Source organism: Cajanus cajan, chromosome 7 (assembly GCF_000230855.2).
Source record: "Cajanus cajan strain Asha chromosome 7, NIPB_CcT2T_4, whole genome shotgun sequence".
Classification (NCBI taxonomy): domain Eukaryota; kingdom Viridiplantae; phylum Streptophyta; class Magnoliopsida; order Fabales; family Fabaceae; genus Cajanus; species Cajanus cajan.
This window is the reverse complement of record NC_138523.1, coordinates 38,196,594-38,330,390: the sequence shown is the minus strand read 5'-3', so window position 1 is coordinate 38,330,390 and position 133,797 is coordinate 38,196,594. Positions and strand designations below refer to the sequence as shown.

The following is a 133,797-nucleotide window of genomic DNA, read 5'->3' as shown; positions in this document are numbered from 1 at the left end:
TTTTTGAATATATATAAATTATAGCATAGTTAAAATCTTAATAAATAAATATTTTTAAACATAAAATTTATAATGATACTGTGATATAAGATTATATTTAATTATTAATAATTTTTTAAAATATTAAAATCTAATTTGGAAATAAAGACTAAAAGAATGAATTTTAAGAGATAAAAGATATTTTTTTAAAAAAATACCTTCCTTAAAAGAAACCTCTTAAAAGTGGTTTTATTAAAGAAAAATTCTTAAAAATATGGTCATCATTTAAAACAATTATTTTTATTTATCTATTCTAATTATTCAATATATTTTAAGAGAATTATTACATACAGTGGTTTCATACATTTTAGAAATGAAAAAAATATACATATACATCTCACAAGGATCAAAACCTATATTTCACTACACAAAAACAAATAATATTAAACTTTTAAGAGAATAAAAAAAGTAAAATAATTACAAAATGATTGAAATTAAAACGTGTACATATTTAAAAATCAGAAACATTTAAATATATGAAATATTATCTATTAATTAAACTAATAAGTTGTATATAATTAATACATAATTTTTTTAAAATATAAATATATAACATCATTCTGAATTAATTGGGACAACCCGAAATATACAATGTGTTTTGGAGATATAGCTGGTCTAATTTATTAGTCAAAATCCATAAAATCAAACCGAATTAAAAGATGAGGGTTCAAACAACACCGGTGTAACTTTTACTAAATGTTACACCGCTCAATAACTTTATATTAAATGTGAATTTTGTAAATCCAACCGTTATATTGAAAGTTTATATCTCTTAGATCATATATATATCAAATTTTATATTAATCTAAGATGATTTGATACTTCATTCTCGTAAAACAAAATTGACGTAATATATACATTTCAAAATATACTAAAATATGAACACTTTGATTACCTTCAAGTTGTTGTTCAATTTTAAAAAAATTTGATATATATGATCTAAGAGATATGAACTTTCAATCAACGGTTGGATTTACAAAATTCACATTTAATATAAAGTTATTGAGCGGTGTAACACTTAGTAAAAGTTACACCGGTGTCGTTTGAACCCTCCTATATATATATATATATATATATATATATATATATATATATATATATATATATATATATATATATATATAAGAGTTAATCACCTATACACTGTCAGTGTAAAGTTTTTTATACTGACAACCAATCATATATCTTAATAGTGCCATGTCAGGTGCTCATTTAATGAAATAAAAATAAAATAAAATAATTTAAAAGATATGATTGGTTACTAGTGTAAAAAACTTTACACTGGTAGTGTATGGATGATTAACTCTATATATAATTTAATTTGATTACTCCTTGGCAACGACTTGACGCAGATGATGCTTCCCATGTGCTTCCGAAAGATGGCACTTGCGCCATGAAATCACTCCAACTAAAATTATTTTTTTTAATTTATATTAGAGTTCTTTTACTCAAATAATACTATTTTTTTAAAAAAATTTACCCAAATAACAACCGTGCAAATTTATTTCTCCAACTAGCACAGTTTACTGTTCACGTTCAGAACGGGTCGTTCTGATTTTAGAACGGGTCCTTCTAGATTAAAAAATAACATATGACGAATGGATCAGAATGGGCCGTTCTGGATTCAAAATTAGCACATAAAAAGTGGAACCAAAAAGGGCCTTTCTAGCCTATAAATAATTTTTTTTTATTCGATTTTCACTTATCAAATACCATAACTCCGAAACTAACATCAAATAATTAAATTTATTGAATATTAACATTATAAATATAACTAAATAAATTTATTAAAATTTAATACAACAAAAAAGATCAATGGTGATAGAAACTGATTATGTTGTTCTCTGATGTCTATCTCTATAATACTCTCAACGGGCCATGCGAGTAAGGAATATGAACTTTCTGGAACTTGCCGTAATCATGCCACATTTCATTTAGCCTTATTGTAAATCTCCTAGCGGGTCATGCAAGCAAGAAATATGAACTTTCTGGAACTTGTCGCAATCATACCACATTTCATTTAGCCTTACTGTAAATCTCCCAGCGGGTCAAACTTCTCTCGGATATTGCGTTTCTTCCAACTTTATGACCAAATCCAAAACTCAAGAGAACTTTCAAGGGTCGGTCAAAGTCCAGCAAAATTAGAACAGAGATGGACATCAGAGAACAACATAATCGTGTAAAAAATTGTTCATATTGTCACACCCCTGGTCACACTAGGAAGACATATCCAAATATTGGTCATGAATTCAGTTTCCGCTATCATTGATCTTTATTTTTGTAATGAATTTTAATAAATTTATTTAGTTATATTTATAATGTTAATATTCAATAAATTTAATCACTTAATGGTAGTCTCTGACTTTTGGTATTTGATAAGTGAAAATCAAAAGAAAAAAAATGGTATGAATCTATAGGTCAGAATGACCCGTTCCAGGTTCAAAACAGTCTGTTCTTGTTCCACTTTTCATGTGTTAATTTTGAATTTGGAACGGCTCGTTCTGATCCATTCGACATGTGTTATTTTTTAATCTGGAACGGCCCGGTTTGAAATCAGAACGACCTGTTCTGAACGTGAACAGTAAATGGTGCTAGTTGGGAAAATAAATTTGCACAGTTACTATTTGGGTAAAAAAAATTTAAAATAGTATTATTTAAGTAAAAAATTCCTCTATATTATCATCATCATATAATAAAAATATTATTTTATTTAATATATTATTTTTAAATAATAAAAATTAATTATTCTTATAAAGATGAGACTTAAATTCAGGATCTTTAAATTTGAAGACTAAATATAATATTAAATAATTTATCAAATATTGATAATTTTTAAATATTTTTATTAAATAAAATACAATATGAAGCATCTTAACTTTACTAATATATTCATAAATTAAATACTTTATAATAGAGATTTTATAAAATAATTTAGTTTAAATAAAGTGATGATGTATCATTTAATTATAAATTATTATATAAAATAAATTTATTAATAATATCTAATAATTAGTTCGCATTATAAAAATGTTCATACTACTAATATATCAAAATTAAATTCACTATTAATATAATTTTGTTTACACTAGATCAACTATTAAAAATTTAATTATATTAGTATATTTTTTAAAATAATTATTATAAAATATAACAAATTTTATCATCTATAATAATTTTGTGATTGAATAATAATGTAAAACTACTTTACACAATAAGTACATAGCTTTTTTTTCATTAGATAAGGATTTATTGGTTATATGTAATAAAAGTGAATCTTAATCATATAATGTAAATAAATCATTAAAATTAAAACATATACTCCCTCTAATTTTTTTATTACAAGACATAGTTTATTAGAAGGAAATATTTGTGGCTTTTTTATAAGATATTTTATATTTTTTATAAATTTTCTTTTTTTTAATTTATTAAAATTTTTGAAAATATGTATTTTTTGATATTGGATAATGAAGAGAGAATTTAATAAATAACTATAATTTATTTCAAGTTATTTATTCATTTTATTGTTATTAATATATAAATTTTGATATGGCGTAATATTTTTCACCTCTCCTATAAAATTTTACTAATAAGTAAAAAAGGTAATTAGTATATCAAATTTATTTTTAAATTTTATTCATAATCAACATTTAAAGACAATCAAAGAAAATGAGAGAATAATTACTACACTTTTTTTATTATTATAAATAGGTAGCAACGAATTGAAACTAAACTTTTAGTCCCATGAAGCATTTTTTTTAAATATTTATTCTCAGTTATGTAGAGACAGTTTTCATGAATGAAATATTCAGTCATTAATTTGATATCCCTAATAAAGACAAAAGGGTATTAACAATGGCATTAGACACTGATGGTTGTGACTTGCTAATTACAAGTATTATTTCGTCACTAATATATATGTTTAATTTTATCAACAAGGAATCAGTCTCTAAATTTTTGTAGTAAAACTTTTAATAAAAGTATAAACTGGTTTTTATTTTATAAGAAGTAATTGTAAGTTTGATATTATTATACTATTTTAAATTATATTTATCCATTATCATAGTTATTTATATAATTTTTTATACATAGTTAAATAATAATGCTAACATAATAAAAAAAAATCTGATTTTATATATTTTAAAAATGATTTAATGGTCATGACTGCAATTGCAAAATAGATTTACATTTTCAACGATTAGAAATCATTGTTAACATAACTTAAAAATAACTATTATAAAAGTTAATAAGTATATAAAATATGATGATTTGTGATTGTGAAGCAGATATTGTAACATGATAATATGATTTCTAAACTAAATTTTAAATCTAATAATAAGTTTTATAAAATAAATTTATTAAAGTTAATGCTAGTTAATACAAGTGGTTAAGGTCTCAAATCGAATTTTCTGTAAGGGTTCAAATCTTCTTGACGCTACTTTCTCTACTTGAACAACCTTTTTTTTAGAGAGATCTCATAATGTTTAGGGACTAGTTGAGTAATTGAAATTAGAGATAATCCCAACATGCCATTGATACCTTGCCCTATATTATATTGAGATGTCTTCCTATTCTACCAATTTTTTTTTTAAATTTCATGTTTAATTTTTGCCATATACAAATGAGTTAGTATAATGATTAAGCATTCTACACTTGTAACTTGTAAGAGTGATTTATTTAATAAAAATTTTCATATCCAATTTTCGCTATGTGCAAATAGCTTTCAACTCAATGATAATTATAATATCTCAAACAAAATTAAGTTATAGTTTAATAAAATTTATATTAATAATAAAAGGAATTTTTTCGATGTATACTTTTATTTTTCTCATTTTATTTTTAACAATTATACATAACTTTTAATAATCATATAAATTAGTAAGATAAATTTATTATTTTCTCTCTTTTAAATATTAGCCTAGCCTTGGTATGCTACCCACCACACTTTCTCTGTCTCGGTTTTGACACTTGAAATTTGAAAATTTCTTGGAATATAAACAGTATAATCAAAATTCTTACCACGTAACCAAGGAATGAAAGTAGTATATGAACCACAAAAGCAGTGAAAATAATGTGCACATAGCTAACTTCTATATATCATTCTTTCAAATGCACATGTTTGGAATAGAATTCACCTAATTTGTACCAAGAAGCCGTCACTCTCGTTCATTTCGGATAACCACCTCTAACTATAAACTAGTATTAAACTTAATCACTGCTCCCAATATATGGAAAGCTTCATAATTACTTTTATGTTTTCCATTTTTGTCTCATGATCTTTTGAACTTTGTTTATGGATATAACCCACATGCTTTTACTTGGTCACAAACTCTACACGTGTTAGCAACAGTCTCTTCAAAAATTTATATTAATTACTTATTAACTCATAAATGATTATGTGTATTCAATAGCTTAATTATAAATAATATTTATATTCACCTTTTGTATATAATTAAACAATAAAAATAGAGTACTTTAACCATGTGTGTGGATATAGAATTTTATCAAAAAATATATTTTTTTAATTATCTTAATGTTTCAATAGAAATTAATTTTAGACTATTAATTAAAAGATATGATTGGTAAAATAGTAATAATACTTTCACTTAATTTGCTACTTGTATATGAATGTATTGAAAAAAAAAACTTGAATTTTTGTAAAACAAATTTTATAAATAAATAAATATGTTGGAGTTCCACTAAATTACTAATATTGTGATTAAATTAATGTATATAAGTGAATAACAATTTAATCTTTTTAAATTGATATATAAAATGAAAATTTTTGCTCACATATATATATTATTATCAACTTTCATGAATGATGTAGAATCTTCGACAAAATATATGAAATACAAAACATGAAATTAATTACTCTGAGGACCACTACATGCACCGTTTTCAACTCAAAATTTTATAATGAAATCTCGTATTAAATGTATGCGAAGAACGTGATAATTTTGCTATAGCTAGAGGATCTCTGAGGGGTGATGCAGGATGAAGGGGAAGAGGAAGAAATTTGTATAAAAAAATGATTGAAGAGAGGAATTTTGCTTGCATGCATAAAATAAGGGCATGGCCTGCCACATGCAAAGCCATGGGTGCAATGCCCCTAACATGGTATTTAGGTAACTAACAATTAATTAGGAACATGACTTCAAACTGTTTTACCCACATCATCAGTCCAACATTACTGTTGGGATCTGTGTTCATTCAATTTAAAATTTTCATTGCTTCTAATGAAGATGAAGCCAAACCGTGTTGCCTCACCCATCACATTAATTATTTAGCAACAGTTATCATCTTTAATATGTTTGATTATTCACAAGTATATTAATGGTGGATATCCACTTGTATTGAAGATCGACTCACAAATTTAACATAATCAGTTTAATTATATCGAGATTGACTCACGAATATAATCTAATCAACTCAATTATATTTCAATAGATTGGCTCTGGTTATTTTTTGTTTAATAAATTGTAATTAAGCTAGATATTGAGTTAATAAGAGAATTGTAACCTGATTAACCTAACCTAAATTTAATGAAAATAAAAAAATATTAATTATCTCTAACATGTATGGGACACAATACAAAAAATCAGATATATACATAATACATCAATTGAGATTTAAGTTAACAATTTAATTACCAAATGTGAAGAATTTCATTTTATAATTACCTTTTAAATTTTTTATTATGTAATTTAAATTATTTGCACTACAAGAAATGTTACATATAATGACATACAAAAAGTGTTACTATAAGTATAATAAAATTTAACATATAATAAAAAGTGTTAAATAGATATATAGGTACATATCTATTTAACATATAGTTATATACAATTTTAGTGTTGATTTTGAATGCAATTTAACAACATATTTTGTGTGTCATTATAGTCTATATTCACATTTTTTAATAATATACCAACATATATTATATTTATAATATGAATAAAAGTAATTTTTGTAATATATATAATATTATTATAGGATGTATGTGACTGTATAACAATTTTCTTATAGTGTAGTTTAAGATAATGTTACATTTTTCTTGTTAATATCATGTGAGATATGCATCATATCATATATCATTTGTAATTATTATTTGTTATTGTTATTTAAGACATGTGTTAAAATTTGAACCAATCACATATTTATTTTTTCTAATTTATTTTTTAAAAATTTAGAATATATTAATATTTTAATCGATAATTTTGACTATCTAATTTCATCTAACTTAATTATAATCTACTTGAGTAGAATTATTCGAAAAAAATATTGCAAGCCAATCCAACCCTAATATGATTATATTTAATTGAGTTAGGTAAAAAAAATATATTCAGACCCTACCCATTTTGACTCATTTATACCTTAAGCATGGTCTCAGTCAAAATTTTGATGTTTAATGAAATTATATATATATATATATATATATATATAAAATTAGGTAATCCATATTATGTGATCACAAATAAATTTACTAGTAGAGATTGGATACAAATGTATAATTAGTTTACTACATCTATAAAAAAAATCTATTTTTAATAAATAAATTAATAAATTAAACTCCTCCAAAAGAAAATATTATGAAATTTCATTTAAATAACTAAAATCATTCTAATGGTAAAGAAATTGAAGTAGATGAATAGAATTTAAGTTTAATTCTTATTATATTGTAATTTTTCATTAATAAAAAATTATATTATATTTGAGATTGAAAGAGTGTTATTTAGAATAATAAATAAAGAAAAAACTTGGTGTAAGTACTATTTTCAATTAAAATTGAAGGGAATGTTGTGTAGTAAGAAAATTTTAAAAAGGAATACCGCTTATGAAGTAAAAGAAACTGGGATGATGTGAGTGATAACACTCTTTGAGAAAATGGAAATATATATATATAAAATATGAAAGGTAAAAAATTCAAATTAAAATAATATATACATTAATTTTGACTAAGATTATTAATTCTGCCTCATAATGCTTGGCAAGACAAAAATCTAACCCAAGAATTGATGACCTATATTTTAATACCAATCATATTTACCAAGATTATGTTCTCTTATTATACCGGAGAAAATCCAAACACATGCCACAAAATATTCCAAAGAAAAGTCGGTGTAGTTTTGTCTCTGCTGTATCATATTAAATTAGCCTCTTTCTTTTGAAAGTAAATTAATTCATTAGCATATACTTTTCAAATATAAATGTTACTAATATTTTTCTATTAAATAGTTTTTTAAATACATTGAAAGTATGCAAAAAGCATTGTGTTTTTTATAATTTGTATGCTACAAGCCACGTTTGCAGCCCGATTGATTAAATGCAAAATTATAAATAAATTATCAAAATGAGGGGATTTCACAACTAAAAGTATCATTTTATTTTTATAGGATCAAGAAAAAAGTATATATACTTCCTTATCTAATCAATAAAAAAATATTACTAAAATAAAACTATTTTGTCACAATATTATTAACGAAATTATTTAATTAATAACATAGCAATTTCTGGTGTCACAAAATTTTACTGATAAAAGAAAGTGTCACATGGTTTATTTTTAATTTGGACAGCAACCCACTCGGGACATTGAAAAACACGTGGCAAATTTTCCAAAAATTTAAATTAAAATGAATAAAATTAAATAAATAAGTATTAAATTAAGTGGAACTCAAATAAAATATTTAAATAAGTTAAAAAAATTATTCAAGTTTATTTGTTGAAATTATTTTTGAAATTTATTTATTTTTATTTTTTATTTTTAAAATATTTGAAAAAAAAGTCACCACATATGCTAATAACATTCATGTGAAAACTTTTTAAAAAAAATAAAAGAAAAATTCTATGTGACATGCTACATGAGAACATCTAGCCCATTTAGCACTTTCGAAACATACAAAGTGGACCAACGATTCCATGTGACATTTCATAGGATACAATCCAAATTTAAAAATAAAAAAAATCAACCTCTATATATTAAATATAAATTTTTATTTACATAAAAATAGTTTTTAAGATTTTTCTTTGAGGAGAGAGTTTGTAAAAAAAAATTACTTCTTATTTAATTTTATTTTATTTATTATAATTGTTTTAAAAATATACTAATATTTTAAAGTAAATTATTATTAATAAATAAGTTTTTTATTACAATACAATTTTTTTATCATAAATTTAAAATATAATTTATACACTTAAAAATATTTATGCATATTAATTTTAAATATAATTTATATATTTAAATATAATATTTATATTTATATTTTATATCGTGAGACCCTTTCGCTTTTTCTTTTTCCCCGGAATTCCTTTACACTCTCATTCACTTCTCCTTTACTCTTTAATTCTGGCTGATTCTTGTTCTCTGGGTGGTGCTCTTTTGGATTGAAGGTGCTGAGTGAAGGTTAGATTTCGTGTTGAACCCTGCGGAGCTTCTTTCCTTCTTCCTTCTCCGTTCTCCATCTCTTTCAAGCTCTTTCTTCTCCATTGTCTCTTCCCAGAAGCTCGGATTCTTCACCAAGGTAAGGGAAGCTAGGCTCTTTTGCCGTTTTCGGATGAAAATGAGTTCTAGGAACTCTTTGGCTGTTGCTGTTTGATGATTTTTGGTTGAAAATGATGAGATTGAGGGTTTCAGTTTTTTTGGGGCTTTTGAGAAAATTTTGGGAAATTCTTGTTCTGTGGTTGCATGTGGAAAATGATTGATTTTTATTGATCTATGATGAAAATGTGAACTGTTTGCTGGATTGCATGTTAGATTTTTTGGTTATTTTGCAGGATTTGTGAAGTTTTTGAACTTGGATGGGTTGCTGGCGAGTCTCGCGCTGAGCGCGATTCTTAGCGCCGGGCGCGAGACCACCTGGGGGCTCTTTTTGACAAGTCCGCTGAGCGCAAAGATGTGTGCGTCGGGCGAGCTTGAGAAGGTGAGCCTCTGGTTGGTCCACGCCAGGCGGGGAAAGGATCACGCCAAGCGCGCAGGCAATATTTGAGTGGTGGTTCAGCGTTGAGTGCGACCCTAGTCGCGTTGGACGCGAGACTCCTTGGGAGTCTCTGCCTAGAGGGCGCTGGGCGCAATTCAAATTGCGCTGAGCGTGAGACCTAGGGGAGGTCTCTGCCTTCCCCGCGCTGGGTGCGGGTTCAGGCACGTTGGGCGTGTGGGACTCCATGGAGTCTCTGCCTGGCAAGCGCGCTGGGCGCAATTCTCAATTGTGCCAGGCGCGAGAGGGGCCACACCGGGCGCGAGCAGTCTTGCGCTGGGCGTGTTGGCCCTTGATGTTCTCTGTTTGAACTGCGCTAGGCGCGACCTTGGGTGCGCCGGGCGCATAGAAGAATGTTGAATTGATATGCTAAATTTGCTGATAATATGTTGTATGCTGATTAATGATGTTAATGCCGTATGATGAAAAACTGAGCTGTGCTGAACGTTGTTTATGTTGTTTTATGCTGAGTTGAGCTGTAAATGATGATGAGCTGTGCTGTGAGCTGTGTTAGTTGTACTGTAAGTTGTTTAGCTGTATTATGCTGTGTTGTGAAATGCTGAGTTGTATGCTGTTATAGTCGCTATGTCGGTGCTGTTAGCCACTATTGTGGTGCTGTTATAGCCGCTATGTCGGTGCTGTTAGCCACTATTGTGGTGCTGTTATAGCCGCTATGTCGGTGCTGTTAGCCACTATTGTGGTGTTGTTATAGCCGCTGAGCGGTGCTGATATTACTGAATTGTTGTGGTGTAGTATAAGCTGTGTGGGTGTACTGATAGCTGTAGATGTTCTATTCATATATTTATATATATATATATATATATATATGTTGAATTCTTTACACTAGCTTACCCTTTTGTTGTCTCCATGATGTTTGGACTGCAATGATCATACTATGTATGAGAGCAGAGCAGAGATAGGTCGGTGGCTGGTAGTTGGGCTGTAGCTGTCAGTTGGAGCTGATCCTCTTGGGATGTTTTGTTTTTGTGGTTTAGCTACTTGATGTCGCAGTTGATGATGTTTTTTTTGTACACTCTAACTCTAGACAGACTGAGACTTGTATATATATATATTCTAGATCTTATATTTATATACTTGTTCTATCTGCTTGGTGTTTTCAGTGTGTTGTGCCGCGTGTAGTGACCAGCTAGGTCGTTACATATATAATTTATTATAAATTTTAATTATACATAATAAATATATCTATGAATTGTGTAAATTAAATTATTAATTAAAAAAGTTATATAACATTAAAAAAAAATTACCACGCAATTTAGTGATTTTGTTACAGACGTGGCAAATCAGTTCCACATTGATAATATATTTTAAAATAGTCTCATTTAAGTAATTTATTTCTAATTTTACACCATTATATCGATCAACCCTCGTTTACTTTGGCTTATTCAACGTCAAATACTTGTTCAGACTAACAAAATGCAAATTTGTATTGAAATTGATTTTCACAGATTGAATATCACATCTTACCTATTAATAAGAATATTGATTAAAGTTTTGAATTGAGATTTTAACTTGACCTCGTGACATCAAATTGAAAGTGCAACGTTGTTGGTTTTTTTCCTTCTTATCAGTCACAAAATAAAACAAAGCAAAACAAACTGAGAAACTGTTAATAAAATGAAACCACAACTCATATTTGATCCCCACAAATGGAATATATTTAGGGTTTAGTGATATACCGTTGGCATAAATTTTTTGTAATACTATCCACTAATTAAAAATTATTACCAATAACTTTAAAGTAATTATTATAAAAATTAATAAATATATTATACATGATAATTTGTGATTAAATGATAATATAAGATATTTTTACACTAACAATACATAACTCTTTTTTTCATATATTTATTAGTAAAATTATCATAAAACTTATCTTTTCGACCTTGAAATATTCAAATCTAATTATGAAATAGTCGAAACAAATTCTCCCCCTTAATACAAGTAAGGTACCATTGTACATATATAGTGCTGTTTATTTTCAATATATGATCATTTGGTCGCTGCATTTTTTGAAAATTTTTAATTAGACTTTTAAAATTTAAAAAATATGTAATTAAGTTCTTTATTTTTTTATATTTTTATAATTTAGTCATCAAAATTATAAATTTGTTTACGATCCATAAAATTTTACTATATTCTTTGTATCTTCATAGCTGAACAACCACATGACATGAGATTACTATGTCATGTTATCATTTATATATTAAGTTTTAATCTTTATTTGTAAAAATTTTCTCACAATCTCCCAATTTATAAATTTTAATGTGTAAGGATTAAAACTTAATACATATGGATGATGACATGATATAATAATATAACGTGGTTGTCCAAATATGAAGATATAAAAAATATTTTGTGAAATTTTACAAGTTGTAAACAAATTCCTAATTTCAATGACTAAATTAATTATAAAAATATAAAAAGATAAACAACATAATTATTATTTTGTTAATTTAAAAACGTAATTGAAAGTTTTAAAAAATTTAAAAGTAAATGATATTAAACCTTTATTTTCCATCGATTGCTTCTAAATAAATGTAGAAAGTAGACTTTCTAAATCAATTTTCCCTACGAACTATATGAAAAGATTGGTACTTCAAATGATGATAATATGAAGAGAAAAGCATTCAACGTGTGATGTTGTTTTAATGATTGGGTGTAGCTGAGTGCAATTTTATAAACCCTAATAATCATGAATGAGGGTATAAAAACATTTGATGTTGTGGGTGTCATCAGTATGCGTCAATTGTTTATACTATACAATGGTTTGAAGAAATTGGAGATAGAGAACTCTTTGTTAGTTCCATAAAAACGTTATCGCAATCTGTTGGGACCCTTTGTTAATGATGAGCTGAGCCTAACCCTAAAATTTTAATATGTTATGCGAACTCTTATAGTTAAAGTATTGCCATTATATATATTTAATTTCCTAACATACCCTAAGAAATGGCTAAAAAAAGAGATTTATATTCCTTAGTTGACCAAAGAAGAAACGTTGTGGCCTTAGATGTAAGATGACCCTACCTACCAATATTATGTGATGAAAGCAATTAGAAAGTAAAAGACAGACACTGAATTGAAAACGGATTCGAATGACATCCATGCATCCAACTAAGTTGGGATTTTTATTTTCTACTGTTCATAAGGACAGGTTATGGCTGTACATGTTTGATTTGATTTGATGTCAATTCCAGCTGGTTTTCATTTTCAAGTCTCTTTCAAAATGTTACCAAAATTTTAATAAAGGGTAAATCTTCTTTCTAGTCTACGAAAATTTTCTATTTTTTTAATATATTTTAAATTTAATAATTATTTTTTAAAATATCTGCATTTTAGTTTTTGAAATTAATGTTTTTATATAATGGCCAAAATTTGAGTGTTTCGTAAATTTTAGTAAGAGTGTTTATTAGTCAAGTTAATTCAAATTTCAACAAAAATGAAATATGAATTAATTAATTTTAATGAGTTTAATTTGATTTAAAATTTTGAATTTTTTTCGCTTAATTTGAATAAACCAATCCAATGTTAGTTTACTTTGGGTTAAGGAATAACAATTTTTTTTTTTTAAAATTATAAATAAACATATTTTCAAGTTACAATTAGTATTTAGTCAACAAAAGTCATTTTTGTAAGTATAAATTAGTCTTTAATTATTAATTTTAAAATATTATATGGATCATGTTTATAAATGAAAAAGAAGTTAAAGATAATATTGTCATAGAAGAATGTAAATTACATAGTTGGGTGTAATTAAGTGACACTAATTAAATAATAAAAAATTATAAAAAAAATATAACTCATAAATAATTGATTAAATCATACGATCTCTTCTATAATAACAATAGATATAAAATTAACCAAAAGGAATAGGATATAAATTTTCAATTAAGAAGATTTATTTGTGAAATTTCGAATTTGAAACTAAAATGTGAAGAAATACTTTAATAAAAAGTAATAAAATACTAATATAAATAATTAGTTTAGTTTGGATTTTAAAAATATGAATATGATACTTGAACAAATCAATATCAAATTTTATTATCTATATAATTGAACTGTAACATTATGATCTTTAAAAATCAGCAGGAGACGATGTCTAAGATCTCGGAGGATGTTAAGATTCATTCCTAAATTTGGCTTAAGGCCAAGGAAAAAGATATTTAATATGAATATGTTGTAAACCTTTAGAATGTTGCACATATATATGTATGATATTTCAAAAGAAAAAATCTTACATTGCTAGAACAATTTAAATGTTGAGCATTTATATATATTTACGACAACATAGAATGCATAAAAAAATTCCTAAAATGGTTTCATAATTTGTGTTAGATATTTTGATGGATTTATGGTATTTATTGTGTAGTTGTATGTGTTTTTGATCATCTTCGTTTTGGTAGACTGTGGGTTGAAGACAAGATGCTATTTTTCAGCTTTTTTGTGTTGTGCTCCTTGGTTCTTATGGAGAGCAATTTTACTTTATTTTTATAACTTTTTTATGTTGTTATTGCAGTTTGAAGAGTACTGTATCTTTTTTTTTTTTTTCCAATTACTGCCTGTGGTTTTAATTGGGTTTCTAATAATTTTTTCATATTTAAAAAAATCAAATTTCAATTGGCTCATTTTGAATCTAACCTGTATTGAGAAAAATTCAAACCAATTCAATTAATTTGGTTTAAATTATTGAATTTGTCGAGTTAACTCAAACTGATGAACATACAAAAAATTTAGGTACTAAAATTAATTTATTTAGAATCAGGGATAAGAATCTAAAATTGAAAAAGAAAATAAAAAATTATAAGAAATACATTGGATAAAATATTTTTATAAATACAAAAATATATATATATATATATATATATATATATATATATATATATATAAATCTATTTGACATATAATTATATACAATTTTATTGTTGATTCTGAGTGAAATTTAATAACATATATATTATGTATAAGTATAATCTATACCTAAATTGTTTAACAATATATCAATTTTAAATATATTTATAATATAAATAAAAATAATTTTTAGTAATAAATATTGTACCATTATAGATATATGTTACTATATAATATTTTGTTATAATAAACTATGATCAATTCATCATAGAGTCTTCATTCTCGACCACAAAACTCGAATAAAATACTTCATTCATTTAAGATGATGAAGTTCAATTTCATTAAGAATTGGTGTTGTAGATGAATATGCTTATTATGTTTTTAACTCATTAGTTTTTTAAAATTTATTTGCAACGTTTGTCTTTTTTGTCAAAATTCTTAGCTCTCGTACCTTTTTAATTAGATGGCAGCTATGATAAGCACATAGTTATATTCCTTTTTATTCCAAACTAGCTGCTAATCCTCTTAATCAGACTAGTGCAAATTATAATATTATGACGCGCATCTCTTCAATCACACAAAGAAAGACCTTTCTTATATTAAAATAAGTTTTGTTTTTTGAAAGATATTCTGCTATAATCAAGATTAAACGTATCTAATGTGCATTTCGTAAGAGACAAAGTAGATCGATAACCCAAAATCTTCTTAGCATCACGCTTGGTTCTCACTTCTCTCGATCACCAACTTAGAAATTTCTCAGCTGCCAAACAACAAATAGAGTATTGGAAAATGGGAGTGGGGGTTATTAATAAATTATAAACTTTAATCGTAGTGGCACGGCCATAATAGCAAATGATATGTTGTTAAGGTGAAGTTGAGAGTGACAGAAACTCATTATATATAATACAACGTTAATTCTCCATTTAGGCAGTGTTATATTATACATTTTGAATAAAGTTAATATGTAAAGGGAGGAATTATCACCCTAAGATTTTAATTATAAACTTTATCAACCGAAACGTTCATTAAGAAACATGTTTTAACCTAATACATGCTTGTGCTCAATGAGCAACATTCATTGAGTTTGTGGGGAAAAAAATTGAGTTCAGCATAACACATTTTGTGAAAGAGTGACTCAAGTTCATACTTAAATCAAGGATTGGTCTCATAACTAATCCAAAAGGCTAGAGCTTATATATGAAGGCTTCTCAGAATCCCTTTTAGGAGTAAAAAAAAAAACTAATTACAAATAGTTGTTTATAAATAAATAAAAAAAGCTATTGTTTTAGCATTATTTTTGTTTATGTCAAACAAAGAATAAAAATGATTAGCTGACATCTCAATTATAAATGGAGAGAAATGAAAGAAGAAAGAGAAATGTAATAATGATATTTGATACATGATACATGATGTAATAGAAATAGAGGTATAGTTGAAAAATAATACGTAATCAATTAGATGTTGATGCGAAGAAGTATCCAATCATCATTACTAAATAGAAACTAAAGTATAATTTTACGAGAGTATTAATTCTGATAAAAGAATTCTTTGTTTTTGTTTTTTTTTACATCAATATTAAAAGAACACTATAAAATAATTAAAAAAATAAAATATCATACAAAATCTATTATATAATTTAATTTGTTATATTTATGTCAGTAGGTTATTTATTACCTCAACATATTAAACAAGTTTTGGTATTTTAGAAATTCTTACAAATTTTTTAACAAATCTTGAGAAATTTTCCATTTAAGTTTTATGACAAAACTTAAAAACCTTCCTTATAGGTTTCTTGCTTATACTAGATAAACCCTTCTTATAGATTTTTTATCAAAATTTTCTTTCATATAATTTGTTTTCATTTGGAGTGATGACTCGTCTATAAATTGAGTGATTCTTTTTTATCTTAAAATGTTTATTCATTGATGACCTTACATTCTAACATCATAAGAGAGGATCAATCTTTCTCATATAAATACGAAGAGTTTGTTTGTTTAATTTATTTTCCTAAAAGTTTTTTTAATAAAAAACAAATTTTTTAATTTTTTTATGTATTTGTCTATTTTTTTTAAATAAACAATTTTTTTAAGAAATAACTCCTATTGATTTCTTAAATAATTATTTTTTTTTTATAAAAACACTTATTTAGAAATACTTATTTTTAAGTTTAAACAAACATAATCAATATTTTTAATTCTAAATTATATCCTAATAAAATATAATAAAATTTTTAGACTTTGACTTCAAGTTTTGTTATCTTAAATTCTCTTCACTATCATGTTTTGAATTATGATATTATTGTTGAAATCATGAGCAACACAAGAAAGCAAATAAGGTATAAACAAACCACACAACGATCTTAACCTAAAACTTTAAAACAATATATTTATATATATCTTTTTTATTTATATACTATTCAACATATTTACCTCTATAAAATCTCTCATTCACACTTTAACATCAATCCTGCTTAATATAGTTTGTAAAATGGTTTTTCTTGTTTCTCCTCTTTGTTCCACTACTTTTACAATCGAGTTTTATCTGTCTGAGTTAATTCTAACGCTCATATACGCTCCATATTAAAACATGTTTGTTTTGTTAACTATATTATGGTTTGTTAAAAAATATGAAGCATATGATCACCGCCGACATGAAATTGGCATACCCATGAGAAAAAAGTAGCATTTGAAATTTTAATTGAATTATGACATCCTAAAAGCAGAAAGAGTCTCAAGTGAAATATTGGGGTGATTCCCATTCCCAAGCTGGCTGTGGAGCAATGCAAGGCTGGTGGGGGAAGCTTAAAGATAAGAAATCAATCACATATATCCCATCATATCGATCATATCATGAATATGGGACATGACTAGCAAAAAGGAACATATATCTTAGTCTTTAATTTCCTCTCTCATATATCTTTGGTGTGTAGGCATTTGGAGGATTGTTTTTTGGAGCTAGCATTTGAATTCATATATTCGAATGAATGAATCATAGTGCCTACCTATACATACTATCTTTCATTATTCATTCGTTCAACCATTCCAAATCAAATTTAATAATGTGCACACACAACCTTTAGAGAAACGCCAAGCTCGTAGATTACAATATTTCATGAAAAGGAGAGACTCCTATGAAGTTCGAGGCCTCATGCACATGCTTCCATCAATTTTAACCACTTCTATTAGTGGGGGAAGTGGGGTACATAGTGAATTTTCAAACCAAAGAATTCATATTCACAAAGTAGTAGTGCATGTACATATATATATATATATATATATATATATATATATATATATATATATATATATATATATATATATATATTCACAAAGTCACCATCATCAACTCTCCAAAGAAGACTATTAGCACGTACTTAATTAACTTGCTATCCTTTATCATTAATTATCATACATGCTAAAGTATACATATATAATTAAGATTATGCACTATACATCGAAAGTGGTGACTCGCTTCAATAATTTCTCGGCCCTCCACGTACCAATGAAGTAAACCAAATTACGTAACTTGCATATTCACATACCTTCTCAATCAAAGTACAAGAAGTTGAAACCATGCTACTACTTTGCTATAAGATAATTTGACCATCTCAAACCTAATGGTCCAAACCGAAGGACTATATCTAACCTAGCTTAATTTCAGCACCATGAGAAGCTAGAATTTCTCTTTTTTTGCAATGTTGATTTAACACGTTTCTTGTAGACACTCAACTATCGATAATATTTGAATTTAATGACTATGTACAATTTTTATATATAAAAAATTATACTATTGATCGATTATAAAATATTATTAGTATGGTTTTTAAAATAATTATTGTAACAAGTAATAAATTTATCATATACGATGGTTTTTAACTGAATAATGGTGTAATATAACTTATTTTTTTCATAAGATTTTTGCATTGAATTTGTATAATGAAGATTATTTAGGTAAAGGTTTCAAAAAGAGGGTAGGGAGAGTTTTGTTTCTGTATTTGGTTGGAAGGTAGAAAGCAAGTATGGAAGTTAATGAACAAATATAGTTGGCCAACGTGGGGCTGACACATGGCATCCCGCAGGGTATGAAAATTGGGTTGGCGGAATGGGCTTTGTGGGCCGAAACAACCCTACAACTCGGGTATCCAATTATTTTGGGGCCTACCACACTTGCGTCACATGAGCCTCTAAGAGAGCAAGTTGGTTCTTGCCAGAATTGTATTTTCTTTTTGTTAGTGAGTAATAAGATATGATTAAGGTAGATAAAGAATAAAAGAAATATATATTCTTGTCAAATATAATTTGTGGACCTACAATGAAACCATGGTGAATCATGTTAAGAAAATAAAGACTCAATTTTAAGTAAATCTAATTAGTGGATCTTATATTCAATCCCTAGCGAATCTTATTCGATTAAAGTTATATATATAATTTAGAGAAGGATGAAATTACAGTAACTTTTAGTAAAATTATTTTATTTAATAATTCATTGTGTATATTGAATTTTAACCATTTAATTATTAAATTAAAATTTCTTGATTTATAAATTAAGTTTATAAATTTTTTAAAATATTTGAAAATTATATGATGTTTAGTTATATAAATTCAAATTAATGTATAAAATATTTTTTATAATTATCCGTCAAATTGAATTAATGAAACGAAGTATTAAATAATTTTTAAAATTTTTAAAAATTTGTAAACTTAATTTATGCATTAAAATTTTTTTATTTAACAATTGAATTATTAAAATTAAACATACAGCATGTCATTGAGTATAATAATAACTTTATTAAGAATTATTTCTAGAATAATTTAATCACTCCTTTGTATATAGATATACCAATTGCCAGGAAATTAAGGAAATTGTTTCATGGTGAGATGAAATGCCTATTTCTTTTTCAACAATTTTAATGATACACTCATCTTCCAACAATTTTTTTAAAAATTTCTAGAATACAAATTGAAAATTTCTAACTTACATAATTTCCATTTTTTCAATTGTGCTTCAATTTATGAAATTCTAAGTTCATGGTGAATAATATGGTTTTGTACTTCTTTTTATTCTAGTTCTAATTATTCTAAAGGTTAATTTTTTTTATTGGATAACATTTTAATTAACCTAAACATTGTTACATAATTATCTTAATCTGTCACTTTCATATATGTTATTGTTGATATAAGAGATTAAAACAAGATTTTTAAAAATTATAGGACTAAAAATAAAAATTTTAAATTTGAGGGACCAAAAATAAATTTATCCAAAATTTGATGGAATAAAAACATATTTAAATCTCATTTATTATTTCATCACATTGTTTTATTTTAATGTATAATATGTCATTTAAAATATGTAAATATCTATGTTAAATAACATATCTAAAAAAGTTTAAATTATATGAAATTTAATATATAGGATCTTGAGTATAATATCATTTGATTCAACGATTGATTTGATTAACTTTACATTATACAAAAAGTTATACCAAATTATTAAAAGTATAAGATTTGATATAAATTTTTACTTGATGTCAATGAATCATAACTCTCTACCTATTTATTTATTTATCTATATATATATATATATATATATATATATATATATATATATTATATTATGTTATCAAAATGAGGGAATCTAATTTTTTTGTCTTCAATATGTCAACTCACTTTGGATTATCCAAATCATCAGCTTTCTCCCTACCAACTAATCAACAAATTATATATACGCAAAATTTTTATTTTTATTTATTCATTTTCTAAACTTATTTCACTTTCACTAATTTGTGAACCTCATACAATTACATGTTAGTTACTCATCATTGTCATTAATTCCCTCTTCATTTTATTTATTTGTCAAACTAACATTATATTTAGTTTGGCAACACATTTAGTAAAATAGATTTAGTTTTTCATGTTACCAACGCAAGCAACTCTTTAACTTTAAAATTTTCATGTTTTTTTACATGTGGTGTGTGGTTTAAATGCAAAACCAAACACACACTAGGACACTTTCAATCGAGTTTTTTTTTTTCTTGTGTTGATCATAATTTTCTTTTCCTTTTGCCACACATATCATTTTTTTAATCTTTCTATTTAGTTTTATGTCATTTCAGAAATATAATTTAGAATTTATTATTTGTCTTGTTCAATATATGTGCAATCGTTACCAAAAAGAGTCTCATAAAAAAATCCTACCTTAAGGACAATAATAAGAATTTTAGAAAAACCACATCACAAAGTTAAGCCTCTAGAATTAGAGAATTCAAGACTTTATAAAACGCATTGCCTAAAAGACATAGTGAAAAGATTTGACATCGATTAATAAGAGCCTTGAAATATCATTTCAGAAACTAGTCATTTCCATACTTTCAAAATGAAACTTAAGTTGCATACCTGTAATTGAATCCTAAACTTTATCCTTCATGGCAAAAATTGACCCTTCTGTTTTTGGTGCTTTAAACTGACCCCTGTTCACCCCAATTCTCAGTAATTGACTATTACAATGGCACATACATATGTCACGCTGGGACATAGAGTGCATGAAAATCCCGTGCCTCTCTATCTGTGTCACAATTGCTACCTAACTAATTATTTTGCACACCGCAAAAATTCATACATATTCCCACATTAAAATAATTATAAAAAAAAGCCCTTTGTTGATTGCAACCGCGATGATGAAAGAAAACTTTCCAAGGAAAGAATAAATCCTCACCAAATTATATGCTAATCCTAACACAATATTTTATGCATAACTTAGTATGATCTAGTATAATAATGACACATCCTATAATGTCATAAAATATTCACTTACCAAAAAAAATAACAATAGAAACTGCAGTAGTGACAGGAGAAGAAGAAGAAAGAGAAAAAACGCATTAACTCTCCACTTTCCATGTCAAGCACTTCTCTATTTAAGCCACTCTCTCCCTTCAATCCAAACTCACATTCTCAAACATCAAAAAAACCAACTTCCTCTTTCTCTCTCTCTCAACTTCCAAAACTGCTTCATTGAAACCAGTCTCATAAAAATCAAATCTTTAACATACCCAAGAGGCCAAACCTCACAAAAATGGAGAATTTGTTTCGCCTAGTTGACTACGAGGACATGTTCTCAAAACGGTGCATTTGGGTCAACGGACCCGTTATCGTAGGTGCAGGTCCTTCGGGGCTAGCCACAGCAGCATGCCTTAAACAACAAGGGGTACCCTTCATGGTTCTGGAAAGAGCAGAATGCATAGCTTCCCTATGGCAAAAACGCACCTACAACAGGTTAAAGCTTCACCTTCCGAAGCAGTTTTGTCAGCTTCCGAACCTTCCATTCCCTCAAGACTTCCCTGAATACCCCACCAAGAAACAGTTCATAGACTACCTCGAATCCTACGCCAGACACTTCGAGATCAACCCGAGGTTCAACGAGTGTGTGCAGTGCGCCAGGTACGATGAAACCAGTGGCTTGTGGAGGGTCAAAACCGTTGCCACGTGTGGCGCCGTGAGGAACGAGTTTGAGTACATTTGCCGGTGGCTTGTGGTGGCCACTGGCGAGAATGCTGAGTGTGTGGTGCCTGAGATTGAAGGGTTGGGGGAATTCAAAGGTGATGTCATTCATGCCTGTGAGTACAAGTCTGGGGAGAGTTTCAAGGGGAAGAAAGTGCTTGTTGTTGGTTGTGGCAATTCTGGAATGGAACTCTCGCTTGACTTGTGCAACCACAATGCTTCTCCGTCAATGGTTGTTCGTAGCTCGGTAAGTTCTTCACATGCTTCTTCTACTTTCTTATAAGGATCCACCATTCTTTGTGTTATACACAGATATCAGTCATTGTTGGTGGAAACTAGTATCACTAATCGACCAACAATGACTGACAGCTGATATCAACTATTATCATTCAAAGATGACTAATAATTGTGTTAGTCATCGTTGGATGAAGCTAGCTTCTTACCGTTGTTTTCGCCCAACAATGACAAGTGATAATCATTGTTGGACGAAGCTAGCCTTGGATGTAAAATCATGGATGTGTTGAAATATCAAACCTTTTAAGGGATTATTTTTATTGATGCTTTCAACAAAGGAAAAAATTGATTTTTGAGGATGGTGATTAAATGGGGTTGTTCTGTTTTTGGATTGGCAGGTTCATGTGTTGCCAAGAGAGGTATTTGGGAAGTCAACGTTCGAATTGGCGGTTTTGATGATGCAATGGTTGCCAGTTTGGCTTGTTGACAAGATCCTATTGATTTTGGCATGGTTGGTGCTGGGTAACATGGAGAGATTCGGGCTCAAGAGACCTTCAGAGGGTCCATTGGTGTTGAAGAACACAAAGGGGAAGACCCCTGTTTTGGACATTGGTACCTTGGACAAAATCAGATCCGGTGACATAAAAGTTGTGCCAGGAATTAAGAGGTTCACGAATGGTTGCGTTGAGCTTGTTAATGGGGAAAAACAAGATGTTGATGCAGTGGTGCTTGCAACCGGATACCGCAGCAATGTTCCTTCTTGGCTGCAGGTGAGAAATTGTTTCTGTTTGGAAAGAAAAGTGTCAATAGAAAAGAGATTTTTTTGTTTTATGATAATAATTATTATTATATAGTTATATTCATGGTTATAGAAGATTGTCACTTGTCAGCCTTAAAAACTTTTTTGGGTTTGTCCTTTTTTACGACACTTTTATATTTAGAAGCTGATTTGTTTTGGCCTTTTTTGAATAGTGACTAGTATTTTATTTATTATTATATATATGTTAATGGGGCAGTGAAATAATGTGATTTTGGCTATGTTGTGTGCAGGAAGGTGAATTTTTCTCCAAGAATGGTTTCCCAAAGTCACCATTCCCAAATGGTTGGAAGGGAAATGCAGGGCTTTATGCTGTTGGGTTCACAAGGAGAGGGCTCTCTGGTGCCTCATCTGATGCTATGAAAATTGCTCAAGATATTGGCCAAGTTTGGAAACAAGAGACTAAGCAAAAGAAACAACGCACCACTGCTTGTCACAGACGTTGCATTTCTCAGTTCTGAATCAGTGAATTGCACTAACTATACAAGCAGTGTTGTTTCTTTTAGCTAGGAATTTGTTGGTGTAAAAACAGAATCACAATATCTTTGTAAAAATACAGATAAAAAAAGATACATGAATAACTGATAGCACAGAGATAGAGCCCTCTCCAGAGGCCCAAATTTTGAGTTTCTTTTTGGGCCTTGCTTTTGGAAACCAAGGATGATGAGGCTTTTTGATTTTTATGATTTCTTTTCCTATATTCATACGGCTTATACATGTACCATACTTCATTCATCAAGTTAAATCATACAATTTCATTTTCAATCTCTACCTTGTCTTCACTCTTTTCTTTATTAAGATTTGTAGACAATTTTTGTCTGTTTACCCTTTCTTTTAGCAAAGGAACTTATGTAGGTGATTGGAAGTGTTTTTTTTCCATGACACACAAACTTTGTCAACAAAGACTAATGAATATAAAGTTGGTTGGTTGAGCCCAAATTTAGTGGCAGCCAACATTTATTGGTCAAATATGGAAACCCAAAACTTGATGAAAAGAAAAAGGAAGAAAAAGTCACCAAAAGCTTTCCATTTTTAGGCTTCATTTAGATTTTTGAGTCCTTTCCTCTTTGCTTCCATCGATTAGACTTTCTCCAATAAGATTGAGACTAGGACTATAATCTAAGTGAACAATTTTCATATAGACTTTCTCAACTTGTTGTAGATTTAAAGCAGCTAACCAACAAATTTGATGCAAAATTCCTCTTAGCTGGTTGAGTATCTCATGATGGATCTTCATGTGATGTAAGGTTCATTATCATGTTGATATTAACACATAGGAGAATAAGATGTTCTAACTTATAATGGCCCACAACTTAAACTGTCTTTTCACTAAATAGTAGAGGTTATATCCTATAATGGCCCACAATTTAATGTTTGTGACAACTTGTAGGGCTCAACACCATCGCCCCCATCACATCTTTCTCTCTCTCTGACTTAGGAATTAAATCCAATTCAAAGATGGTTACATAACAATATTCCTGTTAAACAATATATACATTGCTATATTGGATTTGACCCACATGTAGAACTGTAAGTCATTCAAACAATTGTTGCACTGCACATGCTTAAAGCTCAATTAGAAGAATCAAACCCTTAATATAAATTGCATTCAAATCATTTCTGTAAAGCATAATTCCTAACTAGAATCCAGTTCACACAACTTGTGACCTAATTATTAAGTCATGTGTAATGAGTGAGTTGTTTAAATTTTATTTCATTAGTATAATTAATCTTAAGGTTCAATTCATTATCGAATTTAAAATTCAAGGGTGCAACTTTCAATAAGAGCAGATCGATAAGATTATGTAAGAATTTGGGTTCAGATGGAAGAACACGTGACAAAGTTATAACCATTGATCAATTGTGGAAAAACCAATTGAAAAACTGGGTCTTGATTCCAAGGCCTAAGACTCTGACCAATGGCACTAGCTAGGTCACAAAGAGCATGCATTTGCAGTAAACTAACTGCATTTTACCAGTTCTTCGTATATAAAATGAATGTCTATCATCTATCAAAGACTAAAGAAAGTTTGACATAAACAGTAAATATTTCAGAGTAATGTACAAAATACACTGCACAATTACGCCCCTAAATAATTTATAGAAGACCTAAAAATTATAGGTACATGACTCATGCATGGAGTTAACAAGTTAAGAGTTAAGACTATATACATAATCCGTGAAAGCTTCAAATTTTGAAACTGCTCTGCTTTTACCTAACCAATTAATGTCATATACACCTCAGAAAGACATGTACTTATTTGAATATGATTTAATTTAAATAGTGTAAAATCTAATCATAAATTGTTAGGTATAACAAAATTATTGAGTTATGTAATAACTAATTTAAAACTCAGATCTATAATTGATTAGTTGACGAGTAAGTGACCATACATAAAAATTAAATTCATTTAGAAAATCCGACTATTCTTTAAAGTAGGGGAGACATTTCAAAAGAAAATTAGATTAAACACTAATTAGTACTCCTTAGTTGATGATCCATGGTAAACTCTTCTCCCACAAGTTTTCCGATCAATAACCAATAATAGTAAAATTAAAGATTTAAAAAACTAAATTAGTGGGAACTAAAAGATATAAGGAAAGGGCAATAGATCCTCTACGGTGATATTTTAACTGAACGAGAACTTAACCATTCAAAAAAGAATTAAACATGATATATTTTTATTATAAAATAGAGATTTAAAATATTTAAGGAAGATATTTTAATACTTAAGAATCTAAATTTTATTTCCATTTAAGAGAATATCATCACAAAGGAAATATAAGTGCAACCTACAATTAATATTGGATGGTTGATTGATTACTTCTTAGTCCTTCCTTATGACCTAAATCTAAATCTAGTTACCAAATAATGTATAATTTTTCATTAAGTGCTTATATTAATAAATTTTTCTAAAAACACTCTTAGAAAAAATAATTAAAATAATTTTTTTATGAGTTAAAACTAACTTATATATAAGTTGAACAAAAGTTTTTGAAAAAGTTAATATGGGAAAAGTTTTACAAATTAGTTTATACAAAAATTCATTTTACTTTTCTTTCTTATTTTATTTTTCTAAAAGTGTTTGTGTAAAAATTTATCCAAACATGTATATCTCTAAAACTTCAATACCTCTTCACACGTAGAATGCGTCACTCTAGTACTTGAATCTCTTTTATAAGGGATATGTCTCATTCTTAACTCTATTGAAATACAAAAAGAAATGAGAAGTGTTTAATCTTTCACAGCAGCATATTACACAAGTTGAAGCATGAACAAGTTATGGGATGTCTCAACAAGGCTTAATAAGATTAATGCACGGATCAATGATTGCCAATAAGTTGTTGAGTGCATTAAGTGTCTTAAGTCACATTTATAGTCTAGTGTAGAAGTTAGAATGTGGGGAATAGTTAGTGCCATATTTAATACTGCAAAACCAAGTTATTATACACTTAATTAATCAAAGTCTTAATCAATTATCCTGACCACCACCAGATACTCAATTAATAGTCTTAAGGACACTTTTCTGAGTTGTTGCATGAAGAAAGTTACCCTTTACATCTTATACTGAATTATTTTATCTTTAAAGCTAATGCATACTTCTAAAAAACTTATTAAATACACCAATTGTTGTGATAAAGCTTTTTCTTGCCAAAATAACAATACTAAAAGGGATAGAATACAATTGTGAGTTATTTAAATATTTAAGTATAATACCAAATTGATAAACATGAGAGATGGGACTCACAGAGAGGGTAGTGATTACAAAACAATTAATGTAGTTGATTACTGTTGCATGCTAGAACTGATAATCGATTACACAATCATGCTAGCCAATTATTGATCGAGCTTATTTTGAAGAGAAAATGAAATTTGAATAATGCATATAGCTTTCACATAACCTTTGTAATAGGAAAATAATAAACATTAATCTCATTTTTTGGTGAATTAAGGTATAAGAAACAGAGAAAACGTAATAAATATAATAAGTGATGTGATAGAAAAAGGAAAAAAGAAAATGTAAATGAGTGAAATAAAAAATAAATAAACATGCGTTTATAATGAAACTTACTAGTATTGTCCATGTAGCCAGTAACTGATTATTGGATTGATAAAAAAAATTAGTAATCAAATACAAGAAACATGCAATTAATTACTACACAGTGAAAACAAATTTTTGAATAGTCGATCAAGCATTATTGCTAAAAGATTACCAACCGTGGTAATATAACCAACAACCAAACAAGTCATTCACATTTCAGGTTCTGGAGCAAGATTTTGTAAAATCAAACAAGGTTTTTCCAAGATCAAAAGCCATAAAGTTGAAGGATTTTGAACTGGATATGAAAACCAGCCAAATTTGAGCCTAATGAGATATCAAGAATTGCTTTAATTACACATGCAAGATCCTGTGTCCTGTAAATTTATTGTCTTGAAACATCCTTGAACTTGGTCTTAGTCATTGCTCTATTTTCATCAAAAACCTTCGTGTCAAATATGGGCCTTTAGAAACCTTTTTTTTTTTTGAAATAATAAATATGAGCCTTTAGAAACTACTTCGTTTGGTGTTACATCAATCAAAGAAAAGGAATTTACATCCGGTTTTCAAGATATTAAAATGCCAAAAGTGGAACAGATAAGAACCACTGTTCTAATGAAATTGTCTTCATGCTCAAATATAAGTGATTAATACTCACACATCCACCTTGTTAACAGGGGCAGAGTTACACAGTTTTGTATATGTGCCAAAGAGAAATAATATCATTAAGGGTCCCTCAAGCACAAGGACTCCTTGTGCTGCCCATGCTTGTTAAGAATTCCCTTGACACCTCTATTACAGGAACTGACAAAACAACACTCCAAGAATTTCTTTCTTATTCCATAAATTTCACTGAGTTAAGAATCTGAGAATCATCTAGAAAATGTTCAAGACAACCAACCTAGGGAATCCTACTAACAAATTGGCAATTTTGTCAAATACTATACTACTGTTCATAAATTAATTGAAACTTGGACAATTTTGTCATGAATTCATATTGTAGAATGTATTAGTAACCAACATTGGTGTGTAGTGATGGACATTGGACACATACACAATGTGCAAGGTTATATGCCTTTGCTGAGACACATTCATATGTGAGGGCTTACTATGTTTACAAGAATATATCGTAAACACACAAAATACTGCAAATATGTGTCCCCACACATAGAATCTAATTGTTTAGAAGCTTGACAGTGCTGATATATGACCTAGTTCACCTTCTCAAACAGGACTCAACAAGTAGAAACAGCCCATATGAGTGCCCATGCTAACTTATTCAAAATAATTTAAGTAAGATTTTGAACTGAATGGCCCATCTAAATTCTTCACCTCACCAACCCCAAATTAGTTAGACATTCAGTTTTCTCCAAACATGGCTGCATTTAACAGCACCAATTTGTCTTGTTTCTCTTGGCTTTATTGCATGTTTCTGACCTCTTCTCATTGGAGACATTCACTGATAATAGCATTAAAAATACACACATGGGATGATTACTATTCTTCTTCACCACAAGGGCCCATCATTCTCCTGCTTTCTCAGATTATACTAGCTGCTAATGTGAGAAACAGAACTTGTTCTCTTCACATGCTAGTGTCCACAATGGACTTGAGCAGGTGGACCTAAGAAAATCCACAAAAACATACCCCTCTTATGGGTCGGGGTTGGGGCTGAGGAGTGAGGACTATAGGCATTAGAAAAATCAATTTCTCTTAGAAATTTGATAAAGTATGCAGTATGCTTCATGAAAGAACACTACAGCGCCATGCCATCTACATTTTTTTAAGTAATTGTACGTCTACATTCATGTCATGTACTCTTTAGTACTGCTGAAGACTTGAAGTACTACTTATACTTCTTTGGTTTTGCTTCGAAGCACACTTTCAATTACTAATATAAAGGAACACTTGATTCACAATCATCACTTCAAAATTCATTCTTCTCATGATTACTACTCTAATAATATATTGCCAAATACTTGAATGATTATACTCACCTACCTATTTCTCCACTACACTAGTATTACTTTTAGTGTATGCCCGTGTTATTGTATTGTGCATTGCATTCTATAACTAAATGGCAACAACCTTGTAACATACTAACATCCACAATATGCATATTGTTAATTAGAGAGGTTTTCAAATATATGATTCACTGAGAATATGCATTAGACTATTGAGAATGCTCTTTCACTTGTACTACACCAAGGATGTTTGCATGAGTTGATATTCACCACTCAAACTACACTTTTGAGATTGTCTTTGTATATCTTTCCTTAGATAAATTGATAGCGCAACATGTTTTTGTTAGAGTATGACTTGTTATACTTACCTCATGTGGCAGATGAAAGCAAACATCCTTAAATATCAGAGACAATGTAAGGCAACAAAGACATGGTCTCATGGCATGTTGGGTAGACAATAGCAGTACTCCTCATCCCAAGGCTGCCACCTCCAATCAGGCAGATCTAGTTGTCAGTCCACCCTCATGTTCACTAGAGGACAATGGTACCACATTACCACCACTATGAAAGTATTATCTCCAATGAAGTTGTGCAAGAGTAGTGGTTAGTGGACCATGCACAAGCTGAGAGTTCATGATTAAATGCAAATTTGAAATCTCATTCCAAAACCAACCAGCTATGAAATGTGCCTTGGTTGACAAGGACACAAGACTAGAAACAGTCAAGCCTAGAGAAATGCTACAATGCAATCAACCCAGAATGTGATCTTATGAATGTATTGCATTTTTTGTTGTTCATTATGAGGACCAGCACCTTGATCACTTTTAGTTTGTTCCTTGGACAATTCAACCTCATCGCTCATTAATGCCATCACAAGGAAATTCCCAATAGAAGAAACAAAGAGTTGATGTGCCAAAACAGTGGCATGTGGAGCACACCAGCTAGTTTGAAATGACTATACAAGTATGGTTGAGATTGAGACCATGGTTGTGGCCCGTTAGGATTGTTCACATTTGATTTGGGTGGGTGAATGCGTGACAATTTGGATGAAAGATGTGTGGATTGGACATGAAATATAATAGGAGGCGTTACTTATGATGTGTGCATATGAATGACCTCTTATCCACAAGTTTAATCTTTTGGTGTCATGTTGGTTCTTCATCATGTCTAAGTTCATTTGGACAATGTACCACAAAAAGTTCATTTGGAGTTTTCTTTTCTTCTTTTCTTTTTTTGGACAAAAGCTAGTTGTGAGTGGATCTCATAACAAGACAAGGAGATATACAACAAAGAGGAGAGCGAATTGGACTCTCTTTGATGGATCAAAATAGCGTATGGTAATTGATAAAAAAAAAATAGGATATGGAAGATGCATACTATAATGGGCCTCTTAAATTTATGTGTGAGCTTTTATGCTATCATATGGACCAAGTCCAAATACTTGGATCGAGCCTTCATTTGTGAGTTTAGGCTTCGTAGTTTCGTTCAAGCCCAATTTTGTGGCCCTACACCACACAAGGCCTCCTACTAACTACCAAAGCCTTTTCTTTTTGTCAAAAATTATTTCAAATTTCAATTAATTTAAGTCAATTTGAAAATTATAATTTTGTAAAATTTATTTTGAATAAATAATATATGCAATGATAATGTTATTCAATCACAAACAGGCATCTTCTATAACAATAAAGGCAATATATTTTTCTCATGTACACATTTCTTTGTTTTTATTTCACAATTATCCTAAATCAATGACCTCCAGTTACAAACCACCCACTCATATGTAACTTTTATTATTGTTACTTTATATATATATATATATATATATATATATATATATATATATATTGAGGCACGATGTTTCTTTCCTTTTAGTATATTATCAATTTACTGATCGTCATTATAAATATTTTAAAAGTAGTAAATTTTAATTAATTGACGATAGAAAAACTTTCTCTTTTTTATATAGTTTTTTTATACCATATTATTAAAGTTGCTTGTAATGTAATACAAATAAAGATTGAGAATGAATATTGTCAGAAAGACTGTATAATTTTATTTTTTTTCTAACTGCAAAATAAATTTGAATATTATGATTATGTTACTTATTTTTTTTAATTTTCAATTTCTATAATAGAGAATTCTATTATACAAATATTTTTTATTGTAAAATATAAGATAATTGGAGTCGATATCGAACATATTATATATATATATATATATATATATATATATATATATTACTAATCAGTATAACATTTTCTATACAAACATATTTAAAGGTGATAGATAAATAGATACACAAACAGTGTGAATTAGAGCTGTCAAAGTGGGCCGGGACCCGTGGGCCAACCCGGCCCACCTTGAAAACGGGCCGGGCCGGGCCAAAAAAAATTGAAGTTTTATAGTAGGTGGGTATATTTCAACCCGGCCCACTTTGACCCGGCCCACCCGGGCTAAACCCGTGGTGGGCCGGGTGGCCCACCAACCCACCATTTTTTTTTTAATAAAAATTTGAATATGATTTGTAGTTTATTTTGTATGATGATATATTGAAAATTTTTATTTTAAACTTTTATCATGATTTGTATTTAATTTTGTATGATGAATTATGACTTATAACTATTAATGATGTTAATTTTATGACTATTATGTTAATTTATAATTAATTTAAAATTTTGAATTTTGTTAATAATTTTTTTTAATTTTTGGTGGGCTGGTGGGCTGGCCCGTATAACCCACCAACCCGTGGTGGGCCGGGCCGGGCCAAATTTTTTTTGAAAAAATTACAAGTGGGCCGGGTTGGGTTGGCTCGTTTTTAAAGTGGGTCAAGGTGGGCCGGCCCACATGGGCCGGGTTAGCCCGTTTTGACAGCTCTAGTGTGAATGTCATACTCGATTTTTTAATGTATTTTATTTTCATTCACCGACATACTTAGTATCAAGTTCTCTTTTATATATATATATATATATATTGCTAGTAAGTATTACATATCTCGTATAAATATATTTAAAGGTTTTATATATATAAGAAAATATTTATTACTAGTTACTAGTAGTAGTTTGGTATCAATTTTCTTTTTTCAATTCACGTGACAAGCTTGATGAAAAGGGAAGATGAAACTTTAATGTTGGTAGTTGGCTCACGAAAAGTGAAATACTAATGAGCGAGGGGAGACTTTCAAATTAATATTATATTTAGTTAAATAAGTGAGAATACATAATTGATTGTACTATTACAAAATTAGTTGCACGATTTAGGGAACATAATTTGAAGAAGCAATTGTATCAAATATTCACACAATTCAAGTCAAATTATCAAATTGATGTTAACAAATAAAACTTGTATCCTTCTCTTGTAGGTATTGATTTTCAGTTAAATTTAGTCATGTTAAACCACAATTTTTAAATCTTGAGTTGATTATGTAACTAATTATTCCTTTAAATTAGTTAATGGTATAATTAATTACTTATATTCATGTAAATAGTGGGTTAAGAATTTTGTTAAAAGCATTTTAATAATTTGACTCAATACACACTTATCATTTTAAATGATATATCAAATTGTGATAGGTATTATAGAGAATAGGACACAAATAAAAGACAACGTTATCATCCAATAAATAAATTGAATTGTTTAGATATTGTAAATACAAAAAATAAAGTAATTTATTCATTAGGTTGGTTTTGGGTGGGTTAAGTTCAAAATCTCAATTCGATCAAAATCGAACATCCTCATTTTTAAACTGTTTTCGACCATAGAACTTCTTAATTGGTTGATTATTGAGCTTAATCGATTTCAAGTGTTTGTGGCTCAATACAATTGGGTTGTACAAATGAAGAGAATAAACTTCAAGTTGATGTCAAACAAAAAATTTGTTGTGTATTATCAAAAGTTACAAATCTAACAACTTCGAGTACCCTAATAATAGTAACATCTTTTACCACCTTGGTTGAGAATACCCTTCTTTGATGTGAGTTAGTGCATGGCTACAACATGGTGGTCTACAAGGTGGTTTGTATGAAATAATTAAAAAAAGCAACAAAAAAAATGGCAAAAAAGAAAAAAGAAATGCTACAAGAAGATGACAAGAGAATGTAAAGTTAACTGAAGAGATATTTAAGTAAGAAATAATTATTTAAAATTTAAAATAATAAATGAAATGCAACTTCCAATGTTGCATATTGCCTATTGAGCAACTTATCTTTTCAATGAAAAAAGTACATTTTCTCATGAATACACAACACATTAATTCATGTGTTACTACTCTTATTCAACCAATTTGGATATTAACTAGAGAAAAAACTCTATTTGAACTTATCCAAATATAATTGTCACTACCACTTTTTTTCTTTTCTTTTTATTCTACTTGAAGCTTGAACTAGCCATCATCTATTTAACTTTTTTTTTTGTTTAGTTTTCTCTAGTAGTGGTTAGGTATAGGTTATTTCCTCACCTTATTATTAATGAAACCACAAGTTCCTTTCAATATACAAAAAAAAATGCAAAAACAAGATATCCTACAATCCAATTGAATTAGTTTTCTTATTTTATGTACATTTTTCTCGTGTCTTTAGTTGCTATATGTGGGACATTTACACTAGGTTGTTTGAGCTTGTAACAATAGACAAACATAACAATTTGGGGCAAAAAAGCATAACTAGTGAGCAATGGCACGCAAAACAAATTCATACAACTAAATTTAATGAGTTAGGGGAGGGAGAAACCAATGAAGTCCAAAGCATAATTTTAAAATTGACTAAGACTGACCGGTTCAACTAGTCATATTGCGAACCAGTGGTCAAGCTGGTCCAAATCTCTCATTTGATCGAATATGTTGTTGATCCAATATAAATTGTTATGACTTAACTGATTTTTTGAGTGAACTAGTAAAATGGTAGTACAATCAAATTGATTTAATTTTTGAAACTCTCAATACTGTTGTAGCTTTCCAATGACGTGCTTTCAATACTACTGCAATTTTTCAATGACACGTTTTACCACATGTCTGACATTGTTGATTGGTTCTTTACCATGCATGTTTTCCATGAGTGTGCCTTTGAATTCATATATGTCCTTAAAAATGAAAGACATTTGATTTAAGAATTAAATCTGCATGACGCGCATAATTAGGACACTAGATACCGTTGAACCATGTCATTTAAATGATAATAAAGTGACTTAAAATAGTTACATATATATATATATGTGTGTATATATATATATATATATATATATATTAATTTCTTATATATTTCTTCATATAAAAAAAGATAACTTTATACAAAATGAAACTTGAACCCATTTATAATTTAGTTGTTCTATGAGTATTATATTGATGATAAACATTTAGGGAACTTCTTTAACTCATGGTATGAATTTTATTAAAATTTATAGGAATGAAATATATATGATATGAGTATTTTTTTTAAAATATTTAATAGAAATTGGATCATGTAGTTCAATTAGTGACTCATTAATTCAATCTCTAACTCACTAATTCAGTACCTTGACTAGTTCGATAATCGATCCAATTTTTAAAATATTAGTCCAAGTGGAGTCAGCCATAGAGCTATGTATCAATAATGGTTATTTGTGTTTCTTTTTAAATGGGTTATCGTGAGTTTATGTCACTTGTTTATTTGTTGACAATTGTTTCCTACACCTTTTTTTTTATTGCATACGCCTAGCTTTTACTCAAAAATGCCCAAATTACCCTTAAATAGTTGTCCCAAAACACCTATTTTGTATATTTTGGAAAAGGTAATTCAAACACTATACCAATTTGGATTGGGTGTTTCGAAACACAACATGTGTGTCTAGATTGGGTAATGTGGAACATAATATATGCATCTTGATTAGGTGTTCCATAACACAATATATGTGTTCAAATTAAGTGTTCTAAAATGCATTATATGTGTTTGGAGCAGATACTATTAGTTGGATTACTCTATTTTTACATAATATAAAAAATAATAAATTATTTAAGACACAAAGTAAACAATGTCATCATTGTATAAATAAAATAAGTGCATGTATACAGTACAAAACAACTTACAGAAAAAATTATACAATCATTGTCTCCTCCCTAGGTTGTCTCGTCTATCTTTACTCCTAACACTATTATCGATCATATATACATTTCCTTCATTTGTGATGTTACGTGCCAATTATTAGTCTTTTTTGTCACTATTGGCAAGTGTGCCAAGTCTTAACAAGTAGACAATATGAGTAAATATCATTTTCCAAGAGACTTGCTTCAATTTCTAGTATAACTCATTGATCATTAATTAAGTGAAATTAAAATTGAATTGGGTGTAAAATGTATAAATGGAATTTAATCAAACACGTGGTATAAGAAGATAATCAACAGTAGGTTAAAATATGTAAGTTTAAATTGTAATTACAACAATCTTAGTATAGTCATAATTTATAAATCATGTTTCTGTCATTATTTTACTAAATTACCCTAATCATAATTATTTACCAAAAAGGCCTAAAATATCTATACAAGTTCCAATCCCTTAGTAACTTAAATATAGAAGTTTCCATGAACAAAAGAAATATCAAATGATAAAACTACTTAACTCCTTTCTTAGAATTTAAGCAATTTCAAGTGTTTAATTCAATTCCAATCAAAATGAATTTCCCAATTAAGCTCTCAACCTATAATTCGTTCATGGGTAATTGACATAAAGAGATAAAAAAAATGCATAACTAAACACATAGAAATACATAAAATATTTATTTATCAAGAGAAATACATGAGAGTAAGTATTTACAACTAGCCCAACAAGAATGGAGTTTAGCTACTCCTAATCATGGTAAAAAAAAACAAAATGAATGAAAAGAATAGAAGAATCAACATAAAGCCCCTAAATCCCTAAGTTCCTATTCTAAAGCTTATTTTCATAAGGTTTTATAGCTCCCTAAAACAACCTAAAATTTTCTAAAATAATTACATCCATGACAGTAACGCATTCTAGCACTCAACACTAATTAAAGTTAGAATAAGTGTCATTTTTCGCACAAGTGTTAACAATCCTTTGACATGTAGCCTACATAGACAAAATATTATACATAGAAATAGTCTCAAACTGGATAGGTAATAGTTACATTGTAAAGTTAATAACTTACCACTTCATGAGCCAACTCTTAATTGTGACTAGCACTGGGTGAAGGTATACAAAACTACATTAGAGTAGCACCAAAACATAAGTATTCCTCAACATGGCCACCATAACATCCAAGCAAAGCCCTCCACCTAATCTTGACCCGTTCTCATGCCAAAAATGATCATTGCAGTCTAACACATAAAAACATAAGAATAAGATTGTATACAAGGCATCAACATAAACATGAAACCTTAAAAGCCAACAATTTCAACTTTAATAGAATAAAACAACAACCAACTTAGAATAACTTTTCATCATCAACTTTTAAATTAAACATTACAACTTTGAATACAAACAACTCAATATACAACTTTAAATGCAATAACTACACTTAACAACTTATGAGTTGTCACGCATTTTCAACTTTGCAAATCTTCTTCAACTTGTGAGCAATTTAAGTAGCTTAATCCTACCAAACCTACGATGTCTAGCCCTTCTTTGGGCCCAGTATAGAAACAACATTTGGATCCTATTAAGACCAAGTATAGAATGTTTTGCATTTCAAACTAAGTAAGCAACTTTTACTTTCTCAGATCTTAACACTTAAACTAAAAATGTTTAGTATTATTGTTAGGAATGGAACAACTTAGGTGTGAGTCTACCATCGGTATGCATTAACCAAGTCCTAAATGGAATTAGCCTGTCACTTATCCTCTAAGTACCACACATCCTTCAAGCACTCAATTAGGGATTTTGGCTCTCAACTCAGTGCCTTACTCTTTGGCCACTTATGACAAGTATGGTTTGGCCTAACCCATGTACTATTTTCAACTAAAAAGCCTAGAAGAGACAAATTTTGAAAAATAACTTCCTTTTTAGGAGACAACTTTCTCACTAAAGGGTTTTTCTCATTAGGCTCTCATAGCCCCACAACACAATGAGATCTTTACAACTAAAAATAACTTAATTCTCTTTTAATTTTCCAACTTTTAACTTTAGAAAAACATGCACAACATGAACACACCTCAATTTTAATAGCTTATCACAACTCACTACTTTTCAACATACAACTTTAGATAATAAACTTTTCACAACTTGCTACTTTACAACTTCACATCATACAACTTTATAAAACATTGACACAACAACTTCAACTTAGAAACGTCTCATATACAACATGATAAAAGTCAACTAAGTTAGAGTATTCATAGAATAGGAGATTCGTTGAATGAGCCATGTTCGTTAAGTGACCCAAGTTCCAAAGGAGGAATCTTATTGAGCGACCTCCCAAAATGGGCTCTTGTTAGACTATAGCTCACTTAGCCACAATGTTTGGCCTAGCGAGTTCTTAGGAGCTCATCATAGTAGATGTCGTGCCTTACTTATGGTTCACTTTATTTAGCGAGTCTACTCAAGGCCTAACATAGAGGCTAGGGTTTGTTTCTAGTGACCTATAACCACTACTTACTTAGTGACACTATGTTGCTAAGTGGGCCTTCAAAGTGTTCATCAACTTTTGTTAAGTGAGCAACTGTCGCTTAGAGAAAACTTGAAAATCTGGTTTTGTGCCTTCAACCTTTCAAGGCCCACTCAGCTAGAATCATCTTGCTAAGTGAGAATACTCTACAACTCCAACACATAGACACTCTCAAGCTCCCTCCAAACCCAAAACATCACATGCAAATTGATGGATTGATTCCAAATGTAACATTGTTAAAAAAAAAAAGAGGTTGTTTAGTAGCCCAGAATGGGCCGTTCCCAAACTGGAACGGGCCGTTCCAAACTACTGAATTGAACTACATATTGTAGTTGAGAACGGGCCGTTCTGGGAAGGAGAACGGGCCGTTCCAGATGGAGAACGGGCCGTTCCAGAGGGAGAACGGGCCGTTCCGGAGGGAGAACGGGCCGTTCTGGATGAGTGCCGGAACGGGCCGTTCTGATTTCAGAACGGGCCGTTCTGGGGCAATGATTTTGTGCGTGATCTGGGAGTTCAGAACGGGCCGTTCCGGTATTGGTACAGGCCGTTCTGGCCACTCTGGATTGCCTATAAATAGGGGTGAGGGGGCCGTGAGGAGAATTAGAGATTCTAGAGAGAAGTTTTAGAGAGAAGGTCTCTGGGTCAGTGAGCTCCTTTTTCTCCCAAATTTCTCTGTTTAACTCTTTTTCTCCTCTAGATCAATAACTCCTTCTGTCTTTTCATGAAATTCATATTAGAAAGCTTGTTTTGGGAGGATTGAAGTTCTGAGTTGAGCCTCAAAGGGAAATTCTACTTTTGTTCAGTTTTTGGCTATCTGAGCCAATCTTCAGGTAAGGGAAGCTAGATTGTTTGCATGTGGTTGAATTTATTAGTTTCGATGAGAGTTTTGAACTCTTTAAATAGGTTTAGGTCGGGCGCAGGTTCAGCGCGTCAGGCGTGGAAGAGCTTAGAGCTCTTGGGTTGGTGTTAGGCTAGGCGCGAGCTGACTGCGCCGATCGTGATTATATTTATAAATAATTAATTTAAATTGATGCTTATGCATGTTTAAAGTCGAAGTTTAGATCATGTATGTATGATATATGATGTATGGTGAGGTATGATTCATATGTATGCTTGTAATGATACGTACGAATGGTTGAATATGATATGAGTATGTTTATTGATCATAATGATTTATGATGTATGATGCATTATTGCATGTGATGTCTTATGACATGTGTATGATTGTTGATCATGATGGTGGGCAGACCATTATGATGTATGATGCATGATTGCATGTGATGCCTATGGCATGAGTCTAGCCTAGGACTTGAGGAGAGGAAAAATATTTTCGAACTGGAAGAGCTCACATAGAGTCTCTTGAGAGTGGTGCTTGGATAGGCCACTGATATATGAGAGTGGTGCTCTGGGAGGCCACTGGATTTGGGAGAGTGGTGCTCAGATAGGCCACTGGGTTGGGTGAGTCTCCTCTAAGTCCTTAGCTAGTGTTGGAGCGGAGTATGAGGTCGAGGGTTATTCCCTTAACCAAGTACTCGGGAAGGTGCGTGGATCCTTGCGGATAGTCGGTGGGCGAACTCCACAATTGACTTGGTTAATGCATGCCAAGGTCGTGGTAAGCCCGTACCCAGCTGTGCTATACCTGACGGTGGATCTGGACTTCCAAGTGTGTAAGTGACATCATCCGAGTAAACCCGAGTGAGGATTATATATCCTGTTTAGCTGTGACCGAGCGGGCGCATTGGGCGTGAAAACGGTTGGGGTGGTTTCGGTAGGATGTAATGTCACTTATACAGCTCTATTATTATGGAGATCTCCTAGGTGTATGCGTGACGACGCATTAGATGATTGATATGCATTGATATCTGTCATGAGATGCATTTATTGCATGATTATTAATATGATGAAGTGTGGTGTTTGACTTCATGTTTAATGAATGAATGATTGATTGAGATGAAAGGGTTCTTAGGGACAGGCTTTGGGATGCATGTGTAATATAGATTTTATTCTATACTTGTACTATTGATTTTTGAATTCTAGCTTACCCTTTTGTTTCCATGTGATGGAACTACGATGATCATACTTGGTATGGGAGCAGGTCAGGGATAGCTTGGAGTAGAGGTGATCGTCGTGAGACGGGGAGCTGAGTCTCGTGTTTTGAGTTACCATATTGGGTAACATTTTTTTTGTATGTGCTTGACCAACACTAAGGAATATTTTGGGATGATTGTACATATATGGTGCTATATTTTATATACAGAAACTTAATTATTTTGATCTTTATATTTATGCCTGTAGGTATGTGTTATCCAGTTTAATATTCTCTTAGTTAACTAGTTGTAGTGCGATTCCACTAAGTGTAAAGACCGTGGCGGGTCGTTACACCAAACAACATAAACAACTCCAAAAGAGCCTCAGATCATACATACAACAACATGGGCTCTAAAATCTAACATCATTAAGTTTTTTTATCTAACAACTCTTAAACCCCAATTTTCAACACAACTTCAATCTCCTAAAATTTCAACATACAAGCTATCAATGAGAAAATTAACAATAAAACCCTCAAAGGGTCGACTTCTCTCCTTAAATCCAAGTTCTACAAGGTTTGAATATACTTCTTAAACTCAATACAACTTTAGGGAAAGGTATAAATGCTTTTGGAGGATCCAGTTTAGAAATGTTCTTCCTGGTTTTAGAGCACCTCTTTCTAACTTCTCTTTAAGATTTCTGAAAAATGAAACATGAAATTGTGGTTTCCAAAAACCCTTATATACCTCTCCCCCTTATTGATCAAACTTGACCTCAACTCAAATTACTCTCTACAACTTAACTTCCTTGACTATTAGAGTTCTACTAGATGACCAAACATAACTATAGAAATCAAACAACAAAAAATGTCATATAAACATACATATATGAAAAAGCATAGTGCTATAAGTACAACTTGAAGCTTTTATGACAATTAGTGAATAGTTTGAATGTACCCATACTAAGGAAACAAGATAATAAAAAGATTGGGAGAAACAATCATATTGTAGAATGGTTGTCAAGGAAACAAGATAATAAAAAGATTGGGAGAAACAATCATATTGTAGAATGGTTGTCATAAGGCATCCAACAAACATCATCTATGATAAGTTGATCCAACTACCTTAGCATTAAACAACCAGTAATAATATTCTAGTTGTTTAATGACTCAATCGTAGATCCACCTTAGAGTAATTGATAACCCTTCTTCTCAAATCAACCAAAAAAAAAATACTCGTAAATCTAAATTTGTTATAATATAATACACTAATTTTCAATATAATAATAACTAACAAAGTTTTGAAGAAGTTATTTACATTAAAAAAGGTTGCTTAACAATTTTTTACATGTAAATAACTTATAATTTTTACGAAAGAAAGGAAGTATGAGTGACATTTTTTTAATGATTATATAAGTGGGATTTAAGAAAGTGTTTACAAATTTTCCTTTTATTTAACAACTAAACAAACAATTTTACTAACTTATCAAGTATGAAAGAAATTAGGGGTAAGTAGAAAAAAAAAAAAAAAAAAGAAGAAGAATTGATTGCAGCAAAAGAAAGGGTTGGTTAGAAGTTAGAAGGCTATGATTTGGGTAATTAATAACTCAAGAGGTGAGTCTTGTAGAGTTGAATTGAAGAGCAAATGAATATGGCATCGTTATCGGCATTGGGCAGCGCTGTCGCTATTCCTCTCTCACACTCGAACCCTTCTCCAAACACCAAACTCTTGTTCACTCATTCTCTTCCCATTTCCCGCACCATCATCGCCTCTCCAACGCCCATGCGTGCACCCACCTTCGTTCGAGCCGCTTCCTCCTCTCCCTCCTTCGGCTCTCGCCTCGAAGACACCATCAAGAAGACCGTTTCCGACAACCCTGTTGTCGTTTATTCCAAAACCTGGTGCTCGTAAGTTATCATCATCATTCTTTTTCAATTACCGTTTCTGTTTCCTAATTTCCCTTTTTTTTTTCTAGCTACTCTTCTGAGGTCAAATCCCTCTTCAAGAAGCTCAACGTCGACCCACTCATCTTCGAATTGGACGAAATGGGTATTTCAATTCATCTTCCTTTCTTCCTAATTGTTGATTTTCCCATTCATATTTCCCCCATGCTGCTACTGCTTACTAATACTTACAATGTTTATATATATGCCTAGTGAGCCTTTTGTGGTTACCTTCCATTTTGTGCTTCTTTTTTAGCAAGTATTGTATGGATGCCTTGATTGTGTATGAACTTTTGTGAATTTCTCCATGTTGCTTTGTACGTGTATTTAGTTGTATATCTATGCATGCCTTTGATGTATTATACTTCCAAATTGTAGTTCTCATGTACTTTTGTTAGGGCCTTTTTGGATCAGTTTCTCCAACTAAAATTAGTTTGTGCATAAACTAATTTGTAGAAATTTTTCAGTATTAGCTTTTCCAAAATGTTTTTTTAACTTTTATGTAAGCTAATTTTAGTTAAGGGAAAAGCAATTTATTTTTTCGTATTTTTTTCTGCTGCTACATTGTTTTTGAAAAGTTTATCCTAACGGACCCTTATGCTTTGTTTGGGAGAGGGGGAAAAATTGAGAGGAATGGAAGAGAATAGGTGAGGCTTGATTTGATAGGAAATTGCGTGGAATTTATAGTTATTTGGTAAAGTAGAATTAAGCAAAAAAAAAAAAAAGAAGAGAGAAATTGGTATTTTGAAAATGTATTTTACATGATTAGATTTTTATGTAAAAATATATTATTTAAACAATTATATTTTTACCTTTTACTAATTAACTATTTAGATAATAGTGTAGGGGTAGTTTTGTCCATGCATTTTTTTTGTGGAAAACTCCACACAAAGTCACTCTTAAAAGAATGGAATTAAATTCACATGGGCCCCACCACAATTTCCTCACAAATCCACTAAAATCATCTTTCCAAACACACTTTTTTTTTTTAATTCCTTGATAATCCCTCCCTTTCTTTTCCATTCCTGACTAAATCACCTTCCCCAAACACACCATTAATGGGCTTGACATATCATAGCCATGTACAAGCTTTTAGGGATCTTCAAACTAAGTTGAGTTGTTGCTAATATCAACTATAGTTTCTCCAAAAACTGATTTTAACTTCTGTATAAGCTAATTTTAACTTATGAGAGAAATTTAATTCATTTTACATTCTTATTTTTTTTCCTTTAAGTATTTATTGAGAAGCTTTATCCAATCAGACCATTAATTTCCATTCTAGATAGAATATACAAGTTTAGTTCAGTTTTTTGTTTTTTGTAATATAATTATAAATCACATTCCTCTTGGTTAATTTTTGGATGGAGTGTATTACTAGTAGTAAACATTATCACTGATGATAGAAATTTGCAAAATTCCTCACTATCTCTTGACCTTCCCATTGCTCCTCTCTTGAACATAAAGAGGGAAATCATTCTACACGACACATTTTTTTCTTTGCCTTATAATTTGTGCATTTGTTTTGCATCTTAAATGTATGTATATTTATCTTTAGGTCCTCAAGGGCCACAGTTGCAGAAGGTATTGGAAAGGATCACAGGGCAATACACTGTGCCAAATGTATTTATTGGTACGTACTATCTTGGATGCAATACTCTTGCTTAATCATACTCTTACAAACAGTCAGTATCTCATTGTCAGTTAAATATTTATGCCATTAGCATCTATCAATATTCATCCTTGTCAGTTGTCACTGTTGGTGGACTGGATGGCAAGAGAACCTGTCTTACTGGTGGATGTTGATAAGCCACATATTTGACATGCTCTCCTCTATGGAGCATTTTCCCTTGGTGCACCCTGAAACCTTGTTCTTGAAGAGGGGAATGTAGACAATAAATGGAGGAGGAATGGAATATTTCTCACCCTCACACACATGGTTATACACAAGAGAGTGGTCTTTCGAAAATTTCACTCAATTTGATACAACAAGTACCTTTACTCCTTAAGTTCTTTTTATAGTCTGATTTCGTGAAATAAAATAATCAGAAAACTCTACTTAGTGAAGCATTAAATGTTTTTCTGGTGATAGCATGCAGTCCAATTGTAGATTTCAGCACCAAGACTTCTTGCATGTCCAACTTGCAGTTAGCTGCCTCAATTCTTGCTGTGTTCAGCTTTCTACTTAGGGTCCTACATTACTGCATTGTGATACACTGATACACTTTAAAATTGGTGATATTTTGGGGAAGCCATTAGATCCATATATTGTTGACTGCAGGGTAGCTGTTTGTCTTGAGGTTGTAAATTCATCTTGAGTGAGGTTCCCATGTGGTGTCATGCTCCTTCTCTGTTTTCAAATTTCTTGTTAATAATTCAGATCATTTAGAATGTGATAATATTTTGCTCCGTTCATGAAATATCAACTCATTTTTAGATTTTTAGGTTTCCAACAAATCTGCTCTATTATTATTTGCACACAATTTGAGAGACAGTCAGATATCCAGTTTTTCCGTCTAACTCCAAAGACTTTGTTTTTTGTGAAGAACCTTTGAAACTCCCAACACATTCAACTATAAGCTTTACCGAAACCCAACTTGAAAACTAAGCCGCATTGGCCACTCACAACCCCTGAAAGCCTTACATTCAAGTCCCAATATACTATTTCGTTTCTTTTCTGTTTTTTGATTAAGCTATTTCGTTTCTTTTCAAGCTTGAACAATGTATTGCATCGTTATATTGTCTACTATAAAACACTAAAGTCAATTAATTACCTTGCTTTTCATCTTTTGAACGGAACAGTTTATAACCCATCCTAAAACTATTCTTCATTGCAGGTGGCAAACACATTGGCGGTTGTTCAGGTATAATGTCCTTGATCTATTATCTTTTTATATTATTGTCTAAGTGAGGATGTCTTCACTGTTTAAAAGATCAATTTTTTTCCTCGGTGTGATTGGAGCGATATTTGTTTTTGCATTCTTATTACTACTGCTTTTATGTAAACTTCAATTGTAAATTGTCTTCATATATGAGCTTGGTATTTTACAAGTTTCAATAAGTTTAATAAAAATCTAAAAGTGCAATTTCTTTGTTTCCTCCTTTTGTCTAACATTGTTTTTTTACTCATGCAGATACACTGAAGCTCTACCGGAAAGGAGAACTTGAACCTTTGCTATCAGAAGCTAATGCTAAAAAAACAGAGGGCTAAGCTATTAAATGTCATCCCGAAGGGAATTTAATCCTTTACCAATTTGTTACTTTGTATGTCTATGCAGTTCTCTCAATGTTAGTCACAAATGTTGGTTGAAAGAAATCAAAGCGCACTGATAACTTGAACATTGCCGTGTAGTTAGGTTCTTATAGTATAAATCTGCAGTTGAATGGTTTACAAAGCTAAAAGTTGCAACTTGGGAATACTTTTAATGGATATATTTATATTTTCTTATTAAGGTAATGATTTTCCTTAACCAACGTTTGGTCTAAACATTTTGATAGTTTTTATGGTCTTTGGTTTTGAAGGTTGCCTTTCGGCTGAACCTTTGGTATTGCAAACTGTCTCTAGGTTAAACCTTTGGTATTAAAAGTTGTCTCCTACTCTTGGCTGAAGTAAAACACGGATTAATACCTACAAAATACTATGAAAAAAGAACAAAAAGAGTAAGTAGTACAAATGAATCTCAAATGAATATTCAATAGAAATTGTTAAATGAAAAATTATGTAAAAATAAGATAAGATGCGCATCCTCGTTCGTGTTAGTTGCCAACATACTTAATATTGGGATGGGAACTCCCTTTCTAACAATAATGTACCCTTTTTAAGGTAATTGAAAGAGGGATAATATCTGAGGAATTAAAAAAAATTACATATATGTTTTGATTTTATTTAACCTCCTAGGTTAAAAGAGTTAAATCTACTGCAGGAAGCTTCAATAACTAAGATAAGTTTGATTCATGTTTTCAGAACTTGGAGAAAAGATGCAAATGACTCCAATATAGTATGGTCATACATCACAAGACTCAATATAGAAGAGGCGTATCGTAGAATATCATTGTGTAATTCATTCATTGATTGAAAATGATAGAAGATACTAGAGAAGTATGTAGATGGTCTATACATAGAGCTTATTAGAGTTAAACTATTTCTAACAAACTTGTAACAACTAACTACTCCTAACAGGTAAAAATCAGTTCTGACCAGCATTCATGATGCTACTTCTGAAGGAATAATAGTATCTCTCTTTTGCTTGTAATAAGCAAACAACTCTTGGTGACTTGGAAGGTTTGTTTTGATAGCGGGGTGCTCCCTGAAGTTCTGAACCCAAGTAAACAAGCAAGGGAAATCATTGACAACCAACACTTCAACACCAACAACATCTTCAATGACTCCAAATGACAAGGCTATCCATCCCAAGTTTATGTCCAACACTCCAATTTCTTCACCACCAAAATACTTTTCGCCCCCAATGGTTTCTTCCAACACTTTCAGCACTTCTCTAACTTCCTTTGTGGCGTTCTGAAACTCTTCTCCAACAGTCACAAAGAATGACATAAACGAAATGCTCTGCAATTGAGATCACAAATAGAGATGAGAGAACAAGAATACAAAGAATTGAAATTTCAACCTTGTTACCTTTTCCTCTGCAAAACTAACCCAAAACCTTGCCATAGCCCTCTCATAAGGGTCCTGTGGAAGCAAGGGTGGATATGGCCATGTTTCCTCTATGTATTCAAGAATAACAGTGGATTCAGCTATTGGCTTTCCATCATGAACAAGGACTGGAACCTTTTTGTAAACTGGATTATACTTGTATAGCAAATCAGTGAAATCAGGCTTGTGGAATTCTCCTTCTACATACTCATACTTTACTCCCTTCAGCTCTAAAGCCCATATGATCCTGTAAACGTATGGACTAGGCCAAACTCCGAGTAGCTTCACTTCTCCCATTTACGGTGCAGCTCTGTAATTGCACACTGTTATAGTGATTGTTATAAAAGTTAAAAAAGAATGGTTGCAATTCACAAAATGGTATCTACTACTTTAAAACGATTTTAGGAATAGATCTCTCATATTCAATTAACATATTTGATATACTAGAGTTATATTCAAATTATGTGTTTGTCTCTCTTGTTAGGAATACCAAGAGGTAAATATGGGAGATATTCATTAATAGGTCACAAATCAGAACATGAGTGAACTTGGTAAAACATTCGACTTAAAACCTTAAGATATCAGATTCAGATATTTGAGTTTTTACCACTTATATGTTGCTAAACCCTAAACTTGTTGAATCCTGCCGAAATTGAAACTTTTACTCACCCTTACATTCCAATATCTTTCTTCATATATACTAAATAGGCACAGATTGATATCTCACGAATCATATATGGCATCAAATTTCAATATTAATTGCATATTTTGTGTAGCAGCTAATCAAGTTCAAAGTTGAAAATAAAAATTAAAAAATTGACTCACAGTTGTTGGTCTTGATCATTAATGCAATTCTGTAGTGGGATGATCTCACAAATCACAATGGATGAATTGGTAGTGTCGTGTGTAAGGCTACTAACACCAAGATTGCCCAATCTTACGTGGCTTCTACTTTATCCACAGGTTTCTCATTTTATCTTTTTTTATATTATCACATCCTACATAGTAAAGAATTTTCTTTTTACTCTCATCCAAATCAGAAACGATATGTATATATTAAAGTTTATTAACTACAATTATTTTTGTTTCATTGACATGTGTATAATAATTAAATTCTACTTTTTATTATCTATATCTGTGTATTAATATCTAGAAGATGTATATAGCCAAGAGGTTTTGTTTATGTGAATAAATGTATAAATTATTAGATCTTATAGTAAATAAATAGGTTTAGTTACATTTTTAGTCCTCTAAATTTGGGATACATATTAAGTCCTCTAAATTTAAAATGTGTTTTTACTCTTTAAAATATTAAAAAATATTATTTTGATTTCTCAAATTTAAAATTTATCTTTTTAATCTTTATGATTTTTTTTAAAAAAATATTATTTTAATTACTAATATTATAATTAATAGTGACAAATTAAGAGAGATTAAAATAATATTATATATATATATATATATATATATATATATTGGGAATAAAAATATAAGTTTTAAATTTAAGGAACTAAAAATATAAATTTTAAATTTGAAGGATAAAAAAATACATTATAAATTTGAAGAATTAAAAATATATTTAAATATGGATAAATAAGATTAACACATGCAATAAATTTATAAAAGTCACATGTTTTTTCAAAATATCTCATGACAATAAATCAAAGTAAGAAATCAAATTGAATCAAAACTCATGTTAAAAATTCTAGGTGAAATAAAATTAAATTTAATTTTAATATTTTCTAATTTGATGCATCTAAATTTCTATTGCATTCTTTGCATTCGTGTTTGTCCAAAGAAAATTTGAAAAGAACATTAATGGCTCTTTTCTAGTTTTCTTCAATCAAATTTAAACTCTTATGATTCATATTAAAATCTCTTTTGAGAGATGAAAATTGACCTTCAACCTCTAATTAAGAACAATTCCCAGTTCTTATCATATTTAAAATTATTATTTATAATAATCCAATACATTTCGCCAAATGATAAAGTTGAAAGAAAAAAATAAATAATAAAATTATAAACCTAAATTACATTTACAATAAAATCCTAATAAGTTCATAATGAAACTAAGATATGGAATAGTAAATATGCTTTGATGAAGAAAAAAAGAGAAAAGAATTGCATCTTCAATCACAATTACAACCACAATCATCCCAATGATAATACAACTCGTCATTCATTTCAGGACCTTCCTTTAGGTAAATCCCATCATCTCTAACACTCCAAATGCAATTCTTCCAATCACACTTTTTAAAAAAATGTTCATCGTACCAAAACACATTAAATCTAGCAGAAGCATTGTCCTTTCTCACATGGCACCAAAAAAGTGTTGAGTGGGTGAAATCTGTCCTAAAACTCCAAGTGATATTGGAACCTTGAGCTAGGGTTTGGATGCCCAAATCATCATCTTCGGATTTGCAATGACATAACAAATTCTGGTTGTTGCTCAAATCATCGACAATGAACACATGCCACTTTATGAATCCAGGAAAAATATTTGAAGCACTTGGATATGCAAATGCCAAAACAAATACTAGACCCAAAACATAGCTACTCACCCTAGAAGTTTTTATTGCTAACATGCATGAATTTCCATTCTTCTTTTTTTCCATTTTTGTTTGCTTTTGCTTTGGAGAGATCCATCGAGTAGTAGTAATATATGAATTATATTTATATAATGTTCCACGCCCCATATTATGTGCAAAAGATTGAATTATTGTGCATGATTTTTTTTTTTGGCAATTATGAAGAAGCATGCTTAGCTTGACAAAAAAAAAAGATATAGCATGCTGTTGTTTAAACAGGCAGGGGATTTTTTTTTTTTTTTTTTTTAATTTTCGCGTCATAGTATGGTTTAATGCATGCGTGTAGGATTGAAATTAGTAATTATTAGCTTTGATATAAAATAATAAAAAAAGGAACTTACATAAATAAATAAAAAACTAGTATTTTAACATATTTATTTTATATAATTAAGATTTATGATATAATTAAATTGATGTTTCATTAATGTATAAATTATATCATAATTAAAATTTTTGATGGATAAATATTTTTAGTTTTAACTATTGATAATTTTTTTAATATATATAATTTAAAAACAAAATTGAAAATGATATATTGAAAGAGAAAAGACACCGAGAAAAATTCTTAATATTAGCACCGTTAAAAAAATTATTTAAAGAAAAGTTTATAAAAATACTTACGTTCATAATAACTATGCTATTTTATACATGTAGAAACAACGGGTGGTAAATAACCAAAAACCAAACATAGGACAATTATAGTGGAATAATAAAGTGCTATAATAACTAGTTTCTTTTTTTCATGATTGTTGTTTAATATGATTAAAGATTAAGAATAATAATAAATATATAACATTTTTAATATAATTTTATTAAAAATAATTCATCCTCTTAATAAATATATTATTTTAAATTATAGTGGTTAAATAATTTATGAAGAGATAAATTAGAGAAAAAAAAATTTACATTAAAAAATGAAAACATCATTTTTTTTACATTTTTCAAATGCTAAAACTATAGTCAATGTGAAACAGATGAAATATTAATTAGAAAAATAATAATTGATATTGTAATTAACTTTTGATATTATTATATGTAATTAATTTTATTTCAATTTTCACTATTGATATTCTAATTAATGATTATGGGTGCACTTTATTTTCTAAAATGCATCCTCTCGCTTATTGAATAATCACCTAGTGTATAGATCTATTGTCTCAAAATCGATCTAGTTTAATCAATAGTTTCAAATTTGATCCTTGGCTATGTAATTATGTTGCATACTCGAAGGGAGGTTTTGATATATGCACATAATAGTCTTATTTTGTTAGGGTTGGCCCTGGACCTCGTTTAGAGGTGCAATCGCTCTAAACCCATAATTAAGAGGGACCCAATTTTTTTTTTAGAAAAATTATATAATTGTGAGATTATTATTTTATGATTATAAAGTCATGTTATTTTTATTATTAGTTTTTTATGTATTATATTCATATATAAAAGGTAAAATATGTTTTTGATTTATTCACATGTTATTTGTTTAATGTAACAAAATATGTAACTTTTAATTAAATCATGTATCTATTTTTATGTTAAAAAAATATTTTTAAAATATTTATATACAATGACTCATGTCAACAAGTTGTTAGTTAGAGTCTCATTAGACTTAATCCTTATAAGTAAAGTATCATGGTAACTAATTGAATTCTCTGAAAGAAATTAATCATTAGTAAAGTCTACATCGATAGATACTTTGTATCAATGATTTGATTATCAAAATATATATGAGTTCATATTTATTAGTTAGCCTAAGACCCATGAAATCTTAGGACTGATGTTCTACTTGATTTGAGCAAGATTGTTTTTAGAATACATATAGTCTAAATAATTTTTTTAATAATATGATAATCACATATATAATTATTAAAAATATAAAAAATAACATGCACTCAATTTTTAATAGAAATTAGTTACTATTTTCAATAATAAATATTTTGTAATAATATCATGATTATCAAAATAAAAAATATAAAAAAAATATTACTCAATTCGTAAATCAACTAATATGAATTTATTATAATTTTAATAATGATCTAAGTTCATGTCCTAAATATAGAGTTACATTAAATATTAAATAATAAAGGATATTTGTGATTTAAATAAAATCGATATAAAGATTATATTGGTATTAAATATATATTCTAGGATTTTTAATATTGCAAAATACATATATTGAAAATTTGTTTAAAAATTATTTTTCATAATGTAAAATTAATCATTAAGTTTTTATAATTAAGTTTGGCAGCTATAACCTTTTTAATCGGTAAAATAGTTAAATATTTCATCGTTATTGGGACATCTTGTCGATGCTCACTTGACAAATATCTAAATTAATTTATCCTGTTGCAATACATGTTTAGATATAATATTTTTAATAAGATTCTTCAGACACATGTGTCTACTTTATTTAGTTTTAAATTTGACTCTTTAGTAAGGAGGTATATTTTAGAGAATAAAATATAATAATATAATTATTAATTAAAAATCAATTATTCAAATCAATTGTATATAAATTTTATTAATATATATTAAACAAAATTTATATATAATTAATCTGAATAATTAATTTTTTAATTTACAATTTTAATTTTGTGTGATTGTTTTTAAAATGCAGCCTTTTAGTCTGTAGGAGCCAAATTCCACGTTTTTTGTTTTTTATATGATAAGTAAATTTTGGTGCCAATTTTTTCTCTCAAAATGGAAATATTTTAAACAATTTCTTATAATTATTTATACTTATATTTATACTTAATTATATATTTTAAAATCATATTAGTTAATCTAACATTTAATACATTATCCATTTCACAATTTGTGTCTAATATATATATATTTTTTGGTTAGTAAGGGGCTAAACCCAACACTAAACGTCCCTATTGTAACGATTTGCCTTAAGCTGTCACATCAACAACTAATATGACAACTAAAATAAAATAATATATAATAAAGAAAATAGAGCAAAGGCCAGATATACTAGAGTATAAATGTACTATAATGTATAAATTGTTTTCATCATATAAAACATAATTTTATAAAAGAGTCATCTTCAGCAATGTTATACAGTCATCCAAAAAGATAATATAATTACAACATCATGAAAGTATCAAAATAAGACACCCTAGGTGTTAGTCAAGCTCTAAGTCTAGGCACTTCTCAAAGCAGCTACCCAAAAGACTTCTTGTCATCCCAAAGCCTCACACCTGATCTGCTCCCCCACATAGTGAGATCATCACAATCCACATCATGGAAATATAAGGGCTAGCACGTATAAAACCAACCATAGTACAATAAAATGAAATATCATTAAACTAGATATTCATCAACAGTATGTATCCATACCAAGGGAATGACAACATTATAACAAGTCATTTCCATGCCAAATATAAACCAATCCAAAATCCAATGTATACACATCCATGCCAATGCATACATATTCTATGATAATAAAGAATCCATAATCAATGTATACAATTCATACCAAATGCATACATATTCCACATCCAAACCAAAGTCACACCACTGTATAATCCCATGAAGTAACCAACACATCCAAACCAAATGTTGACCTCAACACATCCAAACCAAGTGTTGAATTTGTGAACTGTCACCTGCCCATGTCACACACCTAACCTCTCATGGAAAATATAGAATTGGGCTACGTCGTCACATAACCCTGGTGATCGCGGCCACTTCATCCATTGGTATGACTCGGCCTTGCCTCCATACTGGTGCGACTAGCCTCGCGCCCGGCGTGATTTGGCAATGATGGTCTCTGATGAATTCACCCCCAGCGCCAAGAACTGCGCCTGACGCAATGTTTAACCAGAAACCCCCAAAAACCTCGAAAATTTGTTCGCAACACGAACCCAATCCAAATTACACGAGTTCAAACCATTATAAGGCATAAACACTATCCAAAAACAACACATTAAGCGATAAAATCAAGTTTTAACCATTAATCCATGGAAATCATGAAGAAACCCAACCAAACCCTTTCCACTCAATCCAACCTTAATCATGCATAAAACATGGAATCAATGTGATATTTCAAACCCATACATACTAGATTAAGTCTTATAAGTACTACCCTTATCTTAGAAACCTTAGAAATGCAAGGTTTGAACAAAACCCTCAAATCCCAACTCAAACTTTAATCCCCCTTTTCAAGGTTTTAGAGGCCAAATCTCTTGAAACTCCAGTTGTGAAGATTGATCCTAACTTGATAAACTTCCCAAATGTTTCCTCATCTTCCCTCCGGAGTAGAACCTCTCTCTCTACTTCCTCTCTCTAGAAACTGTCTCTGTTTGACAAATGAGACCCTCCGGTCCTAAGTCCCTACATATAGCCATTTTCCAAAATTTCCAAATTTCACCCTTAGCACCTATTCACCTCAAACATTCTATTCCTTGAAGTATTTCAACTCCCTAAGCTCTAAAACAACCTCAAATTCACTCAGAAAGACCAGATTTATCTTATGTTCCTATCTTTCAATCTCCCACCAGTCCTATTCCTTTCCATGCAATACTCACAATTCACCGCCATATGAAATGCAATATATATCAACACACAAACAAACATCACTTTCAGATACATATGCTTGGAATAATGAGTTGCATGCCATAATACTTCACTTAACTAAGATGAGAAGGAAGGTGATTAATCTTCTTCCCTCTTAGTACCAATTCAGTATAATGGTGTACAATGCATAATTCACCACATTCATGATACACATGCCTATATAAACCTCTCATTTCATACTACAAAATCACTACTATGTCCAAACAACTAATCAAAACCACATAATTATACAACATGCACAAAGATAAGTACATTTCAAATCCACACCTCCAAATCCAATCCAAATCCAAATAAACAACATACACATATATACATACATATATATACATAATATAAAGTATATCTATCAAATAGCTCGCTATTTCCATGGCGTTACACCTATCAGACAAGAAAACAAGTTGATCAACAACAAGAAGAACCTGAATACAAATAGGAGAAAAATCATAAACCCTCTTCAAAAGAAAACTTTATTTTAGCAAAACTATCAGCGATCCTATTGACTTCTTTGAGAATATGAACACTTCAGTGGACAATGACTTGTCAAATAAGATCACACACTTTGATACAGATGATATAGATGGGCCATTGAATCAAGTTGAGAGTGGACCAACCGAAGAGAACAACCCAAATGCAAGGCCCAAAAGGAAGATTATAAGACCAACAAATTGAAATGATTATGTTCACTGATAGAAGAGTTTATTATTTCTTATTTTGTTATTTTAGAAAAACTATATTTGTCCTATTATGAAATTGTGTTTTGTAGAGGGATTTGGAATCTTTTTCTGTTAGGATTTCACATGACTTTTTCGTATTATGTGAAAGTCTGTTAGAGCATGCAAAGAAATTATAAATCATTATAAGGAACCATTTTGAGATATGAAAAATCAGTATTCTTAAAATTTCCCTTTTGGAGGACTGGTACCTCGAATACTAGATCTCTAACCCTCATATCCTATCATTTGGTGCTTTCAATGACGACACCTCATACCTCTTTCTTGGACCTTTTGATCAAACAAGTCTCCCGATTCACGGCTTGCATTGAGGATCTATCTTCCGAGGTTGCCTCCATTGTAATGTCTTAATTTGTAGATACAATTATTACATATATATATATATACATACACACACACGTATATATATATATAATAAAAAATAAGTATAATATTTTTATATAATTAAAAAATATTAAATCTTTATTAAAAAAAATTCAGTAAAATAAAATAGAATCATATAATATTTATTCATAATTTTATTATTTTAAAGACTCTTAAATTTTAGTTTATATGTTTAAAATGAGTAGATAAATACTAGTAGGTTATTTTATAAAATTTATATTCAGTAAATTATATATATATATATATATATATATATATGATATCCAATTATATTATAAATATTTATAATATCTTATTATTATAATAATTAGATATAAAACAACTTATTATAGTATAATAGTCATATAAAATGGAATGGTTCAATAGTTTGTCTAGTTATGCATAGAGACCATGAGGTACATGTCATAGGTTCAAGTCTCTATAGATATACATATTTTAGTAATTAAATAAGTTTTTATTCAAAATATATAAATATACACATGCAATATTTATCTATTACCTGTAGTATCTACCAATTATCTATGTTCAAGAAGAGAGAGAAAGAGAAAAGTGAGAAAGAAAGATAAAAAGAAAGAAAAATAAACAACCTTAAGGTAAGGGGGAGGAGAACTTTATCTCTTTAAAATTTTATATACTACTATGTTTATTTATTTATGTTATATTTTGTGTATATTTACTTAGTGAGGTGTCCCTAACCTCATTTATTTGCTTAACTCATGATAATTTTTACTCATAATAATTAATAAGGTGTTCATAGTGTATGTTGTTTAATTAATTTTATAATGATTATTATTGTCATTTATTTAAATTGGTGCTCTTAATATATTCCATTTACATAAACATTATTTTAATAACAAATATTAAAATTATTTAGTGCAATTTATTTTTATGATTAACTATAATATATTTTATTAAAATTATCTTATGGCCATAAGAAAGAAAGTTTGAATTAATTTGTAGTTGGAGGTTTAACCTTAGGGATTTAAATGAGTAAGGATTAAAGGTAAAATATCCTTTTGTTGATTGATATTATGACAATGCTCATTTATCCTGACTAGTCACTACAAGTATAATTCAAATTTTTTTTTATTTTAGAATAATTAATACATATTTATTAATATTAAATATTTCTATCCATATTGTTATTAATATTTATTGGATAATTGTTCTCACTCCTTATTTTTCTTGTGTAAAACATTTAATTAATTATAATGAAAAATAGATGGACCTACCAACCGTACCAGACCCTTTCTCTTATGTTATTACTGCAGTTTTTCTGGGTACCAGTTGGGCTATGGACACATCTGCAAATGCCATTACATTTTAGGGGATAGGATTATCAACTTTTATATTTTCACCAACCCAACAAAATCCCGTTATCATAAATGGTCAAATAGTAGTCACTTTTTATTTACCTCCAACAAATTATGTTAATCCTATAGTGAACTTGTATCAACCCGATATGTAAACATTATAAAATTAGTGTAAGAAATAAGTAGTTTTAAAGTATGTACATTATTGTAAAAAAATTTGTTTAATATAGGATGCAAATATAAAGTGTTATATGTAAGCAAGTTTATAAAATTTTCTTTAATAATATTAATAATATAATGTACATAATTATTATATATGTATAATATTAGAAGTAATATTCACGCAACTGGGATGTTACATCCATCAAACAACAACCATGTCCTCCTCGTCATTCTTCTTTCTCTAAGGCGGCTCCCAAAAATCATATTAGACTGTCCACGTTTTGATGGGTCAAATGCCTTGGATTGGATCTTTGCGGTCACTCATTTTTCAAGTACCACCAAACCCTTGAATCAGAACGATTGCAAATCCTCTCCTTCTACATGGAAGGTCCGACTCTCAACTGGTTTCAGTGGATGGAACGTAACAACATGCTTCGATCTTGGAAGGAATTTTTGCAATCTTTAGAAACCTGTTTTGCCCTATCATGCTTTCAAAATGTCAAAGGTCGTCTCTGCAAGCTATCTCAAATTGGCTCGATGCTTCAACATTTGAATGAATTTGAGGGTCTTGCTAATCGCATCATTAACGTGCCCCCATCGTTTCTACTCGAGTGCTTTATTTCTGGGCTTCGTTAAGATATTCAACAAAAGGTGCTCGCTTTTCAACCGATATCATTTTCTGAAGCAGTAGAGTTGGCTAAGCTTCACGAAGACAAATTTAATTCAGTGGTATCCTCACAACGAAGTCAATTAATACCGGTCAGTCGACCCTCTTCGACGCCTCATCGCCCTGCTCTACTACGCACGCCAGTTACACTGGCAATCCCATTCAAACACCTTTCCGCTTTGGAGATGCAGGCTCACCGTGATAGGGGTCTTTGTTACAATTGTGATGAGAAATACAGCCCAGGTCACTACTGTAAGTCTCGCTTCTTCCTTCTAGTGTACAATGACGAGGAGATCACTACTCTAGAACTTTTGATTGAAGACTCTCCTGCTTCTGATTCTTCTCAGCTAAGCTTGAATGCTTTGTCGGGTCATTTCAACCCAAAAATGTTTTGGGTTACGGGGAAAATTCTGGAGCATCTGATCCAGGTGCTTCTTGATAGCGGGAGCTCTCATAATTTCCTTTAGTCCAAATGAGCTCGTGAATTGGGCCTTTCTTGCAACCCCACAAAGCCTCTCTTAGTCATGGTTGGAAATGGACATACGTTGACTTGCGGCTTTTTGGCTGAAATAAATTTAAAAAAATAAAAATTACACAAAATAAATTTAAAAAAAAAAAAAAAACTAATCACCAAAATAGGTGATTTTTGACACGTGAGCGCTGATGTGGTGTACAAAACGCAGGGGGAGGGCGTTTTGCAGATGGCGTCTCCCCCCTTGCGCCTTCAATTAATTACGTGGCAGGGGCGACACACGCAGAAAACAGAAAGCGCAGGGGGTTTGGTGTTTTGCAGATGGTGCCTCCCCCCCATGCGTCTTCTTCAATCTTAGATATTTACCGGAAGTTTACTAATGCTTTGGCAGCAGCTGTCATCATATCTATAGGCTGGATATGTTATGAGGTAATTCAATGAATCCTGAATTTTATTTGTGTATCAATAGCAATTTTAATTTTTAAGACTTGAATAATTCAATCATTGGCCTATAAGGAGGAAGAAAGGTAAACAAAAGTCTATTAAGGTCCATGTTTAGATGTGCAAATTATTGGGAAAAAATTACTTTTTTACAAGGATCCGAGCAAACTTTTTATTTGTAGATTAATTTAATACAAATAAGTTAACCCCAATGTAATGTAAACTTTATTTTTATTAACTTAATCGCACCCATATTTGATTGTGAGCTCATTGACCCTTCTAATATTACAATTTTATTAACCTTCAAACAGTAAAATTGTTATAAAATACTTATACATTTAATTGATTGTGAGCTCTTATTACAGAAAACTCATAAAATTTGTGTCCCTTGCGTAGCATTTCATTTGTAACCACAAATAGTGTTTCGCCTTCATGTAGTTAACAAGCTATAAAAAATAATCTTCATTTTTATAAATAAGAAACATCCATCTATATACACCAAGTACATTAAATAATTTTTGAGCAATTGCTTTCGTTTTCATTCATGCATGATCTTTTATCTAAGCAAATGTGGAATAAAAAATAATGATTTGATCCAGCTTCGTTGACAGGGTCTGATGTTGCTTCCTGTTCATGATGTTGAATTGAACATAAGCAAATTATCTACGCAGAAGCAAAGTTCGTGACAAACAACTAACAAAAGAAGGCGCATGGGGAGGAGGGACTTTCTGTAGCTTTGAAGAAGGCGCACGGGGTGCAGGCGTTTTCTATTCATTGCCACGTCACCAACTAAAAATGCATGAGGGGAGGCGCCATTTGCAAAACGCCCTCCCCCCTGCGCTTTGTATGCCACATCAGCGCCTACATGTCAAAAATCACCTACTTTGGTGATTAGTTTTTTTTTTAATTTATTTTGTGTAATTTTTATTTTTTTTAATTTATTTCAGCCAAACAGCCTTGACTTGCTCTTAGGTTTGCAACCAGGTCCCTCCTTTAATTCAGGATTAGGCTTTTTTGGTGGATTTTCATTTAATTGTTGTATGTGGGACTGAGGCTGTTTTGGGTGTGTGATGGCTTCAAAGTTTGGTTCCCGTTTTAACTGATTATAAGAAACTTACTATGCAATTTATGTGGTCTGGTAAAATGGTAAAATTGATTAAGGACACTAATAATGAACCCTTACCCATCTCTGTTCACCGCCTTCATCATTTATCCAAGTGGGGGCACATCTCCGAGTGTTTTCATCTAACCATAATGTCTACCTTAGCTTCTTTTGCAGATTACTTTTTTATTACAGATAATACCCACCTCGATGTCTCCTCACTATCGACTCACTTTCAATCTTTATTTGAGGAACCCAAGACCTTTCCTCCTAAGAGACCTACAGACCACACTATTCCTCTTTCACCCAATTCTACACCAGTCAAAGTTTGACCTTATTGCTATCCTTATTCTCAAAAGCAGGAAATTGAAGCTCAGGTTGCACGCATGCTGGACACTAGGGAAATTCATCTTAGCAGTAGCGCTTTCTCTTCCCCTGTTCTTCTTATCAAGAAGAAGGACAACACGTGGAGGTTATGCATGGATTATCGCATTTTGAATGCGATCACTATTCCCGATAGCTTCCCAATACCCATAATTGATGAATTGTTGGATGAACTCGGAGTTGCAATTTGGTTCTCTAAACTGGATTTACTTCAAGGTTATCACTAGATTCGAATGAAACCCGAGGACATACATAAAACTTCTTTCCACACACATAATGGACACTTTGAGTTCTGAGTTTTACCGTTCGGGTTGTCTAACGCTCCAACAACATTTCAAGCCACCATGAATGCATTATTTCTGTCCCATTTGCATAAATTTATCATCGTCTTCTTTGATGATATTCTCATCTACAATACCTCTTGGGCTAATCACTTAATGCATTTATAGATCACTTTGAGCTAACCATTTTTACTTGAAATTGTCCAAATGTTCTTTTGCTTTACAATAGGTGGAGTATTTGGGACATGTGGTTAGTGTTGGGTCTGTTGGATCTGATAATTCCAAAATTGAGGCAATGTTGAATTGGCCACCACCTACTTCTACCAAGGCATTGAAAGGATTTTTGGGCTTAATAGGATTTTATAGAAAATTCATTAGTGGTTATGCTTATGTGGCATCTCCTCTCATAGATTTGCTTCGCAAAGATGCCTTTCTTTGGTCCCCGGAAGGACAAACAACGTTTGTGAAGCTAAAAAAGGCTATGTCAACAACCCCGATACTTGCTTTTCCCAATTTTTCAAAGCCTTTTATGGTAAAATCAAATGCATCTGGCACAACTATGGGGGTTGTCCTCTCTTGGGATCAATGGCCAATAGCATTTTTCAGCAAAAAGTTTTGTTCCTGTATAATGCAAGCTTCCACATATTTGAGAAAATTACATGCAATAACAGCTACCATCAAGAAGTGGCATTAATACCTTTTGGGACATTTCTTCATTATTCAAACAAATCACAAACCCCTCAAAGATCTATTGACTCAAACTATGCAGACTCCGAAACAACAATTTTACATGAGTAAACTCATTGGCTACATACAATCCAATATCGTCCCGGACGTTCAAATGTAGTTGTAAATGCACTATCCCACATCATTGAAGAGGTTGTTGCTACTCAACATTATGTTCTCATTGTCCCTCATTTCCAATTTATAGAGGAATTGCGTTCAACTCTACAACTTGATCCAATTTTCTCAAAATTTAAGCAAGATATTAGCCAGGATGCAACATCATTTTCATATTACAAATTTCATGATAGGTTGGTTTTCTATAAAGATAAGATTTGGCTACCAACTACCTCACCTTTTCGTGAGTATCTTATGACTGAATTTCATTCCACACTCTTGGGGGCACTTAGGACTGGTTAAGACACTCCACTGTTTGCAAGAAAATTTCTTCTAGCCCTTAATGACCAAAGATGTGAAGACCTTCATATTCAAATGCGTTATTTGTCAACAAATTAAATATGTGCCTCAGAAACTTGTTGGTCTACTTCAACCAATTCCTCCACCAACTCGTGTTTGTGAAGATTTGGCCATGGATTTCATCACTGGCCTTCCCCATCCCGTGGTTATACAACTATTTATGTTGTTGTAGATTGTTTCTCCAAGGATGCCCATTTTGCAACCCTTCCCACTCAGTTTTCAGCTTATCAAGTGGCTCACATTTTCCTTAATTTGGTTGGCAAACTCCATGGCATGCCCAAAAACATAATTTCTGATCGTGATCCTTTATTTTTGAGCAAGTTTTGGCAGGAGCTGGTCAAAGCAAGTAGCACGCAACTTCGTGTGTCTTTAGCTTGCCACCCAGCCCGGAGTTTGATGGACAATCTAAGGTGCTCAATCGCACTCTAGAATAGTATTTACAAGCTTTCTATCATTATCAAACTTCACAGTGGAGCCAGTATATTCCTTGGGCTGAGTGGTGTTATAATACCGCTATTCATTTAGCTACTAGATACACTTTGTTTAAGATTGTTTATGGCCGCTCCCCTCCATCCTTACCTAGATATTTGTTAGGCCAATGTAATGTGGAAGTTCTCAATCATATGCTCAGTTCACGTGATGCGATTTTGACTAATTTACACCATAATTTGTAAAAAGGTCAGGAACACATGAAGTTGTTAGCAAATGCTCATCGTCGAGATGTCCAATATGAAGTGGGAGCTTGGGTCTATGTCAAACTTCGACCGTATCATCTAAGTTTAGTCGCTAGAAGGACCCCTCTGAAACTCGTTAAGCGTTATTTTGATCCCTTTTAGATCCTCAGCCATATAGGCCAAGTGGCATACCGTTTAGCACTACCCGACACCTCCAAAATTTATCCTATCTTTCACTGTTCTATCTTGAAGCCACATGTTGGTCCCCTACCTCTAAAGGCAGGAACACTTCCTCTGGGCACTCATAACAATGGTCCTTTGCTTATCCCATTAGTCATCTTGGACCACCGTGAAAACACTTTAATTGATCCTCCGAGAATTGATGTTTTGGTGCAATGGCAGGGCCTATCACCAGAGGAAGCTACTTGGGAAACATGGGCTGATATCAAACAAACTTTCAACCTTGAGGACAAGGTTTTACTCCATGGGGAGAGGAATGATACAAATGATATAGATGGGCCATTGAATCTGGTTAAAAGTGGACCAACTAAAGAGAACAACCCAAATGCAAGACCCAAAAGGAAGATTATAAAACCAGCAGATTAGACTGATTATGTTCACTGAGAGAAGAGTTTATTATTTCTAATTTTGTTATTTTAAAAGAAACTATATTTGTCCGATTATGTGATTATGTTTTGTAGAGGGATTTGGAATCTTTTTCTATTAGGATTTCACGTGACTTTTCCGTATTATGTAGAAGTTCGTTAGAACATGCAAAGAAATTATAAATCATTGTAAGGAACCATTTTGAGATATGAAAAATTAGTATTCTTAAAATTTTCCTTCTGAAAAACTGGTACAGAACTGGTACCTCGAATACCATATTTCTAACCCTCATATCCTATCACACTTCCTGAACTGTCATGACATGGATGATAGTTTGAACATCCTTCATTTATCATCATAATCGTTAGGGAAAAATCATATTCCACTAGGAGAACTTCATTCAATCTTCGATCTTGGTACAATCTAAGACCATAAAGTATATAACATTAAGTTTCATCTTAATAATAGAACAACATCCTAACCTTTTGGAAAATGCCACCACATAACCTCCATCCAGGTTTTGAATAATTCCTCCACAAGATGCATTGCATCTTTTAAAAACCGACCCATCACAATTAAGTATGACCAAACCTATTGGTAGGGGAACTCAATGAGAGATAGACCCTCCCATACGAGAAGGAACAACTTGTCTAATCAACCAAGTACTAGAATCTGAGCTTCCAACAAACAAACTCAAGCAACCTCTTATTTCGACTATCAGTTGAGTTGTTGAAATTCTCTCATCCTGAAAAATAAAACGATTACGTCTACTTCAAAGAGAATCAATGGTAAAAACAAAGCATAAGTTCCATTTTGTTTTCTGAGAAAAGCTTTGAATTGGATTTTGATTTAACCACATGACCATTTTAATTTCATTTCAATGACAACATTTGATTTCACATTAAATGACAACATTTACTTGCACATTGTCCATATTAGCAGTTACATACAAGATGAACTTGAACCCACATGTCGTGTCGTTTCTAATGTTTAATATGTGCTGCCACTAATATAATGTTTTTGTTTATTATATATGTGCATATTAGTTTCATATATCATCTAAAATATAAATTATTTTATATATTAATATGTATACCATGAAATAAAAATCTTCACTAATTCAAAACTTTTGTTTGTTATATATATGGTTAAAAAAGTTATATATCATCTTAAATATAAATTCATATATAAAAAGCTCATATATTTAATGTGTACCGTGAAAATAAAAAACTTCAATCATTTATTATTTGTTTAAAAACACCTTAAAATATAGTATTTATTTTATTAAAATTTATGTGTATGAAATATATATGATAAATATATTTTAAAAAAATAAAATTAATAAAAATTAGATCATATAATTTAATTAATGATTTATTGATTTGACATTTAATCTAATGATTTTATATTTTAATCGATTTGATGTCAGGTTGAATTTTTAAAACATAATTAAAAACACACTGTTTTACAATTTATCAACAGAAAAAAAATATTATTTTTATTTCTGTCCTTTACACTTCAAAACCCATATGTTAAAAAAGAGGATTTGCATGTTATTTATTTTTTTCTTGTTTTGTTTAATTTCTTTCTTGCACTCCAATTTTTAAATGTTAATAGTTATAATTTCGTGTTGTTTGTGTTTTTTTAGGTCTTATACTGTCATAGCTCTATGGTAAATGTTTTAATTTTATTATTTATGGTTTATATTCTATTTTCATGTTTTCTGAGTTTTTGATATATTAATGGTTTTTATTTTTTATTGATGCTTACTTTTCCAAAAGTCGTATGTTAATTTTGATGTTTGAATTTTTCTCTTTCTATTTTTTGCATAATGACATGAATGGTTTCTTTTGTATACCTGATATTGCTCCTAGCAAAATAAATTGGAAGTTCAAAGTTCGTGTAATATAATTGTGGAAAGTTCTCAATTGCTCTCTATATATATATATAAATAAGGGATGCTCATTGTGACTTCATCAATGTTAATTAATGTAATACTGTATAATTTTTATTAATATTATTGATTTTATTAATTTAAATATGTTGTTATAATTAGTTGATTAGTTGTTATAAAACTTTAAAAAATTAAGAATTTTAATGAGTTTTGTTGTTTAGAAATTATTCTGAGCAAAAGTTAAGTTGACCAATTAGGGAGATGATATATAAGGTTTTTATATTAAGAAATGAATTTCATAAGTTCACTTTTTTAGAAAAGTTAGATATTGAAACTTTGGAGCCGAGGAGAACCACCTTCTCTTCCAAATTCATAGATTTTCTTTTATATATCCTTCCCTCGAGAGTGGATTTTGGTGGCTAGTAGGATATTCAAAGTTGAGAATCAAAGTAGTTATTATGATTGTGCGAAGTTGGCAAGGAAATCCCCATTTTTTTTCTTCTTTCCCTAATTCTAGTGGTTTTAGAAGTAAGGGGGAGCTTATGGCTTGCTAATTTCATGTTTTTCATGTTGGTTTCTTCTTGAATTAACTAAGTTGTTATTGATTGGAGTTGAATTATTGAACTTTTTTACTTTGCTTTTAAGAGAGGTAAATTGATGATAATTTATTATTTATGAGTCCATGTTGAATCTAATGTTGGATGAGTTGCTTATAATGTAGATATGTGATTTTTGACATTGTATGTGGCTTTGACTTACTAATTTTCAGGTTTGGAGTCAATTTCATGAATTTACTAAGTGTAGAATTCACCATCACGTCGAACTTAGTTTCATGATGTCGAGTGTGATGCAGGTCAAATACTCTTTACCTCACTAATGTTGAGTGCGAGATTGGTAGCACCGAGTCTGAGCTAGATGAGACCTCTCTAACTTGGTTACATTGGGTGTGGGTTGAAGGGCGCTAAATGTGGATGCCTTTGGAGCTCTCTAACTTGATGACTTTAGGTTCCAATTGAGTGGTGCCAAGCGTGATCAAGATAGAAGTTCTCTTCTTAGACAACATTATGTACTAGTGTTGTGACGTTAGGCATGATGGATACAAAGGCTTTCTACCTCATTCATGCTAGACACAAATAGTTTGGCGTCAAGCATGGACAAGCCAGAGGCTCTTTGCCTTATCACTACAAGAAAAATGCAAATTACCGACGGATACAAATTCGTCAGAAAATTCATATTTTTGACGGATATATCCGTCGGTAATTTCTGACGGATACAAATCCGTCAGAAAATATAAACTTCCCGACGGATATATCTGTCGGTAATTTCTGACGGATATATCTGTCGGTAATCGACGGATACAAATCCGTCAAAAAATTTATATTTCTGATGGATGTATCCGTCGGTAATTTTCGACGAATACAAATCTGTCAAAAAATTTATATTTATATTTTTGACGGATTTATCCGACAATAATTTTTGACAGATATAAATCTATCGAAAAATTTATATTTCTTATGAAAAAATTATATTACTAATGGAATATTTTTGACAAATTTATATTTATCGAAAATGTAAGAATTTTTTACGAAAATTGACAATCATATATTAAAAAAGATCATCAATAAAATTTTAAATATATATATATATAGAGAGAGAGAGAGAGGAAGAGGAGGAATTAAATGACTTACAAAGTAACTCTTAGTAAAGTTACTCCGCTCAATAACTCATGGTGTTTGTTAAATTTCATGAATCCAATTATTAAATTAAAAGTTATTAAATTTTACTAATAATTAATATAGAAAAAATTGATTAGCTTTGGAATAAACTATTTGCAAACAATATAGTTAAAAAATTAATTATTTTAAATTATTTAACTAGAATCTTATTGACAATTTACTATATGATCTTGATATTTTTGTATAACTAATATCTGGTTTTAAATTTGATATGAAAATATTATGATATAATTAGATAAGATTTTAAATTAGTATTTTATTAATGGTTGATAATTAGAAAATAAAATAAGGATAAATACATTTTTTGAATTTTATATCTTAGATTTAAGATGAATAAATATATTAAGTTAATTAATAATTTATTTAAAATGTTAAAATTTAATTTATAAAAATAATATTTTAAAAGAGAAAGATTATAATAACACCGGTATAACTTTTACTAAGTATTACACTACTCAGTAAATTTATATTAAATGTGAATTTTATAACTTCAACCATTAGATTGAAAGTTTTTTACTCTTAGATCATATATACAAAATTTTATATTAATTCAAGATGATTTGATACTTCATTCTTGTAAAACAAAATTGACGTAATATATACATTTCAAAATATATTAAAATATGAACATTTTGATTACCTTCAAGTTGTTGTTCAATTTTAACAAAATTTGATATAAACATATAAAGTGATATGAACTTTCAATCTAACGGTTGAATTTACATAATTCAAAATTAATATAAAGTTATTGAGCGATATAATACTTAGTAAAAGTTACACCGGTGTTATTATAACCCATCTCATTTTAAAATATATAAATTATTATTTAAACTTTTAAATTTTATAATAAATAATTTAAATTGTATCATAATATTATTTTTAAATAGAAATAAGTAGATTGTTAATTATAAAAGTAAGTATATATATAAATAAATATTAATTAAATATAATATAATTATTATTATTGGTAATATAATTATTATATATATTATATATTTTATAACGGTCCGGATACACCAAAATGAGAGAGATCCAAATATAGTATAAGTATGAGATTGTATAGTTAAGGATGACTTAAATGAATTAATTTGTACTACATATACTGACAACATGCATGTGCCTTTCTGTAACTTATCTCATCAGAATTCCACAATTAAGAGTGCTTGACTTGGAGTAATATAGGGATGGGTGACCTTCTGGGAAGTTTCCCAAAAACTGTGCAGCAAGGGCGAAACACGCCGAAAAGTGAAGTGTCGTGAAATAGAATTCTTGAGAGGTCAAATATGAGGATTGTTACACTAATAAATTTATTAAAATTAAACAAAAAAAATTTTGACGGATTTATCTGTCGGTAATTTCTGACAAATGTATCTGTCGGAAATTTCTGACAGATAATTACTGAAGGATGTATCCGTCAAAAATTTTCGATGAATTAAATTTTTTTCGACAGATTTTTTTTTCAACGCCCATTTTTCGACGAATTTGCATCTGTCGAAAATAGAAAATTTCTGACGGATTTTCCTTCTTTCCAACGGATTATGTCCGTCAAAAATTTGTATTTTTCTTGTAGTGTATTAGCGTCGAGCATTGGAAAAGTGACATCGAGTGTGAGTTGTTGAATGAAAAATGATTGATTATTTGACTAAATGTTGAACATGTATGTTATAAGTTGAATTACTCACATGTTATATATTGTTGTATGATTCTAGTTCATTATATCTTGATTTAGGATGATATATGTTGATATTTAAGTTGCTTAAAGTTGTAAGTTGATTGAGAGTTGAACTTTGATGGAGTTGTACGTTGTGTAGTGTGGATAATAGTTGTGTGAATAATGCTTAATGCATGGAGTTGAGTTGTGTTGATTGACTTAGGAATAAATGAGAGATATTATTTTGAAAATATGAATATCCCATTATGTGAATATAGTGTTGTGGTGCTCTATGAGCCCAGTTGATTGAAAAACCCTTCTTAAAAAGTTGACTCTTAAAGTTGAATATTGATTTTTTTAGATCCTTAGTTGATATAGTATATAGGTCAGATCAAGCTATATTGATTATAAGTGTCCAAATGTAGATTCGTATGGGACTAGGTCAAGTCATACTTGTATAAAGTGATCAAATCGAGTAAGATACAAGGTCAGGAGTCATAATCTCTGACCAAATATTGGAAGGGGCATAATATTTATAGGTAGTCAGTGGTTATGCATGTTAATGAGGTTGTGGTATGTTTACACTTAAGATGTTTTATCCCTAATAAGAATACTAGACTTTCCTAGTTTAAGCAGCGAAACCTGATAAACCATGTTGTGTTGTGAAATTTTATCCAAATTTGTTATTGATCTAGCCAACTAAAAAAGATCACACTGTTAAGTTGGTTCGATAAGGTCTAGTTACTTAGACTACTCACTTGTGTTGTAAAAAATTTATTAGTTGAAATGTGTGATGACACATCATGTTATTGTGTTGTAAGTTGTGGAATTGATATATGTTGATATGTTGTAATGTTATGGAGTTGTTGTGTTTTGATATAGTTTTGTTGTGAACTATTATGTTTATCACATGTGTTAAAAAATTGTAGTATTCACATGCTAAGTGGAATTGTTGATAAGTTGAGGTGTCGTTATGTTGTACACTTGAGAACTTGGATGAGTTGTATTGTGTGGCTTATATGTTGAAACTGATTAATAATATAGTTGTACATTACCTCTATACTTTTTATGAGTTTACTTTTACATGTTTTCTTATGATTGAACTACAATAATCATACTTGTTATGAGAATAAGACAGAATTATACAAGCGGATGAGCAAGTTTTTGGGATCCATGTTAAAGGATTACAGTGTTGCTTAAGCTATCCTAGTGTAGGAATTTTTTTTCTTATAGTTTTTGTTTGATCGACAGCTAGGATTTTAAGTTTTTGGTTTGAATTTTGTTGTAGTTATGTATCAAACCCTAAACCCTAAACCATATTATTGCATGTATATCTAGAAACTGTTTATATGGTAATCTTCATTAGTTAATTTTATGATTTATATAACTTTAGTCATTAAATTGTAAAGTGTAAGAACTTATTATATCATTATGATCAGTATTCTTGAGGTCAAAACATTTGCTAGAAGAAGGATTAGACTATTCTTGCTTTTTAATCCAAAAAACTTCATGTTATTTAAGAATTGTGATAAAAAATTGTTTATAAATATTTTCTTCTTTATCTTATCGAGACATAAAGTTATAATATATAACTTAATAAATATTAAAATAAATAATATTTCAAATGTTGTCGACTCTCAAGTTGCCAACAAATTTGAGATTGTTAATGTAATTACAATTTCTATGGAAAAAATATGATTAAAATTAAAAATAAATGTTACATGATTAAACACATTTTAATATTAAAACAGTCATTTTTCTTTTATACGGTTCTTTTGTTGATTTCCAAATTTTATTTTTCCCGAATAATAATAATGGGTTGCGGGTAGGGGTAAGCGTGGCATTACCAGAATCATCCAAATAAGGACCTGAGGATGAGTTAGTTGAGTTGCACCTTCACATGCCAAACTCAATGAAACCATTCACTTAGGAACCGAACCATGGCGTTAACGTTCGGTTCACTGACTCCTAATTCCAACACCTTGTGTCTCACTCTCACCACACCTCCCCTCAACAACCTCATCACTAATCATCGTACTAATTTTGTGTTCTGTGGCCGAAGTGTCAGCTATGGACACTCTCTGTCTTATTCACACCAAAGGGCTTCTTCCTTTGCCACTATTGTCTGTTCTGCTGCCAATAAACCATCTCCATCTGAAATTAGGTACCCTTTTTCTCTCTATAGCGCATGGAACTAGCTACCAATTCAACAGTTTAATTTTTGTAAAAAATTAAAAATACCAATTTTCAAATAATTAACTTTTCTTTGATTGGCACTTTCGGGGTGTTTTCGGAACAGAAATTGTTTTTATTTAACTTTCTTATGCAACAAAGAGAGATAGGAAGAGAAAAGAGAGAAGCGTGTCATAACTAAGGTAGTTGGTGTAATGGTGATAGAAAGAAAAAGTAAAGAAAATAATGTCACAAGTTATTATAGAAATGTGTTGTATAAATAATATAACCCTTTTCGGAATGGTGTTTGTGTTTGTTACATTCAAGTATGTTAATTGTAATCATGATGTAGAGATGTATGACATGAATCACATGATCATAATGCAATACGAATAGTAAAGGTAGCATTGGCGCGAGAGCAAAATCTAGCTATGAATTGATCATGAGAATTGATGCCGAGCGTGGCATTTAATGGCCACAAACAAACAACTAATTTTAGTTTAAGTTCATAGTTTCACCTATTCATCATATACTTTTGAATTCCCAGTTCCCCTTTTTATGACACTGAAGCTTGAAAAAGAAAAGATTAGGATCCAACAAATATAGTTTTGGTTGGAACTATCTTGCTTTATGAACATTTTTATAGCCCTTTTTAGGCATTTCTTCCTGTTGCTTCCCCGGAAGCTTTAGGTTTTATATGAAGTGTTTTTATAAGGAACATTCCATGATAAAAGGTAAAATAATAATCATCATCATCGTCATCAGAAGCATCATCTAAAGATCTTTTTGTCAGCAATTTCGCATGGTTATTTTGTTTGGACAAACCTCTGAAATGAATGCAGAGTTCACTCAACTTTCTTCTTTTCTTATGGTTTCTCCTCTTTATGCAATGCTTGTTTCATCAGGTTCTATTAGCCAGTGATGCTTCATCAATCATTAATCATATTTGTTCTTCAGCTCTACAGCCAAGATAAGGAGCGAGGTTCTCTCTCCCTTTCGGTCTGTTAGGATGTTCTTTTATATTGCTTTTGTTGCAAGTGGTGCTCTGGGGGGATTCATAGCACTCACGCAACTAATTGGTGCACTGGCTAATTCATCAAGAGCGTCTGAAATCCCTGAAATTGCAAAGGGCCTTGGCATTGACATTGCGGCAGTATCTTTATTTGCTTTCTTGTACTTCAGAGAGAACAAAGCAAAGAATGCACAAGTGGCTCGCCTCTCGCGAGAGGAAATCTTATCAAACCTTAAGCTTCGTGTGGATGAGAAGAAGATCATTCCTGTGAGCTCATTGAGAGGGATTGCACGTCTTGTCATATGCGCTGGCCCTGCATCCTTCATAACTGAGTCTTTTAAACGTAGTGAACCTTTCACCGAAAGTCTTTTGGATAGAGGAGTGCTTGTTGTGCCCTTTGTAACAGATGGAAATTCACCTGCGTTAGAGATTGATGAGACTGAGGAACTTGCTTCAAGAAGGAAGAGACTTTGGCAACTGGCTCCGGTTTACATCACTGAGTGGTCCAAGTATGTCTACCAGGATCAAAAGTAAATATACAATTGAATTTTACTTTTCCTGATTTATTATTTATTTTTTCCTATGTTGTTTATAGGTGGTTAGATGAGCAAAAGAGGTTAGCTGGTGTATCTTCTGATTCTCCAGTGTAAGTACTATCCATGTTAGTATGCTGACATGTATATATGTTGAGATGTCTAATTTTTCATCTAAAGAATATGCACAACACATATATTCTTTTAAAATGTGAAGTTTTAGTCATATGAGGTTATAGTTTTGTAGTGAATTTGTACAACCATATTATATGGTAGGATAGATACTGTAATAAAAAACCATCTTTATTTTGGGATGCTTGTCATTTAGTGAACATTGCACAAGAACTTAAGCTTCTTTTTTTTTTCCCTTGTTATACAGGTATCTATCCCTACGCCTAGATGGTCGTGTTCGTGGCAGTGGTGTTGGTTATCCTCCTTGGAATGCTTTGGTTGCACAATTACCACAAGTAAAGGGAATCTGGACTGGCCTACTAGATGGCATGGATGGTAGAGTTCTTTAGTGCTTTTTTCTACTTCTGAAAGCACAAAACAAAAAGTTCAGCCCTCTTTTTCTTCATTTTCTTTTTCTGGTTTTGTTTCCTATAGTGGGCAATCCGTTAAACTTTTATGATTTGGTTTTAATATAATTTTTGGCTTGATCTTCCTGTTAACGATGTGTTTAGTGGCTATTGGCTCAAATTAAGACTATTTACATTTTGGGAAAATTATGTTCACCACCCTTAAAGTTTAATAAAACTACACCTGATATCCTTCTCTTTTTCTACATTACTTTGACCTCTATATAAAGGCATAAGAAATTAAGAGAAGTCTGTGTTATTGGAAAGGATTGTGTTATTTTGTTATATAATTTGAGGCAAATTTGTGTAGGATTAAAAAGGGAAGGAATATTGAGTGAAAGTTTGTTAAACTTCAAGGAAGTGTGAGTGTAATTTGCGTTTATATTTTTTTTTTGTAACATGACTGATAATTTTGCATTAGAATCGTGTCTATCCCTTCTCGAAGCTTTTGTATGATTGTAATGTTTATAGTTACCTAATACGTCTTAAGTCATGAAGTGGTAAGCATTATCTTAGCACTTAGCTTGATGCCACTTGAAAAACAGACGAGTCATGTTAATTGTACACAAAAAGAATTAGCTCACATAATATATCGATATCACCCTTTTCTTTCCTACTGCTCTCTTTTTCTTCATCAAATGCAATGGTGCGCATTGCTATGTGAACTCGTGAGTACGAAAACATGTGCAATCAAGATTTTTCCAGGTTAATATGTATGTGATGAAGTAACATATAATTAGTGCTCGGAATAGGGCTCTCCCATGATAGTTAAAGCGTTTGTGCAACATATGAACAAAATATGAAGCTTTTCATTTACCATTCTGCTTACTTCGGAGGGTTAACCGTGCTTGAAAAATTGTAGATTAAAAAAAAAGGTGGCTGAATATGTAATTATTTATAAATCACTGCCAGTTTTCATTACCAATTTTGTAGTTGCGTTAGTGAGTATGTTATATGTTCCTAAGAAAAAGGAAACTATGCAAAAGGAGCCATGATCATCTGCAACAATCATTTCATTCACATTAGAATATTATACCTCATTGTCATGACAAAACTTAAAAAAAAATGCACGTTTCTACTCCACTCTAGATTTTTAGACATCCTAATTTTTATATTTTAGCACATATTTATCTCTTTCTTATTTCTTCACACGGATCACTCATCACATCTCTCATTCTCTCTCTTTTCATTTGTCTTTCTCTTCAACACCCCATGAGATGCAAAATCTGTTCTATTCTACTTAACATTATGAGGTGATCAAACGCATGAATACTATTTCACTTTTACTTTTAGGCCAATTTCAATATTTGTAATGGCGAAAAATTGATGACTCTAACATGACTAATTACTGATTTGAATAAAATAAGAAGCGGGGTAGTAGAAGATTATGAGCAACTGCACACAGAATGTAGTTCATAGAGAATAGAGATGAAGGGGGTAGATATCAGAGAGAATATGATACAGATTCTTTTTTTATGACATGAGAAAATCTTAGGCTAGTAACTGCGACAGCATGACAGGAATCAAAATTACAATTAAATTGGACTCATTCTACTTCCTCGATCTCATCCAAAGCATAGTTGTTTGTTGATACATTGGCATAGTTGACTTTGTTGAATCGAACCACAACAGGGTAGCGAGTCTTTGGGTCCTGCACAACAAACACAAACCAATAAAACAGGAATTGGGTTTGCATGGGATGGTAGAAATTTGAGAGGGTATCATTGCATTAGGAGTGAGTCACTAACCTGATCAACAGCAACCACTGAACCAGTGCCTTTGTACCAGTAGGATTCCTTCCTAAGAATCTTCACCTGTTGATTGCAAAGAAAAGTTAGGTACTAACCCTGTTACTACACAGCTTCTTCAGTACAAGTTTCAACTTTCAGGCTATTTACCAACACAAAGTCTCAAATGAATAAAACGGACAAGTTTCATCACTGTCCTTTGATCCAACACATTCTGAAGACAAATGCTAGCTACATACTTCTTAACATGCTCTCTTGAACATATTCTTTGCTACTTATTGAAATTTATTGAGAATCATAAAATTATGAAGGTTTCACTTCATTTAATGAGATTCACTTATGATTTTATAATATCTATTAAATTTTAACTAATAATAGTAAGAGAGTGTTATTTTGAACATATTCTTTATTCCTCTGCACATCCAAAGAGAAATGCTAACAATAGTCTTCTTAACATGCTCTTCTTGAACATATTATCTATTTCTTATTGAAATTTATTAAAAATCATAAAATTGTATAAGCTACACTTTACATTCAATAAGTTTCATTCATGATTTTGAAATTTTTATCATGTTTTAATTAATAACATAAAGAGTATTAGAAAAAAGTGTATTCGTGGAACTCACTCCTCTATTTTGAATTCTCTCCATTTCTCTATATATTTGTAACAAGAAACTAGTTTGACACACTTATTACATCCATAGATGCAATACAAAAGCATAAAATTGTAGCAGAAATCAAAGACTTGTATATAGTTCAACAAAGTCCAATTTTTTTAATTATTTATCATATAAATCTTCGATGACAAGGAAGAAAATGAAAATAAGACATGTTTATAGTTAAAAACATTTCCTCAAACCAATTCTAATGGGATGATGATATGCTATAATATATTCACAAAAGAGACAACAATTAAGGATCATGAGAAAAAATTGATTTTTCACAAGATGAGTACTAAAAAGGTTGAGTTGTGGTTGTGGGGTAACTGACCTTAGTACCTCTCTTGGGGCCAATTGGAGGTGGCTTTGGTTTAGGAGCAGCCTCACCTTCAGCTGGGGGTGTGGCAGTTGCGGGTGCAGCCTCTTCTGATGCCCTCACAACAAGCTTAGAACCGTTGTTGTTCTTTGGGGGGAACATGGTGACCCTTGAAGGTGATGCGTTTGTGGTGGCACCTGCAACATTAAGGGACAACACAAACCCAGATGCTGCTGATGCCATGTTGCTGCTAGCCATGATATGATTTTTTTTGTGTGTGAGTGTGTGTCTTAGGTTGTTCTCTCTTTGTGTTGTGTGTACTAATCTTAAGCGTGGCAAAAGGACACGAACAACACAAGCGCTGAGAGGCTTTGAATGAATTATCTGATCCCCAGAAGTGTGCATCAATCGTGCCCGCCACTAGGGTGTTGCCACTTGTCAACCATATCCCAATCCTTTGGATAATGTTGCTACAACTCATCCATTCGTAAATCGCCCACTCAACTCACTTTGTCACTCGGCTAAGCTACTAAACTTGAATATGTGAAATGGGTCTCTTAGGAAATACTCAAAATGTTTTTTTTGTCCCATCAGCTAAATTTATTTTAAAAGTTGATTTTGAAAAGTCGTAAAATAACGATCCTTCCTAAAATAATTAAACTGTCAGACACTCTCAACTAAATTATTTATTTTTAATTCTTGTAAATTTTACACAAACTAGACTATCCTACGAAAATTACACAAACCTGAAAATTTTTATATTAATAAAAAATATTTCAAACGGTTATCTTATATGCGAGAATGTCTCTACTTTTTGAAAAAAAGTATTTTTAGATATTCTCTTATTTTCTAATATAATTCAGATTTTTATTTGTAATATTTATTAAATTTTAATATTTTAAAATAAATTATCAATAATTAAAAATAATCTTGTACAGTAATATAAATTATTTATCTTAAATATAAAATATAATTCATATGTTTAAAAATATCTATTTATACAATTTTTAAATATAATTTTTATATTTAAATATAATATTTATTTGTATATATAATTTATTATAAATTTTAGTTATATATAATTAATATTTAATCTGAAAATGTATATTTTAAAATACTAGTCGATATTAAATAGTATAAGTTTGATGTATTTTCCTTGCATACCAAATATGCATTTCAAATATTCAAAGATTGTAATAAAACCAAGGCATGGGTAAGATTTATTTAAAGAAAGTAGGTTAGGATTAGCTTAAATTGGAAAAATAAAATTAAATTAAAAGGCTTATTTTAATCCCCCGTTTTTTTTTTTTTTTTGTCATTATTCCCACTTAATCTTCCGGTACTCATACACAATTTCTAAATTTTCTAACTTTTGAAATGATGATGATTTCTTTCATGCCCGACATTTTCTATTTCATTCTTTTGAAATTCTTTTCTTTTTTTGTCATTTTTTTCTTTTTGTTTTATGTTTTACTTTATTTTTGTTTGCTTTTCTGTTTCTTGTTTTCTTTTTTGTAAAGTTGAAAGAAAAAATAGAATGTAATACTTTCTTTTTTTGCAAAAGTGCATTTCTCATCCCAAAATTACAATTCGTGTTTTCAGCCAATTCCAAATTGTTTCTAAAAGTGCATTTCCTCTAGCAAATGAGCAACCCCAATTTTAAGTTTGAAAACTAATTATAAATTATTTCTAAAATTTTCAGCTAAGAGGAAAAAAATAGTTTTTCGTTTTTTCAATTGAAATACGGTTAAAAAAAATTAAAAATAGAAATTATTTAGGCTCAAAGGGAGTTATTAAGGGATAATGTAGGAACTATAAAAATAAATAAATAAAAAAATAAAACGGGATAACGTAGTGTACCTGTGTGAAGATATTTCTCTGCTCTCAGCTGATGTTCTCAATTAATACCTTCACTTCTTTTCGCTCTCCAAATTGGTTGCATGTATACATCAAAGGGTTGACACTTGCAAAAAATACTCTGACACTTAAGTAAATTACTTTGAGTAATAAACGCGAATTATTTATATTGATATTAACTTTACCTCAAGATACGAATTATTTATATAGATATTAATGGACCCTAATTTTGATGAGTCATAACTTAGGATTATCAATTAGGTAATATGTCGATAATTGATTCCCTATCCATGATTAAGTCTTAATCATCTTGGTTAGAATAACTGAGAGTTATCCATATTCATGTCTTTTCGACCTTATCGATATCCAAAAGATGACATGATCTTTTTGCTTATTGAGAATGTCGAGAGGTGGCGTGACCTTTTCTACTATTGAAGGTGTCGATGGGTTACTTAATTCCTTCGAATATTGAGGTATTGAGGGGTTACTTAATTCCTTTGGCTATCAGGGTGCTGAGAGATCACTTAATTCCTTCGAATACCGAGGGGTTACTTAATTCCTTCGGTTATCGAGGTGCTGAGAAGTCCTAATCTAATCAATTTCTGGTGATCGAACGGATTATCTCGTATATGTAGGATAAACTTTATTTGACCTCAGTTAATTTTTTAAAATGACCTAAATAATCTCATTACGAACACCTATAAAATCAAAATTTTAAAGAAAAATGTGGCTCTAAAGTAAATAAATAAATAAAATAAAATAAAAATGCTTGATGTGGAATATTCACCAATTACATGTTGGGCTAAATTTGCTCAGTTTTTTTAAAATAAGAAAAAAAATCATGCATCGCCGGCTAGTTATTGCAAAATGATAAATAAAAGAATATTAAGGAAAGAAATAAGTAAAATAAAAAAAATAAAAATAAAAAATGAATAGAATATTTTAAGTCGTAGAAAATCTCTTTTCATCTTCTATCTTCAACACTTCTATGTAATCAGAATGGAAATGTGTATAAAAATCCATTTAAAACCCCTAAATCGTATAATATCACATTTCAAAGCAGCAAATGTAGAAGGAAAAGAAGAGGTGAATTGACGTTTCGGAATTCAAACACACACTAAAACCAAAAAAAAAACCTATTACACAATGTGTATCATGAATAAAAGAAAAATATATATCTACAACTAGAAGCAGAAGCCAGGAAATATTTTTGGTTAACGATTAAATATGCATAAACTTAAATTTGTAGTTTCTATAATTAAAAATATTTTATTTTAATTTTGTACTTGTTATTTTTTAAAAATTTTATTTCTTATTTTTATAAAAATTAAAAAGTAAAGTTTTTGTCTAACCAAAAATAGTTTTGGTTAAATCCCTTTGTTTTTACTAGTTAGAATTTAGAGTCAAATTTAACTTACGCTGATTTATATTGTTGATAACATATGTGATCCATAATTCAATATTTAAATTAAAATACATTATTTTTATAGGAATCGAAAGGTATTTAAACTTTGTTTAAATTTGACATGGCGTTTGGCGCCAATTGCTTGCAATGAAGAAAAGGAAAACTTCCCAAATTGATCCCAAGCTTCCATTCCATGCACCTCCAATTTCCCAAACCAAAGGTATCTTTCTTCTCTCTTTTTACATGCTCCAAATTCCTGTTATAGTTTACGATTACAATCGATACCTAACCATTTGTGCCTTTCCTTGTACAATGTCTTTTGCTCCACATTCTCATGGTTAAGCTTGCACGTTCTCAAAATAATTGTTATAATTAAATTGTTTGGACTTTTCTTTTTCTGCTTAATTCGTTTGATTTTGAATTCAGGTGCGCTTACAGATCCAAAAACTTCAGAGTTTGCGTTCTTTAAGAAATTGAAGGAGGATGCAAGTCTCGGATGTAGTTCGCGTCCACTGCAAAAGGATTTTCACATATCATCTAAGAAGCCTGAATCCAGTGGCTATTTCAGAGGTTGCTATGAATTCAATTGTCATCAAAATCTTTAGTGATTTTACACTTGGCTATTATGAAAATGTTTTATTTTCATCTATATAGAAAGCTTTTATTTCTAATTATTTATAAATTAGCATCACTAGGAAGATTATATTCTCTAAAAATAAATAACTCATGAGATGAGATATTTTTATTCTCCTGCCACTTTTCTTTCCATGTTAAATTATTCTTTGTTTTAAAGCCACCTTATTTTAATTAGGTTGGGGGATTTCTTATTTCTATATAAGGAAGTGAATTAATTTTCCATTTTCCGTGCTATTCTTAAAATAGAATACTTCTCCCAGGTTTGTAGAGAAAGACATTGTACTTGTGCCATCATTGTTACAGCAAAACAGTCATCGCATTTATTTAAGATTTAAATATTTTTGTTGGTTTTTACAAATATACTAAATTTTTGTTTTAATCTCTCTAAAATTTGGGTTTAGGTTTGTATCCCCTTTTTTATATATAAAAAAAAAATGGTACTTTTATCCATGTCATTGTCATAGATCTGATAAATAATGATACTTTACTAAACAAGCAGTTCGGAATTCATTTTATATGGATTAAAAATTTAGTCCCTCTAATTTGTAGGAGCTAAAATTATATTTAAATTTTTTTATTTGATGTATATGCAGAGAAGACTGGTGATGTCAGAGTTGGCAATAACGGCAACAGCTCTTCAAGGATCATGGAGCAAGTACCATCTGTAAGAACAGACTCTTTTTTCTCACCTGTTGGAGTGTGGAATAAATCAGGTACGTATTAGAAGAAAATTCCGCAATTCTAGCCACAGCGATACACTGTTACTTATGATCATGATGTTCACATTCACAATAAATATAAAAGGCGATACTTTGATTTGTGAAGTATTCCTCGTCTGGAATCCTGTGCTTTTATCAGCTCATAATATCAATTTGTGCTCCTATTTACTCAAATTCGCTATTTAAGTTCATCTCATGTGGCATTTTTATTTCTCTGATTGGCACATGTTTACGTCATAAATTAACATACAAAGCTTACCAGTTTATGAGGTGAATCTGGAGAACTTTAGCCACTATGCACTCCAAGAAAAGTTGAAATGTTGGGAACTCTTTTTTACTCCCACTATAATTTTAGTTTTTAATTTCCTGCTAAACAACAATCTGGTATCTAAAGATCTTTTTTTAATGGTAAATGCAGGCTTGTACTCTATCAGCAACACGCCAGAAAACAATCGAGATTTTAGTGACAACTTCAAACCCCAGCAAATACTTTCACATGAAGGTTTGATTTTCTTCATTCTGGATTTGCTTGGGTGCATAGGATTTTCAGAGGGGGGGACACTTTGAACAATAAGGTTACTTTTACTGGTTATCCAATGGAGATAAGTCAAGCTTTTATTGGGTGCCACTGATTTGTTAATTACCCTTCAGAGGTTCAAATATATTATTGAAAGAAAAATGTATATTATGTAACTGAAGACGTGCAATTTACTGCTCATATTTGAGAATGTGATGACACAGCTTGTGTAAATTACTTTGTATCAAATCTTCAGGAAACCAGCATGCACGTGGAGAAGTTTTCTCTAGAAAGAGACAAAAACTAAGACAGTGTGTCGCAGATGTCTTATTTACGGACACAGAGAAGCTCTGTTCAAAAGGGTTAGGCACAGTTTTGCTATTAACATTAATTGCCCTCGCCCTTTATCATGAATATAATAGGAAATTTTCAGGCACGATGTTATTTCCATGCTCCTTAGTCGGCTGTTCCCTATGAGAACTGAGGAAAATGTATGTTGTGTTTAGCCATTTCTTTGTGCTAATATACTATAATTCCTTCCAATGACTTGCCTTCCTTAACAAAAGTGATTTTCTGTGCCAGAAATATGAGGATACAAATCCAGGAAAAGAAGTGAATGCTACAAGATATGATTTACCTGATTCTCGAGAGTTGGATGATCACTTAAACGAGAACTATCAGATGCCTAAAAGGAAACTTCTTGAACTGGAAACAAGTCCATACTTCAGTGATCATGTGTTGTCTCCTACGTTTCTCAGATCAAATGAGAGAATTACTCCGCACGCCGAGTTCCCAACCTATCCTTCTCACAACTTTCAACCTCTTCACAGTATAACAGAACCTGAGTTCAAACTAAGTAAAATTCCAAGTTTCAGTGCCTCTACAAAGAGTGACGTAACTCTTGGATCTCTGTTTAACGGAGCAGCAAATGCTACTAGATATGGTTTACGTGATTATCGGGAGTTAGATGTTCAATTTACAGAACACCATCAGATATCTAAGAGGAAACTTCTTGAACTTGAATCAAGCTCATCCTTCAGTGATCATTTGTTATCACCTGTATTTCTCCGTTCAGTTGAGGTAATTACTCCACATGCCAACTTTCCAACTTATCCACTCAAGTTTCAACCTCTGCTCAGTATAACAGAAGCTAAAAGTGATTTTGGTAAAACTAGAACTCCAAGTTTCATCGATAAGGATGATGTAACCGGAGTATTTTTTAGTAATAAGCAAGAGAATGAAATCTTTACGGTTAATCATTTCAAGGAGATGGGGAAATTTGAGAGAGAACCAATTCCTCTTCTTATGGAAAAAGATTTTGACTGCACTGCAGATGAGACAAATTTACCTATCACTTGTAAGTATATAAAGCCAGATATGCCCCTTGAATTATCAATTTTGGGCCATGGTAAAGAGCGAATATTAAATAATACACTAGATGAATACCACTTTAGTCCTTCATCCTCGCTACCCGACAAGCCACAGGACTTCAACTCAATATTGGATTCTGGTTTCTTAAGATACCAAGAATTCAAGTTTGGAAAGTATGTCTATGAAGGCATGGACACAAATTTTAACCATACAGAATTGTCCTTGTCACACGATATGCATCACTTTAATGTGTCTGAAAATTGCAAGAATGACACTTCATGGGATCAAGACAGCTCATTCCTTTCACCATACCAGCATTGGGTTGGAAGAACAGTTTCCGATGATACCTACCGTCTTCATTCTAACCCGGAAACCTGGCTTCCATCTTCACTTGCTGAATATCAGAGGTGCTGTTCCCTAACTAGTTCCCATTTAAATTACCGAAGTTCAAGGTCAAGGAGTTTACAGTTGCCACAAAGGGAAAGTATGTCTTCTCCTTTTCACATTAATGATAATTACGAGCCAGAAATGTTTGGTGAAAATCACGGTGAAGTGCTTTATCATTTTAGGGAAAGCTCGGTTGAAATATATAACTCTGCTTTTCTTCATATGTCCATGCAAAGAAACAATGCATGCTCATTTCCTCTGGATGGCAGTGACTATGTCAATGAACAAGAGCACACACAGAAGCTGCTCCTCTAGAGTCTAACACTCAAGAATGCTTGATCAAACATTACCTCGAACATGTGTTTACAAAATGACATGTCCATCAAACGTTACCTTTTGGATGGAAATTAATTGTTACTATGCAGGGATTCTTGATAATTTGAAACATTAACAGGACTCTGTCTAGACTTAAATTGCACAAGCATCTAAAGAGGGTAGTGACTCTATAATTGTTCTTTTTTTTTTTTTTGATAAACAGAGTGACTGTATAATTTTGACATATCCAAAAAGAACTTTCCCGTGATTCAGCAGAAAAAGTTAGTACTTTATTTTTTTTGTGTGGCATTTATCATGTAAGAGTAATGCTAACCTAAACGTCATCAATTGAATTTCCCGAATGCATATATTGAAAATATTGAAGGGTGTAACTGTAACTAGTTTGTGTAGTGTATAGCTCACTCTTATTACCGATTTACCTGCCTCTATCATTTATCAAAGAGCTTACGATTAGTAGAAAACTACAAATCCTTACGTTAAGCAAACCAGAAACTTGAATTCAAAATTATCTCCAACGTCTTTCTCTTGCATTATTTGGAGTGGTCTTCATGCTACTCCAGATTTCAATTTGGTTACGCTCTTGCCTCCTGTGCACTACTTTATGGTGTTGGAAGGCCTACATCCACGTCCTTTAACCGCGCTTCCCACGGCATCGTGTATGGGGCACATGAAAAAAGTACACACTATCGTTGTTTTACTTTTCTTATTTTCCACAAAATCCCCATTATAAGTGAGATATAGATTTTGTTTTGTTTTGTTTGCTATTCTATTTAGAGGGTCATTTTCAGTTGCATGTGCAACTTGTACGTCACTCATAAATAGAAAACGATATCTGACCCATTCGGTATTCTTTTACCCAAGATTAAAGGCTACCCTATGACACAAATTTTTGTTTTCACTCGCCTTTAAATCCCAATGTTTTGTGTACCCCCTGTCGCATTAAAGGTGAGATCAAACAAAAAATTATTGTGAAGTCAACATAACAGAATGTAGAAAATTATGGGGCCTCAACCGATATGGCTTTCCCCGTTCCATTGTTTGTATGCCTTTCCTGTTATTTTTACTCCTTTAAAAGGATCTCCTTTCCATATGATACTATCGATTTGGTGATCACTCATTTGTAAAAATAACAAGATAATATCTCAGGTTCACTGCAATTGAGTCAAGTAACTACCTTGTAAATTTGATCCAAAAATGAAATATTATTTCAACTGTTTTATTATTCTATATATCAAGTAATGACACATTCAATATTTATGATATTTTCCCTACCAACATTATTTGGCAAGATTTGGAAGAATGAATTATATTTATTACATTGGGATTGCATAGTTATTTGCCTATACATAAGTGTAACAACTTGCCTGTTTTGTTAGACTGGTTAGTTTTGTTATCAAACATGAGATTCAAATTCCATTGGAAGCAAGTTGAGAATTTATTAGTACTAAATGATATAAATCAATAGCAGTTTGAAGAGAGCTTTTCACAAATAGAGAGGATGGAGGACAAAGTACAGAATTAAGGAAAGGCAGAGACAAAGAAAAAAGGTAGGACAACAAGCCCACATCTCTTCACCTTTTCCAGCCTTTTGCCTTTTAGATCTACACTTATCTCTCTCCCTTTCTTGGTGATCTGTATGGAGGTTTCTCTAAATTGTCTTTAGTTTTTTGTTTATTTCCTAGTTGTGTGGAATAGTTGTACTCAAGATTTCTGTAGTTGAACTGCTTCTGTGCTATTATTATATTATATTATTCCCATACATTTGAAACAAAAAAAAAAAAAAATATATATATATATATATATATATATATATATATATATATATTATTCCCATACATCACCAAATGTTATGCCTATTTGTCTCGCAGCTTCATCACTTTCAACAAGTCAATCAGATGGTGGTGATGGGATAGAGGATAAGGCAGAAAAGTAAATGGATCAACCATCAAGATGCAGATGCTCATAGACAAAGATATGTCCAAACAAAAAGACTCCAAGCACCAACTACCAAATGTAGTAGCAAAACTAATGGGGCTTGAAACCCCTCCAAGGGGAGAGCCTAATTTATCTGTAGAGAGAAGCCACAGAAGCGATTATTCTCAACATATGTATGGTCCTATAGGGCTTCCATTCAAGCATTGGCAGCAGGAAGATGGGTTTATGGATATGGAAATGCTTCATGAAATTCATCCAAGCACAGAACAGGTTTCTTACAAAGATATGTATGAAATATGGCAGCAATCTCAGAGAGCAACCTATGTAAGGGGCAAGATACCAGATAGAGGAAAGCGGAATGAAGAAGTTGATGGGAAAAGAATGGCTCTCATTCGTCAGAAATTCATGGAAGCAAAACGTATGTCAACAGATGAGAGACTGCGCCATACCAAACAATTCAAAGAAGCCTTGGAAGTTTTAAGCTCCAATAGTGATCTCTTAGTCAGGTTATTGGATTCTCAAAATGTTTATGAATTTTACTCAACTCCACCAAATGAGACAAAACGTGTCACCCTCATTAAACCTTTGAAGATGATTGACAGTGTCAATGACAAATCTTCCAGTAAGGAGAAAAAAAATAGTAGACTGATTAAGAAACCAGCAAGAGTTGATCAAGCAGCTGTATGGGAAAACAAGAATCCTGGAAACTCTCCAGATAGTCAGAAAGTTGATGATTCTCCAGTTAGAACCACTCGAATAGTGTTACTAAAGCCTAGCCCTGGGAGGACACATGACCAAAAGGCAATGATTTCTCCAACAACTTCATCACCACTGAATCTGAAAAGTGGAAGTTTCCATCAGGGACCTGAATATGAAGATGTACTAGAATCCATTAGAGTGGCAAAGGAGATCACACAGCAAATGCACAAAGGCCTTAGGAGCTATCAAAAGGATAAGACTCCTCATTCTTCAGTGTTTTCCAATGGCTTTTCTGATGATGAGAGTTCATTCAACAAATCTTATCATGAATATGCATCGGCGCATTTCAGCGATTTGGAAGCTATGTCACCATTGCCAAGGCTTTCATGGGATTACACAAATGGCTGTGGCAGTCCTTATTCTACAATGTCCTTGGGTCGAGTGTCTTGCTCTCCTGAGTCATCAGTGTGCAGAGAGGCAAAGAAAAGACTTTCTGAAAGATGGACTATGATGACATCAGATAATAAGGGTCACCAAGAACAAAGGCAATCTACGAGAAGCTCTACCTTGGGTGAGATGCTTTCTCTTACTCATAAAAAGAAATCTGTAACATCTGATGTTGAGAGTATTAATGAAGACCAAGAACCTGGCAAATATGTTTCTTGCAGCCATTCTTTCAATGCAGAAATAAGCATTGAGGGCTCTCCTAAAACTCTTCCCAGGTCAAATTCTGTGCCTGCATCTTCTACTGTCTATGAAGCTGTTGTTGATCACAATACTGGGAAAGCACAGGGCTCCAAGGCGCGGACAAAGTCAAAGAGTATGAGATCATCACTTAAAGGGAAAGTTGCCAGTTTCTTGTTCTCAAGGAGTAAGAAATCAACCAAGAAAAAACCAAGTCCATCTCAATCTACTCCTACTGCCACCGAAACATTAGTTCTTCCAGCAAATTCACCTGAAGTCCTCAGGGATGATGTCTCTCAAAGCATCAATGTGGATCGTTTTGAAGAGTGTTCTCTTGCAGATCTATGTGAATCATCAGGGAAAACTAAAACAGATTTGGTCTCTAACAGACAAGAAGAAGAAGACATGATTACACTAGAGGTAATGGCTACTGTTATTCTGCAAATTTCATCATATTATTTTTCATTTTATTTCATAATGCTAATTTTCTTTCTTTGGCCGATGAATATTTTGGATATGTAAGGAGTTTTTTTAAGAGAATAGAGTAAAAAAAAAAAAAAAACTATACAGAGAGAAAATAGTGAAAGACACAGAAATCATGTAGGAAACTACAGAATTAATATTCATCATAGCTTTTTGAGAAGTTCGCAAGTTAGTGGATATTAAAACTAATTGTTGTTTTAACCTTTATTTATTATGGGCTTATGGGTTAACACCAAAAAACCATTCCTTAATTATAATTGAGTATTCCTTTATAATCCACAGGAATTTTTGTGCCTTCTCTTCCTAACTAATGAAATTACTAGTATATCAAATGTTCTTATTGTTGGGATTGGATGAGTATGGTGGCAAGTTTATGCACGGAAACTAATTTCCTCTTATATTGTTGGGATTCACAAGTGTTGGAATGGTGAAATAAATAAAATAAAATAAAACCGAAATTTTTGTTATTAAAATGCTTGGGTACTTGTTGATAATCAATTGAAGTAATTTTTCTTAGTCAGCCTAGACCACAACCTCTTCGGTTTCCTCTTATCAAGATGAGATTATTGAATGATAAATTGAATTGAATACATATATCTTAGGACCAACCCGTATATAAATATATGAAATCCTTGATCTGTTTGTTTTCACAGCCTGGATTCACTGTGCCAAGGCCCATGATGTCAGAGATTAATTTAAACGATAACCCGGATCAGCCTAGTCCAATCTCAGTGTTACAACCTCCATTTGAAGATTATAATAGTAATGCATCTCATGAGTCCTTGAACAGCACGAAGAGTGGTCAACTAGGTAATAATGCTTAGGACTTTTCTCTTTCTTCATCAGTTCAAGTTCTCATTTGATATATATAAATATATAGACCATATCCTAAATTTTAATTTAGTCACTATAGTTTAATTATTACCTGAGTGCCATTTGTTTCTACATCAATAGGATCACAGGTGTTACTGAAGTCCAATTTAATTGACAAATCACCACCTATAGAATCAATAGCTAGGACCCTATCATGGGATGATTCTTGTGCTGAAGTAGCAAGCCCCTATCCATTAAAACCCTTGATGGTTTCTTCCTTGGACTCCAAGGTAGAGGAACACGAGTGGCTACTCTTGGTCCACAAACTACTATCAGCAGCTGGACTTGATGATCAACACCAATACGACTCGTTTTACACTAGATGGTATTCACTTGAAAGTCCATTGGACCCATCACTGAGGGACACATATGCCAAGGAGCCTATGCCAATGCATGAGGGCAGAAGAAGGAAGATGAGATCAAACCATAAACTTGTGTTTGACTATGTCAATTCTGCACTATTGGAAATTGTTGGTTATGGATCAGAGAAAAGTTGCTTAAAGAGCAGTGGGAGCCACTACAGGGTGCTAGTCCAAGAGGGTGCATCAACCTTATTGGTGGACCACATTGTGGCCCAAATGAAGAAATTAATAGCAAGTGGGATGAAGAGTGAGTGGGAGGGTGGTGGGGACAGCAACAGCCTGGTGGTAGAAAATGTTGTCAGAAAAGAGGTGGTGCAAATAGGGTGGGTTGAGCTTATGGAATTAGAGATTGATGTTTTGGGGAAGGAGATTGAAGGAGAATTGATTCAAGAGCTTGTGGAGAATGTGGTGGTTGATTTTACAGGAAGGGATTGAATCCCTCTTGAGCCTTTCTGCTTTTGATTTTTAAATTAAATAAATATTGTAAGTTTATTATGGTTGCATTTGATCATCCACTTTGTGCTACTCACCTAATTTATTAAATTCTATGCTACCAATAAATTTGTAGTTATTTGCTATTGATGACTCTGAAGTTTATATGCACAATTACTCAAACCAAGAACATGAAGAATTTATCTAGTTATATTATTAAAGAACATAAATATATATATCACATTGTCACAAGTCACTATCTGTCTGTGTTGGTACTAGTTTAGCCATAACTGTGATGCTCTAACAGTACCATCGGTACAGTTGGTGTAAAGTATGCATGACACATTTACCGGAATCACAATGTGTAGTCCTCTTGCAACATGTTGCTGGCTCTCAATTCATGGTGAAGCGTGGATTGATTGGAATCACAAGTCACAGCATACGATGACTTCTCTGTAGTATCATCATGTTCACCATTTTTATATAGAACTATAAAATTAATCATGGATCACAGCATGAAGTTCACACCATTTTTATATTTCCCTTCTATAAATCAATTCATGCAATCCTTTTTGAGATGGGAGATAACATGAAGTTCAACTAGTTTTATTCAGAATGATATATGGTGACTCGTTTTTTTTTTCAGCCAAAATTCAATATGACATTCTCCTAGTCTTACCACATGGATTGTTGACATAGTTTATGGTCCAGGAAATAAACGCTCCAGATGCTGGCATAATTAATTAAAGTTTAATGAAAAAAAAAATCAAGAGATAGAAGAGGTAAACTCGATCTATTTGTCTACGAAAATCGTGGAAAGATTCTCAAACATGAATGAGGTACTAATCTTTGCACTCTGAAGGTGCTGAAGCCCGAAGTAGAACCAAGGGACAAAGACAAACATTGTTTTCAAGTGGATAAAAAGGTTGAGAATATTCTCCGATGGCTATAAGATGTAAAATTTCTAAATTCTAACTATCCTAAAAGACAAATTATGGTATCTTCAGCTTAAAAATTAAGGCACGACTGAAAAGTCCCGTGACAGCACCATGGACCACGTTCCACTAGACAAGCTTCCAAAGTGATTAAGATCATTGACTGCAGTTTGAGAGAGAACAATTTCTCATCACTTGTCATTTTTCTATCAGAAACAGAAGCCGGGGAGAAAGAGTGTTGTGTTACGTACTACGTAGAGGAAGAAGCTAATGCTTTTTGTTTATTCTTCCTTTTTTTAAAAATCTGTGGTTCTATTTTCTTGAATATATTCAACAATGGTTTGTCATGGTCGATTCTGCCAAAACACTAACATAAAAACTCACTTAATCTAAATCCAATGATCAGCATAGTCCTGCAGTAGTCAGAAACATTCACATGGAAATTTTCCATTGAATCCAAATGTGAAAAATAATATTACAGTCACACTTCCTTTTATCTATAAATAGGTAGATAAATAAAACTCTTAACCTTTTAATGTGAAGCAAAAGTAGTACAAATCAAATGCTAATAATAACTGTGCGTTTGTTTACTATCCAGAAATATTTAACTAAAACATTTCCTGTGACTTCAAAGTTCAAACTGCTCGAGTTCAACTAAAAATTTTCACGCTCTAGAAATATATACTCTTCTTTTTCCTATTCTAAAATTAGCTTATGAAAGGAAAAAAAAAAAAAAAAAAAAAAAAAAAAAAAAAAAGCTATCAAGTGCTACCGATCAAGCAAATAAGCACCAGAAGAATACTGAAAACTGGCCCTCCGACTTCACCTGATGAGTTATATTAGAGTCATATCAAGTTCTAAAGGAAATTCTCGCTGTACATTGCAATGTTTAACACACCAATTAAGCTTTTCCAAAATTTATGCAAAGCTTTGCTTATTTGTTTTTGAGGAAAAGTAAATAAATGTCAACATGTGCGAGACGTATCTAGTGTTCCATATCCAACCTTTATAGTTGGACGAGGAGCCATTGAGCAATGTCAATAACTATTTTTCTGTTAGAGACTGCACGATCAGTACAGCATTGAGGAAGGTGCTTACATAGTTACATCGAGTCCTTGGTATCTTTTTTTTTTTTTTCTTTCAATTTTCTCTTTTGCTATGCTATTTTTGAAGACTCTCAAACTTCAATCAATAACTAGTTTAGTTTAAAATACATATACCACGACTATATAGCTTATCACAATTTTCTCCTGAAAAACAAATAAAATTGAATAAAACATTAAAATGAAAGATATACATATGTACTTAGATGTCAATACAATGCATTGCTTGATGGCTAGTAAAAGGCATTGCCTCGAATTCATGCTTGGAAGCTGGTCTTATCACCATGGTTCAATCCGTACTGGAAACAAAAAATAGTAATTAGTTATTACATTTAAATTAAAGGACACAAGCATAACCAGCATGCTCAACTGTAATCTGTTCCCATAAATAGCATAATGGCTGTGTATCAAATTGAATACACAGGAGAAGAAAATACACTACATTCCCTAGATGATCAACGAGCAAGCAATTGAGAAAGTCTCGAAAACAAGTTGGAAAATCATAAACCTATTGATTTTTATCCTTAGACCCAAATGCTTAAAATGAAGAAATCGTTGATCTTGAGGCCGCGTAATTAACATGGGCCTCAAATTTCTAAATCCAAACCAAAATAACAAGGAAAAAAAATGATTTGTACAAAACGTTTACATATCCTTTGTTTCTATTAAGAATAGTTTAATGCAATGACAATAGACAATACTGAAAACGTAATTTTTCTAGGCAGGTGTGCATGATTGTATGCCTAACTATATGACACACCGTAGCACTCACCAGAGTCTTGTAACCAAGTAAAAAAGAAAATCAAAAGGTTCAAATGAACTAAAAATCTACAACCAAATTACTATATGCTAAGATCAAAGTTTAATTAACAATAACATGCAATATGCACAGATGCAAAAGAAAAAAAAAAATTGGAACCTTTTGTAGTTAGTAATAAAAGCTCAGCCTCTCTTTTGACAAACAATTAACAAAATCACAATTTATTTTTCTTATCATTGAAAATTCCATCGAAGATTATCCAACACTATAGACTTCAAGACCAGCATTACCTTCTCTCTCATCCGTGAGCTCCAAATATCGGAGTGATTTCCTCTATTATCACCTTTGCTAGACCCAGATGGTTGGCCAGATTGAGGATTAAGTAGGGGCTCCCAACTTCTACCCCGAACATCATATTCATCCTCGTAATCAAAATCTTCTCTATGAGTAGAAACTGTGGCTCGTAAAATTAATGCCAGTAGTAGAGATAATGCCTGAGGTTGGCAACAAGAAAAATGAGCAATAGCAACTAAGGGAGGAATGGGATAAAGCAAAATCCAGAAAATGCTTTACATCTATACAACATGGTTATTATATGGTTTGTTATGTTGTTAATTGATATTATTTTTACGAAGATACAAGCAAAATGCTGGAATTTTAAGACTAATCGTTATAGCAAATTTCTTGTTGCCTTTATAACATGTAAAGACAAAGGCATTAAATATGCTAGGCACAGAGTTGAGGTAGGATTTTGTCCTGTTTTTTCCGTTTCAACCTTAATAAAGTAAAAAGAGTGGCATATTTTATACCAGGTTCCCCTTCCCATACTTTCAATATCTGTCAACAGAACATTAAAATCTAAAATCAAAAGCAGAAACTATTATCTCAAGTCCAACTAACGTGTGCGCAGACTGGGGACAATATCCTCCTAAATGAAGGAAGGGACAACAAGAGGTAAAGATAAATTTTCTAGGGAGAAGATTCAACACACATTAATAGCCCATTGACCAATGATGCTTTACTCTTTGTTTGTTTTTAATAATTAGTATTTGTTATTTAGGATAAAATGATCATAACTCAAAATTAATAATTATTTTATTTATAAATTGCAGTTGCTTAGTTAAAAATACAAATAATTAAAATTGAATAATAATAATAATACAATAACATTGTTTATTACTCCCGTGTCTCATATTATTAGTCATTTTTTAATGCCTCAAATTATTTGTCACTTTAAAAAACTAACAAAACATTAATTATATTTTTCAACAAAAGCCCTGTATATCTCACCTAAATACTTACGTAAGTAGATTGACAACTACACTAACTATTTTAATAAGGATACTTTTTGTCAAAAAAAGAGAGGATATTTTATCATAGTAAATTGTACAATCAACAATGTTCTTAAAAAGTGTATATTAAGAAAACAAATAATGAGACAAATGGAATACTTCATTGTAAATGTTCTGTTGTGAATGGTACTATAGTTTTAGAAAATTAAATGATTGATTCATCTGAACATTTACCTAAACTAATAATGTTACTTAGAAAGAACTCGTAAACTCCATCACCATTTCCCTCACACAGTAACATCAATACTACCAATAATTCTTTTAATAAGAACCTGTTGGGTAGTTTGTCTTCATCTTTTTTACAAGACTCCCTCCAAATTGCCTAATGCTTTTTTTTTTTACAAAAATATCCTTAAATGGAGATGCATTAATTAATTAGGTAGAAAGAAATTAAAAAAAAAATGAAATCCCAATAGTTTCACAGATATTTTTGACAAGTTATCACCACTAAATAAACTAAATTTCTTAATTATTGTGAAGTAGTTAAAACTTAAAAAGTTCCTATACACAGAACCAGAGGTAGTATTTATCAAATTATGAATGGAGCGTTTTAATCTTTGTGAGGATCAGTGCAAAAAAGTGTTCACACCACAAACATTTTCGTACCAAAATAAATAAAAACACCTATATCAGAATAATCTTTAATTCAAATGGACATTGACAAATAATTAAAGGTCCATGTTTGAATCAGGTTATTTTTATTATATTAAAAAAATTGCACTTAGAAAGAAAAAATAAAGACTTTCCAGTTTTCAACTAAGATATTAATGTTTTGGTAACAAAGATTCATACCTTATTTGGAATCTTCAAAATAAATGTATCACTAGCAATTCATGAATTTCAAAGGACATTTTGGTTACCACATAAAATAAACCAATCAAAACTTTAGAACACAACCAATGTAATAATCAAAGCAATAGTTTGGAGAACATAATGACATATAATCTAGCAAAATAGCAATGATGCTATTAAATGGTTCGTAGTAGTAATTTTTTTTTATCATAGTTCGTAATTAGTAATGAAAAACAATTTAATCCCAAGTTCTAAAACCAGATTCAACACACAGCTTCTCTTTTTTATTATTAATTATTTGTTAGGTAAAATTACAGAAACCAAATTACCCAGCAGCTGCCATGATTCAACTAACACGTCCAAATTCAATTGAAGTTAATGAACTAAAATTAATATGTGGACGGTGGCACATCAAATTCTCCTGCATTAACTAACTATTAAGATGTCTGAACAAAAGAACATTGACATCTACATGCAACAAGTTATGAAGGATTCCATAAATTTATGAGTACTGAATACTGATGAAGCAATACCAACTTCAGAAGATAATAAATGAATAACACATGTTGAACATTAACATCACAGGCGTGAACTCTGAAAAATGGACTAATGCACTACAATTCATTTACCAAAGAGTGGACAAGAAAAAGGCCAGATACAGATACTAACACCAAAACAGGAACAATGATGAATATACCTGAACCACAAGCACAGTAATGCCAACCCATGTACAGATATCTATATTATCTTCAATGAAAGCTCGAAGCTCATCAAGTTGACCGGTTGGATCGAATGGAATATCCTGCAAAGACAACAATTAACATGCTATAGGCCTCAAAAAGGGGACACAAACATAAAATCTACTGCAACTAAGTTTATGGAGAACGTTGGGGAACAATAAAGTAAGAACCTTTTCCCAATCACTATCAAGAGCAATGAATCCCACCAGGGAAGCTTCTAGCAGAAGAAGCATTGCAACGAGTAGAGTGTACTAGCATCGTTAAAAAGGTCAAGGATTGAAAAGGGAAACAAATAAAATAATTAAAATCAAAAGTAAAGTAAAAAAGCTACTTCAAAGAATTCACACAAATTTACTCTCAAAAAAAAAAAAAAAAAAGATCAACATATTTTCAGCCAAGCTACTATATTTTTCTTAGGTGAACCAAAAAATTAGAGATTAATCTCTCGAAGTTCTGAGATTCATTTACGGGATGCATTCTCCCCACACGTGTTATTCTATATGCATTGTTATCAGTGAATTACACCACAGAAATAGCCATACTACTAAACATTTCAATTTGAAAGGGATACAAAACACAAGCAGCAACCATTGATCATTTCAGCTGCCATGCAGCCCAAGAAAGAAATACATAACACCAAAACTCCCACTCCCGTGAAAGCGTATATGAACCTGTCTCATCAAGGAAAAAAGAAACAGGGTTAGCCTTATCAACCAAGGAATAAAAATGAAAATGAATAACATTAAAATGCATTTCAGCATAGAATTAGAATATATCGCAATCTCATCATAACTAATAAAAACAATAATAATAACATAAAGATTAGTGTAGTAACTAGGCGTGAAAGTAGTTGATATCATTTAATGAATGAGAGCAAGTTGAGTAGTAGTGAAAATAAAATAAAATAAAATTGAATAGAAGAAGAAAAGTAACCAAGGAGCGGGTAGGTTGATGGAATTGAAATATAAGGGGAAAGGGTGAGGAAGAGGAGGAGGAGGAACACGATGGTCCCATTCGTTGAACATCCATATGCAATAGAGGAGAATGGAAATGCCAATGAAGGATTGAAGGAAATTCAGGAACTTGAGAATGAAAGCAACCGAAACGTGGCAAAAATTGAAGCGCATCTTAGTTTTAGATTAGGGTTCCTTGCGATGATTTCTGTGAATTCCAATAATCATCACTTTCACAATTTCTATTTTATTTCATATTTTGGTTTTTCTGTCGGGTACTCTGCATAATTAGACAAAAATAAAATTGGTTAAAAATCCAAAATAAAAAATAAAAAATAAAAAAAAGGGTTCACCACACAGGTCAATGAAGAAAAAAAAGATACAAAATAATTGTTGTAGTACTTTATTGGATTGAATGTAGATTACATTAAACGTTAATTCTTTTAGAAGCAACCCCTAACCCTAAGTCATTGGAACCTCAGCATTTCCTAAAACACGAGGTTCTCAAAATAACAAGACATGAAAACGGTTCATGTTCATGTATTTACCAAAAACTTACTTTATTTTATTTTACTGGTTATGCTAATCAGTGTCTCAAACACAGTAGTTCAGGAATGTTAAAACTTTATTAAAAATTATATTAAAATTACATGACAAGTATACAGATTTATTTTTTAATGAAAATTTTCTATTTTAATTTATAATTAAAATATATTTTTTAAGTTTTAAAGTTTCACTTATTTTACTTTTTAATTTCTATAATTTAAAATAAATATTTTAATCTTTATATTTATTTTTTAATATTTTTTACGTTTTTATAATGCTATTTATTTTGTATTGATAATATAGAAGTTTTCAATTTTTCAATAATATATCTAACAGATAATAAAAGTATAAAAAAACATATAAAGTGTCGAAAAACATAATTTACAATAATTTCAATATCAAATATATAAAATTAAATTATATTAATAAAAAATGATGTTACAAAAACAAATAATGATAAAGATTAAGAGATTAAAAAAACTACAAGTGTAAAATTAAAAAAAAAATATATATATATTATAAATTATAAGATCTAAGAAGTGAGATAAGTGAAATTATGATACTTAAAAAGGTATTTTAACCTTTGCTTTATTAACAAATACCAAGAAAATTGGTTAGCATGTTTAATAGAGTTCGAAATTACTGTATCAAGTATTCAAGTTATCATGATCGAAACGTATTCCAAAATAGAAGGTTTTTAATGCAAATCCGGAAAAAAAAAAGTATATTAGTACTAACGATATATTTTCTTAGAACATATTTAATTTTGACAAGTTAATAATTGAAATTTATAAGATATAAATTTAAAAGAATTATTAAATTTTTGCAAATTTTATTCTTTTATGTAATTTATTTGATATTTTATTTATGCAAACTATTTATATCTTATTATTATTAATTCTGCCTAAATAATTTTTATGGATAATATGTTAAGAAAAGACATATCTATAATAAAATATATATAAAAAAAATTATATTCATATATTTATATTTTTAAATACCAACTTTAAATATTTATTTGTATAGAACATATACAAAATAATAACTATTTTTTAAAAAGATAGTAATTATTAACTTATTTTAAAAAATATTATTTTTTATAAATTTGCAAAGTGTCTTTTTTCTTGTTAGTAAATAATAACATAATAAATATTTTATAATGTTATTCCATGTAAAATAAGATAGATTTAAAAATTAACTTAATTAAATTAGGCATGACAATCTAACCTGTTTCATGAGTACTTGTCCGAACTCGCCGCAATTTGAACAGGAAAAACCCGTGTTTATTGGGTTCGGGTTGGAATTTTTCCTGATTGATAAAATCGGGGGTGGGGACTGGGATGAGAATGTTAATACCTGCCCCACCCCACCCCATCCCACCCCCGCCCCCATACTCGTCCCTGCCCTCACCCCGCTTAATAATATAATTAAAAATTTATTTATATATATATATAAACTAAAATTAGAAATATTTATATGTAAAAAATTGTTATTATTTTACTTTTCTTTTATTTTTTAAAAATTTGTTCATATTTATTTATAAAAAATAATAATAATAATAATATATAAAAAAAAATAAGAGCGGGAGCGAGGAAACCTAAACCTACAGATGGATACCCAGATTTTATCCAATAAATATCAGGGGAGGCAGTTTAAATCTACGGGGACGAGAATGAGAAACATAAAACCCACCCACTCCTGCCTCCGCCTAGTTGCCGTACCTAAATCAAATAATGGGTTTGAATAACTTTGTTGTAAACATTCATTACAAAATTTTACATAAGTTTATTAGATGAGCTAATTAAAAATTTTCCATGAGGATAATTTTGTTAGGAAAAAAACAAAAATATTTTTGAGAAGTGAATTGAATTGATTGGCCGCAGAGATCGTTGGGATATGATATGACGGAGACGGGCTGTTTGCCTGAATTAATGTGAACAGCCAAGAATTGGAAAACATATCCCAAAAAAAGTTTAAAAATGAAAAAATAAATAAAAAAATATTAAATGTTCAAGAGATAGACTAAATCCCAAAGAATTGTGGTTTCCTTCTCTTTTTTTCTTCTTGTTAGCTAATGAATAATTTAACTTTTTCGAAGCTTTTGAAACTTATTATGAATAGTAAAATGAAGAAATGTAATTAAATAAAAAACTAAATATTAAAATTTAATTAAATTTACAGTTTGTTATAAATATTTATAATTTTAATAGTTTATTTTTTAATTGATTATCGCAAGTTTGTAATACAATCCTTTTTAAGCACAGTTAAAAATTTATATACTCAAACCAACCAAGAAAAAAATTAGTATTCATCGGTAGCTTAACAACCGATTTAATGGTGGAAAAGAAAAACAATCGATTTAATATGTAACAAGTAATGTGGTGATTTTTTTAAAATAATGTCAGCTATAGTATTTTAGTTATTGTTAACCAATGTGGTATTTTTTCGGAAAAGAAAAAAACTGATGTATTATAATACCATTTACATTAGTCTAACTCTGAAAACATGTCAACAAAATATATGTATATAAAAAATAGAGAATGAAATTATTAAATTTAATTATTTATTTTTTAATCAATAACTATTACTTTATATTTTATTGTTTAAACTACATCTTATAGGATAAAAATGGAGCCATGCATGCTTGAATGAAGTGCCAAACCATATCACAATACCATATTTCTCATACACTCTTCTCTTTAGTCCTTAGTTGAAGTTCATAAATTTATAGATTTCTTCTGAAAACCCAACTTCAGATATATCATTCTACACAGTTTTTATAAAACTTTAGTACCTTCACATGAAATATTTAGTAGTGATTTAGGCTTGTCATGTTTCACAAGCGTGACTATAAGAAATTGCATGATATATTCGTACCAAAATTATTTAAATCCCGTCCATCTCTAAGAAGAAGAAAAAAAACACATTAACATGCTTGAAATCTCAGAATAAAAAGTGCATCTCAAATAATTGTCTAAATTTTTTCCATTACGAAAAGTATTCATTCATCACATTACTTACATGAGTGTCGTAAATAATAAAACTATAGATTTATACTATATGAGTGCCAATATTCTCTTATAATAATGAATGAACCACCAAGCAAAATTATTGAGAAGGGGGACCCAAAACCTGTGCAGTTTTTGGTACAATGTACTAATTATGGATTATGAAGAGACATGTTGGCTCATTTTTATGAAAGTGTTCTCCAAGTGAAAAATAAGTGTTTATGATACTACAAATTTCAATGTACCAAAACAAAAACAAAAACAAAAAAGTACCAATAATTCTATTTATTATTGTGAAGTAAGCACGTTTGAATTTCATATGAAGCATGCATTACAGCATAGCATGATTAGTTAATTAATAATAATAGGATACACAGATTTAAGAATAAAGATATTTGAAATGGTAGTATATATATAGTTAGCATTATTGAGCTTGTGATTAAAGATGTAAACAAATTGAATGGTTTGTGAACTAGTTAAAATAGATATGTTAAATACTGCATTTGTTTATGTATATAAGATTTTTTTTTTTTCGTCCCTGGAGTATCCACTCCCGACAGCAGTGACTAATTTCCCCAAGATTTAACGCGGCTGCATACACAAGGCAGGATTCGAACCCCTGACCTTGCTTAAGCGTGAATCAACCCCTACCGCTGAACCACACGCTTGGGGTTTTATGTATATAAGATTCAATTATTTAATTTATTAAAATTAAAAAAAGTTAATTTTTTTTAAAGATAGGAAAGATTACAAAGATGGTCGCAATAAGGATTGAACATAGGTCCTCATGCTTCTAAGAGTAAAATTTATAAAAACAAAACAGTAACTATTAACTAATTTTTAATCAAGATCATATATATGTTGTAGAAAAAAATATTAGATCAAATATATAAAGTTATTTAGTCTATATATTTTTTATAACAAAGCTCTGATTAAATAGATAAAAAAATATTATATAACTAATATTCTTAGACAACTAATTCAATAAACAAAAATATAAAGTAGCTATGAGAAAAATATTTCATATATTTAATATTTATGCTTCAAGTAATTAGAAATATTTAATAACTTAAACATTTTTAATTGAAACTTTTAAAACACTCAATAATAAAATCATTTTTTATTGTGTTCAATTCATTTTATATCATTATATAAATTATATATGTAAGTTTTACTAATTAGTTTGAGTCTAACCCACTGAATTTCAGCCTAATATTGAAGAAACTTTGAATGATTTACATAAAATTTTAGGTATTTAAAGCAAAATAAAAAATAAAAATTAAATCCTTAATTTTTTCATTATTTTTTTGTAAATAAGTTCTTAAAATTAATAAAATCATCACAAATTGTTGTTTATTCTTGTGGTTTCAAGTTGTCAATAATTAATTTCAGAGACTTAATTACAATATATATATATATATAATCAATGTCTCGGTTATAATTTTTAAAAAAAATTTAAAGACATTAAAAAAATGTTATAAATTCGGGAACTACTGATATATAAAACCTTATTTCATTAATAAGATGTAATTATCTATTTAAGAAAATTTGCTTTCTTTCATACTTTTATCAAGTAATTTATTTTCATCACTTTATTGTTACTTTTATTTTTCAACCCTAATAAAAGTATGATATTAGTTGATGTCCAACATACTTGATCAATTCAAGCAGGTTTAGTTATTGATTGGCGCCATTAAATGGTAGTGCCAGGGTAGATGTCATGAGAAAATGATATAGGGTCCTTTTATACTATATTTGGGTTCAGGAGAATCGAGTTTTTTTAGACCCAAAAAAAAATTAACATTTAATTTTGGGACCCTTTAATTTTAGACGTAGTTTTAAATAATTAAAAGAAAATTTATTGACGATAAAATGTTTAATATGTCTATATATAATAAATAATTTAAAATTAATCTTAAAGGTAATAAAACTGGAGGGAAAAAAACAATTTTGTTAACATTAGAATTAATTAAAGAACTGAAGATGAAAATAAAATACAAAAGAAGAAAATTATTATATTAAAAAACATTTATTTTCCAATAAAAATTGCACCTATTTCTTTAATCTTAACCCTTAGGATAATGATAATAAAAGTTTTGAGAAAATGAACGTAAGTTCATTTTATTTTAAATAAGCATTATTGTTATTTTATATATATGTGTGTCTATTTCTTTCTTGACCTTTGAATCTTCTTATATAGAAATTCAGAGAAGATAATCGTTGCAATACTTTGAGTTCAACTCACAAGTTTGATTCGTTTATGTTCATCATATCTTTTCTTGTAATGATAGATAACTGTTCAGCTTATTTAATGCAAATATTAAATATATTTTATCAAATGGTACCTTTTATCTTATCAGTGAGGCTATTTATCATCTTTTTATACTAAATGAAGCTTGTAGAAACAATGTCAGCAATAGTAATGACTTTATTTATTTTTCTCCATGACTTTGAGAATCTTTGTCCTTGGTCTTGACAAAAAGTATGATATTGTTCTCTTTAGCAGATTTGTGAGTTTTAAAATAATCTTCTAATTCGATTTGTTAAAGAAATGATACATTCAAGAAGTTTTTGTCGTTAATCTCAATAAATAAGAAGCATTATGTATATGAGAAAAATTATGTCTTGTATGATATACACCGTCTTATAAACGATTTGTATCTTACACTTCGTTTGATAAGTATTTTTAAAGATATTTTTGAAGACATTTTTTCTTATAAAAGTTTTATTTTTTTAGCATTAAAACTCAAAGTTCAAAGAATCTAAGACTGTCTTTTGACTTAATAAAATTTGTTTAATTTACTAAAAAAAATGGTACTGAAAAAATAAATATAATTATTCTCATTTGATTTACAAAAAGATCATGTGATAGGACAAGTTAAATAAAAAAGAATAAAACAAAAACTCTATTTTGTTACTTAATAATATATTAGACAAAGGGTTTTTTTCAAAATATAAAAGACTCGAAAGATAAATATAGTTATCAAAACTGCCTTTGTTAATGCACCACCACCACCCCACCATTATTGTTTTTATTGTCCATCATCTTATGCCTCCTTCTAATATTGAAGTCGACCGTCACTATTATTATTTACCGGTTCGTTATCTTTGTTATCAATATTATCACTATTATTATTATTATTATTATTAATATCATCGTTATTATCGTTATTATTATTGTTCTTATTTTTATTATTATTATTATTGACACTACTAATATCATCCCATTAAAATATTCAATAATTCTTTTTAAAGATAAATAATATTAAAAATAATATTGTAGTAAGTTTAGCATTATTTTGTTATATATGATGTCTATTACTAGAGTAATGTACATAATAAAAATTTGTCAAATAATTTAAACATTTATTTTACATATATTGTATCTTCATGTGTATCAAATGTACTTTAACAAATTAAGCCTTTTGATCCAGTAATTATAATTAAGACATGTCATGAAACATAAAGATTGGTCTAATATCTATAGAATTGATTCTCATCAATATTAAAATTATATTTATCCGATAAAAATACGTTATTCCTCTAAACCATATAATAGAAAAACGCATTCCGAGAACCTTTTCTCTAGCAACATTTGCAAAGCTAGACTATCATTAGTCCACACCATCCTTAAAGCATCTATGGCGATTAATTCAATCAAAGTTTTGAGTGTAGATAATGCAATTAACATGGTAAATTATTAGCTTATTATGAAATTTGCAATTCACGTTATACTATTTTCCTTGACAAAGTTGGGAAATTTCCTATATGTGGAAAACGTCATCTTGATCTTAGCTTTGTCCAGCTAGTGGTGTGTCTGTCAGTTGAAACAATGGGAAAATACTGAGATGGATGATCGATCGATCTACCTTCGCTGCTTAGCCTCAGTCATTTGTTACTGTAATTTTTTTTCTTTTGTCGATTTATGTACTTCACGACTTCACGTGGATGCTCAACTCCATGTAGTGCTTTTTCTACCCACCCAATAAATAAAAACAGTTACATAATAATAATAGTCGTTCGGATGATCAACAATTGCATTTCATCATTAATATTAGAAAGTGACCCAAGTGCCTGCACCTAGCAATAGCATTCTAGTAGTATCATATCATATCATCACTTGGGTAAATATTTAATGCCTAGAAAATCTGTTGTCCTTAATTAATTAACATAATAAATACAATAAGGTCTCTTGTCCAATAAGGTCTCTTGTCCTTCCAATCAAATTTAACGCATGCATTACAAAAATACAGTGACAAGATGTCGACATTTTCGTGTGGATATTTTCAAGCCAATCATGATGATTTACGTAATCTGTGAAAATATCTGTTTATAGAGGCTACCAGTGCTTTTAAGAGCACTTTAAGTAGGTAAGTTACGCGTTTTGAATGAAGTAATTTGATTAGACTGGTGTGAATAAATTAATCGTGTATCTTACCCCGTTTAAGAACTTTTAAGTATAGTTACCTTCTCTTTCTGAGTCCCTTTTGTGGGAATAAAATAGTCAAATATCTAACATGGTATCACAATATGTTATGATAAAAATAATATTGTTTTTTAATGTTTAAAAAATGAGCACATAAGTTTTTGTTTTTCTTAAGTTAAACTACCTCCTCACTTTTCAAGTTATTTTGGTAAAAATGATGTTGACCTAAAACCTAAATATAGTATCAAAGTATATATTAAATTTATCATTTGATTACTTGTTATATTATTCACAAGTAGGGATGGCAATGGCCCATAGGCCAGGTAATAGTAAACCTGTCCTAGTCTCGTTGGATAAAAATTGGTTTCATATCCATCTCATATCCGCGCGAGTATTTATTAAGCGGGTATTCATGAATTTCTTGAATACCCACAGATATCCATGGATATTTATAAATTTTTTAAGAAATTTAAAAAATTATATTACAAATAATTTTAAGTTTATATTTAATGTCATTGAAATATTAAAAATAAAAATTCAATGTTAATTTTGAACTTGTATTTAACGTTAATTTTGTTGAAATAATAATAAAAATGCAAGATAATCAATAACATAAAATACATCTATCTCACAAGTAAGTTAAAGTCTCATCACAAAGCTACAATAATTCAATCTCTTATAATTTTAAACGCAAGTAAACAACTTAAAATACATAAATTTTATTGGTCCAATCAAAGCTAGAAAATTAATTAAATTACATCCAACATAATTCTATAACATGCTTAACGCATGTTGGTAACTTAATCAACCTCTCTTTTGTAAGAAAAAAAGATGAGAGAGTATAGTTTTAGGGTTATGTGGTACAAATATAATTAGAATATTTAAGAAATTATTAAACGGATACCCGCGAGTATGGATATCATCATACCCGCCCCCGCCCCGTTTATAAACGGGTAAAAAATTATCCGTCCCCATTATTCGCGAGTACCCAATTAGCCTATCCATTTATTATCGTAGCAGATTTTACCCGCATATACATGCGGGTGCAGGTATTTTTGTCATCCTTATTCACATCCTTATTCACAAGCTAAATTCAAATTCCAACTAATGTTGACATAGAAGGCATGTATTAAAAAAAAAAATAATAAAGCCGCATTAATTAGAGATAATATATCATAAGAATTTATAAAGCTTAAAAGCACATTAAAAAAAAAACTCAAATAACCATTCTTTTACTAGTCAGATTTATGAAGATAAATTAAGCTTAAAATCTTTATAAAAAAAAAACTAAGATGTAGAAAACTTACTTAAATTAACTTTAGGTGCAAATTTTACGTTAAATTTATCTTATGATTAAAAAAAAATTGATGTTTACCAAATTATGAGCACACAATCTCCGTTTTTCGTATATAAGTTGAATAGAATTTTAAAAATAAAAAAAATTGAAATATATAATTGATCTCGATTATAAATTTATATTCAAAAGAAATACTTAATGTAAAGAATTGGTTCCTAATATAAAATAAAATAAATAATAAATATAAATAGATATTTTAATTCGATTTATATTATTTCTATGAATTTGCAATATTTATCTTTTTTCTTTTGGCACATATAATATAAATTAATAAAAAAATGTTAAAATTTATATATATTCATAAAAATTATAAAATATGTACGCATTAAAATTATAATGAAAAAATTAAATGGGCAATAGAACTAGGAGTATATAATTGCTGTGAGTCTCACCCTTTGCATTAAATTTTACATACTAATGCCACGTTATCCATCTTAGGCCCAGCTATATTGAAGACCGACAGACAAGGGATGCAAAATTTCAACGGAAAAATTGAATCACAAGTTTTTTTTTTTTAATGATCCAATTAAAAAAATTGTTATATACTTATTTTATTAAATTTGTTAAATAATAATTCGGTTAGTTATCATAATTTTATTTATGATTAATATTATTTAATGGCCCTCTTAATTTTTTTTTTTTATAAATGTGATAATATATTAAATAACAAATATAAGTATTCGTGAGGATTAGACTAATAAAAGTATTTTTTTACAATTACCATAATTAGTGAAATTTCAAGATATTATTACAAGATTCGGTCCTTTAAGTCAGCTACAAAACCAATCAATGGTTCAAGGCTTAATACCCACACTTAATTACTTAAAGCTCATCGTCTCTTCTTAAATATGTATTCTATAAGAATTAAACCTAAATTCTTCCTAACAAACTTTTGGTGTGTCTTGCTTACTGAGCTACACCATTGGATAGAAATTATATTTTTATGAAATGATAAATTAAGATTTGAATATTCTCATAAATCATAAATGTTATCTAGAACAAAATTACCTCCTATAAAAAATGTTCATAAAAAGGTGACGAATAAAGATGAACTGAATAGTGTTCATCAATCATACAGCCATTCAATGAGAAGATTTTTCAGAAAGGTCCTATTTCAATAGCAACTACCTTATAGGTTTGTATCATATTCCTTATTATATATTAAATTTTGCAATACTAAAGAGGCATACATAGCAAAAGGAAGATAGTAGTAAAAGAATAACAAAATTGAAAAAGGACACTGCTTGGTCTTGGTGCATTAAATTTCGGGTGTTTATCTAATATCCTTGGTTGATATAGTGTAGCATGGAGAACAGAACATTAAGTGTGTTCGGTGTTCCTCGTTTGTCAATGCAATAACTTCAAATCTTTATGGGCATATTAGCCGTAACCCACTAACCCATAATAAGTAGCAACACGTCAATCACTTGACTTGACCACTTTTCCTAATTTGAGTTTTGTAAATAAAAAATATTTTAAATAGATCCATTTGGAATCAGAAGTGTTGAGAATCTCATAAACTCTATAACAAATTATTTTCCATTTTTAATAAAATGAAGTATATGATACAATGTAGAGTGGAGATATTGTAATAGACCAAAGGAATTAATGTTTCTCATCGAAAAAAAAAACCAAAGGAAAGACACATAACATACTTAGGATTAATTTCATGTTCAATTTTTTTAAAACAATATATAGTCAGATTTATTAATTACGGTTAAAACATGTCATTAATAAATTATCTTTATGTAAAATTATTAGGTACTCTTAAACTATCAAGTGTCAATAGTTTTCATCAACCAATTTTTTAATTATTATAAGAAAAAAGTTAATTACATATCATATAAAAACTAGTTAAAGATTATATAATTTTTACTTTATTTTGTAAATACATCTTTTAAGAAAAGTATTTTATTATTGTTCAACAGAGACTTACACATATCTTTATATTAATATATATTATTTACTTTAAATTTAAATTCTCGTAAATTTATTTTAATCATCATGCAATAGATCTTACTCCAATGAAAAATCTATGAAAATTTGTAAACCCGTGTTGATCCCTATATTGTAACAATGTAAGATTTTGTTTATTAGGAAATTATTGCACATGCTGCTACTACTAGTACTTAATGGAAGATCAGATAATGCATTTATTTGAGTATTTTTTGTTTACATATACGTGTATGTATATAAACCACATTTGCATGTAGAGAGAGCACGCCAGACAGGTTATCAGAGTTTAATTAATTGTCGGTGAAAAAACTAATAATATTTGACATTAATTAACGATTGGCTAGTAATACAAAGTGATAAACATAAACATAAAAGTGCTTTTGTTTACTTTTCCTGTGAACTAGCACTAGTAGTACTGTGATTCAAGTTCGGAATTCATGAGATTTGTGACATTATAAATCGTATATATGTTGGGATTGGCCTACTATTAAAGTCAAACAAGTTGAATATGAACATGTTTAAATCTTAATTTACAAAAAAACATTTATTGACTGTAAGAAAACATGGGTGAGAGCGAGAGCGAGACGGAGAGTGAGAGAGTAACAGAATGCATGGAACATAATAAATAACCCGAAAAGTAAAAAAGAGAGAGGGGCATGGCATTGGGTTATATAAGAGCAATCCTAGAATGCAGAATGAGGCAGAATTAGAGGATTGGGAAGAAGCATATATTATTGATATAATATAAGTAATTAAGGTGTTGATGATGTCAGGAACAAGAGTGGTGTTAATGAGGCTGCTGAGCCTGGTGGTGGTGGTAACATTTGTTTGCACAAAAAGAGCAGAAGGTGCTCGCGCTTTCTTTGTGTTCGGAGACTCCCTGGTTGACAGTGGCAACAACGATTACCTTCCAACCACCGCACGTGCGGACTCCCCTCCCTACGGCATCGATTATCCCACCCATCGCCCCACCGGTCGCTTCTCCAATGGCTACAACCTCCCTGACCTTATAAGTCAGTTCATTATATATATATATTATATCATATGTTAAAATTAAGACATGCATGCATGATCGATCATATATTAAAATTAAATTATTAATTATATTGTTCCATGATATATATATATATATCCAGGCCAGCACATTGGGTCTGAATCCACCTTACCTTACTTGAGCCCTCAACTCAGCGGACAAAAGCTATTAGTTGGGGCCAATTTCGCTTCCGCAGGGATTGGAATCCTTAACGACACCGGCATACAATTTGTAAATTATATGTCTTTAACTAAATAAATGCACATAATTTTGTTTATTACTAATTTATTATGTAATGGAACCACAATTAATTGTGTTGGTGTTGGTGTAGGTGGGGATCTTGAGAATGTTCCAGCAGTTTGCGCTGTTCGAGCAGTACCAGCAGCGGTTAAGTGCAGAGGTGGGTGCAGCGCAGGCAAAGAGACTCGTGAATGGGGCACTCGTGCTCGTGACGCTCGGTGGTAACGACTTTGTTAACAACTATTTTCTAACTCCTGTCTCTGCCAGGTCTCGCCAATTCACTGTCCCTCAGTTCTGTCGCTACCTTATCTCAGAGTATCGAAACATTCTTATGGTACTTCATTTCATTCTTATACTATTTCATCACACAGATTCCAACAATATGTGATTACGATTGGCCTCTAAAACACCCACTTCCTTCTTCCTTTCCCTTTCAACTTTCAAGGTAAAACTAACAGAAAAACTCTCTCCATTAACGTAACTCATTGATGAAGACACTTCCAAAGTTTTCAATGGAAACTTGAATACCTTTCCTTTCCCTTTACTCCCCGACACTTCTCTCCTTAATTACTTGAATTGGTCCCCCTTGGTCCTAGTGGAGCCTAAAATTTGAGAAGAAAAAAAATGATTTCTCGCTCCATAGTAAGGTGTAACTTGAGACTCCAAAAAAGAAATGGACACATTTTAGTTACCATAACGCAGGTTCGATAGACTTTCGTTTATTTACCTTTTGATTTTGTGAATCGTATTATTTATTTTCTTATAATTTATATAAAAACTATAAGAAAAGAAAATGTACGTGAATTAGTGCAAAATTTGGACACAAACTAGAGGTTAGTATATCATTATTCATGATAGAGATATAAAACCAACAAAGAGTTTTCGTTGAACAACTGAAACAAGTCCTTGATCTCAAGAGAAGAAAAAATAATCAGCTATGTTCACGTCAATTTACTTCCTTTATAAATCATAATTGATGGGTCGTCTACTTCCTTTTATGGGCTCATTTAATTTAAGTGCTACATGCAAATGATGATGCAGAGATTGTATGAGTTGGGAGCTAGAAGGGTGCTTGTGACGGGAACTGGTCCATTGGGCTGTGTTCCTTCTCAGCTTGCTACAAGGAGTAGAAATGGAGAGTGTGTGCCTCAGTTACAAGAAGCTTCACAAATTTTCAACCCACTTTTGGTCCAAATGACCAGACAAATCAACTCCCAAGTTGGCTCTGAAGTTTTCGTTGCTGTCAATGCCTTCCAAATGAACATGAACTTCATCACCGACCCTCAGAGATTTGGTCTTAACATTTACTCTCTTTCACTTCTTTTATTCTATTCAAAATCCATTCATTCCTCCCATTATAAATTAGTATTTGCACTTAAAAAACAAAATTTAATTACATTTCTTTTTTCATCCAACTTCTAAAATTGTATATTTTATCGACCAACTTTTAAATTTTCACATTTTCTATCATTTTTAATTGATTATCTTTTTTCATTGACCCATTATTAACGTAACAATTTTTTATTATTGATGCGTCACATTATATCATGTCATCATTTATACATGTGAAAATTTAAAAATTTTGTAACTAATGAAATAATACGAAAAATTAATGGAATGATTAAATTTACAAAAAAATTTAAAAGTTGGATAATAAAAAGTGTAATTTTAAAAATTAAGCAACACTTAAATTTTACTCATTTAAATTAAAAAAAAAACCATCAAATTGTTTTTCAAGTGCATGATCTAATTTGAATTCAGTGAAGAAGACGCAAGATTAAGATGACTTTACACTTAAATTTTACTCATTTGGGTTCCATTTGATTTTTGAAGTTGCTATGACCCAATATTTCTAACTACTAATGGTATTATTGTTGGTGGGTGCAGGTTTTGTTACATCAAAGATAGCATGTTGCGGTCAAGGTCGTTTCAATGGGTTGGGAACATGCACCGCTGTGTCAAACCTTTGCCCAAACCGTGATACTTACGCATTTTGGGACGCTTATCACCCATCTCAACGTGCTTTGGGTTTCATCGTGCGAGACATCTTCAGTGGAACCTCTGACATTATGACCCCCATGAACCTTAGCACCATCATGGCCATTGACTCCAACATCTATTAAGAGACCTTAATTTAGTTATGTGATTGTGGTTGAGGAGCAAAAGCTTCACTTCCATTGTAATTCTATGTGCTGGATGTGTGTTTTACTATTATTTGCCCTTGTTAATTAAGCTTCCCTATGTTAAGTCATAGCATATATATACTACATTATGTATTGTATGTGCATGTTCAATATCTCTTCTAGTATGTCAGTGTAGTTTTAATGGAATGAATGAGGGTTTAATTTTAGCCATTTGGTATTTCTGAAATATATATCTTCAACAGATCAAGCCATCCATCGCAGATGATTTCCTCTCATCAAACCATTGTTTGCTGCTTTAATGAGCAATTTTCCATAAAACATTGCTGGTGTTACAATTTTTCGGGAAGACATAGAGACACTCAACATTCAATAGTAATATTCATTCAACAATATTCACTATAGTAAATTAATAAGTAGAGGCATAAACTTATATCAATCAAACACAATGTGAGCAGAGTCAAATAAAGGATACAACTAGCTTAGTTATGATGGCTAAATTATTATATCCAGCCTACATAAATTATGGGCCATTTAACTTTCCTTTTTTTTTTTTTTTTTTTAAGGAAATGGGTCATTTTACTTGACTCATTTAATTTATTGTTTTTTTTTTATATAATTGGAATCTGAAATAATAATTCTAAAAATATTCTTTAGTTCAAATGTTTTACATTGAAAATAAAAAGGAATTATTACTTAAAATTATTGTTTAGTTTAAAGTAGTATTTAAATAACTTACCAAAAAAATAAAAACTTAACAATTTAATAATTAATTATGGTATTTTGAAAATTATAGATTCATTAAGGACTGAATCATACAAAATAATATATTTTTCAATTTTATTAACTTACAAATTTTGTTGGACCATTTTAAACAAATTTTATTTTGATTACAAGATCAAGTAGATTTTTTTTCCATATTCGACCCTCATTTCAATTATTAATGAAATGAGAGTCATATAAGGACTAGTGGATATTTGTAGATATTTTATAATTTAGAGTTATGAAAAGAAAAGTTAACATTATATTATATTATGTTAGTACTGTATAACATTTTTTTTTTGTAAATAAAGGGGCTAAAAGTCCAAAAGACTAAAATTAATCAAGGAAAGTAGTAGATAAATCTGTCTGCAATAAGGAATAAATACAACTAGGGGTAAAATTAAAAAGAACAATGTCCTCTTGTAAGGAAAAGTTATTTCTAGCTAAGGCATCAGTAACTCTGTTGGCTTCTCTAAAGATGTGATTATATGAGACAACCTGCACCTGATTACTCAATTCTTGAATTTCTTTAACGAGATTGAAACTTGGATGAGAGTGATCATAACCATGAAATATGGGATTAACTATTGTCAACGAATCTGTCTCAACTAGAATTCTGCCAAGCAAGTTGTTATTCTGAATGATTTGAAACCCATGAAGAATAGCCCATATTTCATCATTGGTGATAGAACAACTTCCAAGCTTGCATGCATAAGCTAGAACAAATGCTCCAGTTGAGTCTCTAACAACTCCACCACAAACAGCGAGACCCCGGACAAAAACTGATCCGTCACAATTCAGCTTGAGGTGGTTGGCAGGGGGACGAGACCAAAAATTAGAGGGGTTGGAAATGGTTGGAATGAAACCTGCAAGGGCTGAGCCACAATTGCTGGATATAACACTCACATGTGCATTGATTTTTGCAACAAGTTGCTTCGATGAAATTGTGGTGTTTTGGAATACTAGTCGATTTCTCCTATGCCAAAGGCAGTCGATAGTTGTAGCAAAAATAATGCTTCTCTTATCATTGGTAGATTGATCCCGAGATAGATGATGCAATAACTAGGTTTGAATATCTGAATTTGAGAAATCTCTTGCCTTAACGAAAACTGAAAGTTTAGACCAGACTTGTTGTGCGAAATCGCAATGAAGGAGAACATGCCATGTATCCTCATTGTCATGATTATAGGCTGGACACTTGGCTTCCAAAGCAATACCCCTATGGAATCTAGTGGAATTTGTCATTAGACTCTCATGGGCCACACTCCACAAAAAATGCTCTAGTTCTTTCAGGCCCTTCCATCTCCAAATCACCTTGAAAATGGGCTTGTGATCTAGGCTTGATATTTGAGATGATACTTCAAATGCAGAATGGACAGAAAAAACTCCATCTGCAGCTGAACCCGAAAGGACAAAATTTGTTCCTACTGAATCTATTGGGATATTCGAACTAATGATGGATTGCCACACATTTGATGGCACTAGCTCGCGAATATGGTCAGTTTCCCATTTTCCTTGGTATGATACATAATGACGAACACATTTAGACATCTCGATCGGTGGAATAAACACTAAGGCATAATTAATAATTGCACCTAGACCAGGCAGCCAATTGTCAAGCCAAAAACGCACCTTCCTGCCGTTTCCAACCTTCTACCTGATATTAGGTCGAATCCAATCCCAAGCAGCACATATGCCTTGCCATAGGTTTGACATTAATGATTTCTTTGTGACAACAGGGATAATCTCATTTGTACATCCATATTTTGCTTACTAATTTAAATTTTTATAAAATTAAATTGATATTAAGTTTATTTATATATTATTTTAATAATCAATGTAAACAAAATATTACTACATATGAGTAATATATCTTATAAATTTTACTATTAAGTGTTATTTGGAAAAAAAAATAGCATAAAATAATAATAATATGTTGATCAAATTTCAAAATAATAAGAAGTATAGTATATTATATTTTAAAAACAATTTTATATGAATGCAAGCATATATTATTAGGTTTTGTATTTTTTTTTCTCTGGCAACATTATAACAACTTTAGGCCATATATTCGTATAATAATATGACGATGTCACATCACGTCATATATTATAACAAAAAGAAATTATATATCTTAGATTCATTATGCTGCACAAAACTTAGATATTACGTATATACAAAATTTGTATATATTCCTGATTTCAACAATCAACTAACAACCTGAACAAAGGTAATAAAATGGTTTTTAGTCATCAACAACAAAAAAAAAATCCTTTATGAGGTTATAATCTTATGCATGACTATTAACAACAAAATATTCATTGAGTCAATCTTCTAATTATATAAGCTAATAAATTATTTATCTCTAGCTCCAACCATCCACATGATGACCCACAACAACTTTAAGTCATACTCTTTAAGTTATATTTGGTTTGCTCCTATGTCAAATACATGAACATTACAATCAACACAATCAATTACTAAATAAGTTTAATATAAGACAAGTTAAGATATAAATAACATGGTACAATTTAAGATATAAATAACATGGTACAATTTAAGATATAAATAACATGGTAGTGCATACAAAAGATAATATATCACACAACACTAAGACTCATACTTAGAACATCATCAAGCATCAAAGACCCATGCACGATCACATCACAACACAATATTATCTGCCACAACTTGCATATATCACAACATCGTGCCATCTGCCACCATGCATCGTTATGCATGAACAATAATGGAGATCTCCTATAATAAACAGTTTATTTGACTCAACCATATTGAAAAGTAATAACCTCAACTTATGAACTATCAAGTATACCAAGAAAGTTTAGTATTATCGGTTGGGTATAAAACACTTTGGGTACTAGCCTATTTCTATATTAGTTTACAAAACCAAGTCCTCTATGGATTTAGCCCATTATCTACCTGAAAAATACTATGCACCCTTCTAAAACTAGGTTGGCATGCATCCCAGGTGACAATTATTGACTTACGTGTCAACTCAACATCTAGGTTCATAAAATCCAAACACGACCATTCAATAGCTAGTATGAAACAACTCACTTCATACCATTTTCACACCACCGTTTAAGCAAGAACTAACATTTTACACAAAACACACCCTAATTTGGGACTACGAAACACTACGCTCCTGAAAATCCAATCATCTGGTATCTCCTGCTAAACAACTTAGTAAAACAACACATCACATCATTCTCCTTTAAATCACTTTAAAGGCTTTTCAAAAACAACATGAATGGAAGGGATTAAGCCTTCACAACATCATGAATTAAAGGTTTGGGGCTTCCCTACTCTCATTCTTAATAACATGCATCAAAGCATAAAAAGCATGCCTCGACTATAGCCACAACAACCTTGTGCCCACATTTAGTCACTCAACTACAACACACACACACACACCATCAACATTAACAACATAAAGCATCAATCAACATAAACAACTCCATTACAATCCTCACATCATTACAAAAGCCTCTTGCTCATAGTCCTCTAAGCTATATGAAACTCACCACTCATTCCTAACAAGAGCAATCACAACACAACCCATATTTTGACCTCGCAACATTTAGATTCCTTGCCTCCATGACTATAAGAAAAACAACTCAACAACATCAAAATCACCATTTGGCAAAGCAAGAGTTTTGCTGGGCGAGACACCACACAACGAGGAACTAGTTAAGTGACCTTCTACACTTCATCTAGATAGAGACTAACGTTCACTCAATTCTCAACTCTAACTGAGCTAATCACTTCAATTTTCTATCCCAAACACCATTCTTGCTAAGTGATCCCCTCATCGTTGAGCGAGACTCATTAGCCCTTAAAGTCAGAGACCAAGCATCACTTAGTGCAACCCATACTACCTCATGTCATCACTTTTATTGATCATCCGTCGTTTAGTGAGATTACCTAGTTGAACAATCATTTATCATCCGCACTAGGTACCTACACTCGTTGAACAAGTTTTTCTCATTCGACAAAGCTTCATCAAGTTCATCAAGTTTCGTTGAGCGAGACCCCACTACTGAGCAAAAATCTGAAAACCCAGCACTTGGGCCTTCAACCTATTAAATTCTACTCAACAACAAATAGCTCATTAACTAAAAGTGCTCTACAACTACATCTAAGACATGCAAACCATTACAAAGCTTCAAAACATCATGTATTTCACGAATCCAACAAGAAAACAACACATGTAATAAGGCTTGGGGAAAAAAATCGACACGTAAGAATTTACCCTTAAAACTCTAAAAAAACAACACATGCATATAATCAAATTCAACAATTCATCCATCGATTCAACTTAAAACAACAACATACACATTTATGCAATATACATAAATCATAACCAAGCTTCTCTTGCCTTAATTGAACTCCCAAACAAAAATATTTAAAGTTGAAGAGAAACTCCCTATGCTTTTCACCGAAACTCTCATGACTTTGATTCTCAATATCCCAGCTCCACAATCTTTCTTTAGCTTCAAAATACTCCAATCTATAGTTTTAGATAAAATCATCCACCTTAGATATGATTAGAAGTTTAGACAACAAACTTAAGTCTTAAAGTCCTTCTCTTAGATTTTTAGAAAATCTTAATTATGAAACTTATGGAATTCTCTTTTTAAATTTTCTTTTTATGCAGCACCTTGAGTATACCCTTCATAACTTAAGTTTTATGATTATCTCAATACTAACTTAGACTTTATAACAAACAAAATAACATAAAACAACATACATAATTATATATATATATATATATATATATATATATATATATCACAAATATACATAATTATAAAAAAGATATAATATTAAAATATAATATTATTATATTTCTCACTAATATGAAAGGACTTTTTAACCCTTTACATTACTTTCTCTTTTCAAAATAGTTTTTTCACATAAATAAATAATAACAATGAATATGTTACTTTTTAAAATAATTTTACTAAAATAATCTCGCTCTCTCAATAAATATATTATTTCTGGTAAACAAAAATTTTATAAGAAGGCAAATTTGAGAAAAAAAAACACGTGTATATATGTAAGAATTATGAACTACTTAGCCTAACATGTATAAACAAGTTAATTAAAATTCAGAATTAACTTATTTTAAGTTTAACTTCTAAAATAAATTCTTCGTCTAAATATGATTTGAATAGCATATTTATAATTAAAATTAGTTATCTAAATAGGTGAAATTATATTGAATCAATATTTAATTTTAACTTAATATAAATATAGTAAACCAAAACAGAAAAAAATTAAAAGTGAAAATTTGGTCTCAATAACACAAGTTAACATTTAATACAATTATTTATTACAAATTTCATTGAAACACTCAAACTCCAGTTGTGATTAAAAGAGAAACACCACATTGTGACATGCAATAAGAGTTTTATTAAAAAGAAAAAGTTAAAGCAAGGCAATACTAGTGGCAAGGATCGTAAATTAGAAGAAGGCGAGGGGTTAAAGTTGCAAGCAGTCGCTACTCCCATAAACATAGACATAGTTTTAAAATCATTTTCACTTCATCATCATCCATCGCCTCTTCCTCCTCCGTCAATTCCAGTCCCCACCACCACTCTCTTTCTCTCTCCTACCGCAACCTCTCCCCTCACTTTCACGCCTCCGCTAAATTCACCACCTCTTAAATTTCGCATTCGCATTCGCATTTGCATTTGCATTTGCATTTGCATTTCGCATTTCGCAGCCTCTCGCCGCCGTTCCCGGTCTCCATGCGGCGCTGAATCCGGGAGCAGCCGGACCAGATCTGCACCCGGCCGCGCCAGATCCGAACCCTGCGCGATGGAGGAAGCGCTCGAGCTCGCGCGCGCCAAGGACGCCAAGGAGAGGATGGCCGGCGTCGAGCGCCTCCACGAGGTGCTGGAAGCTTCCAGAAGGAGCCTCGGCGCCGCCGAGGTCACTGCGCTCGTCGATTGCTGCCTGGATCTCTTGAAGGACAGCAGCTTCAAGGTCTCGCAGGGCGCGCTCCAGGCGCTCGACTCCGCCGCCGTTCGCGCCGGCGACCACTTCAAGCTCCACTTCAACGCGCTCGTTCCCGCCGTCGTCGAACGCCTAGGTGACGCCAAGCAGCCAGTCCGCGACGCCGCCAGGAGGCTTCTGCTCACTCTCATGGAGGTGCTTTTATTCTCTTAATTCCTCGAACTATTTATAGTAACTGTTGCAGTTTAGTGAATCGCGAGTGCGAAGCTTCGAGGGAAAGAGAGGTAGGTTGTTGCGAAGTAGAAAATCTCGGAATCGGAATCTATTATTACATGGAAAGTGAAAAGTAGGTGCAATGAGTGAGGAGAGAAGTAGAAGAGAGTGTGTAATAACCGATAAAGCTAGTTGTCGGTTAAAAAAGTGAGATCGGGAATAAGACTTTGAGTGTATGGAGAGGAAGCTCGGTGTGTTAGTTAAATGTTAAATCTCAGCAATTGTGCATGAACGGTTCTCACTTCTATATTTGGTGGTTTCTTGTGTCCTATGGTTTATTTTCTGGCCAATGGAAAATGTGATGAGTGGTGATTAGTGATTGCTTGGATGTGAGGTCAGTAGTGATTTATTGACTCTTACTTGACTTCCTAGTTCTAAATAGTTTCACTAGATCTTTAATTAGAAAACATAATTGTGCTCTTAAATGTAGCCTGTAGGATCTCTTGAGTGTTATCATGTGGCCATAGCGTTAATTTATAGTGCCATAGTATCATAGCTTCTTTGCGATATCCTAGTAGGTTGAAAGAAAGATCCTGAGCATGCGATTTAGAATGTGATTATATTGTTAATGAGCCAAACCACATGCAAGCCTGCGGTGCTGGCAGGTATATGCGAGTGAATTCACATTTTCAATGATATATGAGTAGAATTTGTCTGTGACGATGGATAGGTTAAGTAAGTGTTTATTCAATAAGCTTATCGCATGAGTATTTATATCATAAATTTGACTGTAAAGTTTATTTGTCTGTGATGATGGATAGTTAAGTAATTGTTTATTCAATAAGCTTATCACATGAAAATTTTTGTCATAAATTTGACTGTAAAGCTTACTGAAGTAAACTAAAAAGTGTTTATTTCGATAAGCTTTAACATGGAGCTTATTAAAGAAAGCTAAAAAGAGCTTGTATAAAGGTTATACAAAAGCCCTAAGAAGCTCTTCCGAACATTGCCATGTTCATATATGCTGAAATTTATGGTTACTATTAATTTAACACTTAACAATATTTGTGTACCCATCCATAAACTGCTATTGACAAAGCATACTTTTTAAAATAACCTATGAATGAGGATAGGTCTGGTCTATAACAGTTAACAAATTAATTTGAAAGCTGTTAGTGTAGATGATTGCTATGTATTATACTTGTACATTGTGCTTGGCTCATTGCAAAATGTTGATGTTGGCATTCGGTTATGATATATGGCTTTATTGTCAAATAAACAGTTTTTTTTTTTTTTTTTTTTTTGTGTGTCTAATCCATGTAAATTCCAAGTTTGAATATATTTATCTGCATGCCTTTATTGTACCTCAAATGTTTCTTTTGGAAACTGGAATTCAATTCTGTGTGGTCACCCTAGCAGTGAAAAGCTTCAGTAGTACACTTACTATGTTTTTATGTGTATTTTTTTTTATTTGTCTGTCTAAATGTGATGAAAATTCACTGTCCTCTTGGGCTGATTTTGTTGCAGATTTAAATTCTCAGTATCATTGAATTTCCTTTCATTTTGAGATTCTTTTACTATCATTTACAGGTTTCATCACCTACAATAATTGTTGAAAGAGCAGGGTCGTATGCTTGGACATGCAAAAGCTGGAGAGTCAGAGAGGAATTTGCACGAACTGTCACATCTGCAATTGGTCTATTTTCATCTACTGAACTTCCCCTTCAACGTGCTATTCTTCCTCCTGTATGTTCATTGAATTTTACAAACCAGCAGTACATGATTTTTATTATTCAATATTTGTTGAATGCGATACTAACTCCTTTTAAAAATTAATCTGTCAGATTTTGCAGTTGCTGAATGATCTGAATCCTGCTGTTAGGGAAGCAGCTATTTTGTGCATTGAGGTAAATATGTCTTCTTGTCATTTTATATTGTTTGAACTGGCTTACATTGTTAAGTTCATGTTAGTTATCCAAAAAGTTGTGATTTAGGTCACTTCAGTAATTATTTAAATTATTAAATATCTTAGCCCAAAAAAAGATGTGAGAGTTGGTAAAATTTGTGTTGTTTTTAATTGAAAGTTATGTTTATGAGTGCATTTATGCTGATGTGATTGATAATATCATTAACATGTATTGTATGAATGTTAAGGAATGAAAAATAAAGGATGTGGCTCCAGTAGGTGTAATTTGATGTTAGAGCTATTCTAGAAGTGGATTATTGAGTATATGTTACACTATACAGTCAAAGTTGATGTTGGCAAACTTTGTTGTAATACTTTTCAACTCCTGCATCTTGCCAACTCGGCATGGTTTTGAATTGATGCAATCTTGTTCTTAGAGAGTTTGAAGTTCTGTTTTAAGTCAGTTATGCACAATTATATATAATTGTAGTAGTTTTTTTTTTATTAATGTTTAATTGAATTCATTAGTAATTGATATTGGTATCATCATGCATTAGGCAGAGGCTGATTGAATAATAATATATTCATACTTGTGGATAATGTTTTGGAGATTTAAAATTAAGATGGATTTCAGTAAATTGCTTTAATACTCTCTCTCTCTCTCTCTCTTACAGGAGATGTATACACAAGCTGGATCCCAATTTCGTGATGAACTTCAGCGCCACAATCTTCCTTCATCTTTGGTAAACGTTGAACAAAATAATCAATTTCCTGATTTTATTATTATGTAATATTTTATTCACACGCATACATGTTTTACGTCTGTTATTTAGATATTGAAGGTCCTTTAACATTTTCATAACTATTATTCTTTTTTCATTGCATTACAATGATTTCAGGTGAAAGCTATTAATGCCAGGCTAGAGGGAATTCAACCAAAAGTTCACTCCTCAGATGGTATTTCTAGTGGTTATATTGCTGGGGAAATTAAGCCTGTGGGTGTTAATCCCAAAAAAAGTAGTCCAAAGGCTAAAAGTTCATCAAGGGAATCCTCCCTTTTTGGAGGTTAGAATATTTGCAATTTTGGGATTACAAAATGTTTCTATTTTAATTTAGTACCAATATAATTTTTCATAGTATGGCCCATACTTTTTCCATAGATTTTTCATCTCTCTCTTGCATTGTTATTGTCTACCTGCCTTAAAACCTTCTCTTTAGTTGTTCTTTATTTTCCATTATTATGAGCAGTACAGTACTTGATCATTTGTAATTTGTTTAAATTTTGTGGCTTGGAATTAAGATGGACAGATTGATTTGACAGTTATTTGGTATACTTTGTATGATATTATCAAACAGAGCTTTTATATCATGCTGGGATTGCTTGGATATTAACTTTTGATGATAAGGATGCTATTCCTATCAACATAAGTGTGGTGATTATGGTCTTGTTTGATGATCAGTTATCAGAATTTTGGAATATTTTGGCTAGCTTGTTTTTCGGGGGTATTCCACAAGTTTAGCTCATGTAATCATTGGGATTCTACCATTGATTACATGGTGTTTCTCATATCTGACTGATTTTAACTATCAAATGACATTTTTTCTTGTTTGCTTCGTCAATGAAAATTTTACACGAGATTCAAATGCAATATTAAAAATTCATTGAATTTGTTGGTAGAAGTAAAAATGATTCAATGAAATTGTAAGATTTATATTTTTACCAACAATATATATTGGTATCATTCTGTGTCTAATCAGTCAAGTATGCTATCTATACTTATGATTTATTTGATAACCATATTTTTTCATGTTTTACTGTGCTTTATTAAATGTGTTGAAATAATAGTGCTTTAGGTATTGAGGGAGGAAATCGAGAGAATAGGGACTTTTAAGAACGTTCTATTGAGTATGATGAAAATATAAAAGTACTAACCCTTATTTGTACTATACCAGATTACAATCTTAACTAAATAATGAAATGTGAAAACTAATCCTGAGAGATAGTCTAATATACACTAAATTATATATAATCAACATACTGTTGAATATTTTTCATATATTCTAACAAAGTGCATATTTGTTACTTATTAAATATAAATATTATATATGAGCAGGAGAAGGTGATGTCTCAGAGAAAGTCTTAGACCCCATCAAGGTGTATTCAGAGAAGGAGTTAATCAGAGAAATTGATAAGATTGCTTCTACCCTTGTACCAGAAAAGGACTGGTCAATTCGTATTGCTGCCATGCAAAGAATTGAAGCTCTTGTTTTGGGAGGTTGGTTTTTATCATATTCTTTTCAGGAGTGTGTAGTATGCACAAAATTTTATATACTCAGAATCCAATTTCAAAATTTTCTCCTAGTTATGTGTTTAGAAGGGCATGAACATTTGTTATTCTAGGTATATCTTTAACATGAGGTTATTGTGAAGTGTGTTTATAGTGAGTGATCTTACATCACATGAATTTGGTATCAGAATTTACTTGTTGCTATGAATTAAATGAGTCTATGTTAACTGCACTATTGCATCTAATAATAAAGCAGCTTTACCTTTTTTCATTCTTTATTCAAATTTTTTCTGAGAGCTCAATGATGTTGAATGATCCATAAGGCTATAGTAGTTGTTGTGTTGTAATTTTCACTGAGGTGTTAAAATGCAATACAACTTTATCTGTGTCTGTCTCTGGATTGAATATTCTCTTATCAGGTGCCGCTGATTATCCATGTTTCTTTGGACTCCTGAAGCAGCTTGTTGCACCTTTAAGCACACAATTGTCAGATCGAAGGTCTAGCATTGTGAAGCAGGTGTGCTGATATTTTCTTTGGTTATCTACCTATGTAAAATTGAAATGCCACTTTTATTTTCACGAAGGATGTTAAAATTGGCTAGGTCTATGGGCAAGGTATTCCTTGTCATGGCATGGGCTACCCCCCCACTCCTTCATTCCTTCTCCCTGAGTTTGGGTTGAGTTAGGCATAGTCTGTTTTCAATTCTCATATGGTCTTTGAGATTTTATGATCAAGAGATCAAAAACTTGATCCTTGCACTGATAAAAAGAAATTGAAGTTAAGCACAAGATAGTTGGGCTTGTGCATTATCCACACTTAAAGCTCTAAAGGCTTGTGTGGGTGGGCTTGTATGGGATTTTATAAGGTATAAACTGTTCTTTGTGCCTTCAGTTAACAGCTGAAGCCGTTGGAGACTTGGAGTAGTTGGTTCATGACAGAAGATATCTTGTCCTTAATATGTTCATTTGTGTTGGCATATGAAATCTTTTTTGGCTTTTTCTTTGGCCCAACCCTCCTCTTGTTACTAGAAAAACTTTTTCATGAGTTTTGTCGGAATAAAGTTTGTGAATTTTGATTTTGATTGAAATTGGGGTGGGGTGATGATGTTGCATTCCTTTCTTTTGGCTAAATGTTATTTGAGCGTATTAGGTTTGTCTAAAATACATTGACTGTCCTGAGTGGGTATTGAACCTTTATCAAGAACCTATCTAAAGTTTATTCCTAGCATATCTGGAAACAAATGTTGCTTTGAAATTTCTTTTTGTTTTCCACTCCTTATGTTTGTATGGGTTTTAGTGTAGTTTAGATTGGACATTTTATTGGAAGGAAGCATGCTTATTGATGATCAAATGGTTTTTACATTACTACTAATACATGAATGTTTTTTATTTGGTATTTGCCTAGGCTTGCCATCTATTATGTTTTTTGTCAAAGGACCTCTTGGGTGATTTTGAAGCATGTGCTGAATTGCTCATACCAGTAAGTTGAACTTTTATTTATCTATGATAATCATGTTTTAGATGTTTCTAAAATCTTAATTAATCCTTGATCTGATAATCAGGTCCTTTTGAAGCTGGTTGTGATTACTGTGCTTGTAATTGCGGAATCTGCAGATAACTGCATAAAAACGGTAATTTAATATACTTGTTAATTTTCTGCATTGTTTTATAACTTTGTGTTTCCTGTTGTGACCTTTGTCCCCTACATTCTAGATGTTGCGCAACTGCAAAGTTGCTCGTGTGCTTCCTCGGATAGCTGATTGTGCCAAAAATGATCGTAGTGCAGTACTTCGTGCAAGGTATGAATTATCTACTCTTGGGGATAGATGTGTGAGACTTTTGGTTTTTAATTAATACCATTTGAATTGCAGGTGTTGTGATTATGCTCTTTTGATACTAGAACATTGGCCTGATGCAGCAGAATTACAGCGATCAGCTGATTTATATGAGGATATGATAAGGTGTTGTGTTTCAGATGCAATGAGTGAGGTAACTTTTATAGTTCTAGGTTATTTAATGTTTTTGATAAACATAGATTGTACTTCATACTTCTACTTGGACTAGTTTTTCATAGTTTGCCTTTTTTTTCTTTTTTCTTTTTCCTAAGCTATTAAGAATTTGCTTTGCATTTATTGTTGCATTGCATTTGTGGTAGTGGAAAGCGAAAGTGGTTCTCCTTGGGTTTGCTTTCATTTTGGCAAAAGACCAGTTCTCATAAAACATATAATGTGATGAAATGCAATATTTTAGCTGAATTTGTAAAAACAAATATTGGAAAAACCAAGTCCCACATTGATTAGAAATAGGACAATTAAAGAGTATATAAGTGAGAAAAAATCTTCGCCTTACAAGTCGGTTTTGTAGGGTTGAGTTAGACTTATAACTCATTGGTATGAAGCCTTTTGGGAGACGACTGAAAGCGAAACCATGAGGGTTTTGACCTAAAGTGGACAATATCATATCAATGTGGAGACATGTGTGTGAACCCTGAGTTCCCAACAACAAATAAGCAAATTTATTTATTGGTTGGCTTTGTGTTTGAGTTTGTCTGGTAGGGGGGTAATTAAATTTCTGAAATTTTCAATATAAAAGTCATGCAGAAGCAAACTTTATATTATATTAGCTGACTTTTTAATTCTTCTAAAAGTTATTTGTTTTATTTCTGGCAAATGCAATGACTAATGATCAGTTGACCAACATATCTGTGATTCTAACATGTTGTAAAAAACTTACCACTCTTATGTCATCATGTTTCTTATGGACTCAGGATTTGTGACTTATGTCAGCTGAGTTGCATACATCTATTTATTTATCATTTGATATGCAAATTCTATTAATTTTTTACCTTTGAAGGGGTCTAAAATGACATGATCATTTCATTATTTTGTTTCAGCATGTAATCATGTTTGATGAGATGTTCTAAAATTTCTCTTGCAGTATGCAGTTTAGGTTATATTATAAACTAAGATATTTCACCTTTTGTTGGGAAAAACTTATTCTTTTCATTTGTCAAAAGTTATATTGGTTACTTTAAACGTTAAAACAGAAGCTTGTCAGCATATTTGTTGAGTTGACATTTTTCATGTGGCCACATTGTCAGTACCAAGTTATATATGCGTAAAAATAATTGCAGTATTGAACTTGATAGGTGCGGTCTACTGCAAGGATGTGTTACAGAATGTTTTCAAAGACTTGGCCAGAACGTTCCCGTCACCTGTTTTCATCCTTTGACCCTGCTATTCAAAGGGTATATGCTTATTTGAAGGTGTTATTCATCCTTGATTTTGTCACTTAATTTGTTTTTTTAAAGTGAACATAACTCGCAGTTAATAAATGAAGAGGATGGAGGACTGCATAGGCGACATGCATCACCTTCTGTTCGTGACAGAGGTGCAATGATGTCAATAACTAGTCAAGCTTCAGCTCCCTCTAATCTAACTGGTTATGGAACTTCTGCTATTGTTGCAATGGACCGAAGTTCAAGTTTATCATCAGGGGCTTCTATCACTTCTGGCGTTCTTCTTTCACAAGCCAAATCACTTGGTACAGGTACTGAACGTAGTTTGGAAAGTGTGTTGCATGCAAGCAAACAGAAGGTCACAGCTATTGAAAGCATGCTTAGGGGTTTGGATTTGTCTGATAGGCATGGTTCATCTACTCTCCGGTCATCGAGTTTGGATCTAGGTACCAAATAAGTTTACTTGTTTAATATATATATGTCTACCTGGGTTTTTTGGACTTGTTGCCATTCAATGGTTGATCATGTTATTGGTATGGTTTTTAAACTGTGAGCGGCTAAATTTATCTCTTATTTCCCCTAGTGCAGGAGTTGACCCTCCCTCATCTCGTGATCCACCATTCCCTGCTGCTGTCACAGCATCTAATCATCTGACTAGCGCTTTAAAGACAGAACCAACTGCTTCTGGTGCCAATAAAGGTAGTAACCGAAATGGTGGTTTGGGTTTGTCTGACATAATCACCCAAATTCAAGCTTCCAAAGATTCTGGCAGGTTATCGTATAATACTAATGTTGGTATTGAGCCATTATCAGAATTTTCATCATACTCAAGTAAAAGAGCTGCTGAAAAACTACAAGAAAGAAGTTCTGTTGATGAAAACAGTGACATCAGGGAGACTAGACGATATATGAACCCCAACATAGATAGGCAGTTTATGGATACCCATTATAGAGATGGCAACTTTAGGGATTCACAGAATAGTTATGTGCCTAATTTTCAGAGGCCACTATTGAGAAAGAATGTAGCTGCACGTGTGTCTGCTGGGTCCAGGAGGAGTTTTGATGATAACCAATTATCTCTTGGAGAGATGTCAAATTATGCAGATGGACCGGCATCTCTCCATGAAGCTCTGAGTGAAGGACTTAGCTCGGGTTCTGACTGGTCTGCTAGGGTTGCTGCCTTTAATTATCTCCACTCTTTGTTGCAGCAAGGGCAGAAGGGAGTTCAAGAAGTAGTCCAGAATTTTGAGAAGGTAATGAAGTTATTTTTTCAGCACTTGGATGATCCCCATCATAAAGTTGCACAGGCCGCTCTCTCCACACTTGCAGAGATTATTCTGGCATGCCGAAAGCCCTTTGAGGGTTACATGGAACGAATGTTGCCCCATGTGTTTTCTCGGTTAATCGACCCCAAGGAACTAGTTAGGAAAGCATGCTCAATGAATTTGGAAGTTGTTAGCAAAACATACAGCATAGATTCTCTCTTGCCTGCATTGCTTCGATCACTAGATGAGCAAAGGTCACCAAAGGCAAAATTGGCTGTTATTGAGTTTGCAATAAGTTCCTTTAACAAGCATGCAATGAATACAGAAGGTGCTGCTAATATTGGCATCCTAAAATTATGGCTTGCCAAGTTAGTCCCATTGGTTCACGATAAAAATACAAAACTTAAAGAAGCAGCCATTACATGCATTATATCAGTGTACTCCCACTTTGATTCATCTGCAGTTTTGAATTTTATTCTTAGTTTGTCAGTTGATGAACAAAATTCTCTGAGACGAGCCCTTAAACAGCGCACCCCTCGCATTGAAGTAGACTTAATGAATTATCTGCAGAATAAGAAAGAGAGACGTTCTAAGTCTTCCTATGATCCATCTGATGTTGTGGGAGCATCCTCTGAAGAGGGATATGCTGGTTTGTCCAGGAAAGCTCATTACATCGGAAGGTATTCTGCTGGTTCACTGGATAGTGATGGTGGCAGGAAGTGGAGTTCCCAAGATTCCACCCTGATTAAAGCCAGTCTTGGCCAAGCAGCTTCTGATGAAACTGACGAACATACTGATTCTAATAATGGTAGTGTTGGTTTAAAAACTAAAGATCTTGCATACTCGGTCAATTCAATGGGTCAAAACTTTGGCTTTCAAATTAGCCAAGGAGGACATGTGGACAGCAGCATGAATTTTGAAGGTCTATCATCTGACCTGGATATTAATGGTCTGATGTCATCAGAACATTTAAATATTGCTGAGGACTTTAGACATGACAAAGAAGTTCCTTCTGAATTGAACCATAATCATCAGTCAACAGAAGATGTGAAGATAAACTACATGACAGACACTGGACCCAGCATTCCTCAGATTCTTCATATGGTGAGTTATGCAACTAGTAGAATGATAAATTGGTACTGTTATTTGTTTATTTAAATTCCATTAGAAAGAGAAATGTTGTTAGTTATGGGGGAGGACAAGGTCTCTCTAAGAACAGCAAAGTACATGAGAAAATATAGAAAGCAAAATGTTTATTAGCCTAAAAGTCAACAAAATCTCTGCAGAACAGCAAAAGACACGGAAACCCCGCAATCTTGCATTATACTGGGTTAATGACAAAATACACCTGCTAAGAGTGCACAGTACCCTATTTTTTTTTGCTAGAAAACAATCATTTCAGTTTAACATGTTAAAAAGTTGTCTAAGGTGAGAGCTTGTTCCAAGCTGTCAAGCCATGTCATTAGACTCGTTACTATGTAAGAACAAGTGGTGGCCAGTGGTGCTGGGGTGAAACCACTTGTATGGGTGTATGCGTGTGTTAGGAACCTGGAAATATAAAGAATATTTTATTGAATAAAAAAAAAATTACAGGTAGTGATCTGCTTCTCTTTTTCTCCCAGAGCATAGGTTCCGAACAATTTCTTAAACAATAACTTCTCTCTGTTTTTCTCCAGACTTCCCCTGTCCCCTCTTTTGTATTCCTCCTAGCAAACTTCCTAGATAATCTTTTCTATCTTTAAATTTAAAAAGATAAAACAGAAACAATTATCACCTTCCTAAATAGATAACAAACAGATAATAAACTGTTAAATCTTATTCCTCCTAGTGTAGACTCTCCATACCTTGGGCCTGCTATCTTGCCTTACTAATTGGACTCTATCAGGGTGTGTAGTGCTGCCAAATATATATATATATATATATATTTTTATTTCTGTATAACCTCCTTAAATAGATGAATTTTCTGCTTCTTTTAATGGTTTGTGTTTATGAATATGTATTTAGTGCCGTTGTTTAAATTCTTGTTCAGCTTATGTTGTGAGAAGTGACACAGCTTTATCTGGCGCATGTGCCTGTAAATAATCATTATTTAAATGTATTTTTAAAAGAGTTATAATAATATCTTAGATTTCCTTTGACTAAGATATAGCATTTATTTTGTGTAGATATGCAGTGGGGGTGATGGAAGCCCTATTTCAAGCAAGCGGACTGCACTTCAACAGCTAGTTGAAGTGTCTAAAGCTAATGATCATTCTGTTTGGATCCTGGTATTTTTTAATTTGACTAGTATCTGTTTCCTTCCTGTCCCCAAATTGTATGATTGTCAATTGTACTTCAAATGGAAGATATAGTCTGCTGAACTTCATAAACATACAAATATGGTTTCTCATTGTTGTACCATTTTATTTATTTGATATTTAATATTGTGTAATGCTATTTCTCTTCCTATTATATAGTTCAGACATTTTCTCCAAATGAAAATTCTAGTTGTATAATTGTAAAATTTTCTGATTCTTTGATTGCTATCGGCTGTGAGATCAATAGATGTAGATGTTCTGCTTATTAAAAAAAGATCCTTAATTTGTTATAATACATTAAGCAACATTAACCAGTATATTTGGATTTGCTTCTGCATATTGATAATTAAATGGTGTAATTGCAGTACTTCAACCAGATTTTGACAGTTGTGCTTGAGGTGCTGGATGATTCAGATTCCTCAATCAGAGAGCTTGCCCTTTCTTTGATAGTTGAAATGCTTAAAAACCAGGTTCCTACGCCTTTTTGTGCCCGACTTTTTTGTTGGATTATGCCCTTGCTCATTTTCAGTACTTGCAACTGCATGTAAGCCCCCTCTTACAGGCTTTTTGGAACATAATACGTGATAGTTCTGTCTTTTTGTTTATTGTTTTCAGAAAGATGCCATGGAAAATTCAGTTGAGATTGTAGTTGAAAAGCTGCTTAATGTTACGAAGGATATTGTTCCAAAGGTAATCAACTTAATCCTGTTCTTGTTTTCCTTTTTATATAATTGTTTTTTCCCAGTCACTGCAATTTTTACCCCATCTTCAGGTCTCTAACGAAGCAGAGCACTGCCTCACCATTGTTTTATCTCAGAATGATCCATTCAGATGTTTAAGTGTATGTATTTCTTGTGTTACGATGGAGAAGGGATCAGGGATATGTATTTTTAACTTGAAAGTTAAAGCTGATGTCAGAATTTAAAATGTTTCAGGTTATTGTCCCTCTACTGGTTACTGAGGATGAGAAAACTCTTGTCACTTGCATAAATTGCTTGACAAAGGTATTGTCTTGAAGAACATATTGTCAGTTTTGCTTCAAGTGGTGGTTTATGATTATTGTAAAAATCTGAAGCCCTAGAGGCCTAGACCCACTAGAGATATGATGAAACTAGTGTATAGAAGTGGGAGTCAATTCTTATCTTACAAATCAGTTTTGTAAGGTTGAATTGGGTTCATATTCATATTTTAAGTGATATTAGAACCTATTCTATATCTATTAATGGGTCACCCACCATATTATCTATGAACTTTCGGCTTTCTAATTTTCATATTTCATAGAAGTTAGAAAACCTTGTTCTGTTTTATTCTTGAAGCGTCCTGTCTGGGAAAATAGTGTGTTTTAGAGGGCCAAAATAGTGTATATAAGTGGTGGATAATTCTTGTTTTACAAACCAGTTTTGTAGGGTTGAGTTAGATTTAAACCTAACTCAAATTTTTAATGAATTCCACTTTCTAATATGCATATTTCTTAGAAAACCTTGTTCTGTTCTGTTCTTGAAGTGTCCTGTCTGTGAAGCAACGGTGCTTCAAAATGGGGAAATAACTCTTCATACTCATCCAATGTCATTATGCTTATGCTGCTTATGAAAGCATATCCTGCTGATTTGTTTATTTAAAATTATGCATACAGCATAGGTACCTCTTGTTTTTTCACCTAACAAGTCATTTCTTTTAATTTTGAACTCTTAGATCAACGCGTCCTGAATACTTGATTCCTTGGTTATGACATACTTTATATTGACTATATCCTGCTGACATTTTCATTCTCAGGAAAAACATAAAATCTCACATATCAGTTAGTGATACTAAGTAGAAACCACATGAATATCTCATACTAATAACACATACTGAATTAAATTTTGTATCATATTGTACCCGTATTACTTAGAATTTGCCCATATTTGTGCATGAATTAAATTTGCTTAATAAACATAATCATATTTAATTTCATATTATGCCCTTCTTCAGCTTGTGGGGCTTCTCTCTCAGGAGGAACTGATGGCTCAGTTACCCTCTTTTCTGCCTGCTTTGTTTGAAGCTTTTGGAAACCAGAGTGCTGATGTTCGCAAGGTACTTAGGTTTTTCATCTGCATCCATGAATTAATGGTTCTCCTTTTCATATATTTAATGAAAATTTGGTGGTAAAATAAAATTCTTATCAGTCTGGTAAAATTGTAAAGTGGTGTATGTACGGTGTAGTTCCAACAAATTTATTCAACTGGAGATTAGATGCTTGAGGCCTATTTGGGAATTTGTACTTAATTTAGTATCAATCTATTCCAACATTTGGTAACCTCTTTCTTGCTTTTAATCACTAGGGTTTGCTATGGCTACGCAAACTATCTGCTTTTGTTTCTATCAATTTTAGTTAAATTTTCTGCCACATGGACGACTCCAATAGTTGAATTTAATTTATTAGAAAATTTATTGAAATGGTTAGTTTCAGATATACTTGAGAAAGGAAAACTATATTGGGAAAATTGCTAGAATAATACTTAAGGTTACAATTGATTCTCTGGATTGGTGGCTACTATTGAAACACAAATACCTAGTGTTCATTCCTTAGAATTGCCCATTCCATTCCATCAAGGGTTAGTTTAGTTATCAAAATATCTTTTTATTTTTATTTTTTTGAACGAAAATCTCCACTAGCACCAATTGTTGTCCCACTGCCCGTTGAACTACATCCCACCATCTCTTCTACAACAACCCCAATCGCTGCAACTGCCACTGTAGTTCCATCCAACCCATTGATCTCACATTTGGCCCAACCCATACCCTTGGCCACCATTTATGCCACAGCACCACTACTACTGGTATCTCCTCCACTACCTTCATTTTGTTCTCATTCTATTCTGACAATGCAGTCAAATTTGGCATACTAAATGTATGGGCAGAGTGGCATGATAATGGAATGCGTATTCCATTCCGATCCCCGTAAATTGAAACAAAAATCACTCTAGCTAACCCAATATAATCTTATGCTGGGAAGTTATCATTTTCAAGGGTCAAACCTTGTGTATGTCATGTTGATGGTAATAGTATACCTGACCTGCCAAGCTTGCTATGCTTGATAGAAAGATTTGATAAGTGCACATAGTGGAGTAGTGAACTAGTCTTTTGGATTAGATTTTCTCACTTAATGGACCAGTCTTTTGGGTTGGGTTCTCCTCATGTGCTCAAGTCCCACAAATGGTGTTTTCGTTGAGAGTTGGACTATGAAAAAGGTTACTTATAAGCTGAATTAATCTACTTGCCTCCCTCTCCCAGAGCATCGACTCCAATTACAGTCCAATAAAAATTCTCCCCTAAACTGTCTCTCTCTCTCTCTCTCTCAGGCTACTCTATATTTATTATCCTCTCCCTCACTAACTCCCTAAAATTGATAATAGATAAATCCTAAGGATAACTTATGATAAAAAATTCAAATAACATAATTCTAAAGATAAACTATGACAACATAATTCAAATGACATAATCATAAACTATATTTGCTAGTTTGAATTGGGTTCTATCTCATTTCTATACATGCTACTCTTACAACACTCTAGTCACAATTCTCTCTACAATTAACTATAATTACAGCTAAATATTGCACTAACTAATGTACATTTCTTTCATGTGGCAAATCTGGTCAGTAAACTTTTAGTTGTTTTCAAGATGATAAACTAATAATAAACACGAGGGGCGTTTAATATGGATTTAACTCTTTTGAAGTTAAAATGTGTACTTTGGAGGATAAAATGCAGTTATATATCAATTGATTAGAAAATCATTAGTTGGGAATTTAATAAAATATATGCTAATGTATGATAATCTATGAAGCTCTCAAAATCTCAAAAATTATTTTTCTAATTAATGACTGAAATTGTACTTTATTCTCTAAATTAAATTTCCATTACTTACTTTAGATGAGCCAAATTAGATTAATATGAATGGATCTTAAAGATCAGTTTCTTTGAATTGGATGATTGATCTTATTTCTATTGCTAGAAATTGTTGGCATGTTTTTGCTGTCATTTTTCTCCATTTTCATAACGGTCTCTTCTCTTTCATTATTCTCATTTTATGTTAATTGTGTATGGTACAGACCGTTGTTTTCTGTCTTGTGGATATTTATATCATGCTTGGGAAAGCATTTTTGCCATATTTACAAGGGCTTAACAGCACACAGTTGAAGTTGGTCACCATTTATGCGAATCGAATCTCACAGGCAAGGACAGGAAAATCAATTGATTCCACTCACGATTAGCAGTTCATTCAAATGGAAATTCGTTGGTTTTGACTGTTTTCTTATTCTTTGTTTTGTGTATTTTGTATATTGCTTGCATGAAATTTTTTAGGTGGGTTTTCGTTGTGTTTCTTTCCTCGCCTTTGTCCTATATTTTTTGTCATCCTTTTCCCTGCCAATGAATGTTAGATTTGGTGAGTGCTGGTGGTGGAATACAGTGCGATTGTAATTTACATTGAGGAAACATTATTTGATTATATTAAATGGTTTTTGAGGTCTCACTGTCATTGGTTCAGTATCAGTTACTTTAGTTTTAGATTTTATGTAATTTTTTGGGAAGTAGCTTTTTAAGCTAATTTTTTTCTGCTCCCTTGTCTGGCGGACTGATTTGTTATTAAAAATTTAGCATACTGACCGTAGTTTGTTTATTTTATTAAAAACTGTTTAATGCTAGTGATGCTGTGCTTTACTTGCCAGAAAATTTAGCATCATCAGACGTGTTGGAAAAGTCCACTTACGCAATTGAAGAACTGATGTTGAATTGTATGTAACTTGAACTATATCTGAAAGATGCGAGGGCGTGAGGGTTTTAAGGGTCTTGCAAAAGTTATCGATTTTTTGCTGTTGTACTAGGGAAAAAGAAAGGAAGGCTTTACGCATTTTTATCTTCATGGTACATAAAATTGAGAATTTTTTTTGAAGAGTTTAGTATCTAAACTCGATAAATACATACAACAATTGAGCCATTGAAATATAAAGATGGGTTTTAGAAATGAATTCATGAAGTCCCAGATTGACAAATGTGTTCCTCATGAAATCAGACGGGTTGGGTCTTCTGCTTTATTCTGCACACTTAAGGCTTCAGTTTACATGTAGTTGTAATTTGAATTTCGGTTCTACATGTACAAAATTAGTTAAATCTGTATATCATGCCAAATTTGGTTCAAGCTTGAAAGTTGAATCAATGTACAATGATGTAATGTAAATATAAATATTGCAATGTGAGTGCTACAAATACATTACAGTTTCCATATGGTATAATAACACGTGGTTCTTCTGATCATTTCTTTGTATTGTGATAGTACAAGGCCTTTTTTGCATTTTATGTCGGCATTTAAATAGAACTTGCTGCAATTTTCTCCAGAAATGCGAAGGTTTGATATTTATATAAATTCAATTTATATTAACGGAAATCATGTTATAAGACCACATAAGAATGAATCTAGATGTCCTTTTTCAACGTATGGTACCTTGTAGCGTGATATTTTAGTTTAGCTGGTAAAAAATATTCTAATGTTTCATGTCAGATTCCCAGGTTTGAGAGTAAAGCCGTTCAAAATCTTTTCGAATGAGTCTTCGTCGAACTTCTAATGCTGACTTAAACATGCCATCTTAAAAATTATGAATACAAACTCAGACAAGCAAAGGTGCGCAAGAAAAATGAAACTGTTTTAACTTAATTCATAAGAAATGCTAAGATACCACAAAGATCAAAGTTACAGAAATGAATATTCAAAGTGCTGAATTGTTGTGGACCACTCCAAAAGAAAAGCATGCAGGCACCCTCACTGTTCTTCCAGAAAATAGACAAAAAGATGGTGGATCATTGTAATCCAATATTTGTGTCTTTAGTTGTTGATACGTTGTGTTGATCTAACAAATCTTCTCTCATTTAATATCTTGTCCACAGAGTGAAAAGGCAAAATGATGGAGGAGGCCCATGGGCTAAGGGCCCAACTACTAGGGCAATGACAAGAAGGATGCATGAAGAGTGGGCCCAAGCCCAAGAAAGGCCCATCACTTTATTTTGTTGGGCTTTAGTTCAAGCCCAAGTAGCTTAGAGTAGTATAGGATTTGGGCCTTAGTGCCTTGTATTTTGTTTGGGCCTTGTATTTCCGGCCTTGTAGCATAGGATGTGCATTTAAAGGTCATTAGAATTTAGGGTTAATTAAGGTTGCATGTTCATTGTCATTAGCATGTAATTAGCTTTGCATTTGACTAGCATTTCGGCCATGTGCACACATGCACATGGTGTGACCTAAATGCAATTCAAATGAGAAGCTAATCACATGCCAAATGACAAGCACATGGGCGGTTCCGGACTTGGCTCCCAAAATTTGAATTTGAATTCAAATTTTGGGCGCCTAAGGTTAAGTAACCATACCATGGTTTTACTTAACCTTAGGCTAACCCAAGTAATCCTTTAACCTAATTTTCCCTATATATTTTAGATGGCCGAGAGTTTGTAGTCACTTTTGGAAAATAATTGAATGAGTTTCTTCTCTCTAGAAAACTCCCTTCGAAAGTCACCTTCCCTAACCTCTACCCTACTTGAGCTCCTCTCTTTGTAGAGTTAGGATTCTCTAATCTTCTCCGGATTTAGCTAGAAGCACTCCTAGGTCACATTGGTTCTTCTTGGAGCATCCGCCCTTGACATTCTTCCAAGGATCCAAGGAGAATTTGAAGGTGTTCATGAGGATTCACAAGGTGGAACCTCATCAAGTGGTATCAAGAGCTTCGGTCTTCAAGAGATAAGTGCATCATTTTGTCTTTTGAATTTGATCCGTGGTTCATCTTGTTCATTGTGTTCATCTTGAGTTTTTTGTCACTTTTGAGTTTACTCTTTCCTAGATCTAATTTTGCCTTAAATTTGATGGATCTAGTTTCTTGTTGCTTGAATGATTCATATATGCGCCTATGTTATATGCTTCCATGAATCATGCTCTCTTCTTGTGCTTAATAGGAATTTTCTGCCTAAGAACGTTTTGTTTTTTTTTTCTTGAGTCATATTTGAAATTTTATTCGGTCAATTACATGTTTGAGTCATTTTATTTTGAATCCATGTCTAGTAGTCATGTGTAGTTCATTTCTTGTTAATCATTCTTAGCTATGCTTGTTTGAATCTTTTGATTTTGTTTTTGCGTCTTGAAATAATTTTTTTGTGGATTTGGCCGAGATCCTTATTATATTGGTGTGCTCATAATTTTTGTTTGAATTTGAGTTCATAAACTACTATTAGTTCATTAGTAGTTTTCTTAGAATTTTTAGGTTTCCTATTCTAGAA

General features: G+C 31.2%; 10 protein-coding genes and 1 long non-coding RNA gene across 14 annotated transcripts; 6 read left to right on the top strand and 5 right to left on the bottom strand.

The window, feature by feature from the left end:
- Nucleotides 1-21,762: 21,762 nt before the first annotated feature.
- Nucleotides 21,763-30,539, bottom strand: LOC145949535 (uncharacterized). Its single transcript, XR_014427790.1, has 2 exons — nucleotides 29,793-30,539; nucleotides 21,763-23,387 (listed from the first exon to the last, which is right to left on the bottom strand). It is a non-coding gene; the product is annotated as an uncharacterized LOC145949535 (long non-coding RNA).
- Nucleotides 21,945-24,189, top strand: LOC109818125 (putative indole-3-pyruvate monooxygenase YUCCA8). Its single transcript, XM_020383528.3, has 3 exons — nucleotides 21,945-22,616; nucleotides 23,002-23,373; nucleotides 23,654-24,189. The coding sequence occupies exons 1-3, from the start codon at nucleotides 21,945-21,947 to the stop codon at nucleotides 23,879-23,881; spliced, it is 1,272 nt and encodes a 423-aa protein (XP_020239117.1). The 3' UTR covers nucleotides 23,882-24,189.
- An 11,104-nt stretch (nucleotides 30,540-41,643) lies between the features above and the next one.
- Nucleotides 41,644-45,432, top strand: LOC109818115 (monothiol glutaredoxin-S12, chloroplastic). The gene is made up of 5 exons (XM_020383517.3): nucleotides 41,644-41,947; nucleotides 42,016-42,089; nucleotides 43,539-43,613; nucleotides 44,818-44,844; nucleotides 45,115-45,432. The coding sequence occupies exons 1-5, from the start codon at nucleotides 41,685-41,687 to the stop codon at nucleotides 45,189-45,191; spliced, it is 516 nt and encodes a 171-aa protein (XP_020239106.1). The 5' UTR covers nucleotides 41,644-41,684; the 3' UTR covers nucleotides 45,192-45,432.
- A 585-nt stretch (nucleotides 45,433-46,017) lies between these two features.
- Nucleotides 46,018-47,601, bottom strand: LOC109818120 (glutathione transferase GST 23). Of its 3 annotated transcripts, none has more exons than XM_020383523.3 (3): nucleotides 47,457-47,601; nucleotides 46,614-46,941; nucleotides 46,018-46,544 (listed from the first exon to the last, which is right to left on the bottom strand). In XM_020383523.3, exons 2-3 carry the CDS (start codon nucleotides 46,926-46,928, stop codon nucleotides 46,185-46,187), a joined length of 675 nt encoding a protein of 224 aa, XP_020239112.1. In that variant the 5' UTR covers nucleotides 46,929-46,941; nucleotides 47,457-47,601; the 3' UTR covers nucleotides 46,018-46,184. The 3 variants fall into 3 exon arrangements, with proteins under 3 accessions (XP_020239112.1, XP_020239113.1, XP_082915720.1); XM_020383524.3 differs by having other exon boundaries at nucleotides 46,614-46,954; nucleotides 47,457-47,600; XM_083059594.1 differs by lacking the exon at nucleotides 47,457-47,601 and adding an exon at nucleotides 47,301-47,412.
- A 1,159-nt stretch (nucleotides 47,602-48,760) lies between these two features.
- LOC145950007 (S-protein homolog 1-like) lies at nucleotides 48,761-49,246 on the bottom strand. Its single transcript, XM_083060918.1, has one exon. The coding sequence runs from the start codon at nucleotides 49,244-49,246 to the stop codon at nucleotides 48,761-48,763; it is 486 nt and encodes a 161-aa protein (XP_082917044.1).
- A 20,085-nt stretch (nucleotides 49,247-69,331) lies between these two features.
- Nucleotides 69,332-71,995, top strand: LOC109818117 (LOW PSII ACCUMULATION-like protein). The gene is made up of 4 exons (XM_020383520.3): nucleotides 69,332-69,656; nucleotides 70,622-71,185; nucleotides 71,272-71,322; nucleotides 71,589-71,995. The coding sequence occupies exons 1-4, from the start codon at nucleotides 69,433-69,435 to the stop codon at nucleotides 71,728-71,730; spliced, it is 981 nt and encodes a 326-aa protein (XP_020239109.1). The 5' UTR covers nucleotides 69,332-69,432; the 3' UTR covers nucleotides 71,731-71,995.
- A 1,150-nt stretch (nucleotides 71,996-73,145) lies between these two features.
- LOC109818116 (photosystem I reaction center subunit IV A, chloroplastic) lies at nucleotides 73,146-74,868 on the bottom strand. The gene is made up of 3 exons (XM_020383519.3): nucleotides 74,526-74,868; nucleotides 73,536-73,601; nucleotides 73,146-73,438 (listed from the first exon to the last, which is right to left on the bottom strand). The coding sequence occupies exons 1-3, from the start codon at nucleotides 74,766-74,768 to the stop codon at nucleotides 73,334-73,336; spliced, it is 414 nt and encodes a 137-aa protein (XP_020239108.1). The 5' UTR covers nucleotides 74,769-74,868; the 3' UTR covers nucleotides 73,146-73,333.
- Nucleotides 74,869-76,608: 1,740 nt separating this feature from the next.
- TRM20 (methyl-coenzyme M reductase II subunit gamma, putative (DUF3741)) lies at nucleotides 76,609-87,352 on the top strand. Of its 2 annotated transcripts, XR_014427789.1 has the most exons (9): nucleotides 76,609-77,992; nucleotides 78,199-78,342; nucleotides 79,002-79,121; nucleotides 79,546-79,629; nucleotides 79,901-80,006; nucleotides 80,078-80,135; nucleotides 80,227-82,683; nucleotides 83,207-83,285; nucleotides 83,607-83,690. XR_014427789.1 is itself a non-coding variant. In XM_029268768.2 (4 exons), the coding sequence occupies exons 2-4, from the start codon at nucleotides 83,689-83,691 to the stop codon at nucleotides 87,207-87,209; spliced, it is 2,661 nt and encodes an 886-aa protein (XP_029124601.1). In that variant the 5' UTR covers nucleotides 82,815-83,285; nucleotides 83,607-83,688; the 3' UTR covers nucleotides 87,210-87,352. The 2 variants fall into 2 exon arrangements, 1 of the variants encoding a protein (XP_029124601.1); XM_029268768.2 differs by lacking the exons at nucleotides 76,609-77,992; nucleotides 78,199-78,342; nucleotides 79,002-79,121; ... (2 more) ...; nucleotides 80,078-80,135; nucleotides 80,227-82,683 and adding exons at nucleotides 86,193-86,349; nucleotides 86,494-87,352 and having other exon boundaries at nucleotides 82,815-83,285; nucleotides 83,607-85,476.
- A 1,972-nt stretch (nucleotides 87,353-89,324) lies between these two features.
- Nucleotides 89,325-94,129, bottom strand: LOC109818118 (Tetraspanin family protein). The gene is made up of 6 exons (XM_020383521.3): nucleotides 93,822-94,129; nucleotides 93,460-93,559; nucleotides 93,059-93,139; nucleotides 92,846-92,950; nucleotides 90,295-90,498; nucleotides 89,325-89,543 (listed from the first exon to the last, which is right to left on the bottom strand). Exons 1-6 carry the CDS (start codon nucleotides 94,013-94,015, stop codon nucleotides 89,502-89,504), a joined length of 726 nt encoding a protein of 241 aa, XP_020239110.1. The 5' UTR covers nucleotides 94,016-94,129; the 3' UTR covers nucleotides 89,325-89,501.
- Nucleotides 94,130-105,796: 11,667 nt separating this feature from the next.
- LOC109818119 (GDSL-like Lipase/Acylhydrolase superfamily protein) lies at nucleotides 105,797-108,757 on the top strand. Its single transcript, XM_020383522.3, has 5 exons — nucleotides 105,797-106,147; nucleotides 106,271-106,398; nucleotides 106,499-106,741; nucleotides 107,449-107,701; nucleotides 108,295-108,757. Exons 1-5 carry the CDS (start codon nucleotides 105,898-105,900, stop codon nucleotides 108,528-108,530), a joined length of 1,110 nt encoding a protein of 369 aa, XP_020239111.1. The 5' UTR covers nucleotides 105,797-105,897; the 3' UTR covers nucleotides 108,531-108,757.
- Nucleotides 108,758-114,742: 5,985 nt separating this feature from the next.
- LOC109818132 (CLIP-associated protein) lies at nucleotides 114,743-131,014 on the top strand. The gene is made up of 21 exons (XM_020383535.3): nucleotides 114,743-115,487; nucleotides 117,096-117,251; nucleotides 117,350-117,412; nucleotides 118,086-118,154; nucleotides 118,311-118,476; nucleotides 119,526-119,687; nucleotides 120,119-120,216; nucleotides 121,105-121,179; nucleotides 121,262-121,330; nucleotides 121,413-121,498; nucleotides 121,571-121,688; nucleotides 122,848-122,946; nucleotides 123,026-123,383; nucleotides 123,526-125,306; nucleotides 126,368-126,469; nucleotides 126,865-126,969; nucleotides 127,115-127,189; nucleotides 127,272-127,340; nucleotides 127,435-127,503; nucleotides 128,471-128,572; nucleotides 130,593-131,014. Exons 1-21 carry the CDS (start codon nucleotides 115,155-115,157, stop codon nucleotides 130,752-130,754), a joined length of 4,317 nt encoding a protein of 1,438 aa, XP_020239124.1. The 5' UTR covers nucleotides 114,743-115,154; the 3' UTR covers nucleotides 130,755-131,014.
- The last annotated feature ends 2,783 nt before the right edge of the window (nucleotides 131,015-133,797 follow it).

Bases quoted from the DNA above. Each gene is read 5' to 3' on its own strand.
- LOC109818117 (XM_020383520.3), top strand. From the start codon at position 69,433: ATGGCGTTAACGTTCGGTTCACTGACTCCTAATTCCAACACCTTGTGT. The intron at 69,657-70,621 runs GTACCCTTTTTC...TTTGTTCTTCAG, and splicing joins CCATCTCCATCTGAAATTAG to CTCTACAGCCAAGATAAGGA. The intron at 71,323-71,588 runs GTAAGTACTATC...CTTGTTATACAG, and splicing joins GTATCTTCTGATTCTCCAGT to GTATCTATCCCTACGCCTAG.
- LOC109818132 (XM_020383535.3), top strand. From the start codon at position 115,155: ATGGAGGAAGCGCTCGAGCTCGCGCGCGCCAAGGACGCCAAGGAGAGG. The intron at 118,155-118,310 runs GTAAACGTTGAA...CAATGATTTCAG, and splicing joins ACAATCTTCCTTCATCTTTG to GTGAAAGCTATTAATGCCAG. The intron at 127,341-127,434 runs GTATGTATTTCT...AAAATGTTTCAG, and splicing joins ATCCATTCAGATGTTTAAGT to GTTATTGTCCCTCTACTGGT.
- LOC109818116 (XM_020383519.3), bottom strand. From the start codon at position 74,768: ATGGCTAGCAGCAACATGGCATCAGCAGCATCTGGGTTTGTGTTGTCC. The intron at 73,602-74,525 runs GTCAGTTACCCC...TGCAATCAACAG, and splicing joins GCCCCAAGAGAGGTACTAAG to GTGAAGATTCTTAGGAAGGA. The intron at 73,439-73,535 runs GTTAGTGACTCA...TTTGTTGTGCAG, and splicing joins CAGTGGTTGCTGTTGATCAG to GACCCAAAGACTCGCTACCC.
- TRM20 (XM_029268768.2), top strand. From the start codon at position 83,689: ATGCAGATGCTCATAGACAAAGATATGTCCAAACAAAAAGACTCCAAG. The intron at 85,477-86,192 runs GTAATGGCTACT...TTGTTTTCACAG, and splicing joins AAGACATGATTACACTAGAG to CCTGGATTCACTGTGCCAAG. The intron at 86,350-86,493 runs GTAATAATGCTT...CTACATCAATAG, and splicing joins CACGAAGAGTGGTCAACTAG to GATCACAGGTGTTACTGAAG.
- LOC109818120 (XM_020383523.3), bottom strand. From the start codon at position 46,928: ATGGGAGAAGTGAAGCTACTCGGAGTTTGGCCTAGTCCATACGTTTAC. The intron at 46,545-46,613 runs GTAACAAGGTTG...TCTCAATTGCAG, and splicing joins TTAGTTTTGCAGAGGAAAAG to AGCATTTCGTTTATGTCATT.
- LOC109818115 (XM_020383517.3), top strand. From the start codon at position 41,685: ATGAATATGGCATCGTTATCGGCATTGGGCAGCGCTGTCGCTATTCCT. The intron at 41,948-42,015 runs GTAAGTTATCAT...TTTTTTTTCTAG, and splicing joins TATTCCAAAACCTGGTGCTC to CTACTCTTCTGAGGTCAAAT. The intron at 42,090-43,538 runs GTATTTCAATTC...ATTTATCTTTAG, and splicing joins CTTCGAATTGGACGAAATGG to GTCCTCAAGGGCCACAGTTG.
- LOC109818119 (XM_020383522.3), top strand. From the start codon at position 105,898: ATGATGTCAGGAACAAGAGTGGTGTTAATGAGGCTGCTGAGCCTGGTG. The intron at 106,399-106,498 runs GTAAATTATATG...GTGTTGGTGTAG, and splicing joins ACGACACCGGCATACAATTT to GTGGGGATCTTGAGAATGTT. The intron at 107,702-108,294 runs GTCTTAACATTT...TGGTGGGTGCAG, and splicing joins CACCGACCCTCAGAGATTTG to GTTTTGTTACATCAAAGATA.
- LOC145950007 (XM_083060918.1), bottom strand. From the start codon at position 49,246: ATGGAAAAAAAGAAGAATGGAAATTCATGCATGTTAGCAATAAAAACT.
- LOC109818125 (XM_020383528.3), top strand. From the start codon at position 21,945: ATGGAGAATTTGTTTCGCCTAGTTGACTACGAGGACATGTTCTCAAAA. The intron at 22,617-23,001 runs GTAAGTTCTTCA...TTGGATTGGCAG, and splicing joins CAATGGTTGTTCGTAGCTCG to GTTCATGTGTTGCCAAGAGA. The intron at 23,374-23,653 runs GTGAGAAATTGT...TGTTGTGTGCAG, and splicing joins ATGTTCCTTCTTGGCTGCAG to GAAGGTGAATTTTTCTCCAA.
- LOC109818118 (XM_020383521.3), bottom strand. From the start codon at position 94,015: ATGCGCTTCAATTTTTGCCACGTTTCGGTTGCTTTCATTCTCAAGTTC. The intron at 93,560-93,821 runs GTTACTTTTCTT...TTGATGAGACAG, and splicing joins ATCAACCTACCCGCTCCTTG to GTTCATATACGCTTTCACGG. The intron at 89,544-90,294 runs GTAATGCTGGTC...TTTTGTTTCCAG, and splicing joins GCTCACGGATGAGAGAGAAG to TACGGATTGAACCATGGTGA.